This window comes from Equus przewalskii, chromosome 15 (genome assembly GCF_037783145.1).
Source record: "Equus przewalskii isolate Varuska chromosome 15, EquPr2, whole genome shotgun sequence".
Lineage (NCBI taxonomy): Eukaryota > Metazoa > Chordata > Mammalia > Perissodactyla > Equidae > Equus > Equus przewalskii.
Genome location: NC_091845.1, coordinates 81,096,148 through 81,211,324, shown reverse-complemented (window position 1 = coordinate 81,211,324; position 115,177 = coordinate 81,096,148). Strand labels below are relative to the sequence as shown.

General features: G+C 37.8%; 1 protein-coding gene and 1 long non-coding RNA gene across 5 annotated transcripts; both read left to right on the top strand.

Moving 5' to 3' along the window:
• The first annotated feature begins 11,810 nt into the window (after positions 1-11,810).
• On the top strand, positions 11,811-99,664 carry PLOD2 (procollagen-lysine,2-oxoglutarate 5-dioxygenase 2). Of its 4 annotated transcripts, none has more exons than XM_070577593.1 (20): positions 11,811-12,295; positions 51,943-52,034; positions 54,713-54,849; positions 65,688-65,851; positions 68,995-69,107; positions 71,032-71,095; positions 72,390-72,487; positions 79,643-79,744; positions 82,837-82,962; positions 84,665-84,786; positions 86,224-86,328; positions 88,146-88,271; positions 89,973-90,114; positions 91,265-91,327; positions 92,301-92,414; positions 95,007-95,072; positions 96,405-96,509; positions 97,687-97,833; positions 97,940-98,065; positions 98,234-99,664. In XM_070577593.1, the coding sequence occupies exons 1-20, from the start codon at positions 12,187-12,189 to the stop codon at positions 98,387-98,389; spliced, it is 2,277 nt and encodes a 758-aa protein (XP_070433694.1). In that variant the 5' UTR covers positions 11,811-12,186; the 3' UTR covers positions 98,390-99,664. The 4 variants fall into 4 exon arrangements, with proteins under 4 accessions (XP_070433694.1, XP_070433695.1, XP_070433692.1 ...); XM_070577591.1 differs by having other exon boundaries at positions 12,014-12,367; XM_070577594.1 differs by lacking the exon at positions 91,265-91,327 and having other exon boundaries at positions 11,986-12,295.
• A 6,124-nt stretch (positions 99,665-105,788) lies between these two features.
• Positions 105,789-108,810, top strand: LOC139076228 (uncharacterized). The gene is made up of 3 exons (XR_011527610.1): positions 105,789-105,987; positions 107,477-107,635; positions 107,977-108,810. It is a non-coding gene; the product is annotated as an uncharacterized lncRNA (long non-coding RNA).
• The last annotated feature ends 6,367 nt before the right edge of the window (positions 108,811-115,177 follow it).

The window sequence follows — 115,177 nt, the reverse complement described above, 5'->3', positions numbered from 1 at the left end:
TATCAATCAGTTATAGTTTTGTAAAGTCATGAGTAAGTTTCTTCTTGTTTTCCTATTGACTTCCATTACCAAATGGGAGAGGAACTCCTATAGAAAACATTTTGGTTCTTATTGCATATTATTATCTCAAACCTGATAATACATTACACTTCTTTTAAAGTAATTTTTAAATGCCAGTTTTCTGATAAATTCTGATAAGATTCACCATGTCACAATATAAGACTGCAAACTAACATTATTTTTTATTTATAACCAAAGTTTAGAATTTGATGACAAAAAAAATCATGACCAACTGAACATCCCTCACTGTACTGAAAAGGTACAATGGCCAATCATGGCTCTTCCCAAAGATACCACACGACCATGGGTTTAACACCAGCTCCCTCGTGCCTGAACCAAAAAGAAGGGGAGAAGTGGGGATTCAGATATAATGATGCTAAAGAGAGGAGCAATTAAAAACAGGAAAATACAATTATAATAGTTTTTAGATCAGGGGTGAGGGGATGATTTAAAATTACGTGAGAAGAGTCAATATCTTGTTTCCTTAATCCCGGTACAGTAAGTAAAATAAGTATCCATCAATTGCTGAAACCTTGGTTAGAAAAGGGAACCACGAACTGGGTCTTTATCTGACGGAAAGGGGGAAACAGGGAAATGTTCTCATTCATCAATAGTTGTCGCATGCCTGAAATTTTCAAGGCATCGTGCCAGGGCTTTGGGGAATACAAACAGGAATCAGGCACCGCTCTGCCTCAAAGGAAAATACAACCCATACACGTATGAGGAAGTAAGCACACTCTGAGATAGCAAGTGTGACGACGGGACGCAGACAACACCAGGCAGTGCGGAGCAGGACGGAGCCCTCGCAGCTGCTGGGATCCGGAAAGCCCTTTAGTGATAAACTGATTAACTGCTTCCTTTTTTTTTTTTTTTTTTAAAGATTTTATGTTTTCCTTTTTCTCCCCAAAGCCCCCCGGTACATAGTTGTATATTCTTCGTTGTGGGTCCTTCCAGTTGTGGCATGTGGGACGCTGCCTCAGCGTGGTTTGATGAGCAGTGTCATGTCCGCGCCCGGGATTCGAACCAACGAAACACTGGGCCGCCCGCAGCGGAGCGCGCGAACTCAACCACTCGGCCACGGGGCCGGCCCCTAACTGCTTCCCTTTTTTATAGACTGTCCAGAGGCCACCAAATTCTTTCTTCAGTGACTAAGTTCATCTTGATGATACAGTTTTTAAAGAATATACCTTTAATAATATATTGATGACTTGGACTTTATATATCCTTTAATGATGATGGTTTCTATGGAAGTCCCTCAGTTTTTGAGCAAAGTTTCAGAAATATTAAAAATATTTATAAATCCATTTTCAAGTCTCATTATTTGCCCCTCCCCCAAATCATTTTATTAAAACCAATAGTTTCCCCTTAAGAAATGATTACAAAAGCCTAATGCTTTACAACCACAACAAAGAGAGAATTATTTGCCTGGGCAGGGGAGAGGGAGGTCATCAATATGTACCAGTGACAAGGGGGCCTTTCAGCTTTCGTTTTCATGATTCGAGCCTAACAGACCTACTTGTCTCCCTCTGCAGAATACATGATTGTAGTTGCAAAGATGTTTCCTTACTTAATTAGTAGGATCTTGTCATGCAAGTATTAAAAATTCATTTCAATTTAATTTGAAAAACATATATTAATAATCAACAGAATAGGTAATATTCTTTTATGGAATTTTTAATATAAAAGAGAGAGAATTAAATATATTTTGCTATGCACTATTTGTTGTATATAAATGTCATATGTATATTTATTGTATGATCTTAATAATAATACATTTGCTGCTTACTATGTGTTAGCAGTATACTAAAAATTTTAATGCTTTGCACCATTAATCCATCAACCATACTTACAGATAGGTACTATTAACATTCTCATTTTATTGGTGTGGAAATTGAAGTTTAATGCAGTTAAGAAACAGACACCTAGTTAAACACAGCAGATTAAACACGTGCATTTATGTCTACTTTCTCCAGGAATCCCAATAAAGTGTAAGTGAATGAATAAAATCCCAAATGGGGAAACTCAAAATGTAATATGAATGGGATGGGAGAGGATGATATCAGTAAATTATGGGAAGATGTAAACTATCCTTGTTAATTCTCATCAGGGCAGAGGAAGCGGAAACCTGAGTGCCTGTAGACAGGAATTCGAAAGCAAAACAAAACAATCCTTGCTAGAGAAAGGCTCATAATTTGGAGCCATCAAATACCTTGGGATGTGAATTTAAGTGGTAGGGTTACAAGCAAAAGGATTGGTTTAAGGTCTGTACAGAAGTACGTAGACCTCCCCCGTGCCACTTGGCCTGGCCAGAAAACTGTTTCTCCTGTGACTTCCACCTTTCTCCCCCCAGTAGCATGGAGATTTATTCTCTGCAAAATAGGGAGCAGAGGGGCATGGACTCAGGAACTCACATCAGATGAATATGACATGACACCTCACTGAAAATATGACAGTTAAATTCTGTAAAATGTAATTATTAATTCCAGGAAAAGCAGAAAGCACACAAGAAAGGAAATGAAACCATAGTAAATTACCTAGCTTAACAGTGAATATTATTTACATGGCCATAATCATGCAAACTTTAGGCACTAATCTAACTAAAATCATGACTTACTTTGGGAGGTTTGGAGAGGGAGTGTGTGTAGTTTCCTGTGTGAGCGTGCACGTGTATGTGTGTGTATGACAAGAGTACTGAATCCTCCTCGGTAGCTAGTCAACAAATAGATAATGAACTATGTTGGCTGTCAATCATTTACTCATTCTTCTTAATGGAACCTCAATTTTGTTTAAGTTTCCAAAACAAATTCCCCCCGTGTGACTCAGAGAAAGCTCACCCTATCCACAGCTCTGGGGGAAGATCCTGAGCAGCTGAATGTGAGTGGCAATCCCTTTCCCCCACCATTATTGGTTGAGGAATGACCACGTGCCCTAATTCTCGCCAATGACACCAGGGTAAGTCTTTTGACACGTTTTTTGGGTAGCTCAGGGCAAAGACATGAAAAAAGGCAGTTTCTTTTCTGTTTCTGGACATCTTCCTGTCAATGTAATGCCCAGAACTCCTGCACACATGTTACCACCAGTCCAAGAACCACAGTAGTACAGGCCAAGAGCATCAGAAAGAAATGGAGCTGGATACCTAACACCTTGTGCCTAGACCTCCCTACTTCTGGACACCCTTGGATATGCAATAATAAATTTTCTGTCATTTTAGACAGTTCAAGAGCTTAAGAAACTACATCAAGGCTTCACAGGTGTTAAGTGATAGAATTAGGATTGGAAGCCAAGTCGGCCTGAATCAAAGATCTGACATAAACATAATGCCATATTACCATTGCTGAATTATCTTCAGAGTATACTTTAAAAATGGGGAATCAGTTTTGTGACAGAGAGAGAAATTAGGGCATTTGAAAGTTAGGTGACATGTCCTATTGGTCAAGAGTAAAAACCACATTAAATCATAATAACTTACCTTTCATTGCTTTATTTTTGCAATAAAAAGTGACATTTTTGGTAATTGTTATTTTTTTAGGTAACTGAAATATCAGAATTAATTATTTCCTTACGTGGTACTATACTTCTAATCCTGACTGATACTTAGAATTGACATGAACAACAAAAAAAAGAAAGACATGAAAGCATACAATATTTTATACTTTTCTTATTTAATTATATGCCAAAATTGATACACTTCATCTTTATAAACAACAAATGACAAGAAATATTATCTTGAGAGGATAATTCAAATTATTATTTTATCTGGGACATTAAAATATTTCCAAAATAATCAGTTTCCAAAATTTAAAACATTTATTTTTTCTTTAATAATTTTTACTTATACATATTGTAGACTAAAGAATTGCATGCTATTATTTAGTTTACTATTTAGTAGAGTGATTTACACATGCACAGAGGTGTTCAAAGTGAGAGAAGTGTCTGATTGATCTTGGAATCCTAAAGACAAAGTGGTGTCTGGAACATGGTGCCCACACAGCAGTCATTTGTTGACTGAAGGAATGCACAACTATGCACCTACGTTAAGAAAACCATGGGTGGAGTAAAGAGAAAAAGGGATTCTCTACTGTTGTGATGGATTTTGGGCAATTTTGCTGTGTGGATACTTTTAATTTATTTGTTTTGAGTTAGGCAATAAATTACAACTATTGAAAAACTAAAGAATTTAAAGAGAGGCGTTAGAATGATTGATTTGATAGTATTTCTCATTTGAGAGATTTTTAAATTTTTAAGAAAAAACAATTCTTGCTTAAAAATTTGTTCTTTAAATGATTATTTGCCTTTTGTAGTCTATACCTAAAATATTTTTCTTTTAAATGCTGATAATCCTTTGCACCTCAATAGTGCTTTCGCTGTTGGCTAAAATTGGTGTTAACTATCTCTAAATTGTGATTTTTCTTTTCTTTTTTGCTGAGGAAGATTCACCCTGAGCTAACACCCATGCCAATCTTCCTCTATGTTCTTTTTAGTATGTGGGCCACCAGCACAGCATGGCCACAAAGAGAGCACCATAGATCCATGCCAGGAACTGAATCTGGGCTGCCCAAGTGGAGCATTCTGAACTTAACCACTAGGCCACCGGGGCTGGCCCTCTAAATTGTGATCTTTAAGATTCACGTTTACAGCTGGGAAAAAGTAAGAGGGCCACACATTAACAAAGTAACACTAAAGTAGTAATAAAGAAAAACATTGTGATTGAAGTAAGAGATGAATTAGAGGGCAGTCACCAAATGGCTACCTTCTGATTCCAGAATGGTGTTATGATGTCAGAGAACTTTGCAAAATACAATGCCTGCAGGGAGTTCCCTGAACATTTCACATACGATACAAAGAGGCTCATACACAGTCAGCAAATGGGCTCATGATCATTATGGCTATCTTCAAAAAGTATGAAGGGCTCTGTGAATTGTGATCTGCGTCTATAATACAGAAAATTATATCTGATGCAAATCATCCCTTTTGGAAACCTGTAATGGAAAATGCTCTGAAGAAGACAACACATCATTCTGGGTGGTACATTCAGGCTGGTCATGGCGTGGAACGTTGGCCAACGCTATGCTTTTCTCAACTGGCACACGCTTTAAAGTAAATTCTCCTTCCTTTCAGTTCTACTGCAAAAATATTTCCTTCAGTGTATGTCACAGAATTCATTTTCCAGATTTTAGGAATGATGTTGATTAAAAATCATACTTGCACATTTATGGCACATTTCTGAATAGTAGCCATTTCTCTAAGGCCAAGGCTTTATAATTTTCGATTATTTTATCCTCTCTATTCTTTTTATAACATCTACTATTAGAGTAATTCACATCTGTTTTACTGCATAACAGATCTGTATATTTTCTTAGTTAGGCTACGCTTCAATTCCAATTAGCATCCTTGGAGATCTCACCAAGTGACATTATAATACAATTATTTAACTCATGGTATTCTGGTTGAATCAAACACTTGTAATCAATATATGTTCAGTTCAGTTCTGCCATAATCAGCTTTGCCAGAACAGGGATGACCAGAACCTGTAGACCAGCCAGTCACAGGGCAGGGCACATAAGGAAGCACCCAATAGCACATGGTAAGATAAGGCCAGCAGGAGACCTTGAGGAGGTTCACAGGTTGGGAAGCTACAGAGCTCCATTCTCTGGAGATTTATGCAAGGGTAAGGGAAGGTCTCAGTCTGAGATGAACTGGGCATTCAGACAGGGATCCAAGATACTTGAGCTAAGGTCAGTTACAGAGGAATCAGTTAAGGATAGCAGTACTGGAAACGGGGCTTAGAATAGGTCAGAGTCGACTCAGAAAGGTCCGCCTCCATGCTGAGCCCAGGAATAGCTGATCAGAGACTTGTTGCAGTCTCAATACTTATGGAAAGGATTTAGTCTAGATTCTGGGGGTAGGTCAAGGAGCGAGTCAAGGTGCAATAGAGCCTAAAGTTTACATCACTTTAGGGATCTTTAAGAAAAAAGACTATAGACTTACAAATGTAAAATAAGGTAAAGAAGTAAGTACTTATTTAGGATAAGAAAAGAAAAACTAACACTTGAGGCTCAGGTCTCTTTTTTCTTTTCTTATGATTTCCTGAGTGAGTTTCTGAGGAAAGCTTTTTTTGTAATTGTTCTTAATTACAGCCTGGCTTCCTTCCCAACCCAGGATATTATACAATTCCCAGCCACTCTCAACACTAGCAGAGGCCCTTGCAAGTGAGGGGCCATTGACACAAACCTTATTAGCTTCAGGGCAGAGAAAGGACTTAAATGGTCCTGTGAGGCAGGAGAATGAGGGACCGTGAGGGCAGAGAGCCATCAAAAATCATTAAAAACTACTGTTGAACAAGAAATTTTTGACACTATATTGGTTAATCATAGTTAATGTCATTCTGGTGTCACCTACGCCAACAAATATGTCATAGCTTGGAACTTTGGCAAAATATGTTGGGAAGATTGAATGCATAAGCCACAAACTTTTGCTGCTGACCTTGTAGGGTGACTCATGGCCTAGACAGCTCTGTCCTAATCAGTGCAACTAGTCACAAAACATCTGCTAGGATCATCTGTGGAATACGTGTGTGCCCTCTGCTCTCTTTACTATCCTGGCCTGCTCTTCCTACTTGAATCTGGCTGAGTTTAGTTTTACATCTGACATCATTTTGCTAGGTACCAGGGTTTCAGAATTCACATCTACCTAGGGAAGATACTATACAATCATGCTCAGATGACTAAAACATACAATAAAGGATAAAAAAATGGGAATTTGGCTGGAAGTTCTGAATGAGAACCAAGATTTATAAAGGGTTCTTATCTTTTCCTAAAGACAATAAGAAACCAGAGGAGTGAAAATTTCAGGAGACAATCCATGCACATTTCCCTATGATAAATCACTGTTTTTGTTGGGGGAAGAAACCTATTTTTCTTACCATAGGTTAAGAGGGTCAGTTTATTTTCTCATACGGGTTTTGTTTGGATATCCAACTCTTGAAAAAGTCACTTTGGAAATCATTCCCCTCAAGTTGCAACTTACAGAATTTAAAAAGAAAACTGCTCGGGCCCGCAGAGCCTGCTACAAGCCTCATATGTAGAAGGGGCCTTCAGCTTGGTGGCAACACGCTCACCCTAAAATTAGAAAGCCCGTCCTCTGATGTCGGCAGGAGGGGCCTGATTTAGATGGAAGAGTCACAGCGTGATACTTCTGCTTCACCATGGCCTCCACGTCTTCATCTCCAGTTCATATCTTACAGCCACCGTGGTTTCTGCTCCCATCTAAGGTTTTGATCTTAAACTCATGTCCCTAAAGCGAAAATCAACCACCTTTTCTCACGCTTCCTCCTATTTCCCAAGCTTCCCTTCTGTAGAATTTTTTCGATTTGTCTGACTGTATCCATCTCCTTTGCTGACTCCCCTTCCTCTCCCCAACTGAGGGTCCGTCTTCTCCCAGTTTCAGCTCTTGGCTGTCTGGTGGTTTTCTTTCTCATCTGGTTCATGTAACCTCTCCTTCTTTCTCCCTCCCCAGGGCTATTATCTGTGTTCCCAAGGCTTGACTTCCTCATTCACTCAACAAATATTCATTGAATAAATATCCTTGACTCCTTTTTTTTCTCTTACACCCACATAGAAACCATCAAATTTTCTTGGCTCTACAATCAAAATCTATTAAGAAACTGACTTGCTTTTACTGCTACCAACCAGGTTGAAGCTACCATCATCTCCTGGACCACTGCATTAGCCCCCAAATTGGTCTCCAGGCTTTGCCGTTTCATTTTCCCACTCAGCTTCCTTATTCGTAGTCCACCCCAGCATCCGGACTCAGTGATCCTTTCAAACCCCACATCAGATCAGCTCACTGCTCTGCTTACAACCATCCAAATGGCGCTCTCTTTCTTTTTTTTTCAGTTGATTATGAACACTTAACATGAGACCTACCTTCTTAACAGATTTTTAAGTGTACAACACAGTATTGTTATCTACAGACACAACGTTGGACGGCAGATCTCTACAACTTATTCATCTCACATAACTGAAATTTTATACCTATTGATTAGCACCTTTCCCCGCTCCCTCCAGCCCCTGGCAACCACCATTCTATTTTTGCTTCTATGAGTTTGACCCTTTTAGATACACGTGGAATCAAGCAGTATTTGTTTTTCTGTGGCTAGCTTATTTCCCTTAGCATAATGTCCTCAAGGACAAAGTTGTTACCAGGCTCTATACTAAGCCTGTTGTCTGCTTATCAGCTCACTCCTCCCCTCCTGTTACCTCTCAGCACCTTCTCCTACTAATCTGACCCACAGTCACTAACTCCTGCTCTTGGCCCTCTTGCCTTCTTACAACTCTCCAGATAGGTTCTGGCCTCAGGGTCTTTGCACTTCCTGTTTTTTCTTCCCAGAACACAGTTCCCCCATACAGCATGATCACCTTCCCTTCACCATTTTCAGGCCTTTGCTCAAGCACCACCTTCTTAGTGAGGCCCTTCCAGGACCCCCTGTTCAGAGTCACTATGCCCTCTCCTTCTTGGTCCTTCCTAGTTACCTTCCCTGACTTATTTTCTCTCTACCAATTATCACCATTATATGTCTATTGTCTCTTTCTTTACATAAGAGTAAAAGCTCCATAAGGATGGGGATGTTTGTTTGTTTTTTCACTGAGATATTTGTTTTACTAGCATCTAGAACAGTGCCTGAGATATGGTAGGTGCACAGTCAACGGTTTTTGAATGAATGAATACATGTGCCACTTACATAGTACACAATCATAAAGAAGAATTGGATCCTACCCTCAATAAACAAACTATCAAATAAAAAGCTTCCAAAAATGAGAAGGTTTGTTTAAGGAGTTAGACAGCATGGCATGGGGACACCTAATCCAGCCTGAGGTAGGATGAGGCACTCAAGTTGGGCTTCCTGCAGGAGGTGGCACTTCAGCCTGACAGAAGTCAGCTCAATGAAGAGAGGAGGAGAGGTTTGGAGAGCTTTTTAGATAGAGGGATAACATGAACAAACGCATGGTGGCTGAGGAGATATTGTCAGTGCTTCTCCCGTTTCTCCTCAGATCTCCTTGCCATTTCTGAGCATGTCAACTTGACTTCTCATGGCCAAGACCTGCATCATTACTGGGCAGCTACTATGCCTACGAGCCTAGCAGGCTGGGAGGCCTGAGAATTAACGGGTGCCCTGAAGCCCTTACTCAGTGTCTGTTGAGTGTTGGGACATACATATCCCCATTCTCTTGCCCTTTGGCCAGGATATTTCTGAGGGCTATATTGTACATCATTTCTGAAGGCTTGAGCTCCAGTCACCTACTGTGGCAGATTTAATAATGTACCATTATTGGCTAACTTCCCTTTCCTGTGCCGCTTCACCGTCAACTACCCCTTTTCCTCGAAACTCCCAACAAACCGCTGGTCCTTGAATCTTGGCTCAGGGTTGGGCCTTGGAGGAACCCAAATGAACACAGTGATTCTTACCCAAACTCTAGAGATTAAAAGTGACAAAGTCTTTGGCCTGCTTTGGGAGAGAATAAAGAAAACCAGATTGGTTGGGTATAGGGTAAAGGGTACAGCAAGATGTGACCAGTTTTGATAGCAAAGGAATTTGAATTCTAGGTTAAGGGATTAGGATGAAATCTTTGAGTTTGGGGATGAAGCAATCAAAAGGATATCTGAGTACGATGATGTAGCTATGGTATACAGTGGTATTGTACTGGGGCCAGGGAGGGTCCATAGGGAGGGCGATCAGTTAGGAAACAGTTGAAACAGCACAGTTAGGGTATATTCAGGAATGCATTAGTGAGGAGCAGTGAGAATGGGAAGAAAGAGATGGAGAGAAAATGCGAAGGGAAAAAATGACTAGATTTGGAAGGCAGCTCTGTGTTTTGCGGGGGGTGGGAGGAGAGAAGGAGAAAATGTCTGTGGCCATGGGAGTTAGTGAGCAGCGACATCATTAGCACAGGGGAGGAAGCTGGGAGTGGGATCTGGATTTGATGAGTTAAAATCTTTGGAATTTGTGCCAGTGGAATGTCCAAGGAGAAATGTTCAGTAGACAGCTGGAAACATAAGAAAGCAGGAAGGATTTGTTTTCAGAATTGGGGCTCTGTCAGACGGCGATAAATGTGTCTGGCTATTTTGAAAATCCCAAAGAAACACTTGCTTTATACAAGCCTTACAGTCCTGACCCTGTGAGCCTTAACAGAGAAGGAGGAATGTCATGGTAACCTGCAATTGTTGATGGACTTTGCAATTGAAACACACACACACTTGTGATGTAGAGAGGCTGTAAGCGTGCATGGAGCCAGACGGGGTGTGGCGGGCAGAAAGCCAGGTTCTAACCATGCAAGTTCTTGAAGATAGTAGAGAACTAGGGATGCAAGAAGTCAAGTTCGAGGAGTTGGGCAGAGTTCAGGCAAGAAGACAGGTTTGGCATTCTGGAGACTGAGATTTGGCCCGAAGACCAGCCATTCCTCGCAGAGTCCTCCGTCTCCGATGACTGTTGCTGTTTGCTTTCTGCCTGGTTTTATGGAGCGGCGCTGGCCACACACTGAGAGATGTTATTGAGGAATCCGTCTCCTAGCTTTTTCTTCTTCAAGCTAAATAAGCCTTATTTCATTCTTCTCTCAGGTCATACTTTCCATTTCTTTAATTATTTGTTACTCTTCTCTGAACTCTGTCCAACTTTCCTCTAAAAAAACTGAGACCAAACCTTCAAAACACAGTAATAACTGGCTTAGTTCTGGGCACAGGAAATGGTTCTTTCCCTAAAATGCCACACCCCAAGCAACATTTCTTTGCAGGTTTTCCTACCTGTGTTTAATGTGACCATTTAGTACTCATCTTCTCTAGATATCGTGGTACTTTTAGATAAAAGGAGATCATCACGGAACATATATTTTTCAACAATTTTATTTTAATTTCAAAGGCTCAGACTTGGAAAGGGTATTGGCTCAAATCTGGGTTTTTGTTTTTTCTATTTTAGGAAGACAGAGGTAGAAAATCCCAGAATACTACCGACCATACTGCCAGTCTGATTCTCTTTCTCCCACGAGACAGCTCATGTCACAAAACATATGGGACAAAATTGTCAGCTTTTGTCTTAATTTGTGCTTTGGCCCCCGCTCATCCCACCAGATTAAACACTGGGCTAGCTAAAGAGTATCTTCTCCTCAAGCAGTCATACAGCAAAAAGGAATTGGCTTAGACATGACTCAGAACTGGAACAGGAGAAGACGCGCCCGGGCGCGGAGCGCTCCGACGACACTGGGCGAGTACTTTTCCATGTGGCGGCAGGCAGGCCTTGTCAGGCACGGGCCCAGCTTACACGCGCAGCACGCGGCCGCCGCGGCACTGACAAGCCGCTGCTGGACGGAGTCTGCGCCTGTCCCGGCGCAGGCGGAGGAGGAAGACATGTCCACGGGACGATCAAAACTATCGGCTTACGGAGTAGAGTAAAAACAGGGCCTTCCGTCTGCAGGAGAAACCCAGCCCCGAGTTCACTGGGGGGGGGGGGGGGGGGGGGGGGCGGGTGGAGGTGGCGTCCCTTTCCACGGCTTGGAGGATGGCGAGGTCCCACTCAACCAAGGCTGCCGCGGATGCGCAGTCCCCCCGACCGCGGCGCAGACCCCAGCCCGAGAAGGGCGACCGCGCCCCCTGCGGGGCCCGCGCAGCTCGGGGCGGGGGCGCGGGGGGGACCGAGGGGGCGCCCCTCCCCGCTCCCAGGCCCACTCCCCGGCGAGGCGCGCGCCGCCCGCGGCCGCCGCAGCCCTGCGTGAGCCGCCACACGTAGCCCAGACACGCTTTAAATAGGTCCGAGCCGAGCGCACAGCCCCAGACGTGGGCCCGAGCGCCGGCGACCGCAGGGGCGCGCGCAGCGGGTCAGCCGGCGGCCAATAGCCGGGGTGCGGCCCGCCCCGTCGCCTCCCCCTCGGGGAGCCTATAAACCGCCCGCGGCGCCGGGGGTGCCAGCCCCGCTGAGCCTCCGCGACGGCCGACTCCGCCGCGGGCCCGCAGCACGCACTTGGTCGCCCGCCCCCCGCAGTCGCCGGCCGGGGCGGCCCGGGCCCCCGCGCTCTCGCGAGAAGTGGGCCGTGCGGGGCGGTGGGGAGCGGAGTCGGCGCGGGCCCTCGGGGGCCGAAGATGGGGTGGTGCGCGGCGAGGCCGCGGCTGCTGCTGCTGGCGCTCGTCCTCCTGCCCCGGCGTCCCTGCCTGGGGGCAGACTCGGAGAAGGCCCCCGGCATCCCCACAGGTGAGCCGTCCCGCGAGGCTCGGCCGGGTGGGCGGTTCATTCATCCGCCGCCCGGCGCGCGGGACTCGCCAGGTGAGTCGGGGCGGGCCGGTCCCCCCCGCCCCCGGGCCGCAGAGGTGAGGAGGTGGGAGCCCGTCCTCCTCCGGCCGCCGAGGTGGCGGGGGGCTTGACGCTCCCCGGGGCCCCCGAGGGGCGTGGGCGGACTGTCCCTCCGCCCTGCAGCGCCTAGGTCGTCCCCGGAACCGCGCTCGGGCGCTGTGTCCCCCGGGGAGCGTGGGAGCGCCGCCCTGCCGGCTCCGGGAGTTCTCGGGGACCTGAGAGCGCACCAGCTTCGCTTCTGCACAAGTGGGGGTTTCCTTTTGGCCTTGCAGGTTCCCGGGCACCCACATTTTCCCCGCAACTTTTTCTCCTTCTTTCCTGGAGTTGGCATGACTTATCCGTGTTGGACGAGGCAGTCTTTCCCTTGTGACCTAAACACGGGGCTCAGTGTACTTTCTGATTGATGGTGACACATTCCTTCCAGCGCCCCAGGAAGCAGCCGGTAACACCTATGCCTTGCCAAAAACAACGCTCAGAACCTTGGTTGTTTTCCGTAAGGCTCCCGGGTCCCTCCAGGCGGCAGCCTTGCTGCTTCGGGCTTTGGAGGGGAAGCCGTGGACGCGCAGCTTCTCCCCCAGCCAGCCTCTTCCTAAGCCTGGTGCCGTGTCTTGTTTTCAGAAGGAACTACAGCAAATAGTCTAGTCAAGTTCATGTAAAACAAAACTTTTTACATTCAGCCAGATTAAAGAGAGCCTCACCACATGTTTCTTTAAACATACTTTGCTGCCGTTTGCTGCACATGAGACATCCTTGGAGTTTTCCGCTTTTGTGCGCTAACTCTGCTCAACTCTCTGAAATTAGATCTTAGATTTAAATGTCCTCTTGCTATACTTTTTTTTTTTCCTAATTAGGAGCATTTAGGCACTTTTTCTTTTTCTGCTTGAACTTTCCTTAAGCACAAGGATGGAAATTTCTATTTCAGGTTTCCATTCACTAGTTGACATTTGGTGTAGAGCTTAGCTAATCCATGTAGCAATAGTTTTGTCCTCATCTTTAAGTGTTTCAGAAAACTGCAGTGGACTAAGATGCCCATCTTTCTACATTCCTGCCAAACAGTACTTGCTTTGTTAGCTTGAGAAACTTGAGCGTTCAGATGTATTTCTGTCAGTTACATGATGCTTTTCTTTCTCTCAGATATATGATGGGTTTAAAATGGGTTTCTGAACCCTGTGTGGTTCCTTTAAATTTTCATAACTTTAGAATTTTCTTTTAGCGTAACACTAAAAACACTAGTGTAACACTAGAAATTAGACAAGTAAATTGCCTTTGGCAAACTTGGAAATGGAGATTTTTAAAAAAAATTTCCCCAGAAAAATGACTTTCTTTGTTGAAGCATCCAAGAAGACTTACTGGGAAATTAAATAACCTCCAAGGGCTTTGCTACTTTAGAGGGACCTCTTCAGCCTTTGTATATTTTATTTCACTTTGTTACCAACACCCTTTACTTTTCATAGAAGGCGTCTCTTTGTAGCTGACTTTAAGTTTATAGTCAAAATCATCTTCCTTTCCTACTCTTGCTTTTAAATTTTATGAAGATAGTAAAATTTTAATGTATTGTAACGTCAGAGAAAGGGAACTTCAGATACAAACGTTTTCATCAGTAAATGACCACTTAAAACCCATTGCTGAAACCTGAGGACTGGTTGCTTTTGGGGGGTGGGTATGGGGATTTTAGTTATCGCCTAAATGCAGGAAAATATTAGTTAGTAATAGGTGGAGCTAGCAGTAGCTAGTTGGTTATGAACTTTTGCATAGGTAGATGTGGTAAGCTAATAAATATACACGGTGCACTGCTGATAAGATGGCTAGAATCATGGACTCTGTTCCATTTTGTCCCTAAAATATTACAACTGAAAATTACTAAATTGGAAAGTTTTTATTTATCTATGTAAATATCAAGCAAACTTTAGAATTCTAAGTTGTCTGGTTTAATAGGAAGTCTAAGAAGAATGCTTATCATCTCTAACCCCTGATATTTGTCACCATGTCCCAGGTTGCCATGAAGAAATAGATTAGACCAGGGTTTCTTGGCCCTATTGACATTTTGAGCTAGATAATTTTTTGTTGCGGGGCTGTCCTGTGCACTGTAGGATGTTTACCAGCATCCTTGGCCTCTCCCCACTAGCTGCTAGGAGAACCTCCTCTAGGTGCAGGAATGAAAAATGTCTCATATTGAAAAATGGCCAAATGTCTCCTGAGGGGCACAGTTGCCCAGGATTGAAAACCACTGGATTGGACAAATCTGGGTGTAGTTGAGGCAATGTGGCATTATACTGTTACTGGAATGATAATAGGGACTCTTTTTTTGAAAGCAAATATTTATAGTGATTTTCCATTTTTCCGCTGTAGTAGAGAATGTGCCATTTGAATCACACTAATCAATTTTTGGAGTATAGTTTTTCCTAGCTTTGATGCTGTGTGTTGACCAGAGTTGAGAACCTTGCTTTTATATTTACTGAGCGTTCTGCTGTGTTCATTCTTTTTTTGGTTGTTCCTTTGTTATTAGCATGGAAAGAATCTAAGCAAGATTTTGATTAAAAACAATCATTTTCTCCTAGAATCATTTATGGGAATTTTATCTTAAAATTTTATCCCCATGGGAGCTTTTGAGCCCAAAACTCTCCTGATAAGTGTCAGTAAATCCAGTTCATACTCTGCTCTACCTTTCCTGCACTTTTCTGCCTTCTAGACGAGAGAAGGAGCAGAATGGATGTATTCCTGCCAAACATTTACAACCAGGCCTCCAGACCTGCATCAAAATCTTTTTGGTTTTCTAGGGTACCTTGACTATTCTATGATCTAAATTGGAAAGAAACCAAGTTTGGGGCAAAAATGGAGGAAATGGTTTCAGGTGTTTCTGTCAAGACCAGTATTTTTCAACCATGTTCATTTATAAACTCTTTAATTTACGCTGGCACATTCAAGGAGGAAAGGAAAGGTTTGTCCGTATCTGCTGATGTAAACCGGTAATTTGCGGGGTGGAGAGGGAAAGACCAAGGTCCTAGAGAAAGCTCTGGAAGGAAGAGAGAGAGGCTTGTCTTCTGTGTACTTTGTGTCCTGGACTCCAGCCGCTCAGAACGACTTGTCATCCTTAAATAGACTGTGCCTTTTATTTCAGGATATAAAAACAGCCATACAAACAACTCTACAGAATGTGAGGGCAGGAAATGAAAATTAAATTGAGATAGCCTTTTCTATCCATCACACTGACTAAAGCATTTTAAATATAAACTGTGATCGTACCAGCTGTTATGAGGATGGGAAGCACTCAAACTGTTGATGGAGGCGTGACATCGTTGGAGAACAGTTTAGTAATGTCTAGTGGAATTGTGAATCTGCATGTCCTACAATCCTAGATGTATACATGTACTGTACACGCTCAGATTTCTATTTCTGCCTGTTCTCCTGAAATTCTGTTCATTGTTTAAATCTGGCTCCTGGGAAACTCTTACTTTTGCTATGTTTCTTTGGCTCCCTGTCTGACTGCTTAATGTAGCTGGTTTATATGAGACGTAACCTGCTTTGTGTGATAAATGTTGATATTTAATAAACTGTGAATTCTTTGAAGTCAAGGATTGAGTCTTAATTCATTTTGGGGTTCTTCACAGTACCCTCCCTGTTCTTTTAACACAAAGAAGTTTATGTCAGTTGAGTTTCTGGCTCACTTGGAGAATTATGAACAGCGGCACGCAGTCAGTGAGATTGCTAGCTGCTCTTTTTCACAGGATGTTCACTCATTTCACTGAGCTTCCCTTCTCTACCTGGGACCTGTGCGCTGCCACAATCTAGCAACTTAGTGATGAAGCATCAGGCAAGCTCTTGTTTCTGAGTTGTGGTGGCGACTCTGCTCCACAGGTAATATATTCTGCCCTACCTGCCATACCCAGTATAAAGCTGCCCCTTCACAATTACTTTCAGGTGGTTGGGTACCACAATCCTTTCCTTTTAATAGATGGTGAAATGGAGATGTGGAATGGTTCTGTAACTTGCAGAAGATCACATAGCTGGAAAGCAACAAAAGAGGGGCTTGTGCCCTTTCTTCAGGCTGTCCTCCGTGTCTCTTGATCTCTTCGTTGTTTTGTTGGACTTTTGGGACCTATGAAGAAGAAATAGAGACTGGCCATCAGAGCCCTGAAGAAGCAAATGGAATGCTTTGCTAAAATAGACGGCACCTAGTTTGTAGGTTTATGTAAATAGAGGGCAAAGGGATAGCCACAAGCTAAAGGAAAACTGGGCCCTTGCCCGAGGTGACAGACTATGACCCACATGCCAAATCCAATGGACCAAAAACAGCTACCTATTTTTGTTTGGCTAGTGAGCTAACGATGGTTTTTACATTTTTAGGTGATTGAAAAATATCAAAATACAAATAATATATCACGACAAGTGAAAGTCCTATGAAATGCAGTATTCAGGGTCCGTAAAGTCTGTGGGCTCACAGTCACATCCGTTCATTTACATGTTGTCCGTGGCTGCCTTGGTGCCACGAGTCAGAGTGGAGTAGTTGCCACAGAGACTCTATGGCCTGCAAAGTCTGAAATACTTACTCTCTGGCCCTGTGCAGAAGAACTTTGCCGACTCTCGCCTTAGGGGATGACATTCCCACTTGAGCTGTGTCTCCTGCAGATCTGTGCTGTCTTGGAAAGAGCTGGATTCTGGACAGTAGCTGCTGGCTCTGGGCATTTGAGAGGTCTGTTTTTCATTTTAGACTTTGCCAGTGATTCCTATGGTGTTCTCAATTCTAGCATAGAGCTTCCCCGTTATATCTTTTTAAACGGTGTGCTCGATGCTAACTAGCATGTACTGTGGTGTAAATAGTGTACTCCTGATCAAAAATGAATAAGACGCCCTGATGGCTGGTTGGAAAGGAAATGCATTTTTCTTCTTCAGAGCTTGTGTGTGTTTTAGAAATTTGGTCTGGAAACTTGGTTATGAATTTGTGGCTTAATTCCTGGGAGGAAATAATTAGCACATTTATCAATGAGTATTTTATTTTTCAACCATTGCTATAAATTAGGCTAAGCCGAGAAATTGGTGGCTTTTAAAGTGACAGATCTTTTTCATTTACGTTTTACTGGTTTGCATTTACTGTGGTGTGCTTGCTTCGCTAAGCTAAACGTAAATAACAGAACTAATTTTCAGAGCTATTGAGATTTTACTTAGCCAAGAAATAGTTATCCAGAGTAGTAGAATTATTAACAGTATGTTACGATTTGTTGTCCTTATGTTACTTACTAGCTTAAGGCCTCAGTGTGGCAAGCTGTGTTTGGTGCCGCTGCTACTGAAGTTGGTGTAGCAGTACAGAACTGTTACCTCCCGGTTAACTGTGTCACAAGAATGCCCCTTCAAAAGATACTGCTTATAGTTTAAAAATACAGTAACTTCAAATAAGTTTTAATGTTTCCCACTCAGGATAACTTTACTTTAAAACAAAATTCAAAGAGTGGAGGTATGTTATTTTTATACCCAGAGGAAGGATTTCCATTACATATTTTCTTTTGTGTGTTAAAAGAGGGAACTCAACTTCTGTTAATAATTTTAATTTAGTTTTTGAATATAAATCTCTTTGTTAAAAAACAAACTGATTCAGGTTAGTGCATTTACATACTTAGTTACTAAATTGATTCATAAGTATTTTTCAGACCTTAATTGTATTAGTAGCATACTGTAGCAGTTTTGGAAAATCATTTTTTATTCCTATTGAAATGTGGCTATATCTCCCCTTCTTCAATTAATTTCTTAAAGGAGATGTGATTAGGTCAGACAATGCTTAATTTGTTAGTGTGGAAATATGCTTTATTTACTATTTTTACTCTGCTACGAGAAATTTGGCTTAAAATTTAGTCCGTATAAGCTTAGAAATTAAATTTTTTCCAATTATGGAGAAAACTTTGAGCAAATAGCGAGTAGGGAGTCTTTGCTTTTGTTTCAAGAACAATCCACACTGAAATCTTTTCTCTTATGGTTCTTTTTAACTTTTACTCTTCCCACAGGAAGTTTCCGTTTCCATGCAAGTTTCTGAGTGTTGGGGACACTCCTCGGTCAGTATCAAGACACAGTGACGGGATCTACTATGTCTGAGCATCCTCTCCCTTTGGTCTGAGGGCTCGTATTTCCTAGAACTACTGTTATTTATAATCAAAATCTTCACTAGAAATGAAAAAGAAATCACCTACATTTAAATTTCAATACAATTCAAAGAACATGCTTATTATAATAAATATACACTATAAAGCTTTTAATACACGTAACACTTTTGGAGGACATACAGCTAAAATGAGGGGCTAAATGGTCAGGAAAGTGTTTCTAACAAACGTGGTTGAGTTTCTAAGATGAGCCAGGGTTAAAAGGAAATCTCATTTGTTATATTGATTGTTATATTGCTTTCGTTATTTTGGACGCATAAGACATCCTAGTGTTTATTACATTAACTGATCATCTGCTCATTTTCTTTAGAGTTATATTCTCAAATTTTTAAAGGAATGCTAGTTTCTAATTCCTTTTATTCTGCTTTAAATTTTCTTCCAAAGAGAAAGAGGGAGATGGTTTTCCTATGATTTAAATGCTGTGGTTCTGCTCCTCTGTGCTGTGGACGCCATACAGTCAAGATTCCTAGGGCACCCAGGAATTTTCAAACACACGCAGTGTTTATCGCTCTCACCTGCCACCCCTCTCCCCTAAGTCAGCCCCGGATGCTCAAGGGCACTAAGGAGATGTTGAGTATGTGTCATGCCACACAGCCTCACCCTCTGCAGTGCAGCGGCAAGTGGAAGAGTACGTGGAATCCTGGCATCTTGGGTTCCTGATTCGGGGGCTTTGTTCCTGAAAAGCCTCAGAGGCTATACATCTTAATTCCGGTGACCACAGAGCCCCATCACAGCCAATGTCCTATTAGCAGGGCTCTGTCATTGAGTAGTTTGTTGTTTAGCTGGTTTGCAGCTGCAGCTTTTATGGGGCCTTAGGACGCTAATTACTTATAGGTGCTACACACAAGGCTAAGAAGGGAGCTAGTTACTTCTAGATTTTTAAAATGATTCATTCTCAAACCTTTTCTTCCTGGTTCTAGCAGCATACTAAACACCAGTAGTGATTTCAGCATCTCAAAAAATAATTCAAAAAATATAAAATTTAAATTATTTCTTAAAAAAAAAGAAACTGGCTAAGGGTTTGCAGGCAGACTAAAATGACCTCCCTAATTCAGTCACCTGGGGCAGTCATACAGCGCTGTTATGCAGAGGGCAAACTGGCCTTTGATGGGATTTTCCAGGCATGCCTGAGGCAGCTCTGAGGCCCCTTGTCTGCAAGGTGCCCCCTCTTCTGCTACAGCCCTGCTGGGTCTTTCCTGGCCTCCAGCTGGCACCACAACTGTGACCAGAGAGGCTTGCTCGTCCAGAGCCTCTGAAATTCCTGTTGGCCACGTCTAGAGAAGGACAATTCTCCTTTTCTTCTTAGTTTAGTTTAAACAGGGTTGGAATTTTTTAAACAGTGACTTTACTAGGTAACCAAGGGCAAAACAAAACAAAACCCAAACTGGAAAATCACCAAAGCAAAGAAGTGAACAGAGTTACAAAGTAGAGACTCAGAGTTCTTATTCTACTCTGACTCTAGTTAGAGACCCACACACCTGGCACATCCTCAGGGGTTCATAGGTTCTGTGTCCTTGCTCAGCTTTTCTTCCTCACTCTGATCTCGTTCCTTACTTCTTACCATTTTCTTTTACACAGACGGCTCTTTCTTATCCAGGGTTGTAGTCTATGAAATCCATGGGTAGATACATGTTAATAGGTTGTGAAAAAATTAAAAACATACATATTTTGGTCTCTGCTCCCAGTTTCTGCTAATATTTGGTCTTTGACCCCCATTTCTGACACAGAGCTCCTAAAACCCTTGGAATTTCCTAGGAGCGTCTTTTGTTCTGAGATGGCTCTTGCTGGGCTCCCGGATGGGGCCGGTCACTACAACAGCCAAGCCATGATTAGAAGCTTGGAGCTTTCAGCCCCGCCCCCATCTTCTGGAAAGGGAGAGGGTTAGAAGATATTTTAATAATCAATCTTGCCTTCGTGATGAAGAAATCCCTGAAGTTTGGGGTTTGGGGAGCTTCTGTGTTGGTGAACACATCTCCATGATAGGGGATTAGTGCCCCCAATTCCATGGGGACAGAAGCTCCTGTGCTCAGGATCCTTCCAGACTTCGCTCTGTGTATATTTTCATCTGGAGTTCGTGTGTATCCTTTAAAATATCCTTTGTAGTAAATCAGCAATAGTAAGTGAACTTTTCCCTGGATTCTGTGAGCTGCTCAAGCGAATTATCAAAGCTCAGGAAGGGTCTTGGGAACCTCTGATTTGTAGCCAGTAAGACAGAAGTTGTGGCTAACCTGACGTCTGCAGCGGGGCAGTCGTGTAGGACCCAGCCCTTAAGCTGCGGGCTCCGCGCTGATTCTGGTTGAGTTGAATCGAATTGCAGGACACTCAGCAGGTGTGGGAGAATTGGTCGGTGTGGGGAAAACCCACAAATCTGGTGCCAGAAGTATTGTGTGTGAGTAGCAGAGGAGAAATACGATAGTGTTTTCCCGAGACATAGGTGGACTAGATATTTTCATAGTTTCTTAGGGATGTAGCAGGATAAGCCGAGCCATGAGGCAATCTCTTTTCTCCCGTGGGTGAAAGTTTCCATGCAGTTTTGCCTATAACTCTTTTGGTACTGCTTTAATTCTTTGAGTAGTAATTTACATTTGCTTGTCTGACTCTACAAACTTTAATAAATATGCATTTATTTAATTAACTAAACTTTCAAAATTCTCCCAGAGCACATTTTTTCTAGAGGTTACCAACAGTATTGTAACTTCTTAGACACAAATGTAGGCTAAGAATAATTCCTATTGTATAGTAATACTCTGCAGTGTGACAAATTACTAGTTCAAAATTTAATTCGGCTGCTATTTGTTGAAGGCTAGTCTGTGTTCTGAGTTGCCTTATGTAACTCAGGGGGAAAACAGAGGAAAAACCGTGGAGGAAAAATAGAAAAATGAAACACAACAAACAAAAAATACACCAGGCTCAGTTCCTGTTCCACACTGAAATTCTAAGATCCTTTCAGGAAAAATGATGCATATGTAACATGAACAAATCAAAGAGGCACTTATGGGGAGGCAGCCTGGCCCCAGGGAGGAGCGTGGACATCGGGCATCTGCAAACCTCGATCTGAGTTCCAGCCCTCCGCTCACCAGCCTTGCCTCCCGGACTGCCTTTGTAATTTATGATCTTTCTAGCTCTGTTATTTGATGTTTCCTGAATTCTAAGTGTTAGGATGTGTGGTTGAGATAAAAGTGCTGTGGGAGTCAGAAAAGGGGCCTCAAAGAAACTTACTATTAAATGTATCTGTTAGGCCAAAGGAAGTGGAGATATAAATGTTTTGTATTTTAATATTCTAGTTATTCCATCAGGAGCTGGACTTAGGCCTTGATATTGCTTTTTTCCTAATTAAATTTTGATATAGAGGTAAGAAAGTAAAGCCAAGAATAACTGGAATTAAATTTACATTTAAAAGTATTGCAAGTGTTTTATAAGAGAGGAGAAAACAGTCTGCTGTTTATCTGGAGCTATTTTCCATCTTCTGAGAAGAATCACTCTTTGGTAAATTTAAATATTATAAGCTGTTTTTAAAGATACCTTTATATTCCTGTGTTTCAGTCCTGACTGTTTAAGTCTTATTGGTTAATGAAAATGATGCTGGTAGCTCTTTAGAAGTTAAAGAATTTTTTAAATGAAATGTGCTGTTTAAAAATTGGAGGCTCTCCTCTCAGTTGTTCCTGAAACAGTTGTCAAAGCACCTAGATCTACTTTTTAGATTCATTAAGTATCTTTAACGTGTGATTGCATTTAGTAAACTAGAAACATGGTAAGTAAAAAGAAAGCTTATGGGAGGAAAGTATTTGGGTGCGTGTGTGTGTGTGTGTACACGTATGTGTTTGCCAGCCACAGAGGTTACTGTTAAGCCTTAAGAATGGAGTAGAAAGTCAGGATGCCTTTTGACCTGGACTTGCTTTGATGTACTGTTCGATCACTGTCACAGCAGTGTTTATTCTCCATGTCTTTGCACCTCTAGAACAGAACACATCTAGTGATTGGTATAGTCTTTGACTCAATCCTTGGAGGAGATGGTGGCGCCGAATGCTTATTCTCTTCTTCTGGTGATTTGTCCCACTGTTTGTAGCAGGATTTTGCGTTCATTAAAGGAAGCAGTTCAAATAAAACAGTTGGACGGGGAAGAGGGTGCCTTAATTGTGAACACATACAGTTGTTACTTTTTCAAGTGTAAGATTACCAAATATCACAGAACCATTTAGTCTGGATGTTGTTTTTGGATATTATCTGTGATTTATTGAGTAAGCAAGTAAACATTAGCAGATGTTTCTCCTGCAGTTAGGTAAGGTTGAAGAAAAATCTTTTATTAAAATGATAAACTACTTCATATAAAGAAGTTGATACGTTTATGTCCCTCAATGGTAAGCATAGAGTTTTTTCATAGGGTGTATAATCCCAAACAGCCGAATTCCCTCTTCTCCATAGCAAGTCGTTGAACGGCTCAGTTACCCCGGGACCAGCAGCACGTCGGTTGGTTATGGTTTATGGCTGAGGGGATAGGGAAGATTTTTCGGGTTGAAGTAAAAGATAAACTAAGAAGCTTACTTTAAAACTTAAGAAATGACTGCAACTGATAGTTATATCTCCTTTTCTTTTTTTTTTTCTGTCTGAGGAAGATTTGCCCTGAGCTAACATCCTTTGCCAATATTCCTCTTTTTTGCTTGAGGAAGATTTGCCCTGAGCTGTCATCTGTGCCAGTCTTCCTCTGTTTTGAATGTGGTTTGCTGCCACAGCATGGCCACCGATGAGCTGTGTAGATCCATGCCCGGGAACTGAACCTGGGCCGCCGAAGTGGAGTGTGCCAACGTTAATCACTAGGCCATGGGGCTTGCCCCTATATCCCCTTTTCTATGACTGGATTTAAATTCTTTGTAGGTGCAAGGTATGAGTTTTTCTTAATAAGTGTCAGCATAGTCCACACTTTAATTAGTTTATAGCACATTTGAATTTTAGAAAATCCTTTTGAAAATGAGTCCTATTCAGAAGAGGTGATGGGAGGTAGAGGTTAAGTGGAGAAGAGGAGGTCACAGTGCTTGCAAACATGTTAGAAAACTGTAAAATATGTGATTTGAATGGGTTCAAACAATTAATTCAGGTAAACCTGAGCAAGAAGTCACTGCCCCAAATGTTAGCAAAGGGGAATTTTGCTTATGCAAAATTGGACATGTCCTAGGCAGAAATATGATTTGAATATTTTCATATTAGGGATTTATTTATCTGGATTTGCTAATCGGTGGTGTAGCATTTTATATTAACCGTAATAAATTCCATGTCCCAGCCATTCTTGCTGTGTCATGACTCCTAGCCTGCAGTCTCGTGCGCTTGGACCCTGGTGGGACGTGCACACCGAGCCAGTGTGCGGTACTGGATTTGCTCTTCATTTGGTTGCAGGGAATTAGCTGGTTGCCTTGGTGATCAGCAGAGGTTCAAAAACACAGACACTGTGCCTCTTTGATGCCAACCATGGATGCATTCCCTGGTGGAAGAGGGCACTTCACATCTCTTGGTAGTTCTGATAAATTGAGATACAAGTCTGTTGTACTTCGAATTATCTGGAAAGCTGTGTTGGTCCCACTTTCATCCTGAATATATTACTAAGAATCTGAGGAAGATGCTATATTACTCCTCAAACATTGGGGCAACTGCCGAGGCAGTATGGAAGAGGATGTCTGCTTCCTAGGTATAGTCAGAGTGGGTCCACCGTACAGGAAGTGGGGTAGACACCTCTAACTGAGAATTAAAGGTTGTATGAGCTTGCCGGGCTTACTGGGATGCATGATTAATTTCAAGGCCAGGTGCTCATAAGCTGCTTGCATGCTAACTATGAAAGATGCCCTGTGGGAGACAGTGTAGGGTAATGCTTAAGGGGATGGAGTTTTCGAATCACACAGCCTGAATTTAGTTCCTCTCTCTACCACTTATTTGCTGATTGTTGTTGGGATAAGTTACTTAACCTCTCTGAATCATGGTTTCTTTATAATGGTAATTGCCTCCTAGGGCTGATTTGAGGATTAAAGTTGATAATGCCAGTAAAAGCCTTCTTAGCATAGAGTCTGCAAACAGAAATGGCTCAATAAGTGTTACTAATGAATGTTATTATTTTAAACAGTATAATTCTAATCAGCATTATTCTAAAGTGGAATCTCGAATGTATGGAATTAATTCTTGTGTTCTGATTAATAGTGGGGAGAAAAGTGTAGGCTGTCAATGAATTCTTGAAAATAAGTTTTACCAAGTGAAGATACAAAGACAGGCTTTTCTAAGGGAACTCAAAGGAAATAAATAGTAAGTTTAGTAGTGCAGTCTCTGTGGTGATGTTTTTTGATCACTTACTAAAATTCAAAACTTTGAAGTCACTTTTCCTCATTCCTCTGATTTATTCTTGATATTCAGATATGTTGAGTCAGCCATTATTTTCTCTCTGTGTGATTTTTGTTTCATCTATAATGGAAAGCATATATATATTAGGTATATATATCTATATATCATTAAATATATCAAACGGATAAGACCTTTTTCTAACATAATCTTAATACTGTTATCACACTCAGTAGTAGTTCCTTCATGGCATCCAGTACTTATTCAAGTTCACTCTTGCCCTCTTTTCTCAAAACTGTTTTTTTTATAGTTGGTTTGTTTGATCAGGATCCATTAATTTCTCCTCTTAGACACCCCTCTCCAGGGTATCAGCACCTTAGTCTAGGCTACAGATCGCTAAAAGTCTGGCATTTCTTTCTCTTAGGAGAGAAGAAGGAAAGCCTAGCAACCCTGATTGCCTTGCCGCGTGGCAGCCACAGCTGGCTGGCACTGAGGATGCTCTCCTTGTAGGTGGGGCTTGTGCACTCCTGTGCGCTGTAGCTCCCGCAGGACCTCTTCACTAATGTGTGTTTGCACCTCCTGGTCTGGGCACGCATCACAGAATGAAATAGTTATATCGCTTCTTAAATTACTACTCTGGCCTCATCTTTCCATACTAATCTTTCTTGAGTCCAGTGGCTCTTAACCAGGGGTAATTTTGTCCCCCAGGGGATATTTGGTAATGCCTGGAGACATTTTTTTGATTGTCATGAGTCGTAGATGCTACTGGCATCCTGTTTTAGAGGCCAAGGATGCTGCTAAAACATCCTACAATGCCCAGCAACCACGCCCCCCACTGACACACACAAGAAAGGATTATTTAGCCCCAGATGTCAGCAGAGCTACATTTGAGAAACTCTGCTCTAGTCTGATGGCGCATTTCTAATTTTACTGCCCTGTTCAGAAGCCTCCAGTTCCTTCTCTGTTTCCAAACGTATTTACCATTATTTCCCAACTTTCACTCTCTGTTCATACTGGGCTCCTCACTGTTCAGCCAAGATACCAGGCCTTTACCTTTTTCGTCCTATCTGTTTTTCCAGTTCCCTCCCACTGTCAAAATCCTGCTTATCATTTTTAAGGCCTCCATTTTGCCCATTCATGAAGCTGTTTTTGATGACGCTTTGTCACAATATGTCCCCAAATCATTTTATTAGAACTGGAACCTTTCTTAAAGATGATCTGTTTGAACACTTTCCCTTACCACAGTCCCTGCTTCTCCCATGCGAGAAACTGAATCTCGAGGTGCTGAGTGATATATCCAAGGCGTCTGCTCGTGCTCTGTTCTCCCTTCCTTGCTGGCCTCCTGCGATATTATTCGCTAGTGTTTAATCTGCTACTTAATTAGATATTTAGTATGTTATCCTCAGTCTTTTCATGTGAATTAACTTCCTATTCTCAGCTGGCTTTTAACCCACAAGAGGACAGAGACAGCGTCTCTTATTGTGGGTACCAAATCTGTGAGTTGCTGTGCTCGGCACTCCAAGCCTCTGGGAGTTTCTTTGCCTGTAGGCCTTGCAGAGGGGTAGTCAGGTAACCCAGGGCTCACCGCACTCACGACAGATGGGAGGACTGGGCACCTGTGTCTGTTAGGGCTCCATTCAGGAGGGAGAAGCCATTTCAGATATCTGGCACAGAAGAGGATTTAACAAAGGTTGTTATGGGCTGACACAATTATTGGAAAGGCTGGGAGAGCCGGCCTTAGGCTGAGCCCCCAGCACTGACTCCTAGAACAGCAGAGAGAGTTGACCAAACCAGGAGGTCACTACCCTAGTCCCAGAGCAGGGAATCAGGAGGCTTCCCACAGAACTACGGAGTTACCAAAATGCTGCTGTAAATAAAATTCAGGGATCAGGAAGCTGTCTCCATTGACTGCTGACATGAAGCTGGTGCCTAGACTCCAGAAAGCAGAATTCAGCTGCTGCCTCTGCAGCCTGTCTGTGTGTCTGTCTCCCTCTCTCCCTCCTCTCCCTTTCTTCCTCTCCGTCCCCTTTCCCTCCCCTCCCCTCCTATCCCCTCCCCCTGCCTGCCCCCCACACACAGTGGAAGACTGGAACACTGGTGTAGGGTAACCCACGTCTTCCGGATCATGCTTACCAATAGAAATGGCCAAAAGTAATGAGAAGACCATCTGTCTCCCAGATCTCATAGGAATGCATCTGGAACAAGGGACATAATTTATACCTAGAAGCTTAGCTCCAAGGGGTTTGTATTTATTTTTTCCTTGACTTTCTTCAGTAATTGTTCTTCTCAAAGCTTGACAAGTCATTCAATAATTTCAGAATTTTATGACGAGTCTTTGGGGCAGTAGGGACTCACCCGTGGGCTCAGCATTACGTGAAGCACATGCTCTGCTTACTGACGTGGAACTCTGTTATAAAGTTCCAAGATTGTGGATGCTTTCTCAAGTTTCAAGAAGAACAATTGCTAAAGAAATTCATGGGAAAAATGAAATAAAACTATAAAATAGAGGCAACTAAGTAATAGGAATTTATGCTCTCATCCTCCTCTTTTTTAGGCCAATGGGTCATAACTTCTGTGAGGCACAGTGTAGTGCAGCTATCTCATTGCAATTTTATAGTGTTTGACTTTCGATGATGTATTTTTTTATTTTCCAGTGCTTTCATCTTATACAACACTCTATTAATGTTCAGTAAATACTTAGCTTGCTAAAGTCACTTTTCTGAGATGAAACAACTAGGGCTTACTCAAGGCTTCTGAAACTTGAGAAGGTCAAGAGATAACAGAAAAATTCTGGCTCATTTAGGACGGAGAGATTTGACTTGACTCCACTTCTTAAGTATTCATGAAAGCAAAAGTACCAAAGAAAACTTTGTGGATCACCATAACTGTACTCGTAATTATAGGTTTATTTTTAGTGATTTTTATTTGAAAGTTTTGTTTTCATGTAACCCTTTTTTTGTTTTTGTAGTTTATTTGCTCATAGCAGAAACTACAATAAGCTTTTGGCTGAAACTTCTGCTGAGCATATCTACAGAGGAGTATCTTGTATTAGAATTAGAAGGTTGGTCTTCCTCAAAATTATTTGGAGTTGGGACAGGCAAATATTGTTTCATTTTACTTGACTTTACTTCTCTAGGCTCTAGGCTCTTCCCCATGGCATTTATTTATTTATTTACTTACTATTTTTTTCTTTGAGGAAGATCAGCCCTGAGCTAACATCTGTGCCAGCCTTCCTCTATTTTGTATGTGGGATGCCACTACAGCATGACTGATGAGCGGTGCTCGGTCCATGTTTGGGATCCAAACCCATGAACCCTGGGCCCTGAAGTGGGACATGTGAACTTAACCGGTACACCACGGGGCTGGCCCCGGCATTTATTTATTTTTAAGCTGCATTTGTTTTGCTTATTGTTCGTGACACTTCCAGGTGGTAAGGACACACACTTCGGTGCTAAAATGAGCAAACAAAACTGGATTGGAAGTGGTGGGTTAGGTTCATACATGCCTATGTAGGTTAGTACGCTGCCATGGGAATTTTAGTTTTTTGGGTTTTGTGTGTGAGTTTAAAGTGATACATCTCAAAAATGTTTGCTTTCATTTTGGTGAAGATAAAAATCTTTGGTGAATCTGGATTTATTTTGATGACTTGTGGCCAGTGTGCAGTCAGATTTGCCATTTCTAATAATATTTTTCATCTGTAAATCATTCTAAAAGCTCCAGAAAGAAATGACAGAGCTTTTGTAAGAAATGTTGAAGCACCAGTAGGACTCAGTAAGGACCAGGGTATGACAGACTTCATGAAGATGGTATTACTTCACTTGAAAATTGTATTTTTGGTTGCAGTGAAAATATATGCATATAATTGAAAATGAAGACAATAGAAGAAGAAATTAAATTTGTTCATGATCCCACTATCATTAGTAAACAGTATAAAACATTGTGATAGTATTTTTTCCTTTTTTTTCTGTTCACTTATTTTCAGATGTTTTCCTTATAAAATTGGGAAACATGCACATACTGACAAGCATAAAGAGACAATGTTGTATTCTATTTTATTTGCAAAACTCTGTGTTGTATTTTCCCATGGCTTCAAATACTCTTCAAGTCATAATTTTTTTTTTTTTTTTGAGGAAGATTAGCCCTGAGCTAACATCCACCAATCCTCCTCTTTTTTGGTGGGGAAGACTGGCCCTGAGCTAACATCCCTGCCTATCTTCCTCTACTTTATATGTGGGACTCCTGCCACAGCATGGCCTGATAAGCTATGCGTAGGTCTGTACCTGGGATCCAAACCTGGACCCCTGGGCTGCTGAAGCAGAGCATGTGAACTTAACCACTGCACCATCAGGTGGGCCCCTTCAAGTCGTGATTTTTAAGTCACATTTTGATATCCTGTTTTGGGGTTATACCATAATTTGCGTAACTATTATCCTTATTATTGAATTTATAGTTCGTTTGCTATTTTGTACTAATAGAAATAATATTGCAGGGATGTTCTTGAAAATGACTTTGGTTTCTGTTTTCACAGGATAGGTCCAAGAAACAAAATGTTGAAATCAAAGGATGAGAACTCTTGTATTGTTTGTTACATATTGTCGAGTTGCTTTCCAGAAGGTTGTATGGATTGTCATCTCACCAGCAGCATATCAGATGGTCTGGTGTATGGAATTCTCAGCAGCATTACTCTTAAAAGAATCTCTTCCAGTTTTTAGGGGAAACTAGGGTTTGATTCTCTTTATCCTCCTTTTTTATTTCTTACATTTCTAGTGATTCATTTCTTTATTTGCCAAAATAAAAGCTTTTTTTATTTTGTCACCGTTTCTTCTGTGAGTTGCATATTCCTGTCAGTGGAGTATGCATTCTAGTGGAGTGAGGAAGGACAACAAACAGATGTATGGGACGGACATAAGCACTAAGAAGAAAGGTAAAATGGGATTGGGGCGAGAGAGCTGAGGCTGACAGCGCTGTTTTAGGTACTGTTTTCAAGGAGGGCGTTTCATACTGAGCAGAGACATGAAGCAGCAGGTTTTCCCACGCCTGCTTGAGAGGCAGGGAGGGGCTGGTGGTGGAAGAGGAGATCAGAGTGACAGTCAGGACCAGGTTACATAGGGACTTGGAGACTATGGTAAGGAGTGTAGATTTTATTGAGAACAAAAAAGGAGACCATTAGAATATTTGGAAGCAAAAAGACTCAAGACCTGTGTGAATTAGAATGTTACCTCCTCTGAATGGAGTAAGACTGGATTTCAAGCCCACTGTCCCCTTTGGCCACTTTGCTGGGTGGCTTTGTGGAGTACACCTGCTCGGCTATACCTTGTAGCCCTCAAGTGCCAGAGTTGCAGACGTCATTCTGGTGCCAGTGTAGGGAGCGGAGTGAAGTGGACAGGGATAAATGCAGGGAAATCCTTCGGGAGGCGACTTCAGTACTCCAGGGCAGGGATGGTAGTCCCCCCTGGGCGAGTCACAGGAAGGTGGTGTGGGAAGGCTGGGTTCTGTAACGCTGACGGAATTTGCAGGCAGATTGGATGGGAGATGTGAGAGGAACAGAGGAGTTTAAGTTTTGCATGTTAAATGTTTAAATTTGCCTAAGTCGACATCAATTAGGAATACACTCTTACCTGCTGTTCTTTTATTCTCACGCTTGTTTACATGGACTGGAACCTTTTTGAGCGACTTTGGTGACTGTTTTACAGTTATTTTAGTAGTCACCATTATTAAAATTTATAGTCTTTTTCGGTGTCTATAATGTTGTTATCCAAGTGTTTATTCAGTAGAGAGCTGGTGCTGAAAAACAGGCCCCCACAGCAGGAACTTTGCAAGGGCGGGCGGGGTGTTGCCCTCCGGGAAGAAGGCCAGACAGCTGGTGTGATTCACTGGGCTGTGTTTGGGAGACAGCACTCTGCAAAGCGATAGTTAAAGTGCTGAGAAACTACAGAGCAGCTTGAAACAGACTTCAGTTTACAGAAATTGCTGTATAACCAAAGCAAGGCGGGTGGAAACAAGTAGGGGGACATCTGGCTTCAGGACCGTGGGTTCAGGGCCGCAGAGTCGGAGTCAGCTGTGCTTTGCACCCGCGCTGGGCGTCGGCCGTGTTTGATTTGATGGGAGATCGGAATGTGCTGATGAGGCCTTGCTCTTCTAGTTTGATGCAGTATGTTAATTAAAAACCTTGACTTTGAATTTAACACTTGCTGTTTGTTATTTATTATGCTTCAATATGTTTTAAATAGTTACTATGCTTAAATATGCAAGCACTGGGCTATTTATGTGCCCAGAAAATACTCCCCTCTTCTCTTGCTTTCCATTTAGTTCCATGGGAAAATTAATCTTGTAATATGAGAGATGTAGGTTTTGTAGTATTTTCTCTGACCGTCCTTTGTAGCTGGAAGAAGGTCTCTGATGATTCTGATATGTGCCACTCAGTTATCAGAAGGAGATGGAGGAAGACAAACTGGAAAAAGAGACTGAAAATGAATAGGCAAAAAGAGGGGAAAAAAAGTAGTGGAAAGAAACGTCAGGAGAGAAGGGTGTGATACAACTGGATAGTGAATTTGACACTAAACTTTTTTGCTAATTGAATCAAACAAGGAAACTTGTTGGATTATATAATTTTCTATTTACTGAAAAAATACACTTACACATTGATTTAAATGACAAAAATCTGTTTAGAAAAAATTAGTTTATTTTCATGAAGTACATTAAATAGCAGTAGATAGTAGCCTCAGTTGTGGTTTATTTAGAGTTACTTCCTAGTAACTCTAGAAAAGGGACATTTTCTTCATCTTTTTGAAAAGTAAGGGAGAAGTTGTATTAAATTGTAACTTGGTAATTTCTTTTCTGATGGGAACATTTGCTCAATGATACAGTATAGTAAGAGACATTGTTACTAATCCTCTAACTCTCTAAAGACAGAAATGAAAAAAATCCAGCATAGCTGACAAAGAGGGGGTCCCTGAGACATCAATATTGCTGGATTATATTTGATTTCGCCCCCTATACACACTGTTTCACCTGAACTCATCTTTCCTTCGGGTCTCAGTTTTAGTATGAATTCCTCAGAGTTCTTCCCTAACCTTCCAATTTCAAATAATTTCCTCTATTAAAATCTCTCATCTCATTCTTAGCATTTATCACAATTTCTACTTAGACTTATTTATGCAATTATTTGCTTACTGTCTGCCATCCGCACCCCTACTCCCTACTCTATTATAAGATCCATGAAGGCAGTGACTCAGTCTTCCGAAAGTATTTATTGATGCCTTCCTTCCAGAAATATTTATTGAGTGCCTACTATGTGTCAACTAGGAGTTGGGACACCATCAGCTCCTAGAGTTTACATTGTCCTAAATTCTAGCATTTGCTTTTTTATCATTGTATCTCTAATATTTAGCACAGTGCCTGGTTCACAGAGAACAGTCAATAACTGTTTGTGGAAGGAATGAAGATGAGAGCCATTGAAGATTATTTGTAGGGCTCAAAGGTAGAGTGGAGTCAGGGTTTAAGTCTGTAGTTTAGCGATATAAACTCCTGCACCTGGGGTTCCTTTCCTCTGTCACAGGCTGAAATTTCCAGATGCCCCAGCCTCTGTGCTACTCCCCTGGTGCACACGAGTTTCTCTCTATCCTGAAAAGGGAAATAAGAATAACCCAGAGATTCTGAATGATATTGGTCTGAGGTGGGTCTTGGGCATCATTATTTTTTAAAAGCACTTTAGCTGTCTATATTATACATGCAGGGTCCAAAATTACTAAAGGAAGAAGAGTATGGAATTTGTGTCTAAAGGGTTCTCTTCTTGTCCAATACTACTGGTTTTATTTTGGCAGAAGAATTGTAGGTAGGGTGTGTGCGTGTATGTGTGTGTATTTTTTTCCCCAGAGAAGTTTTGAATTTTTTCCTTGCCATTCTAATAATTATCAAAGCAACACAATTTTTCACCAAATACCATGGAAGCCTGAGATATTTTTCACTGCTTCAGTGTGAGAATGTTTTAGGTCAGTTTGATTTTTCTTTCAGTAAAAGCTAGAACCTCCCTGATGTTAGATATTATTTCATAAACTGCATCTGGGGAATGTGTACAGTTTAAGTAAGCTGCAAGATAAATCTCTAAAGGCTTCATGTAGTAGCGATCATTTTATTATTGGTGAACATTTTTGAAATACAGCAATTTTAATTTTATTGTAGTTAACTTTGTACTATTCTTTTTAGCCATAATTGATCTAAACATCCAGCTGTTTCTTTATATTACTTATGATTAAATATAGGAAAACCATTTACTGACTTGATTTAATACACAGTATGAGCAAATGAGTTTTCTACCTCCCAGTACCTAATAGATTATAAAAATTGTAGGGGGCAGTAACTGGAGAAACATACTGTGTTGATGATAGAAGTGGACATACTGACACTCAGACATCGAATTGGAGACCAAGAAATTAAAGGTCAGAAACAGCATGTGAAAACCGTTCTGTCTGGAGCCATTTATTGTGGGGGTAAATAGCCATGTAGAATTAGATGTGTTTTGGGGAATTACTGTATCACTGGAAAGGACAGTTAGACATGATCATGAAACGTCAGGAAGAGGTTAGATTTGTCTGGTATTCTTTGCTTAATTATAGTATTTTATAGAATGATTTCGACTAAAAAAGTATTTAGGGAAAGATGAAAGCGTCCGAGGTTTAACTGTCTTGAATGCTCAGTGAAAAATGCTAAGAGAGCGATTCGAGAATTTGAGAAATCTTTTCTCTTCTTATTTTAAGCCATATTGTATATTTCTGAAAAACTACACATAAATAGTATAGTTTAATCCAAATTCGTTGAGGTATATACATTTTTAACAACATGCCAGTTTATGACTACTGTGATTTTTCTTCTACTTTGAGAAAATCCTGGAATTATGAGTGAGCGAGGAGTGTTGGAGAGGTCATCTGTGCTAGGGAAGACCAAATGCTTAGCCCTGCTTCTAGGGCATGGTGAACACGGACTTCACGCGGGCCGTTCTCTGACGAGTGACACCAGGAACCCGTCAGCAGTAGGAACTCTTCCTTGTTTGATTCTGGAGTGTGGACGCTTCTTTTATTTTACTTTATTGAGGTCATAATGGCTTGTAACATTGTGTAATTTCGGTGTACATTGTAATTTATCAGTTCCTGTATAGACTGCATCGTGCTCACCACAATAGTCTAATTTTTATCCGTTGCCGTATATATGCACCCCTTTACCCCTTTTGGCCTCCCCCCATCCCCCTTTCTCTCTGGTACCCACTAATCTGTTCTCTTTGTTCATGTGTTTGTTGATCTTTGGAGTGTGGAGGCTTCTGGAGAGCTTGGATTTCTGAGGATTCCTCACAGCAGCTGGCCCTGTGTGACACTGGCCGAGGTTTCCAACGGGGAATCTCCGTTCCTGTTACTCAGGTTCCCTGAATAGCTGCTGACTCAGATACAGCCTGTCCCGGTACATAGGTGCATCCTGCCCCATGTGGATTTATGCTGCTGAGATTAGATTGTATTCACAAGAGAGCTATTTTATAAACATCTGCTTTAAATATCTGTCTTGCTTATGAATACTTAATGCCTTGCCACGTTTTTGTTCTTCTTTTTGAAGAACCAGTTGGTGAACGTTCATTTCTAACGTGTTAAGCCAGTACCAATTGAATATGATGGTACAAGAGACGGGGAAAGAGGGAAGGAGGGAGGGATCGCTTTTCACAGTGCCCTTCCTCTAACAGTGCTCTGGGCCAACAGCTGGTATTTCTTCCCCCCAGTTGCTTTTCAATGTCCATGTTCTGATCCTTGTGACATATTTTCTCACTAATGACTTAAAGTGATGGCATTTACACAGGAATGTGTCACAATAGCTTGTTTATTCTATAGATAGATTTTAAAAAAAGAAAACCTCTGCATATTGATTTCTGGCTAAAACCAATGAAAATCTCAATAAAATATTATGAGGTACAGAGAAGCTTTACATTTTAGGATGAGCTGGTGCACAGGAGTTTCTCTCTATTCTGAAAAGGGAAATAAGAATAGCCCAGAGATTCTGAATGATATTGGTCTGAGGTGGGTCTTGGGCGTCATTATTTTTTAAAGGCACTTTAGCTGTCTGTATTATATATGCAGTGTCCAAAATTACTATCCTAAAGGAAGAAGAGTGTGGAATTTGTGGGTCATTACCTTGTTTTATGTGTTATAATAAATCACTTAATCTACATTTAGGTTGTCTCACGGCGGGGTCCATAACTCCTCTGGCAGCAAACAAGTATCAACAAAATAGAAGTTGTAGGGGCTGTATCCCCTTCTGGATAGGGAACATGGCATTTAGATTTTTTATCACCTTGAAGGTCACAGCAAATACTTCTGATTTTAACCTTTTTGTACCATTTTACCTATGCAGCAGGCTAATCTTTTAAGGTTAGTCTTCTTAAATAATCTGGAGTCCTTCTTCACTCCTGTCTCTCAAACCCCACATTTAATCTGTCAGTCAGTCTCGTTTAGTCTACCTTCAAAACATATCCAAACTGATCACTTTTTACCCTCTTTCCTGCCACTCCTTGGTCCATATCACCGTGGACTCTAGCCTAGATTATTGTTGTAAACACTGTCCCAATCAGGCTTCCTAATTTTACCTTTGACCTCTTTCAGTCATAGCAACCGGAGTAATCCTGTTAGACTTTAGTCAGGCCATGGGGCACAGGCTGGTATGGCAGTTCGGAGCACAGGTTCTGGAGCCAGGCTGTCTGGGTTCAAATCCAGGTCCTCCTATTAATAGTCTGTTTAATTTTGGGCAATATATTTAAATGTAACATTGGAATAGCTGTAGCACTGGATTAAATGAGTTCATAGTATCTACGTGGTAGACACTATTATTAGTACTAGTAACAGTAGTAGTAATATTTTAGCAACTGTTATATTATCCTTTCACTCAAAATCCTCTAATAGCTTCCCATTGCCTTTGGGAAAAAAGCCAAAATCTTTACGATGACCTACTAGCCCCTGCACAGTCTATTCACTCTTGACTTCTGACCTCATCTCGTTTTCTCTCTTGTTTGGTCTCTTCTGGCCATTCTGGTGCCTGTGGTTTCCTCTCCCCTCTCCCCCGAGGACACAGGAGGCCTGAACCCGGCTCAGTCAGATTCTCGTATTTGTTGTTTCCTCTTACTGGAAAGCTTTCCCTCAGATCTTGCATAGCTAGCTCACTTCCTCCACTTCACGTCTCCCTCTCAGTGACACTTGGTTATGCTGTCTAAACTGCAACACGTTCAAGGCTCCCTCTGTCCCTCCTCACTTTCTCTTTAGCCCTGTAAGTTAAATAAATACATTTTGTTTGGTTTTGTCCCCCTGCATTAGAATGTAAACTCCGTGGTGGCAGAGATTTTTGTCTCTTTTGTTCATTCTTGAATCTTCAGTCTCTAGAACAGTGTCTAGCACATAGCAGGCACACAATATTTTTTGAAGGAGTGAATGAAATAACAGCACCTTAAGAATGTTAATTCTCCGCTCAAAGCCTCCTGTGGCACTCTTCCCCTTACAGAGCCCAATGACCTTGGCTGTGGGATCCATGGTCTGCGCCATCTTGTCTTCCAGCTGCTCTCTCTCACTCCTAAATTACGATTTGTAATTAACCATTTTCTGTCATTCTGGATACTGAAAACACTGTTATTTCCTCCCCTTTTCTAACTAGCCAATTCTTATCCCATCTTTGAGGCCCATCTACAATTTTTTCTTTTGTGGCACTTTACCAGCTACTCTTGATTTCTTCCTTCCCTGTTTAACTTCCTCATTGTTATCTAGAATTTGAGATGCTGAAGTGTGTATATTCATTGGCATACCTAGGATGTAGTTCTTATAGTGTCATCCCTGTTCAGCATCATGAGCATCTCCTGGTGCTGATCCCTGATGCTCAGAAATTATTCCTAAGCCTCTCCTAAAACATATCAAATCAAAAATTCTGGGGAATGTGGTCCAGAAATTTATATTTTAATAAGACTTTGGGTATTTCTGATGTGCACTAATGTTTGAAAACCGCTGGACAAGGACATTGGCATAATGGACCAAAATAGAAGATACTGGATTAAGGGTCCAGTGGATCTTCAGGGTTCAGTAATCCCAAGGGATGGAAGGAAACTGAAGTGGGTGTAAGAGGGCCAGAGGTAGAATGGTCCAAGAATAAGTAAACGAAAACATTTCTCTGAAATGTATCAGAAACTTGGAAATATATCTACAGGGTAAAGGACAGTCAGGGGAATGGAAATCTGTTCTTTAGTGCTTAAGTTCATGATTCAGACGTTTTCTTGTTGAGTAAATTTTGGACAATAGATGATTAGCGGAGATCTTGGAAGTTGAAGCGTTAGCATTAGGCAAATCTTCAGAATGGTAAGTCATGTGAAGACTAAGGCAGTGCGTATGGCCTTTTCTGGGTAGTGAATGTTGGGGATACCATCTCTGAGACTGGAATATTTTGACAGGAACTAAAATTGAGGAAGAGGGTACAAGACCAGTTTTGAGTCATCTATTGAAATAATATGTCATGATAGGAATCTACCACTGGTGGAAAAAGTAAAGGACAGAAAACCTAATTATTAAGGAAAGGAATATATCTCTGCAGAAGAGCTTGGAATTGGAAGAACCCGAGGAGGACTGGGAATAGGTTGGTGTGAGCTCATGGAACAAGGTTAATGGCCTCAAGGATGATGTTTGGAGGCCTAGAGGGGCCAGTTGTCACAGAGATCATTAAGGTCAACTGACGGTGTCTACTGTGCACTACATATCAAATTAAATATTTTACTTGAAGACAAGTCATACACACATTATACATCTTTTTGTCTCATTATTGCCTGGATGAGAATAGATTGAAATCAAACACTTAATAACTTGCTGTTTATGAAGACTTATTTTAATCATATTTATATGTTTATTATATGAGACCAATCCCTTTGATTATTCCCCCCCCCCCCCCAATTTAGAACTTGAATAAAACTACTTCACGCACTGGGAGTATATAAACATATGGTCAGAAAGACCTTTGGCTCTCTGCTAAAACTGACCCATCGTATGCATTATATCATACACATTATAATGGGCAGAAAACTTAGAAAAGTCAGCATGTTCATGGTTTTATATTGTTTTGCATTTAAAAAGGTAAAAGGTCAACTGGGTAGACTTCTCTGCTGCTGTCCTTCAAGCCTTCTAAGCCCCATGTTGAGGCAGATGCTTACCCACATTGTGCCAACCTCACTCCATGGAATTAACTTTAAATGACGTGTTAGACCAGATGGACTTAACAGATATATACAGAACATTCCATCTAAAAGCAACAGAATACACATTCTTCTAAAGTGCACATGGGACGTTTTCCAAGATCATATGTTAGGCCATAAAACAAGTTTTAATGAACTTAAGAGGATTGAAATCATGTCAGGCATTTTTTCTGAACATAATGGTATCAAACTAGAAATTAATTACGTAAAGAAAATTGGAAAGTTTACAAGTATGTGGAGATTAAACAACATGCTACTAAACAACCAGTGGGTCAAAGAAGAAATCAAACAGAAATAAAAAAATACTGTGAGATAAATGAAAATGGAAATGTAACATACCAAAATTTGTGGGATGCAGCAAAAGCAGTTCTGACGGGGAAGTTATTAGTGAGAAATCCTTACCTCAAGGAACAAGAAAAGTCTCAAATAAACAACCTAACTTTACACCTCAAGGAACTAGAAAAAGAAGAACAAATAAAGCCCAAAGTTAGTAGAAGGAAGGAAATAACAAAGATTAGAGGGGAAATAAATGAAATGGGAGACAAGTAAGATAATGAAAAGGTCAATGAAACTAAGATCTGGTTCTTTGAAAAGATGAAATTGACAAACCTTTAGCTAGACTCACCAAGAAAAAAAAGAGAGAGGAGTCAAAGAAAATCAGAAATGAAAGAGGAGAGCTTGTAACTGATACCACAGAAATACAAAAGATCATAAGAGACTACTAGGAACAATTCTACACCAACAAATTGGACAACCTAGAAGAAATATGGATATAGTCCTAGAAACATACAACGTGCCATGGCTGAATCATGATAAAATAGAAAAGTTGAACAGACTGATTACTGGTAAGGAAACTGAATCAGTAGCCAAAAACCTCCCAACAAACAAAAGTCACAAAAGGCCAGGGCCAGATAGCTTCACTGGTGAATTCTACCAAACATTCAAAGAATTAATACTAATCCATCTTAAACTCTCCTAAAAGTAGAAGAGGAGGTATCTCTCCAAATTAATTTTACAAAGCCAGCATTACCCTGATACAAAACCAGACAAGGATGCCACAATAAAATTACAGTCCAATATCCTAGATTCAAAAATCCTAAACAAATTATCAGCAAACCTAATTCAACGATAAGTAAAGGGATGGTACACCATGATCAAGTGGGATTTATTCCAGGGATGAAAGGAGGGTTCAACAGTTGCAAATCAGTCAGTGTGATACACCACATTAACAAAGTGAAAGATAAAAATCGTATGATGATCTCAGATGCAGAAAAAGCATTTGACAAAGTTTGGCATTCATTTGTGATAAAAACTCTGAACAAAGTAAGTATAGAGGGAACATTCCTCAACATAACCAAGGCTATATATGACAAGCATACACTAACATCATACTCGACGGTGGAAGACAAGGATGCCCACTCTCACCACTTCTGTTCAACGTAATATTGGAATTCCTAGACAGAGCAGTTAGGCAAGAAAAAGAAACAAAAGGCATCCAAACTGGAAATGAAGAAGTAAAACTGTCAGTATTTGCAGATGATGTGATATTCTATATAGAAAATCCTAAAGACTCCATCAAAAACTGTTAGAACTAATAAAAGAATTTAGTAAAGTTGTGGGATACAAAATCAATACACAAAAGTCTATTGCGTTTGGATACACTAATAATGAATGTCAGAGAAATTAAGAAAATAATCCTATTTAAAATTGCATCAAAAAGAGTAAAATCCCTAAGAATAAATTTAACCAAGAAGCTGAAAGACCTGTATGTTGAAAACTAAAAGACACTAATAAAAGCAACTGCAGAAGACAAATAAATAGAAAGATATTCCATGCTCATGGATTGGAAGAAGTAATATTGTTAAAATGTCCACACGACCCAAAGCAATATACAGATTCAATGTAATCCCTATCAAAATTCCAATGGTGTATTTTACAGAATAGAATACGGTTCTAAAATTTGTATGGAACTATAAAAGACCCCAGATAGCCAAAGCAACTCATACAAGTCAATAGCAAAAAAAACCCAAAGAAAAAGTGGGCAGAAGATCTGAATAGACATTATTCCAAAGAAGACATACAGATGGCCAACAGGTACATGAAAAGATGCTCTACATCATTAATCATCAGGGAAATGCAAATCAAACCACAACGAGATATCACCTCATCCTGTTGGAATGGCTATTATTGAAAAGACAAGAAATAACAAATGTTGGCAAGGGTGTGGAGAAAAGGGAATCCTTGTGCACTGTTGATGGGAATTTAAATTGGTGTAGCCAGTATGGAAAATAGTATGTAAATTCCTCAAAAAGTTAAAAATAGAACTACCATTTGATTCAGCAATTTCACTTCTGGGTATTTATATGAAGAAAACTAAAACTCTAATTTGAAAAGATACGTGTACTCCCATGTTCACTGCAGCATTATTTACAATAGCCAATATATGGAAACAACCTAAGTGTTCATTGATGGATGAATGGATAAAGAAGTTGGTATACATATATAATGGAATATTATTCAGCCATTAAAAAGAAAGAAATCTTGCCATTTGTGACAACATGGGTGGATCTTGAGGGCATTATGCTAAGTGAAATAAGTCAGACAGAAAGGCAAATATCGTATGATCTCTCTTATATGTGGAATCTAAATATATATGCATAAAACCAAGCTCATAGATAACACAGAACAGATTGTTGGTTGCCAGAGGTGGGGATGGGGACATGGGAGATATGGGTAAATTGTTTTTGTTTTAGTTTAAATAAATTGAATTAAAAAAAAGAGAAAAGATCCAAAGTGAGGTCTAAAGAATTTGCTAGTATATACATTGACATCTCTTGAAGCATCCATGAGAACAACAGCACTGGTATCCTCTGAGGGAAAGTCAGATAGATGTCTGGGAGAAAGCGCTGGGAAAGAATATTTCTTCCTACTTTATCAGCTAGTCCAAAAAGTTAAATTACAAAGAGTGGCTGGAGAAGGAAAAATCAGTCATGTGTGTATATAAATGTATTTCTCTAATCCCTAACTTGGCACACTGAATGCTGGAATGTTTCTTATATTTTCTGGGATATACTCCAAAAAAAATAAGACATTTTTCTTATATAAAGATGAAAATTTATGACAGTTTGCAGCACAAAGTGAATAATAAAACTCCTTTTTTTGGAATCTTGTATTAATTCTATAGAAGAAGATATCTGTAGTTGTAGATATCAGATCATCTACATTTAACTTTATGTCCCCAAAATATCTGATATACTGACTCAGTTTTCTAGTAATCTGCTATATGGCGATTGAAGAAGACAAATAATTGGAAAGATACTCCATCTGAACAATGTGGAGAACTAGCAAGTTATGGGGGATGATTCTGAGCTGTCAAAATAGGTGCTTTTACATTCTTAAGACAGTGTGAGGATGGGCTGCTGCTCAGATTAAATATACTTATTTTATGCAAGGTCAATGCACTAGAAAATGTCCTCTTTTAAAAAATATAATATGTTCATCACAATGTGGTGTGGAAGAGACAAAAGTTTGACTGTACTTGAAGGTGATGAATGAAAGTTATGACTTTTCCCTTGTTTCCATTTCAGCCACTCCCCACTTTAGCAGGTCTGCTTTTAATTTTGCATCCCAGATTCATTTATTTTCATTCTTTTAGGTTAGGAAGACTTCTTCAGAAAGATTCTTCTTCCCATAATGGAGAAGTAAAGGTTATCTTGGTTCAGGCACCTCACCCTTACAACTTTCTCTGAGAGCGTGGCTGGCTTAACCACCAGTCGGTCTCCAGGTGGCCCTCTGCCCCAGGGAAGCTCTTTTCATTCGTAGGTTAGTCAGCAGGAATCTATTATCTCAGCCCCTGCTCTTTTGTCCTGGTTGCCAACTTTGCTATTTATGCCTTTTGCTTATGAATCTGGGAAATATTTTTAGTGCCTTTGTAAAATATGGAATAAACAGCAATAGATCAGATTTGTTTGAACAAACTACACAGTCTTGGAAACAGATTTCTGGCAGGCAATTCATAGTCTCTGCTAAAGCATTTGGCCAGCAGATGGGGTACCCTATTCCAGTCAAAGGAGGTTCTTACTCCTGCTACGTCTTTCTGTTTTGGAGGTTGTTGCAACCTTTGAACCCTTGGAATTCCACGGATTAAAATCTCTGTGAAGGGGACAGACCCTTTTTCCTTTGGTAATAAAATTACATCGAAGGTATAAATTTCATAACCATTGAAGGGATCAGATGTGCTCTCCAAGTCATAAATGCTGGAAAATGGTCCTGTAGTCTTTATATCAATATTTGTAAAGATAGGAAACACTGCTTTTCCAAGACTGTCCATTCATTCTGGATGCTTTTTATTGTACTTTGTATTTGCTGTGGTCTGAAGGTGTTCCCCCAAAATTCAATGTTGAAGTATTAACCCCCAAAGGTGATGGTATTAAAAGGGGGGCCTTTGGGAGGTGCCTAACTCATGAGGGTAGAGTCCTCATGAATGGGGTTAGTGGTCTTATAAAAGAGGCTCCCAAGAGACCCCAGCCACATCCTCCATGTAAGGACACAGCGAGAAGGCTCTGGTGATGAACCAGGAAGTGGGCCCTTACCAGAACACAGCCTTGCGGCTGCCATGATCTTGGACTTCTCAACCTCCAGAACTGTGAAAAATAAATTTCTGTTGTTTCTAAGCCACCCTATCTGTGGTATTTTGTTATAGCAGTCCGAATGGATTAAGACAGTATTGATACAAAATCTACCTGCTCTCCATTAATTCTTCTCCCAGCCAATTATCTCCTTTAAAATAAGAGAGAAAATCTGTTTTTTCTTGTCAAATATGATGAGGTGGGGAGGTGGTGAATCTTTTATTCAGGTAGAAAAATTTTCAATCCCTCAAGTATTCAATATGTGAAATAATTGCCAGATGTCTAACCATGCTGGTCCATCTCTGTGTTTGTCAAAATTCTCCCTAATGTAGCGTGCCAGACTCATAATTTTCCACACCTGGGCTGCACAGATTACAGTGGGATCATCTTCTCTTGTTAAGATCACTTTTCTGCTTGTTGGTTTGTGTGTTTTGGCCAGCTGTCGCATGTGTTGGCTCATTTTTTAGCTTGTTTTTGAGTAGGATTCGCAGGACACCTTTTTTTTCTTTCAGTCTTTTAAGTCACGTTTTACTTGCTGTGATTGAAGCCCCCCTTAGCATGATCATTCTCAGTGTTTGAATTTTACTTTCCCCTTCTAACCTCCAGAAACTATTTGTTGGAACTCTGTGTATAGTTTTTGGCTGCAGTCCAGTCCTTGCATTTTTATCTCCGTGTTTCCGGGAGGCAATTGGGGTTGATGCAGACAAGTGGGTCCTCATTAGTTTTCTTCTTACTGTTTATCACGTTCAGGTTGAGCTCTTGACATTAGGTTGAGTGTCTTTACATAGGTCATGGATAGTTATTATGAGGGAGATTGGGGTGTTACTGAAGAGAGTTGGTGAAACAGGGTTCTGAATGAAGTGTTTTTAATACACAGATTGAATAGAGTGTATAGTTCATATGTATATTAATCACTTTCTGAAGTATGTGGATACTGTTGAGACTAGAAGAATATAAACCTATTTAAATATGTCGCTGTATTTATATCAAGGTTTTCTCATAATTTTCATGGTCAATGGTTGCTATAATTAATTAATATGGTTATAGAGGGGCCCACGATTTCTTATATTAGAAATTACATCTCATACTATGAAAAATTGTCTCTTACTCTAAAATTCCAGTCTTAGCCTAATAATTATTCAAGTTGTATTGACTACAAATAACTAATTTCGGTGTTTTTTTGTCATATGATCATCTGTTTGTCAGTTATACATAGATGCCTTTAAGCTTTCACTATTATCTGTTATTCTTAAGTGCTTGAGCTTTAAGCTCTGCGAAAGCAGCTAGGTGCTAGGAATTCTTGAGCATACTGTTAATAGTCCTTTGATCCTGCCTAGAAATTTGTCTTCCATTCGATTCTAGGTTACTCAGTAGACAAACTGAACATGTGCATATATTATCAGAAAACATGGGCACCCAAAAAGAAATTCAGAAACCTAAAAAAAGGCTCAATTTTAGCATGTGTACAATTTTTTTTTTATTTGAGAAAAAGTTTAAAAATGCATGTTATGATTTGAAGCACTTACGAGGGGTAGAGTTGGTCTTAGTCACTTTGACCTTTTAGGTGTCCGAGGTCTCTGGAGGTCCTAATCTGGTCCTGCTTCACTTGCTCTCTGGTGTTGGTTGACCTTCTGGTTCTGAAAGAGTTTATCCTTAACTTAAAAGCCTCCTACCATTTGTCTGCTGGACCATTTGCCATCCATTCATTTGTACATCATTGGCAATAGTCTCTGGTCCCCTTGTACATACTGCTAGGGTGACCAGCTCATCCTGGTTTACTCAGGACTTTCCGAATTTTAAGACTGGAAGCCCCATGTTCTGTGAACCTTCTTAGTCCTGGGCAGACTGAGCTGGTTGGTCACCCTACATCCTCACCTCCCTCCCTCCTCTTCTTCACAGCATGTCTCCTCATTGACTGTGTCTGTGCATTGTCCAGCGTGGGCTGTGGAAGCTCAGGCCTCCATCTGAATGCTAACATGTGTGAAGATGTCGCCTATGTAGCAGTAGTGGTTGGAAATTACTATTATTTTTTCTTTAAGCATTCCCTTTTCTACCCCCTTTCCTATAAAGATGCTAAGGAATCCTGTGATGTCCTTTTCACACTTCCTTTTTAGGTTTTCTTCCTTGTTGAAATTGCGGCATGAGTTGCTCTTGAGGAATTTTTGTTTTGAATTTCTTTTAACAATTCCACAAAATAAAATTTGTTTTTTTGCCACCTAGACTCCATGGCTTCAGTTTGTTTGTCATAGTGTTTGGGTGACTAGTGCTTAACAAAGAACAAAACCGTGCAGTAAGACCTAGGAAAACCATACTTTTAGTAACTGAACATCCTGAGTTCCAGTCCTAGATTGGTTACCACCTAGCTGCAGGATTCTGGACAAGTCTTGTTTTCTCTTTGGGTCTTGGTTTCCTCCTCTGTAAAAGAAGTAGGCTTTGCTAGACTGTCCATGAAGTCACAATTTATGTTAAATGAAATGACTCTTAGTTAGTGTAGGAGTAGGGGATGATGCCTTATGTACCAGGTATCTCTCTTCTGGAGTATATTGAAGTCTTTTCTATGTCTCTCTGGCCTGTTCCTCTGAACCCAGTCCTCCATCAGACATATAACCAATTAGGGCCATGATTCCTCTTTCAGATGAAGACCTGTTGGCTGCATAATGGGTCAAGCATCCCCAGGACCATCCCCAGGTTCAGCCATTCACTAGGAAGACTCAGAGGATTCAGCATATTGTCGTACTCATGGCTATGATTGATGACAGTGAAAGGATACCAGACACAGCCATCAAAGGGGAAAGGCGCTTGGTCCAAGTCCAGGGAAACAAGACACAGCTTCTAACTGCCAGTGGAGTCAACAGGATGTGCTTAATTCCCCCAGCAGCTAGTTGTGACAACACATGTGAAATGTTGTTTCTCAGGAAAGGTCATTAGAGACCAGTGCCCATGGTTTTTATTGGGGGCTGGTCACATGGACAACCTCTGTACCAAAATTCCAAACTCTTAGAAGGAAAGCAAGCGTTCACCATAAATTCATTGTTTGTACAATTTAGCGCAGTGAACCATTCTTATCTGGGAGTTGTGAGAACCCTCCCAAAATTCAGCTTTCCAGGTGCCAGCCAAGGACCAACCCTGCAAACAGATCTAAGGAGAGAAGTCTCAGGCTTGCTACATTATCGCTTTTCTTCACAAGGAATAAAGCTCAAAGTTTTCTTCTAGCCTCTTGACTCTAAAAACAGCACATCTGACATGGGAACAAAATAGATGGAGGAATAACTGAAGTTCTATTCCTGGATTTGCTGGTAACTTGTTGAGTGACTTTGGCTAACTTGCTTAACCTGTTTAAACCTTGCTTTCTTCGTCTGTGAATTGGAGATGATAAAGCTAACTACATAGGCATTTTGTTGAGAACAAATTATTTTATACATATATGCAAATGAAACATAACATCACTTGTCCCTGAATCCACTCATTCAACAAATGTTTGTTAAGAACCTACTGTATGCTGAACACTGTGATAGGCCCTGGAGGCGTAGTGCTGAGTCAAAGATGTCCTGTCTTTCTGGAATTTATAGTCTAGTTGAGGAGAGAGACTTTAACTTCAAATAATAACAGTGCAAATTAATATACAATTACAATTTGTGGTAAGTTGTCTGAAAGAGAGTTAGAGAGTGCAGTGAAAATGTGTAGTGGGTACTAACTTATTCTGGTAGGTCAGGGAAGGTCTCCCTGAGGAAATGGCATATGTGTAAGAGTCTCAAATTTGAACCGGCAGTGGCTACATCAAGAGGTTGAGGGGACAGTGGTCTTGCCTAGGCTCTTCTCTTTGCGTGGGAGGGAGCAGGCATTGTTGGAGAAACAGAAAAGGCCAGTGCAGCTGGAGCAGAGAGAGCAAAGGGGAGAGAGGTATCAGATGAGATTGGAGAGGATGGAGGTAGTCAAGGACCACGTTGAGGTAATGAGCTGGGCCACCATCCTGAGAGCTACGGGAAGCCACGTAAGGGTGTTTAGCAGTGGGGTACATAATCAGACATCTAAATATTTTAAAAAGATCACTCCGGCTGCTTTGTAGAGATATGACTGGAGTGGGTAAAGTGGGTTTAGGAAGCTATTGCAGAAGCCTGGGCTAGTGATGATCATAATTTGAGTTAGTAGGATAGTTTACTTGGAGGTGGAGAGAAATGTAAAAACTTGAGAAGTTGTATCTGCAGTTACTGGCTAAATTATTTGAATGAACAGCTTCAAGTTGAACTGTTTTTAGATAGGTTTGGTCTTGATTTGTTTTTTACCATTACTAAGATCATAAAATCTTGAGAGTTGGAAGAGATTAGACTCTTGAGTGTATAACTCTGATAGAGAAAGAGATGGAAATGGAGTTATAACCTATTGAGATGTGCACAACTACAACCTACCTTATCCATACATCTGTTGAGTAGAAATAAGGAAGATATAAGAAGATACTGTATAATACTTATGTAGAACTTAGAGTGTCAGCCACTTTGCATATATTAACTAATTTAACCTCCAGAGCAAACCTATTAGGTAGGTGCTATTATTACACACTTTTTATAGATGAGAAACAGATGAAACAAAGAATTTAAGTAACTACCCAATGTATAATAAATAGTAAATGGTAGAGCTGGGATTTCAACTCAAATAGTTTGTCTTCAGATTTATACAGCCAACCACGGTGTCAAAATCTGTCTTGGCCTATGTCTTAGGCTAAATCTGGCCCATGGCTGCCTTTGTACAGATAGCTAGAAAATTAAGATTTTTTTTTCTTTTTTACCTTTTTAAAGGGTTTAAAAAAAGAAGGGCTGGCCTGGTAGCATAGCTGTTAAGTTCATGCACTCTGTTCTGGAGGCCGTGAGTTCCCTGGTTTGGATCCCAGGCATGGACCTACACACACTTTTCATCAAGCGATGCTGTGGTGGCATCCCATATACAAAATAGAGGAAGACTGGCACAGGTATTAGCTCAGTGACAATCTTCCTCAAGCAAAACGTGGAAGATTGGCAACAGATGTTAGCTCAGGGCCAATCTTCCTCCCCAAAGGAAAAAAGAAAGAAAGAAGGAAAGAAGGAAGGAAAGGAAGGAAGGAAGAAAGAAAGAGAAAGAAAGAAAAGCGGAGATTCGTGACAGAGATGGTATGTGGCCCACACAGCCTAAAATATTTACTATTTGGCCTTTTACAGTTAGAGTTTGCTGGCACCTGCACTGTGCCAACCGTTACTAAGAAAACATATTCCTTCAGTAGAAAGTTGAGAGCTGCTGGGCTTTACAGATGAAGGGTGTGACTGCTCATAAAATGAGTTAGCTGCGGAGTGAGAACAGTGTACTCAGAGCTCCTGTGTTAGAATCGGTTTTCTTGATATTTGCAAATTTAGAATTAAGGATTGGTTTGTGTGTGGGGAAGGTTTCTGGGGAAGAGTGATTTATCCCTCAGTACTGGGATCAAAGGCAGCTGGGCTGGTGCTGAGTTACTTAATGCAGTGTTTGTCATTAAGACAATGAATTTCAGATGAATTTTATGTTCTGCTTTAGCATTTGGACACAGGCTATAAAAGCAAAAAAAAAAAAACCTTTCTATTTTAAATCCATGATTTGTTTTTGGAAAGAAAAATTAGGTCAGCAGTAAATATTGGTAATTTCTGCTCTTATTTGGAGGAAAGAAAATGACTTTTTAACAGTGCCTCCCCCGACCCCCACCCCCAACTGTAAGTGCATGAATAAGAGAGAACATAGCATGTTTTGGCCTGTCTAAATAAGTTGACTTCTTGATTTGGAAGAAATTCTGATAGTCATCTCAATTTTTGTAGAGAGCTAAATATTTAGCTACTTCAGTATTTATCAAATCGCACTATAGTGATAGGCATTTGGGGACACTGTAAAGATGATTACACAACTTTTTGGGTGTTTTTGCTATGACATGATTTTCATCGATGAGCAGTTCTAGTCTCTCTCTCTCTCAATCTATTTTCTAATAGAGTCAGTCAGTGGCTATAGAGGTTACATTTGGTCACAGCTGAGCTTCCATTTGCCTTTTCTTTGACGCCATTATAGATTGGTTTGGTAGTGGTGATGGGTGTATATTGCTTAAGTCCATTTCCTCAAGTTCATTTCCTCAATCATCTCACTTTAGTGTTTCAGTTCTGGCGGGTGGATTGGGTAAGGTACGAATTATAGTTGTTTAAATTATAATTTTGTTTGGTTAGAACATTTCTATCTGTTTCATCTTTCCTTTTACTTAGATTATTCAGGCTCAAAGTTTTATATTGAATATTTTTCTGTCATTTTTCTGATAGGAAGATTAGAGATTGTGTATGAAGTTGAACTCTATTTTTTAGCTTAGGAATTTCCAAACGTATACAAAAAGAATCCAGTTTTAACAGTCGTCACATCTGGCCAGTCTTGTTTAATCTCCATCCTCCTCCTCCATTGCCTCCCCTCTACTCCAAACAACTTTAAAACAAGTTGCAAACACCATATCCTTTCATTGGGTAAATACCTCAGTGTGTCTCTAAACTATAAGGACTTTTTTTCTTTTTAAGATTGGCACCTGAGCTAAGATCTGTTGCCAATCTTCTTTTTTTTTTCTTCTTCTTCTCCCCAAAGCCTGCCAGTGCATAGTTGTATGTTCTGGTTGTAGGTCCTTCTAGTTGTGGCATGTGGGAAGCTGCCACAGTATGACCTGATGAGCAGGGCCATGTCCGTGCTCAGGACTCAAACCAGTGAAACCTTGGGCCTGCCGAAGTGGAGTGTGCGAACTTAACCATGTGGCCAGGGGGCCGGCCCCTGTAAGCACTCTTTTGAAAAAAAAATCAATGCCATTAACATGCTAAAAAATTAACTTTCTTAATATCAATAGATATTCAATTAGTGTTCAAATTTCCCTAATTTTCTCATAAATAACTTTTTGCAGTTAGTTTTTCAAATCAGGATCCAACTAAAGTCCATGATTTGCGTTTGGTTGAATTGTCTCAATTCTTTTAATATACTATAGCAGTTACCGTGGCAGTTTCCCTTCTCTTTTTCAACCCTTTTGCCATCGATTCTATAGATCAGTTGTCCTCTGTCCTTTTAGTTTTGGTAAATTTGTAGTGTAAATTTTAGTGAAATCTAAAGTATATGTGAAAGGTAGGTTCAATTCTTTGACAGGAATAGTTCATAGATAGTGAGCACATTGACCCTTGAATCAGCTGGTGAGAGCTCATGCGTGGTACACGTCAGTACAGCTTTTACTTCCCCCCATCGAGTAAGGTTTATTTTTCATCACAGTAATGATACTGAATAGCAGGTAAGAGGAAACAGACGTTTATACATAATGTTGTTAAACATACCTTCCTTTAACAAAGTTATTTATTATTTGGTGTTGGTTTTTTGTAATTAGCAACAGTACTGAAACAACAGGAGTCCTTATTTGGCATAAAATTGCCAGACACAGTCAGACTACACATTTTTAGTTTTGCCTTCTGAGTCATTGGATTAGGTAACATTTCTGGCTCCCCGAGGGTCTGGCCAACATTACTCTTCCTGTTAAGGATGATGAAATCTTTGCTGTTAATTTTATACTGGAAATGGTAAATGTAAAAGTCCATCCAGTCAAAATCTAAACTTGTAGCTAATTCTTATGACTTATGTAGAAAAAGTTAAGAGCTTTTAGAAGGCTATCTTTAAATGTAGTCATTTTATTACAGAGAAAAGAGATTTTAAAAAGTATGCTCTTTACTCTTATAAAATCTGGTATTCCCTATTTCAAAATTTATTGGGAATGGTAACATGTCACATTTTCTTAATTGGTTCAGCCCTGTTTGAAACTTTACAAATGAATATTTGTTTTTTTACAAAAGAATAATTAATTGAAAAATCCTCTAAAAATATATCTACTTGTGGCCTGACGACTTTATGAAAATGACTTATTTTTCTTTGAATATTTATTTCTCAAAATGGTGAAAATTATGTGAGAAATACCTCTTTCCAGGAGAACAGTCTAACAGTGTTGATATTTATCTTCATAGAAATGTTTTCTCTTTTTTTGGTTGACTAGCGAATGTTTGAATTTATTATTTCTTTATGTGTATTGTGCTTATATTTTATGGTTTTATTTTTGAAATTTGATGGAGAATTACTTTGATTCGTATGAAGTTGTTTCTAATTGATTCCTATTATGCATTAATGCTGTTTCCAATGATTGTGTATTGCTCAGTGGACATTTAACACCTTCTGAATTTTTTCTTATTGATAATGGACAAGTGAGAATCAAATGATATATCTCCGTTGAAAAGATGTCGGTTTTGCTTTCTTAGTCCATGGGTCCTTCTATATCCTTAAGTTAAAAAAGAATATCCCAGTACTCTTGGCATTTGCTGAGGTACTCGCTTCTTTTATGCGTTTTCCAACATGCCTTTTCCTGATAAGCATTTCCCTTAATAGCTTCTATAGATATTTTGAAATGATTCCTTAAATCTACCTTCTTCTACTAAGAAGTGGTGTTATGTTGGATTGAAAATAATAGTCCATTATAAAATGGTAACTTAAAGCTGTGTATTTACTAGGGCTATGCTGATTTTAGTTCCTTTTATTTGTTAAAGAAAAAGCAAAGCACTGAAGTTGGTGTCAATGATGTGGCTTTTAAGGCTTTTCAATACAAAAATTCATTACTAGGAGGAAAAAAAACTAGGATTCTGTTTCTAAATGTTTTCTCCCAATTCATCGTAATCTGTTTTAAAGGGTTAGGATCAGTCTCGTGAATGGATCTTTTCTTTTTGTACATGTTAGCGTTTTGATGACTATAATGTGCTTCAGGACCTCACTGATGTGTGCAGAAAATCAGTGATAACTTATAGGTGACAATGAAGCTGGTTGATTAGATGATTTCTAGGAGGCTCTCTGTCTCTGCAGATGAAAACTGCATTTTATGGAAGTGTTTCTCTTGGTGTTGAAGTGATTTGCTGAGGGCATGCTTTTCTTAAATTTTAATGTACTTTCTTACCATTAAAATGATTTATCATTTGATGGTTCATCGTTTGGTATAGTATAACCCAGTTGAATCGCCTATTTTTTCAACAGCTCTTTGTTTAGCCTTGTGAAGATTAACCAACCAGAGCATTCCCATGGGTTTAATGAAATCTCTAGTCACTATAGTGAGTTGTAATGTGGGAGCATTTTACTTCTTGGTAAACCATCTTATGGTATTCCCTTCTGTCTTTGCAGATAAATTATTAGTCATAACTGTAGCAACAAAGGAGACTGATGGATTCCATCGATTTATGCAGTCAGCCAAATACTTCAATTATACTGTGAAGGTATGGTATATCTTTTAATTCATGTAGATGTTAGAATCTGTACCTAAAGTACATTTTTCATAGCAATAACAATACAATTTGCAATCAACAGAAGGAAGATGAAATTTGGTTACCTAACTGCTATTAGTTTATATATACTAGGTTGTGTTAAAGGTACATTTTGGCCTTATTCATAGTCTGCCACTCAGACAATAATTTTGTAATGTTTGCTAATGCTTTCTATGAACATATTCTATAAAATAACAGAAATATGATGTTTATTTATTTTTATATTTATATTTATATTTATATTTATTTTGTGGGATCATGTACAAGTACAACATAATTAGTATTTGACAGTAATTTTTTTCACTGACTTTGAAGAAATTTTTCTATGGTGGGTTTGTCTGCCATAGTTTGTTTCTTTGTTTACAGAGAATTAGGAACATGACTGTGAAGGGGATACCCTTTCTCTGCTATTATTGAGAGTTGCTTTTCCTGTTGTTTCTTTGTTTTAGAGGAATTGGCAAAGATTATAAAAGTATAAAAGAGTTTTAGAAGACACATCTCCAGGGGAATATCTCATTGATAAGCTGTCAGAGGAAACCTGGGGTATTTGGTAGAAGTAGTAAACTGAGCTGTGAAAGGCCTGCCTTTTTTATTTACTTATTTATTTTTCATAGAAATAAGGATCTCTCAGCCAGGTCTTTTCTACAGATAAGAGGAGAATAGGGTAGGACAACAGACAAACAAGCAACACATTTACAAAAAAAAAAAAAAACCAAAAAACAGCAAAAAAAGGAGAGGTGGAGATTGCTTGGCCTTGGGAAAAACTCAGCAGTTCCAGTATGTGCTGTAGAAAGAAGGTATTTGGTGTGTAGCCACTGGAAGACTAGGTACAGATGTTAACATAGAACAGCTGTTAGAGAGGCTAAGCTTTGCTGGCAAAGAGATCTAGTGTTAACAACCAGATGTTTAATGCAGGATAAATGAGAAATTTGTTAGAAGTTTGTTAGGATACAGGAAAAACATAGCAGTACGCACTGATAGGAGGCGCTATGGAGGCAACAGAAAAATCAGGGTAAAATAATGCTGAAATGCCATGAGGGAGCTCTGTAGGGTTCAGACTGGGGAGAGCGTGAAATGTTTCTTATGTGCCAGGCGCTGTGTTAGGAACTTTATATTTGGTGTGCTGTTGATTGATTATATAAACCGTGAGAGGTAGATGTTACTTTGTTTGTGGGTGAGGAAAACTTACCCCAGGGTATGTAGCTAAAAAGTGTCAAATCTTGGACCCCAGCCCCTTTGGCTGACTGGAGTTTTTGATCCTCCTGCCGTCTTCCCATTATGAAATGCAGTCATTCCCAGAGTGTCGACCCCAGACCACCATCACCATCATCTGGGAAATAGTTAGAGATGAAGATTCTCAGGCCTACTGAGTCACAACCTCTGGAGCAGGACCCAGCAGTCCGTTTCCACCAGCCCTCCATGTGCCTCTGATGCATTCTGAAGTTTGGTACACTGATGTAGGGGAAAGGAAATAGAGAGCAGAGCATAACAGTGCACTGCAAAACAGGCTCCCAGATGTGGTTGTCCTGGCATTCCCACAGTGCTGGAGAGCTCCACAAAGGGTATGGAATAGAAGTTAACGAGTCTCAGGAAAAAAGGAGGAGGCCACTTTTTAGGGCAAAACCTAATAATTCTACTAGATAGTTCCAATATGAATCCAGATCCATATCAGTTGGAGTTTTCTTGGCCAGCCTTTATCCCCCAACCTTCAATATTAGGTAGTTTTGAAGTGATAACTAGAGATTGGAGGCTGGGAGCCCCACAGGCTTTGCCAGCCAGGTTTGCGTTTGACTCAATGTTAAGTAAAGTTGGAACTAATAATACTTGTTTTCTAAATTTGTTTTATCCTCTTCTTTTATATTTAATGTCATTTTCCTCCTTAATTTCATAAATCTCCTAGTAGATCATTATTTTGGGAACTTCAGACCTTGTTTTGATGAAAATAAGATACGAGGTGTGTGTGTGCTGGAGGGGGACACACTTCCTGCTCCCTCACAGCCAGGGGGGTCAGCATGCGCGTCCACAGGAGGTAGCTGCTGAGGCTAAGGCAAACAGGGACAAGAACGGAGGACAATTTTCTTAGGCCACTTCTACATTGATAAATTATTATTAAGCTTTTGAGAGTTATGTAAATTTAAGATTTATAAGGTAATGTTTGACCTCATGCCCTCTGTTTCCCTGAACAACCCATTTGGTTCAGAAGGAAAATCGCTTAAGGGCCCCATCCAGGAGTTGCTGAGTTTCAAGGGCTTTCAGTGTTCATCATACCGATTTCTTGCCAGATTGGAAAGTGTGATGGAAGATTTCTTCATTTTCTTTTTCATTTTAGTCTGAACAAATAGAGCATAAGATATGAGAAATACTTTCTGTGGTCACCCCCTAACCCCCGACCTCCTTGGATTAAACTCTACTTCTGAAATGGTAAAATTGGGAGTGGCATTTTATGGGTGGATAACATTGAAGACTTATGACCTGACCTAGGCATCAGGTTTTCCTGTCGAGCACTGTCATTTTGTGAAAAAAGAGTGGTTACTGTGTGACACTGTACGAGCTGCTGATGACTTCCAGTTTTTATGATCCTCTCATAATTTGACGGTTGCTCAGGGATGAAATGTTGATTTCATTTATAGGTCCTTGGTCAAGGAGAAGATTGGAGAGGTGGTGATGGCATTAATAGTATTGGAGGGGGCCAAAAAGTGCGACTAATGAAAGAAGTCATGGAACATTATGCCGATCAAGAGGATCTGGTTGTCTTGTTTACTGAATGGTAAGAGGAAAAACTTGTGGATTTTTAAGTCTATATTAAATTATTTTAAAAAAGAGTTGATAGTCATATTTGTAGGTTATATGTTAAATTATTTTATTGACAAGGAATGATTGTTTTAAAAAGTAGATTTTACTCATAATTATAAAACCATGGTCTGACATAGTTACGTAATGTGATCAAATTTGATGAGTTACTATAAACAGCAGTGAGAATACATGGCATGAACTAACATTTTTCTGAAATTCGTGTTTTAATCCTGACTTGAAAGGGAGCAAAGATCGTTTTGAGCCTGTCTTTGTGTCAGGGGATTCTGGTCACCCAGGAAGAACTAGATGATGTAACGTTATAAGTGAGAAATTAGAAAATCTATGTTTATTAAGAAAGAAAAACCTTTTGAATGTGTAAATATCTTTTTGTCTACGACTTCACTTTTCTTCTATTAATCTGGAGTGTCCACTGTCTTTCTTACTTTTTTCTTACATGTTTTTAATAATGTTGAGTTGTCATGAATCATTAGCGGTTGCCGCCTTCTTTATTCTGTTTCTCTACCTTCCTTTTAATTTTTATGTTTTGGTTATTGATTGCTCATTTTAAATCCCACAGCATTTTCTCTTTTAACTTAGGAAAGTTTCTTTACATTTTTCCCTGAATTGAAAATTCCAAACCACAAATTATTGCAGATGAAAGTGAGAGCTATGCTTTTTGTGCAAGTGTGTAATAAGAAAGGGGATAAATTTTGAAATGAAGATAGACATAATGAAGTCCCAGTGCCATCAACACTTAAAAGTTTTGAAAGGGTCCATATTCTTGCATCTTTAGAATTTCCAGAATGTCTCCTAGGAAAAAAACAAAATTCTGCTTATAGTTACCTCTTCTTGCAGCATGAGAGGTGGCATAGCTGGTGTTAGCTTGTGTGCCGGGAATTTTTCTACAGAATTTATTAGACAGTTTTTTTACCCTTGGAAAAAGAGTGGAAAGCTCATAGCAAATTTTTGGTTTAAAATTACCGTGAATTTCAAGCAACCGTTGTGGCCAGCTTGCCACATGTACATTTTGATTTTGACTTTGAGGCAAATCGTCCTTGTAAAGTTACCACATATGAGTAGTGGTTTTAGATTCCCAAGCCTCCTTTTTTGTTTTGAGAAGAACTTCTTTCCTTCTAGCTTTACTATCCTTTCCATTCCCCCTACTCCACCCTCCATCCAAGATTTAGCTATGGGAGAAACTGGTTTAATAAGGGGCCAATTTGTTTTGATGAGAAAAGGGACACCGTGAGATGTATGAAGACTGCTTGAGGTTGCATTTGTTTATTTAGATGATACTTGAAGACCCAGCTTGACAGAAAAGACAGCAGTAAAATTTTAACGGAAGGCCTAGTGTGTGCCAGGCACCGTTAGTGTTTGGGATCTGTCTGTGAAGCAAACAAACTTTCTGACAACTTCCTCTGTGAGAACAGCCAGCTGACTGAAAACACGCAGGCCTAGCTCAGCCAAACCATGGTCCAGGAAGGATTCACATTTTCTCCATCATCATCCACCATGTCTGTCCTCCTGGAAAACCTAGGGATGGTGAGAAAGTAACCAAGGTAAAGAGGGATGGGCAAATGGTGCCAGGTTAGAGGTTTTTTCCTCCTCTTATGTGTTTTTAAACAACACCCTTTTGAAAAAGTATTGTCTACAGAGTGATCCATGCAGTAGAAAATTGTGGGTAATCTAAGGTCTGGAAGAAATTAATTAGACTGTTTATAAATTATTGGCGATAATTCAGTATCAAAATTGTTAATCTCCTAATTAATCTTACCTCTGGTCAAGGCTAGAATTCAGAATATATTAATTTTAATAAATCAAACAAACCATTATTTCTTATGTGATTTTTTTTTCTTTTTCCCCCCAAAGCCCTCCGTTACATAGTTGTATATTCTTCGTTGTGGGTCCGTCTAGTTGTGGCATGTGGGACACTGCCTCAGCATGGTTTGATGAGCGGTGCCATGTCCGCGCCCAGAATTCGAACCAACAAAACACTGGGCCGCCTGCAATGGAGTGCGCGAACTTAACCACTTGGCCACGGGGCCAGCCCCCCTTATGTGATTTTTTAAAGGACAATTCAACGATAATAATTAGTTTTATGGACGCATAGGTCACTACTCTGAAAAAAATACAAAGATTTATATACTTAATGGTTTAGATAGGATTTTTAAAAAATAGCTTCATTGAGGTATGATTTATATACCATGAGATACACTCATTTTAAGTGTAAAATTCAGTAATAGTTAGTAAATTTACAGAGTTATGCAGTTATCACTACTCAGTTTTAAGACATTTCCACTACCCTAGAATGGTCCTTCATGCTCATTAGGTAGGCCTTTGTGAATTAGTTTGGAAACAATTTTATAACATTGCTTCCATGGGAATATGTATTCTAAACTGACTTTCGGGTGAACATTTAAAATTAGAGGTTGGTTGTTTATAAATAGACTCTGTAGGGTAAGATTTATCATATTTAATTTATATAAAAGTGAGTATTTGGCAAGGGTTTGGGTTCTTCTCAAAACAAAATGAAAACTGAAGCTCTCCATATAAGAAAGTACCACTAACTTTTCTTTGAGTTTCACTGCAGGGTGTGTGTGTGTGTGTGTGTTTTATTGCAATTAAAATAGTTTGTGAAGCTGACAGTCTCCTCTTGATTAGAGGAACTACCAGTAAATATAATAAGTTTGATGACTTTTAAGGGATGATATGTGATGAGATCTTTTGAAATAGGCTCATAAAGATTCTGGGAACAACTATTGTAACTTTGTAGCTGCAGATTCTCTTATGGAGAAAAATTGTTTCATAATGACTTTATAATTCACCTTCATCAAGGTAGCTGAGCCTTTGAATTTTATAATGAGGGACTTTGCATTACATTTAGAATTAGCTTGTAAAGCATGTATTTCTTTAACTTTAGTGACATTGAAGACAGTTGGTCAGACCTAATTATTACCATACAGTGACCAGTTTTGTTTTTTTAGAATAATATGTAGGGCAATATGTAACAAAATGTGTTTGTGTGATTAGGAGTAAATTAGATGCATACCAAATATCCTCACAAACTTGTTCTGTGCGGAATATGGTGAAATATAAACTAGCAGAGTCCCGACCCTTAAGTAAGCATGGGGTGGAATACTTTTGGGGGTCAGATAATTGTCTAATAAAAACTTTATTTGTTTTATTCTTTTGCTTTTAAACTTAAGAAAATTCTTTAGAAGAAAATTAGTTATAAATAAAGTCAGTGCAATTAATTGAGTTTGAATTTGGACAGAGCATAAATTTACATTTTTTGGTGCCATTGAATATAATGCCATTAGTCAGAATGCAGGTGTGCTTATTTTGAAAGTCTCCCAATATATGAAATATTTGAAAGGTGTATTCAGTGGTGATTACTGGGCTCACCAAAGGGAACATTTCCTCTATGAAAATATCTGCCCAAGGATTTGAGTAGGTATAAACTCCCCGGGTCATTAAAGTATGTGATTAAAGATGATTAACTGTATGACTTTTAGGTCAGATAAAGGAATTGACTTTGCAATTTAGAGGCCCTTGCTAACTAATGATAGCAGTAAGGAAGACTAAACTTAAAAAATTAGAATGGTAGTCAATGTTACAATACAAAAGCTGATATAAAATTAAAATGAATATCAAGTGAAGCCATTACATTAGTGGTTTTCTAGGTGGCCCTGGTCTGGGAGATGGATCCAGGATAAATAAACACTGGCTGAAAATTGAGGGATAATCTTAGTCACGCGAATCTCTGCTGTTCGCATGTGTGCCTTATCACTTTAATTGTATATTGCTGGCTTCTATTCACTCGTCTTGTTGAATTGTCATTGTTTGTATGTTCCAGACAGTGAAGCTGGGGCCTGTATCTGATTTACATATGGTCAGAGTGAATAGCAGGGAACCAATAACTATTAGATGACAATAAATTGCATTAGAAGAGGGAGAAACAGATATTGAAAGAGGGAGAAATATGCTGGACGCTTTGAAACTATTTTTAAAGATTGTTTTTGCTTCATTCATTTGGAGAGATAAAATGACTTATAAAGGCCGGAAAGCATTGAAATTTTCCAAATTTCAAAGATTGAAATTGTTGAAACAATTGTATTTTGATTAGAAAGCATAAAAAAGATGCTATTGCTTCTCATCTTTCATGTCAACCAATGTTTGTTTCTTTTGGCTTCTGATTAAATACAGTTTTGCTGAAAAAGATGAGTGAAGCCAGTTTTTCACTTTGCATTCAGTATACCTGTCTTGAGCACAAACTGTGACCCAGGCATAGGACTTAACACTCCAGAAAAGAAAGAAACACATATCCCATCCTCAAGGAAGTCTCATATTATACTCATTCTGCAAACAAAACTGAGCAGACCTAATTTGGAAGAAAAATATATGTCTTCAAAAAAATTTGAATGTTGGCATAATCTCCTTAGAATCATTTACTTTAAAAAAATTGTGAAAGGTTATGTTTTGTTGGGTCATTTTGCTAATTGTGAAAATATTCTTATGATTTTGTTATTGAAGTAAGAAGTATAATTTATATGTTTTAATTCTACAGGTAACCAGGTCCTATCTTATTTGTATTCTTCAAAATAAGTATTTTATACTTCTCATAATTCAGTTTACGTACTCCGTATTCCTGCATTTTGTATTGTCTTACATAGTTTGTTCAGAAGACAGAGTAAAAATTTTCTGAAAACAAAGCTTTTCAAGGACAATGGCTATAATTTTAACTAGCTAGGGCATATTTATTTGACCAACTCCTCTTTCCTGGCAGTGATGACAGTTTGTGTGTGCAGACACCAAGAACCTAGTCATTACCGACGGACAACATTTCATTATATTAGTATGAAGGAAAGCCAAACACATCAGAGTTCTCAGTTTCTATATTGCTTTTTTCTTTTTTTGGAGGAAAAATTGAAATCACTAGCTGTCACTTAAATACATTGCACTGCCTTCTGGCTCATCCAGAATAGTGTGAAATACGGTTGGGAATTATGTAGGAAATGAGTGACTTTTAGTTTGTCAGATTGCTCAGATGTTCCTGTTAGTATTTACTGAGGATGTTAGTAGGTGTGATGGAAGGAGGAATAAGCAGGTTGTATACAAAAGAAGCATTGGGTGTTTATATACATCTGGACTGATGTATGGTACTCTTGTATGGCATTAATTTGTCTGTTTTATGTGTGTGTATGTATATACATATTTATACATATATGCGCGTATATATATTTCCCCAAACAGATCATCTACTCCTTGGATTTTGTTCTTTTGCGTAAACATGTATTAAGCATCTCTTATGTGCAAAATATGGTGCTAGCTGCTGTGGCTGGGAGGAGGGATGCTGATGCACAGAAATCCTGTTCTCTGGATACATTTTTCTATCCAGAGCTTTGTATACATTATATCTGGCATATTGTAGCTACATAAAAATAAATGCGGGGATTAAAAAAAATGGGTTCTTTATTTCTTCATCGACTCAATGAATACTTACTGTGCACTGAATATATGTCAGATTTGAAAGTACTAATGTTGCCAAGATTAAACCTAACTATCATTTTAAAACAAGAGGGAGATTTTTATTTAAAATTAACCATCTATTGCATTTATTTTATAAATAATGAGACTGACCCAGAAACAACAGGTATGCTGACTCACGGTCCCACAGATAACTAGCAGCTTACACAGGTTGGTGTCTTGCCATCATTCTGTCCTTTGCCGTCCTCTCGGCTAGTTGTTACTCCAGCGCTAGGCCACTCTCAGAAAACTGTCTGGAGAAAATGACCCTCCAGCTCGGCAGTGTCCTAGTGACTCATACCTCTGCCCAGACTCAGTAAGAATTCTATGTTGAGGAAACAAAATGGTTTACTGTTTGGAGGAAAATCCTCCTCTAGTCGTATTTAGTTTTTAAAATAGTACCCACTTTATATGAGCTAATATCTGTTCTTTCCTCCATAATTCCTACAATAAATTTAATCCTTTACCACTGTGATTTTATTGTAGTTTGCTCTGCAGATTCAACTGGGTGGACATTTCAACTGTTTTTTTTGGGGGGGGAGGGGGTTCCATAGTATTAGTTTGTGGTATTAATTATCTATGGAAATATAGATATCTATTTAAGATGAAGACACAGTTAAAAACAGAATTATCAGATGTATTGCTACTGGTGTGCTTCAGTTTCATTAGCCTTTAAGCTTTTAAACACTGGCTGCTAATAGTTTGAATGATTATAACTTTTGGCTTAAGTTTATATCAGTGATGATGAAGAAAGTGTTGGATTAGGTAGGAACAAATAAAAAAAATTAGAGAACTCTTCTGTTGCTTTCTTTCCTGGCTACTCAGTACCTTTTGCTTCTTATTGAGACTTGGGATTCATTTATTCGTTCATTAATTCAGCAAGTATTTATTGACTGTCTTCAAAATACAGGGCTAGGGGAATTCACAGATGAATAAAGAAGCAGATCTGGCCTGTGAAGGAAGAACTCGCAGCCTACTGTAAGATAGGCACTCCCAGCATGAAGAGTGAAAAATAAAATGTTCCATGAAAGGGGAGAGGAAAGGAGCTGTGGGAATTAAGAGGAAGGAAACGATTTTTCCATTTATGCTGATCAAGTGAGGTTTGTAGAGGAGGTGACATTCGAAATGGACCTTGAAGGTGAATGCTTTGGACCTGATTGGGAAGAGACATGCTAAGCGGATGAAGCATCCTGAATAAAGATGTGGATGACAGGTCAAATAATTCAGTTTGGCTTTAGAACAGGCTATTTAATGGAAAGTTATTAATGTGAGGGTGATTCGTTTAGACTTCATTTTGTAGGCTGGTGGTTGGTAAGCTGTGGTCTGGCCCACTGCTTGTTTTTGTAAACAGTTATTAGAACACAACTATGCCCATTTGTTTACATTTAGCCTTTGGCCGCTTTGGTACCACGACAGCAGAATTGAGTTCTTGCAACAGAGACCATATTGCTCGCAAAGCCTAAAGTTTTTTCTGTAAAAGACTAGATAGTAAATATTCGCTGAATCCTGCTTTAAACCCTAGTTGAGGACCAGTGATCCAGTCTGGGAACTGGCACAGAATGGTTTTCAGGAGAGTTTGTCAGACAGTCCTTATTAGAAGTGGGGAGGGGGTGGGTAATGTGGAGGCATGTAGGGTTTTTGAATTAATCCAGTCCGGTGTCTTCTAGTGGGAATGAAGAGGATTTGAATGCTAAATAGATTACGTAGAAGGAATCAATAGGATTTGTTGAAAGATTTGATGAGAGGGGCCATGGAAAGGGAGGAAGCAAGGCTGAATGAAGGATTTCAGCTTGGGTGACTGTGGTGGTGTCACAGAAACAGAGAGCACAGAAGGACAAACACTTGTAAAGTTTAAATGACCTGTTAGAGATAGAACACTGACATGTCTGCTGGAGGACTCAGTATGACCACTTAATGTGGAACCTTATGGCTTTTGCAGGACCCAGGAATATTTACCACAGTTAGTGGCGGAAAATTTTATTTTATTCTTCATATTTAAATAGATCAAATTCCTATGAGAATTATTTTTATGACTGTTGTGGATTTGTTAAAAAATTTGACTATTTGGGTTGTCGTAGCCAAAGTAACTTTGAGCAGAAAAACTTTCTTGACCTTTGAAAAATTTTAAATTGGTTCAAAGAACTTTTCTAAAGTCCTTAAACACAGAAATAACAATGCCGCTTCTGAGAATAAAATGGGAAACTTTCAGCAACCTTACATTTTTATTCACAGTCAGTTCTCATTTAAATTATGTGAAGATAACTTTTGCCTGTACATTTTGCTTTAAAATAATTGCTTTTTGTTATCAAGGTAATGCATGCTTATAAAATACAAAATTATAAAACTAGAAGTTCCCACAGTGCCTGCTTTTCACGCTGTTGACTTCTGTTAATCATTTGGGAGATACTCTGTAATACTGTATCCTTCCCCGGGGTTACAAAGACAGAAGACATTCGCTTTCCAAGTGTGCATTTACAACTTTGAATACGTGATGCTACCTGGAAAATCTCTCAATCACTTTGGCCTGTCCCCAGTTATGTGGGTCTCTGACGTAGGAAGCTCTTTTTGCTGTCTCCAGACAATGTATTGGGGTTCCTCTACAACTTGGATGGCTTATGTGTCTCGCCCCTCATGGCTCAGATACTCATGGAACTAGTCTTACTTCCTAATCTTCAATATTAGGAAAATCCCCTGCTAGAAAAGACAGGATTATTTTAGGAGGCAGAAATCTAAAGTCATACTGAGGAAATCAGTTGTACTTATTTATAAGAAAAAGAGAAACTTGATATATTTTTGTAAATATTGTCTTGTGAAGTCAGATTAATCCAGTTTATTAAATATACAGGCAGGGAAAAGTTGGTTTGAGGTTTTAGTCAGAACAAATTTATTCTGATTTAAAATTTGTCATACAACATATGTATATCTTGCTAAAAATAAAATTATTTTAAACTACAGATTTGTATAAACTTAAGGGAGAGTTTTCCTCCTGCCTCTCCCCTTACGTTAGACCTTATCTTCTAGCAGCAATAATGTTAATTTTTGTTAACTTTATTGAATGCTTATAATTTGCCATATATTGTTCTTAATTTTTAATTTTTTTACAATAGCTTGATGAGATAGGTACTACTTTCTCCCCCATTTTATACATAAACTGAAGCATAAAGAGTTCAAGTAACTAACTTGTCTAAGGTTAACTCACATAGCAAGTGGCAGAGCTGGAATTAGAAATCCAACTGGCAGACTTCAAATTATATGCCCTGAGTCACTTTATGATTATGTTATTAACAGTATTAGCAGTTTCTTGCTTATTGATCTTAGAAAAGAGAAAAAACTATGTACCAAAATGTATACCTATAGAGATATGTTTTAATTTTGAAGTGTTATTTTTTGTAACTGAAATAAAAACAAATGATACAATTTAAATCCTCTAGGACAATATAAATGAAATAGTCTATCTTTTTTATCTCACCCTTATTTTTTTAAAAATTGGCTAGGCATAATTACTAAATTTAGTTGTACGTCAACAACATTTTAATTTTCATGTTTTGTTTTGGTTTTACTTTTGATCCAGAAGTGGACTCTGTGGTGTGGGTGTGTATGTCAAGTATTTTTCACTTGTAAAGTCTTGTTTACCATGGAAGGGGAAAGGAAGAGAGAGAGAAGCAGAGGGCAGGCAACTTCCTTTTTGAAGCCCAGGACCTGGTATGACTGAGCACACTAGTTCCACTCACACTCCGTTGGACAGACTTAGTCATGCGGCCACATCTAGCTCCAGAATAGTCTTTAGCAAGACAGCCATGTTCCCAGTTAACAGGGCAGGATTCCGTTATCAAAATAAAGGCATGGGAATGTGCATGGGGTCAGTTAGCATCTCTACCACAAGTATAAACTTACACTGTTCTTGTTAAAGTAATTTTATACAATTTCATTGGGTTTTTAGTTTTATAGAGATGAGCAATAGTGTGTTTTAATTAATTAATTAGTTAATTAATTCATGAGGAAGATTAACCCTGAGCTAACATCTGCCACCAATCTTCCTCTTTTTGCTGAGGAAGATTGACCCTGAGCTAACATCCGTGTCCGTCCTTGCTGTGCTTTATATGTGGGATGCCTGCCACAGCATGGCTTGATAAGCGGTGCATAGGTCCACACCTGGGATCCGAACTGGTGAACCCCAGGCCGCTGAAGCGGAACGTGTGAACTTAACCGATGCACCATCAGACTGGCCCCAATAGTGTGTTTTATTTTGATAAAACCATTCATATATAGAAAGTTATTAAATGTTGCGTGATACATTACTACTATCCTAGCATATTAACAAGCTCCTTGAGAGCAGGTCTGCCTGGGAAAGGCATGTGGAGCAGCCTCCTCCCTCCTCCGTTCAGATATCACAGCTGTGCATCAGGACTATTGGCTGTTAGGAAGACCTGGTGCTGAATTCAAGAGCATCTGTTTACTTTTATTGTTTGTCATCCGGATCTTAAGTCATTAAATTATCATATTTGGAAACCTTTGGCCTTGAGGTTCTCTGATGTAAAAAAAGGTGCAAAAGAATCTGTGGTCGTAGCAAGAATGGAGAAAGTATGAAACAGATAGTGGCTTTTATGCTTTATATTTTATTAAGTTGTTGTGATTCTGTGAATTAACTATGAGGAATGAAGTCTCCAGAAAGGTCAATGAAACTATAGACATTAAACTATAGTGTCAATTTTACATAATTTCTTTCAAATTTATTGAGCTTTAAAAGGATGCATTTGTCTATACACTTTTGTTTTAGGATTTCAGGCTAAATAGTGATTCAAATATAAATTTATGTTGATGAATATTAGTAGTTGAACACATTTTGTCAAAGATAATGAAATCTTCAGAAATTATAATGGATGGGTACAAATTAAATTGAAACATGAGGCAGTTACAATGGCAGCTTCTGTCAGTGATTGTGTCTGTATTATTAAGGTATATAGCAAATTACGGACTTTTTAAAATTTTAACACTTTTATAATTTTGATTTTGGGGAATAAGTGATTTTTGAAAAAATATTGACTAGTACTAAAAAAGCTGTCTTTTATTTGAACTTCATTTGCCAGTGTAATGTAAACACTAATAATTTAATACAGTCTATACAATTTAAGTTGAAGGACAATTGTTTGGTGTACTCTGTAAATAGTTGTTATTAATCTTGTGTTGGAGTCTAAATTCTGACTTTTATTGGAAACTACTTTTTGGTTTATGTGCCTAAATTCAGACAAGTGTACTTTAAAACTTCTTTTTTCCCTCATTAAACAGCTTTGATGTCATATTTGCTGGTGGTCCAGAAGAAGTTCTAAAAAAGTTTCAAAAGTCAAACCACAAAGTGGTCTTTGCAGCAGATGGAATTCTGTGGCCAGATAAAAGATTAGCAGACAAGTATCCCATAGTGCACATTGGGAAACGATACCTGAATTCAGGAGGTAGGTAAGACACTGGCAGAAAAGTTTAATGCAAGTCATAGTAAATTATAAATATTGATAAAACAACCTTTTTTTTTGTATATATAACTGTAGAATGAAGATTTAAATAACTGTTATCATCTTACAAGTATGGAAAAATTATATCAGTTTAAAATCCACATTGCATCTTATAAGTTGACAAAGCATTTTCCCATATATTATGTCATATGATGCTCCTAACAACACTAGGCACTGTTATTATTTCCACATGATAAGGGAGAAAACCCATGTCCTCCAAATTTAAGTGACTTCTCTAAAGACATTTGGTTGTTAAAGGGAAAACGACATGAATTTGGGTCTTCTCATTGTAGTTTCATTGAGAATTTTCTATCTAAGGATAGTAGATTTAATAAGTTCCCTTAGGAAAAAGTGCAATCTACAATCTACAATCATGCAGCTTTAAAAAATAGACATTACTTAATTTTATCTAGATTTTAAATGTATTGGAGTAATGAATGATTGGTCTTGAAATCGCTAGTAAAAAAGATTCAACATTAAGTATCTGGGTATACTTAAAGTGCTGATTAGCTATGCCGCTGCAAATTAAAGGAACAAATTATCACATTTCCCCCCTCCCTCCAAAGAATGATAGAAAGTTTGACTTTGGACTTATCATGACTCCAAAATATTTTCCCTAGACTGAGATTAATGTAAATATATGGTCAGAAGACGTAACCAAATAGGATGGGGGGACATGTTAGAGAAACAAGTTGGGTGGAGATTGCAAGCCACATTGGAAAAACAGATATTTTGGGTGATTTCCGTGTAAATTAGTGATACCCTTCAGGATATTTCAAATAAATGTTCCTTGAGGTGGCAGCATAGCATGTCTGGATCCTAGGCTTCGCTCAGCCACTTAAGACAGCGAAAGCTTTAGCAAGTACTTTACTTTCTCAGTGAGATGCCTCAACCTGGCTCTATTCCCTGCACTTTATTTCAACATCCCAATCCCAGAGTTGTGCCTTGGAACTTTGTCAGCCCACATGAATATTGCACTTCTGACACCTTAAATTCCAGTTTGTACTGCTAGTTTTAGCTCACGTTTACTCTCCATCTCAGTACATCTACAGTTAATGGTTTTTTGGATCTCTTGACTGTTTTATTTTTTCCTATAATCTCTCCACCACCTTTGGATTTTACTTCGTATTCAAGTCGGAGCCTACGCTTTCTCATATTGGTCACTCTGACCTCATTGCCTTAGCTGTCTTTCACCCTTAGATTTCCAGTTCGTGCACTGACAAAGCCTCTGCCTGGGAGGCTGCCCACTCTCGGCTGAGCACATGAATTGTGGATGCTGCTGTTTCTACCTCCAAACCGTCAGGCCTTCAGTCACGCAAGGCTCATTTTTGTAGCTTATCCTAAGTCCTAGATAGTTTAAAAACTGTGCAGCTATCGAACTCTAGGGTAAGTTTTATGTTATGTTTGTTAATTTTTCCAAACATGACCTGCATAGTGAAATATCATAGGTAAATTCATCTAGATAGTGATATATCTGCTCAGGGATCTAAATTTCAGATGGATACACAGTACTGTGCAAACAGCAGAAAACTACCAATGAGCGCCTTTGTGAGGAATTTTAATTAAGGAAAAGGTGTTTATAGGTGGGAAAGAGATGATACAAAGACATCAAAACATCATCCTTATGCCTTCTGTAGTCAAAATAGTTAAAGAGATGGTAGAAATTTAAATACAGTCGATAAAAGTTTATGTAATTTCCTGAGTGAGCTATTGAGAGTTGTTTAAAGAACATGAGTTTTGTTTGTGGGTGTGTCATTTAGTTTAAAAAAATCTTTGTCATGGAGAGTAAGCGTGTTACCTTATGAGGAAAGTTTAAGAATATTAGAAACTTTATTGTTGTGAAATAATATGACAGTTTAGTAGAAAAATAAAAATCATATAAAATGTATGTCACATTCTAGGAAAATAGATGTAATTCCTTTTCTTTTTTTGGGATGTTTGAGATTTTTAAATAGGATAAGGAAACGTAATTTTTGAAAACAGCAACATAAACCATTGGAAAATGTCATGTGTTGCTATGTGGATCTATTTTTTATCACAGAAGATTGGTCACAGAAATTAAAAAGTGCATTATTTTTCAGTGTTTTAGGATTTTTCTATTTGGCAAAAATAGCAAAAATGAACAACCGGTGATTGCTTTAGCGTGTCCATTTTGTCTTCTTTTCTTTAGGTAACAGCAGTAGTCCTGGACCTATTTCTTTTAATTCTTATTCCTAGGAGAAAATGTTAATTTTGAGGGTAAAAAATTAGGTTTCCTGGTTTCCTTTCATTTCACAGGAGTAAAATTTGTCCTTTTTTAAAAGTATTGCATGTCAGTGAAACAGCACAGCTTGGCTGCGTTTCTGAAATTCAGAGGAAGACTCGAACAGAGGAAAAATGATCCTGTTGTCTGTGTCTTTTATAGACAACTGTTATTGGCAAACGTAATCCTTACGCTCTAGGGCCAAGGGGAAAAATCCAATTTTAGACTTCCTTTCTCCAGACTGTGACACACAAAACCTAGCCAGAAAATGGTTTAGCAGGCACAATAATGACTAGCTCAAGTAAAGGAAAAATTCCCAAAATGTCCTAGATATAAAATTTCTTTGGATGTTTGCAGTCAGTGACAAATCCAACATTCCTTTGATTGTGTTAGCGTCTCTGGCACTGACCTTAAAACCACTGTAGTAGAGATTTTCCTTTTTCAGAAACAGCGAATCCTCTACGAAGGATCCAAGAAGAGTATTTTAGAAGGTCAGAAAGAAAATTCTTCTGTCTTATTCTATTCTTTTCCTAGTAACTTTTTTTCCCTTAGGAACTTTGGAAAATATTAGGTCCCCTATTTGTGTCAATTAATTTTGGGAATGTGTTTATTCAAAAAGAGTCTTTGATTTGCAATTCATAGTAAAATTCACTCTATTGTAGTTTATACATAAAACAAAGGACCCTCAAACTCATATTTCTCTCACGGTGAGCCAGGAAATTCTAACCTAAGGATTTGGCCTAGAGGCTTTACAACTCTATACAATTGGTCAGTGGAATTGACACAGACACAGGTTTTGGTCTTTGAATACTAAATCCTCTATTCTGTCTCTGTTGTATTGCAGGATTTATTGGTTATGCTCCATATATCAACCGTATAGTGCAGGAGTGGAATCTCCAGGATAATGATGATGATCAACTATTTTACACTAAAATTTACGTTAATCCACTGAAGAGGGTATGTGTAATAGCTCCCACTTTCAGTCTACCTCCTTATTCAAGATGGCTACTGGAGCTCCAGCCATTGTATCCATGTTCTGGGCAGTTAAGCAGCAGAATAGTAAATAGGGGACCATTTCAGTTGTGTCACCTCTCTTTATGTAGCATTCCTAGAAGTTTCACAAAATACTTTCTCATACTTTTCTTTCACTAAAACATATTTATGTGGCTATAGATGCTATGCAAAGGAAATTTTGTTCTTTATTTCAAGCATATGTGTCCTACTGAAAATCTGAGTTCTGTTGGCAAGTGGGGGAACATTGAGGACAATAGCCATCTGTCATAGGCCCTGGAGAGAATACTCCTGAGATTGATTTAAATGAAACTTTGGAGAAAAGTAAAACCAAAGTTCTCTAATTCAAGAATATTTTTAATATATTTACCTAATATAAGTTCATGTTTCACAAATTTACTGTATATAACTGACACAGTTCTAAAATTTACTGAGTTGTGTATCTGTGGGTATTGTCATTAGGAAATGTAAGATTTTAAGTATATTTTATAGTGAGTTTGTAACTGTAGCTGTTTCTGTTTCTTAGATAAATACTTGTCATCTAAGTATTTTCATTAGACATTAAATATTTAGTAACCTTCATTCTTAAAATGTTTACTTTTCTTCATCTCTGTTTTTTACTTTCCCTCTTGTGTGCCTGACATGCCAAGCCTAGGACTTATTCTCTCCTCTGGGAGAAGAAACCTCCTCTTGGCAAGAGTGCTGGTCCGTGCTGCTTGCTGTCCGTCTTCTTTTAGTGTAATTCAACTGTGAAAGTACCCTGAGACTCGTTGAGTTGTCCCTGCTTTAGGATGCTTCCTCTGAAATCTCACTGCTGGGTTTATAATCGTTTTAGTTGCATAAATCCTGTTTGTTTCTCTCTAAGCATAAGATTTTGTCTATAGCATGTGTCTTAGTCTGCTTGGTCTGCCATTCACAAAATATCGTAGACAGGGTGGCTTAAACAACACAAGTTTATTTTCTCACAGTTCTGGAGGGTGGAAATCCGAGATCAGGGTGCCAGCACAGTCGGGTCCTGGTGAGGGCCCTCTTCCTGGCTCGTAGACAGCAATCACTTTTTTGCTGTGTCCTCACATGGCTGAGGGAGAGAGAGTAAACCTTCTGATGTCTCTTATAAGCGCACTAATCCCATCACGAGGGTCCCACTCTCATGAGCTCAGTTTAACGCTAATTACCTCCCGAGGGCCCCATCTCTAAATACCATCACATTAGGCTCCAACATATGAGTTTTGGGGGGACACAAACAGTCCATAACAGCAGACAAAGACAATTTTTAGGAATATTCTTAAAACACTGTAATGTAGCAGAAAAACTGGTGCATTGAGAAGCATAAGGTTTGTAAAGCAGGTTAATTATTATGATTATGTTGATTAATTACAAACTTCTTATAGCGGTCAGACGGGTTATGCTCCAATGATAACCCCCAACCTCAGCAGCTTAACACAACAGAGGTTTATTCCTCCTGCTACATGTCCAGGTCAGCAGGGCGTTTCTACTTATTGTGGTCATTCAGGGACCCAGGCTGATGGGTCATGTCCACAGGGAAAGAGCACACTTAGGGTCTCGAACTGGCAATTACATGCTCCAAGTGGAAGCTATTCATTTTACTTCTGCTAACAATTCTCTGGTCAGAACAAGTCAAAAGGTGGAGAAGTAGAAATATTCAGAGAAAAACTTGAATGCTTTACCATACCCTTTATCCTCCAATTTAATAAACTATAAAATTACATTCTTTCTGTCTTTTTGAAAAATATTGCTGGAATAATTTAGATATAGGACCTTTAAATTTCCCCCCCAAACGATATTAACAAGATAGAGTTGTTTGCTGTTTTTGTTGTCATTTTCAATTCCATTCTATTCTTATTTTTAGGAAGCTATTAACATCACATTGGATCACAAATGCAAAATTTTCCAGACCTTAAATGGAGCTGTAGGTATGCTTGCTAGATACTAGATTACTCGTGTGTACAAATGAACACCAGTGTTTTCAACTGTCCTCCCTTTTGTTGTATCCATTTTGGGTCTGTGACTAGGTTTGACGTGTAGATATTGCAACTGTTAAAAAATATTGAACTTGAGCTTAGCTTGGTATAGTTAAATTCATTCGGTTAAAATCATTTCCTAAGACTAGTGCAAAAAAGATAAACTTCTGGCCTAAGGTAGTCTAGAATTTAATGTCTCACCATCTGGGGACTGCAGATTTATTTACGAATTACCTGCACCTCATTTTTACACCTTTTACACGTTTTCCAGTATAAGTTCTCTGTATTGTGAATTACCCAAGAGTATTAGAGCATTAGAGTATTTTACCCTAGCTGAAAGGTAGCTGGTAACTGGGCATGCACACTTACGGATCTGTGTGTGTGTTGGGGGGGGGTGGGTGGGTGCAGTTGCATGTGTGCGTGCATGTACCTATGCCTGTGTGTGTTTTCCTAAAGAGACGTATATCTTGATAACAATATATTAATACATTAAAATAAAAATATATTAATTAATTAATGCATTAATACCTTAAAAATTAAAAATATGTTGCAATTCAATACACTTCTTCAAGTCAGTTCATACAGTAAAAAGATTCTCAGAATATTTAGTTTGGAGTACTCAGGAAATATGAGGGGAAAAAAGCTGAAAGCAAAAAAAAAAACCCAAAACACTGTTGCTGCTCCCATTTGACTTGTGTATTCCTGGAGTTTGCATTAGTTCTGATTTTCAAGAACTGGAAATACTGTCAATGGTGGCCAATTGTAGAAGCCTTGCTTGTGCCTGGCAGCGTTCTATTCGCCATACATATATTGTTATTATCTTCATAATAGCCTTGAAAGTCAGGCAAGGACCTCACTTACAAATGAGTAAGTTGAGACAATAGTTTAACTGGTCTAGGATCACATCACTTTGAAGAGACACAGGTAGGATTCCAAAGATGCTTTCCTTCCTCCAGACACCCCAGTGGCGTAGTAACTCACTTGCCAGTGCCAGGCTGGAGTAAGTGAGACTCTCAGACTGTCTATCTGTACCAGTCCCATCCTTCATTTTGGGTATCTGCTGACTTGGAGGGGTCCTGAGAGTGTTGCAGCACATGGCATAGTATGCATGAGAAATTTTGTAACAAGATATGTATATAGATAGATATGGCTATGTAGATAGCTATAGCTATAGATAGACACATATGTACGTGTAAATACACATGCAATGTAAGTGACTAAAACCTGTTTTTTCTTTTTAACCCAGATGAAGTTGTTTTGAAATTTGAAAATGGTAAAGCCAGAGCTAAGAACGTATTTTATGAAACACTACCAGTGGCAATTAATGGAAATGGACCCACCAAGGTGAGTCACAGTGGCTTTTCCCTGTTTGCCTCTTTCTGGGAGGTAGACTGTGGAGTAATATGTAGAAGGTCCTCTTCTTCTTCTTTTTAAATATTTTTAAAAGGCTTTATTTTGGTGCCAACAATTTTTACAGGCTTCATCTTTTATGCAGTATATGTTATCTTATTTCATTCAGATTAATCAAACTGATGATTTTTCCTCAGCAGAGTAGTAACTTTTCATTCTATTTGTAACACGTTTCACTTTAGTGGTTGATAATAACAGCTACCTTGAGGGTTAGCCACGTTTCCCCCGTACAGAGATCCTGTCTGAGTAGGAAATGCTGAGGTCGTTAAGGGCCATTTGTTTCTCCTCAGTCACCATTTCTAAGTTAACAGCTTTGCTAAGTGAGATGCGACTGAATAGCCAGAAAGCTTCCTCTTGCGTTTATTTTATACCAAGGTCGATGGTTCATGATCGACAAAGACTTAATTTGACTAATGAAATTTTGGGTGCTTTTCTGTTTCAAATATATATAGTTGAGCTTGCTGAATTGTTATTGACTGCAAAATTTATAGATAAGTTTGTATTGCTGGTATCCAATTGAAATGGAACGTGAATTGTAGACGGTCATGTGTTGCTTCATGATGGGGATATGTTCTGAGAAATGCGTTGTTAGGTGATTTCGTCATTGTGCGAACATCATAGAGTGTACCTACACCACCCTAGATGGTATGGCCTACTGCATACCTAAGCTATATGGTACTGATCTTATGGGACCACCATTGGATATGCGGTCCCTTCACTCACTGAATGTCGTTAGACGGTGCATGACTGTATATGTACTGTGCCTAAAACAATGTTCTGAGATACTGAGATACCTAGTTTACTCATAAGAACCTAGAAAAGAGGTTAACAGGTAGATTTGCATTGCGGGAAGAGAGGATAGGGAGATGTAGTCTGCTGTTTGGAGGAGTGAGTAGTCTGAACTCCAGAGGAATACATGGAAAGAAATTCAGGGGAAAGCCCACATCGGCAGCTTCTCCACCATCAAAACGGAAGGTTCCCCTTCTCCTCTGGCTAATCTTTCCACCTTCCTTTTCATCCCATTCCTGTCTCCTACAAATTAATCTTCTCCTGTGCTCTGCCTTCTCTAATCAATTTTCCCAGCTCTGTTCTCTCCTCATCAGCATTTTAAAGACCCTCAAGTCTTTCCCATCCTATAAACAGAACAGAACCTAAGCCAACACAAACTGAAACATCCTCCTCAACCCACCGTGCCTTCCAGCCTGCGTGTCTTTTCTCCTCCTCTTCACAGCCAAACTGCTTTGAAGTAGAGACATCCCACCGGCACCACTGTTCCTCTTCCCGCCACACCAGGAAGTGCTCCTGTCAAGGTCTCTTGTGACATTCTTGTTGGGTAGTAGACAGTTGTCAGTAACTTCACCCAAAGGTAATGTTTGACCTCGTCAATCCCCTTCAGTCCTACTTGAAATACTGTTTCCTTTTGTTTCCATGATGCTCTGCTGGTTTGTCTACTGATTTTCTGGCCTTTCTTCTTAAATCTCTTTTTTCCTCTCTTTCTTTTTTTAATATACATTTTTAAAGTTTAGCACTTGCTATGTGTGGAGGTCGGGGCCGGGGGTAAGCTCTCCCTGTTCCGATTTATTAAGTGTTCCACAGCTCTCCACGGAGGCCTCCTCCTTTTCTCTTCTACACGCATTTCTGGAGTAATTTGCTTCAGTCCCATGTCAGCAAATCCTCTCCTGACGCTGATGATTTTCAGATCCTTGCTGTGTGTCCTGTATCTTTCCTGAGCTCCAGGTCTAAATACACCTTTGGTAGATTTATTTCTGTGTCGTATAAGATCCAGAGTTCAAGATTTCCAGTTCTGCTTTCTCTTCCATCCAGTTGGTTAACCAGAACCTGGGTTTTGTTTTGGCTGTAGTTGCTTGCCAAGAACTTGCTCTTCCAAACCAACAGCTGTCCCTTCTAACTCTGGTGTGTGGTCGTTTATCTAATTTTCTCTGTGCCCAAAGCAGCTTCCTTAGTTCAGGCCACCTGCAATCTACCACCTTATCTACCCCACCACTCTTGATACCACAAATATCCACGCACACGTTTCTCATACTGTCATTCTCTCCCTCAGCTCCTGCCATACTGAGTGACTTTCAACTTCACAAACATTTCACGTTGCCTCTGTCTGCAAGTCTTCTGTACGTGCATTTCACTCACTCTGGAATCCCTGCCCTCGTTACAACCCACTGTACCCCAAGTCCTGTTCATCTTTAGGTGGTAGCTTAGTCTTTGCCCCTCAGGTCTCTGCATGCTTTTATAATACCTAAAACTTCTTCCATCACAATACATACCACATGCTGGATGGGGAAGGAAATTACATGTCTTTGTGTCTTCCTTATTTACTGGGCCTTTAGCCTAAGAATTACAGAAATGACATCTATCCTGTTGACTTTTGTTTCCCCAAGGTCAGCACATCTGTAGCGTATATTAGCCTTTCAATAAATCATAATTAAATGTCAGAGTCTATAAACAATCTAAAGACCTAGAATTATTCTTGGGAGTGGTAAAGCAGATATTTTTCTGGCAGGGCAAAAAAGTCTTAAAATTGCTGTGGGTTGCCATAACTATCCTTGAGCAAATTTGATAGATGGGCCAATTTTGTCTCTGAAGCCCTTTACAGTGTGTGTGTGTGCATACGTGTGTACGCATGCGTGCATGAGCATGCTTGCGGTTTCTGTGTTAGCCATCTGTCTGATACCCTTGGCACCAGTCAGGCAAGTGCTGTTCTAACCAGACATTGCTTGTAACTAAATAGTGTGCTATTTCTCTTTGGTAATGTAATATTTTAATCAGATTTAAATGTCTTTAAAGAGGAAGCTTGGTCCTGAGAATCTAGCTATTGTGGGTAAGGCCTAATGGTTTTCTGATTTCAAAGTGATCAATTCCTTCCAAATCCCCAGGAGAACACTGACTGGAGCTTTCCTAAGTGACTGAAGATCTCTCATAAGAAAAGGGGCGCTAATCCTTAAGCATTTAGGAAGGCTGTGGGGACCAAGAAATTTGAAGTCTTCCGGGAAACATTCTCAGTTTAGGCTATCTCTGTTTCTGGGCTTTCAAGCAGTCTCATGATCCTATTATATTTTCTCTGACATAATCCTATTTAGTCTATCTTCCTACAATTCTATTTGGCAACCAAAACTGAAGTAAGCTTTTTATGATAAAAATTATATTTGGTATAATACAAAAATTTGAGAAAAGATTATATAAACAAGTATTCAACTAATGCTCATACTTTATTTAATAATGTTATGTTAAATAGAGGCACATGAATATATCACATTTTCTTCTGTGTCCAGGTTAATGGGGAAAGAAAGTATATTACTCTTTACATACAAATTTTTCTTTTAACCTTCATAAAGGTGAAAAAAAATTTTATATGAGCTTCTGTAAGTTAATTTTACTTATTATTTTATTTAGCAAGGGATGATTATAACGTCCATAGTTATGAGACATAATATTGAACTAAATGCTTTAATATGTAATTCACTTTTTCATTTAAAAATATACACATAATCTGTAAATGATAGATTGTTTATAGTGTGTTTATAGACCAAAGTATGTAACGATGAGTTTATTTCTTACTTTCTCTAAATCTCGTGCTATTAGGAAGAACAATTTTTAAATTATAAGTAATTTAAAAAATCACATATAATCCCACTACCCTCCCATATTGTTTTCATTCACTGCTGCTTTCAGTTTTTATGTCCTTTCAGTATGTATCTATGAACATTCATATTTTTCATTTGTTTTCATAATGTTGTATAAACAACTTTCTGTTTTTTAATGAATATTTTGTTTGAAATATGTTTCTGCATTTATTCTACATAATTATTCTCATACTGGTCTAGAAACAAATCTAATATAAATTAGTTTTTAGATAGAAACTATAATTTCTGTTTTTAAGCTTTACTTTTTATTCCAGAAGCTTATTTAGTGTTAGTACCCCATCATAAGATGCTTATTCTAATACCTAACCTTTTCTTTTAAATATCAGATAATATACATCTTAAGGTAGTCATTATGATATTGGTGGTATTTCTATACAAATAAAAGTTAGAAGATCAAATCACCTAATTTGCACATGAAAACAAATCATTTCTGAAACTAATTTGATTTGCAATAAAAATAGGGATCTTAATTTTTTGCATAAAACCCACAATGTTAGGGTCACTATGACCTTGAATAATTGAATGATTTGAAAATAAAAAAGAAAGAAAGGAAGAAAAAATTTGGTTGGAAAGTTTCTCTGCCAGTGAAATGACATCATCCTTGGAAACATTGCGGTATTGTGAAAGAAGGATCAGGAAAGTACTACCACCTAGTAGCTGGGACAGCCGAGAACAGCCTAACGACATAAACAGCCGTCTGCACTTTCCAAAGCTGCCAGCAGGACTGTCTGCAGTTTTTAATGGAGAGAACAGATGTAAGGGAGGGTGGGGGTGGTGGATAACTTCTGCCTGTGTGGTGAGAGATCCAAAAGAGGGAGGTTTCCAGTCAAAAGTAATGTTTTTAAAATATCTTAATTATGTATAAAAATTGAATTGAGGCTAAAAAGTAGAAAGCAGAAAAGTTACAAAGTAAAGTTTTAATTTTGAAAACTAAAAGTAATGCCTTTTATGCTCTAACCTTTTAAAAAATATCAATCATTTTCATAGTCACATAGGGATTCTAATAGACTGGTAAATAATTCATGAAATAAATATTTAATTTTTTATAAGATTTCTGAGATGAGGAAAGTATCAGTCTTTATATATACATGAGAATTTTAGATATGGCCAACTATCTGGGGGATTTTTTTTCTTCTTTAAAAAAAATATTTCCCAGGATATTTTAGACAGAACTGTATATTTCCCTCTGGGCTTTTTAAAGATCTCTTTTGGAAATAATGCATAATGAAGTATCCATTTTCACATGTATCTCTTTATTTTCTTCCTTCAAAACCATAATCTTTTGTGGAACATGAATGATTAAATTAATGTTTGCGTTTGTAATTTGACAGCAGTAAAATTTTTTGTTTTTATTATAGAGGCACATTAAAATGACCACATTGACTCTTGAAATGTTATTAATGAATGCCATAACTACGTATTTCCTGCCTTGTAATTTGTTTCCTGAATTATAATTTAATTCAAAAGAAATGTGAGTTACTTGTCCATTACTTCTTCTTGTGTTATACAGATTAAATGTAACTATGTCTACGATATCTGTATTACACAAAGATTTTCCCATTGTAATTAATGCTGTACTTGTTTTACCAGAATTTTTTCAGTTTTAATACAATAGAAATATCTGGATGGAATCCCAGATATATGTGTGGAATCTGGTAAAATGGTACTGGACTAATTTACCTCATCTGTTCTACACCTTAAGATCTCTTTTAGAGTCTTAAGAAGCTAAAAGAATCCACTTGTCACTTCTATGCATTTTGACTATCATATCTAATGGATAGACATTTTTTCCTTTGAGTTCATCTCACCTTTCCAATGAAGAGTTAATGATTATATAAGCATAATGAAGATTAGAGGTGCTTCCTTTTAAAAGTAATATAAAGTCACAGCCAAAGCTAGTTTGCTACATGTTCACTGTGTTGAGGTGAAAAAATGTTTGTGAAAAGAAATAATAAAAAAATAAAAAAGTATGAATGAATGTTCATACTACTATAGATATTAACATTGCAGTAGAAAGTAATTTTTTTTAAAATAAATCAGCAGAATTTTCCTAAAAATGTTCAAACTCTATGGATATACGAGATTCATTTGAGGGCTTAGAGGATATCTTATAGTGCTTCCCTCTCCTCCATCCATCTTCCCTCATCCTCTCCTTCACCCAAAAGATATGCAAGGACACAGATTTTACAGGTAAAATGAATGCCAATAGATGGTTAAGGACAAGGGGAGATAGGTCACAAAGGAAATCCTCTGAGGATCTGAAAGGGGTAGGTGGGGAAGCAATGTTGTACTTTACTGTTGATAGGATGTATGGGGTGGCTATAATTAGGAGCTTGTTCTAGATCTGTTTTAGTCTGCAAACTTTCTTTTCCTGAAGTCAGTACCCCTTATTCACTGCCAGAAAGCATAGTTTATTATAGGTAGCATAGTTTTCTGCCTTTTGGTGATAAAGTTTGTGCAGTATTTGTTTTGTATGGTACTGTTGGTAAGAGGTCACACTGTCACTGCCCCATTCACTGTGTCTGTGCTGAGCCTTTAAACATATTTATCTTGTTATTAAATTACTGTTCACAAGATGGTTTTTTGTGTTGTTTTGCCAGTAAGTCTCATTAGCCCACTTAAATCTGTGTGTTTCATTGTTTGACATATTTTCTTAATTGTCTTTTCTGGTGTTATTCCTTATATAATGAAATAAATGACCTTTATTACTTTATGCATTTTTTGGCATTTCTAGACAAAGTTTGTCCTGCTTTATGAGTCATAGTCTGGAGAGAACTTTGTTCAATATGTGCATCTAGGTGATAAATATTAATAGAATTATTAAAGGAATATACCCAGTTTACATGTTTATAGAATGAAAGTGATACCAAACATCTTAATCTCAAGTTCATGTGCTGATGCAAAATAAGTCAATAATTGAGACACATGCTTGGAGATGGAGAAAGTTTTATTCAAATTGGCCAAAACGAGAAGATGGGAGGATAGGTTCTCTCAAATTCACCTAAACAAAAGATGAAAGCAAGGGGTTTTCATAGAATGCAAGGGGCTTGGGAGGTGGAGTTTTGGAGAAAGAAAGGGGAAATCCATGTTTCTTTCACTCCAGATAAGCCCCTGGGCAATCAGACTTCTTGGCACCAGCAGCAGCTGGGGGCTGGTTATCTGATGGTTGGAACTTCCTTAAAGGCATTCTTTTTCTTCTGAAAATCAAGCTGATAAATCCTTGTGACCCTTGAGTCACTCTTCAGATTAAACAAGAAAACAGCAAATTAACAAGATTAACTTCTTTTTATTTGTGACTGTGTTAGGAACAAGGTCCAAGGGTAATCAAGCTCTTACTGAGTATTTACAGTAACCCTCAGGTACCTGAGTTCAAAAGCACATTGAGGGGAGAGGCTGATTTTTGTTAATACAGTTTTCCTTCATTTACTAGATTCTCCTGAATTATTTTGGAAACTATGTACCTAATGCGTGGACACAGGATAAGGGCTGCACTCTTTGTGAATTGGATACAATTGACCTGTCTGCAGTAAATGTAAGTAGAATTGACTGTGTGTGAAATGCAGTAATAAAAAGTATATTGTCATGAAATACAGTGACTTGTGGAAAAAAAAAAGGGCACATTATTTTATAGTTTTGATAAGAGGGTAGAGAATGGATTTATAAAGCTAAAATAGGATGACTCAGAAAATTGTTAGATTGGTGTATTTCTGAAATGTTTCTGAAAGCAAAACCATCTAATAATCTACCCCCGTGAAAGGGGCGAAGTTTTTAATATTTAACAGCCTGCTGTGATTGGGTATTCTTGTTTTGTTTTACTCTGCTAACTAGGTCAAAGCATTAAGGAAAAACAATGGTTACAGTGCTCCAGCGTTTGTATTGACTAATTTTGTCTGTGTTTGATTTTCAAACTCAATGATTTAAAGAGTAATAAATGATTATATAACTAAGGACTGTTTTAAGTATTTTACATATGTAACCCATTTAAACTTCGCAAAATCCCTTAAAAAGTAGGTAGTACTGTTGACTGAGTTTTACAGGTGAGGAAACAGGTTTATACAGGTTAAGTAACTTGTTGAGGGCGCACAATGTTTTTAAGTGTTGGAGGTGGGGTTTAGATTTAGGCAGACTGGCTCCACACCCTGTCTTCTTGACCACTGTGCAATTTTGCCTGGATGTCATGTACATATTATATACCAGGCACGGTGCTACTTATATATATTTTTCATAGACAATTACAGCTATGGCTTATCATTTATGCTTTGAGGTTAAATGAGCAATTGGAAATTATTATTATTTGTCTGTAATACATTTTTATACACTCTTCTTCTGTCATCAGCCAGAGCAGAGCAGTTTTAGGATATCCTATAGTAACATTTTTCTTCCAAAAAATTGCTCTTATATCTTAGAAGACTTTTATGTGTATGAACAATTGGAATCCAGGTATGATTTTGTCATTAAGGCTGATTCTTTCCTTCAGTCACCGTAGGTTTATTGACAATCTGCAGCATGCCAGATAAGTAGAACCCATGTGGGCAAAAATAAAATTCCCAGTAATACAGCTCTGGGAACTCCTGGACCCTCACACGTACAAAATACTCTCACTGTAAAACACTAAAGCTCCTGAATTAAATAGTTTCTGTTCTTATTACTGTCTGAAAGGAGGATAAAGAGTAACTTGTGCACATATAGGAGCTTCTGAATAGAGCCCTATTTTACTTGAAAATAAGACTTTTTGGCCAGTCTCTCAAATAACAAACTGAATGTTTCCTCTCTGGAAAGAATGCCAGAATATTTCTGAATGAAGCTGCATCATGAAGATGTTTAAAAGTCATCTTGATCTTTTTTGCAGAAAGTAATATTGTCCTCTGGAGGGAGAGTTAATACTTTCTGTTTGGTTCTCATTTTCATAAACTTTCTGGTGCAAAGATAGAAAAATATTTATATTAAAATGTTTTTATTTTATCTTATTTTTTGCTATTTACATGCTATACAGGAAAGCCATTCTATTATGAAAAATAAATTTCTTGTGTTTCATATGTGTAGTTATTATGCAATAGAGATATAAAAATTAAAATTATGTAGGTAGTTAAGATCTCAGGTCTACCATATTGTTAGATGTGGGCCGTAGACAAGGTTCTTTATATGTAAAAACAACAGTGGCTGTCTTAGAGGGTTGGGAGGTGGGTTAAATCAAATTATGTATTTCTCTATATGATATTTTATATGTATAAACTTTATATATGCGTGAAGTGCTAAGCCTTCAATAAATGTTAACAGTTGTATGGTTGTTATTGTTGGCATGTAGGAATGAATTTAGATTGATAATGGAGATGTAGCATATTGAAGCCCAGTTCTTTACCTGCTAAATTATGTGTTCTGGGTTGCTTAACTTCTCCAAATCCCATTTTCCTCACGTGTAAATTTGGGTAATAAATAACTTCTAAGATTATTATGAAGTTTACATGAAATGCATTATCTCATTTGGTAAGGGGGAGTTTTGATCCACTTTTTACTTATTTCTGCTGTTGAATTGAGAATTCCTAGAGGGTAGATATTTTGTCTTTGTTTGTTCATTTAGTAATAAATATTTGGGTGAGTGCGTGAATGGATAAAGAAGTGCAACAGTCTACCAGGTGTACTTCAATGCAAACAAATGTGAAGTTATGATCCAGAAAACAGAGGAATGTGTGAAGTTCCATGTGTGAAAAGATGGGGGAGGGGTACCTAATTCAGCATTTAACATATGTGGTACTTTTAAAAATCTTTAATCCTTAAATTCAGGCTTTGAGAAATGGTTTTAAAAAGGCCTTATAAAGAAATATTTCATGGAGTTCTGTAATAGCACTATTACATGGTCATTCACTTACCTTTCTGTCTTCCCCAACCGTTTGTAAGTTTTTCAAGCCAGCAACTTTCACTCCTTTTTCTGTATTTGTCACAAGGACTGACAAATATAATGGGTATTTCAGAAGTTTTCATGCAATGGATGAAAGATAAAGTGTTCCCCAAAACCTACTCAAACAGGATTTAAGAAAGTATATGAAAATAGGAACAAGAAGATACAATATATTTGTGAAAGAAAATAGCTTTCTTTATATATAATATAATAATGAAGTTAAATGAGATTTAAGGAGATATTCAATGATGGAAACAAATGTTCGAGTCCTTCATGATTGCTTTATTTGAGCTGCAAATTAACAGCTGAACTTCCAAACCATGGAAACAAAAAGAGAAACACAGTTAGCATTCTGGCTTCTTAGATGAGGCTGTCAAAATAGATTCAGATCTGCAGGCAGTTTCTTTAAGGACTATCATAAAGGAAGTGTTGAATGGTAGAGTAGGCAATATCCTTAATTACATCCATATCATAAATATGACAGAGAGTTTCCTCTTCAAATCTAAGTCATAATACCGAGACAAGATTGAATAAAATCACTTTGATGTTAGGGGTCAACAAAAATGTATTTCAAGGGTTAGAGAATTGCCATGGGGCCATGCAGATTCAGCAGCTTAATTGAACTGGCATTCTAGTATAGTTTATGTTGTGTTGATTAAGACTTGATTAGCATTTAAAGTAAAACCACACTAACAATAACTTTTTTGTGTGTTTGCTATAAAACAAAGGTCCATCCAAATGTAACAATAGGTGTTTTTATTGAGCAACCAACTCCTTTCCTACCTCGATTTCTGAACCTATTGTTGACACTGGATTACCCAAAAGAAGCACTTAAACTCTTTATTCATAACAAAGTAAGTATTTTAAAAATGAATATTTTATGTGAAAACTGTTTTTGATCTTCTTTGGAACTATTTGTTATTATTTATGTATGTCTAAAAAAGTCCACTGGGCTAAATTCAGTGGGGGAATTTTGGAGTACTTACTACTGCCCTGCCTGTTTAGAACCTGAGGATTTTAGAGTCCAGAAACTAGTATCATAATATTGGGATGAACCACATGAAACTCAATTTTTTGTAAATCAAAAATGGTTGATTATCAGCCATTATTTTCCTGTGGCTCAACTTAATATATAATGAAGAAATGTCAAAGCGCTGTATTTGGGTTGCTTTTGGTTAGTTCTGGTACTTTCTTTTCTAGAATTAAATTGTTTGCAGCGTATAATAGTACCATAACATCACAACTTGAAATAGCTTCCAGATAGAGTATTGTTTTGATTAATCACACATCGGCATGTTCTTCCCCAAAAGACTGTGATATTGTCATTTCCTTCAAAAATATTCAGAACCTCCCAAATACCTCCCACATATAATCTAAACTCAAAGACATTTTCCCTCAGTATTTTGCTTGCCTCTTTCCTGTTAAAACAGTTGGTATTTAACATCAGCTAGAAAAACTTACTAACTGTGAAGTTAAAGTCTTTAAGTTAAAACTTAAAAGCTGTGAAGAATGCTGTTTTCTCTTCTCTTCTCATACTATTTGTTTAACATTGTTTTTTCTTCCTAATGTACATGTCAGCTAATCATTTGCCTTTCTCAGAGAATATTTTAAATGTGCAAAACACTAGCTAAAATAAGTTTAAAAGGTTGAATCATTGAGCATTTGCTTTGGAAAATGCGTTGTAATATATGTACTTAACGTTAAATTATTTTGTTTTTATGTATTGTGTCTTTTATTTGTATTTTTCCTGCTTTCGTAACACCTACAACTCCTTGATCATAGGAGTTTTTGTCTTTTCTTCTTCTATTTAAAGTTAACCTATGCAGCTTTTATGTGATAAGTAGTTTTAACAAGCTATGAAAAGTTTTCAAAACTACTTAGTGAGACTAGATACATAAAAAGCTCAGAAATGCTCTAATGATGGATACAGATAATCTTATCTAAATTTTAGCACAGTTGAATCACACTAATTTGATGGCTTTTATGTTGATAATTTTCCCATTATATTTCCCTGTCAAAAAAATGTTGTTAAACTTTCCCCTCTTTTTGTAAAAGCACAATTTTATTTATAAGTTTCTTTTTTAATCTCTGGCTTTAAAGAATCTTGTGATATTTATTTTATAAAATATGATTATTTATATTTACAACTTATATTAATATATTAGATTTAATAGACATTTTTTATGAATATTTTACAACACATGTCCATTCTCAGGCCATCAGTTATTTTTTTCTCTTGAGTTAGAAACATTTTATAGCACCCAGAATTTAAATATTTATGCAAGGACCTGTCTAGGAGTAGATGTTAAAAGAGTTTTGAAGTATCTTCTCTTTAAAAAAATATTGATATGTATCTATTTTAGATTCTTATGTGACATTTAAGTGATATTCAAATGTAACATGTTTAATATGGTTATCATTTTGTCTGTAACTGAGTGAGTATTAGAATTGTGGAATTTACAGCTTTGAATATGAACCCATCCCTACTTATGAATACTTCGGTCATCTTACTCTCTTATTTTCTCACTAATTTTCTATTGTTTAAATATGTTACAGGAAGTTTATCATGAAAAGGACATCAAGATATTTTTTGATAAAGCTAAACATGAAATCAGTACTATAAAAATAGTAGGACCAGAAGAAAATCTGAGTCAAGCCGAAGCCAGAAACATGGGAATGTATGTTTTAATAAATTTAAATTGAACAATTTCTACTAAACAAACTTTAAAAAAAAAACTTTTCTTTAAAATTAGTACCCTAAACTTCGATGTCTCAAAAGTGTGTGTGTGTGTTTCTGTGTGCATGTGCAAGAGCGCCTCTACTGTTAGACTATGTCTATGTTTGTATATATTTTCATGTAAAGGGCCATGGAATCTATTTACGTTTTTCTTTTAATGACTAAGAGTCAACAGATTTAATCAAACTATTAGTGAACTTCAGATCAAGATTAAAGAAAAAGTACTCTGACAAATGAATAGTATGATGATGTAGCAGTGATTTAAATGTTTACTATCGGAAGGTTGTGTGTAGTAAAAATGTGTGTTTCAGGCTGTGGGGAACAAAAGGTATTCCTGCTTTCTAGTTACCTACTGATCTAGATAATAATGTAACACTCAGAAGAAATGTTTTAGGTCCTTTGTTTAGCCCTTTTAATACTTCAGACAGATTACTGTACAACTCTGGTAATAGTAAAAACCAGCATTTATTTGGTGAATGTTAATTGTATATGGCAGGCAGTGGGTTAAGAGCTGCTGATAAAAGGTTGATAAGTCATGGGGACTTCTCGTCAGGAGATGTGCTTATCTCACGCTGTGGAAGCGCAGGGCCCAGAGTGACGGATACTGCCTGGTGTGGGAGGTGAAGGGATGGGCGGGAAGACAGGCCTTGGAAAAACCAAACAGATGTTACTACTAATGGTACCATAACTTATTCACTGGAGAATCCCTTGGGTCCACGTTCAGAACTCATTTTTCTCTAATTTTTTGCACAATTTTAACAAGCTGTCCTGCCTAGTGTCCTGTTTGACAGTTGCTGAGAAACAAGTGTGGTATGCAGATACACGCTGGCAAAAGCAGAAAGTGATAACTGGGACCAGCAGTGAGGGAGGGGAGCTCAGAGAGAGAGAAGCCCCAACATGGAGGCCATGGTTCCTGGGGGCGTTTCATGGGTCACGAGTGGTTCATTGCTTGATGTTCCTGACGCTGACGTGACAGGCTCTACCACGAACAGCCTGCAGCACAGCCCGTGTCCCCTAGGAGGCAGGGGAGCAACTATCTCAGAACGAGTCCTGTGCAAATCAAGTGTAAAAAGTCTTAATACCTGAAGAGTTACACACTTGTATCTCCAAGATTCCCTTACAACTGAGTTGTTGAATATCTACGAGATTTTGCCCTGTGTGCGTGTGTGTGATTCCAGCGTTGGTGTGTCTGTGAACATCTGTGTTGATAAATTGACCGTTTTGAAATTTAAGACAATATTTATCTTTTTGTTTATCTTACTATTTTGATTAGAAAAGTATGTTAGAGAAACCTTGTTTTACGTATAAGCTTTATGTTATCATTTTTCAACCAGAAAATATTCATTTTATCTAATTCTTATTTCTTTTACCATGTCAGGGATTTTTGCCGTCAGGATAAAAACTGTGACTATTACTTCAGTGTGGACGCAGATGTTGTTTTGACAAATCCAAGGACTTTAAAAATTTTGATTGAACAAAACAGGTACTGTATAAAATTCAGTGTTGATTTATTTTTAAAATGATAATCATTTTCTGCATCTACATGGACACACTATAATTACTTATCTATGTTTAACAAATTGAGGAGACCCACACCGAGTTATTTTCTACACCTTATTAACTTTCAGTTCTAGTTAATTAGTTTTCTTTTAAAGGAGTCAAATAGAAAAGAACCTCATGAAAATTAGAATTCTTTAATATTAGTTACAATCACAAATGCAATGTTTGTTGGGCCTACTTTTCTGTTTAACGTTACATGAAATCATGATATATCTGATACTAATAAAATTTGGAACTGCATTTTTCTCTGTAGGTAATTTTAAAGTAAAATTTCATAAAACTTCTGACCTAAAAGGTTATTGCAAACAGAGATGTAGTTCTTAGAATTTGAAAGAAATATCAGAGGTACAAATTATTCCACAGCCAGATCTGTGGTTTTATTTAATACTGAACTGATTATCTCTGGGCAGTATCTGTTTTCAGTTAACTGAGTTGGAATGGGAAAAAGACAGTGCCTATACCAGCTTATAACGATACTAATCTTCACTTGTTGATACTGCTACTACTGATAATAACATTATTAATACTACTTAGAGCCCACCTTTAACAAGTGCTTTTTAAGTGCCAGGTATTCTTCTAAGTATGTTTACATATATTAACACAATTATTTTGCATAACAGATAGAATGGTTAACAGTGAACTGTTAGAATTACAGTTTTTATTTTGCTGAGTAAAATGTATAAGAACTCTATTATGCCCTATTAACCCACCCTATATATAGTATGATTGTGTTTTTTTGTTGTTTTTGAGGAAGATTAGCCCTGAGCTAACATCCGCCTCCAGTCCTCCTCTTTTTGATGAGGAAGACTGTCCCTGAGCTAACATCCGTTGCCAATCTTCCTCTTTTTTTTCTTTTTTTACGTGAGCTACCGCCACAGAATGGCCGCTAACAGACGAGTAATGTAGGTCCACACCCAGGAAACGAACCCAGGCCACTGTCAAAGTGGAGTACACCAAACTTAACCACTAGGCCACTGGGGCTGGCCCACGAAATAGTTTTTTTGTGGAGAATAGTTCATCCATAGACTTCCTCTTGGAGGAGTTGTGGAGTTGTGTGGGCTTTTCTTAAAAATTGTGTGACACCACTGCAGTTCACTTCATTTTAAAAGTAGTTCTAGAGGAACCTCAGATTTTGTTTTTCTACAATAGTTAAAGGACCAGAAAAATACTCAGTGTTGCCAGGGCTAGCACACCAGTTTTAAAGTTGTTAAAAAAAAAAAAAGGAAACATACTTTAAAGTAATTCAGGACTTAACCATAAGAAAACTGGCCTATTTACAAATATGTCAGCCCATCTTGATTCATTTTTTTATTCAGCAAATATTTATTGGATGCTTTACTGTACCCGGGATTATTATGTCTTCCCAATGACAATGAAAATATTTGATTTCCTTTAGTGTAATTTCTGAAAGACTTAAAATAATTAAAGAATTAAGGTAGTTTCACTCTTGGCTATAAGTAAGGTACTTTTACAAGTTATTTTTATACTTTCAGTAGCATTTTCAGTTACGTTTTCTTTTTGTTACTTTTTTTAAGGAACATCATTGAAAATCAGTGTACTTACTTAAGAGAAAACATTAGGAAGAAATTCCTCTTTTTATTTTATTTCACTCTTAGGTTTTCAGACTAACTACATGTGTGTTAAATATGTTTTATATGTCATGCTAAGATCAAAACACATAATTCTGTGGTAATTTAAAAATAAATAATTACCAGGATTTGGTTTTCTCTCTCTCTTTAGGAAGATTATTGCTCCTCTTGTAACTCGTCATGGAAAGCTGTGGTCCAACTTCTGGGGAGCATTGAGTCCTGATGGGTACTACGCTCGATCTGAAGATTACGTGGATATTGTTCAAGGAAATAGAGTGTAAGTTGCTTGATTTAATCTTTTAATGGAAAATACCATAATCTAAAGACATGGTCTTGTTAGTTTCACTTAAGTTGTTTTCCTATTATCTCTTTTCTTTCTGTTTAGTGGAAATTTGAAAACCTAACAAGCACTTGGGATCCTGAAATACTAGTGTAAAATTAATATTAAAAAATTATTTTTAAAGTTCTAAATCTTCAAAGGAACGAACTCACTGTGGTGGGAAATACTAAGAGACAATATATGGTTACTATAAGTAGCCATCTTATGGTTAGAAGAGTAATATTCTTTAGTCAAAAGTTTGGAAAGGGAATTTAGTTTAGTTAATTTCTTTATTGGCCAGGATGAAGCCTGTTTTGATCACTTTTAAAATTCATAAATGAGCAAATAAAAACAACACTAACAACTCAAACCTTCCAACATTTCCTGTTGTAAGAGGTTTCATTTTGAAATAGCTAATATTCTGCTTTAAAGATCAATTTCTTCACCAGTATCTGATTTCCATTTCCAGAGCTTGAAAATAATTTACTTGCTACAAAGTGTGTATATGACTGATAGTTTTTTTCAGAGACAACAGTTGATATTTCAATTGTGATTACTTTTTAGTTTAAAAAATAGGTTTTTTTTGCTAAAGTAGTGTTAGGGAAGAATGTCATTCTTTTTTTCATCAGATGATGGAGCTGAGTGAATCAGATGTTAAGTCGTTTACCTAATTTCTCAGATATATCAGCCCAAGTGAAAAAGGAAAACATTCTTTCATGACTAAAAATATGTGCCCTTAAACTTAGAAAAAACCCCACACACTTCTTGTTGAACAGTTCAGAAGTAAAATGATGATTTACTTGTGAAAATAGTATTAGTAAATTTGAATGATGTAAATATGATAAAGGCTTTCTCTTAGGTGCAATTAAGAAGCATGATAGCTGAGAAAATGTTATGAAGATCGTATTCTGTTGTTTTAAAGTCCTTTAATTGTTTCTGGGATGATTTGTGTGGGCCATATGCCTGATAGTCTCTGTGGGTAGAGCAGAAATAAGGGTTCACAGAGTAGAATAGAGAATTCATGTTTCATTTCAGTTGCTTTAGGCGTTGTCATTGTTGTCTGAAGTGTAAGGAAAAGGATCAGGGGGAGGTTTTTGACCTAGTTTATACAAGAATACACTTCACATATGACAGCTACAGTGTTTGCCAGTTTCCGCAGTGTAAATACTTTTATCGTGGCTGATTTCAGGCTTCTGATGTGAAGACTCTGGGTGTAGACTGGGGAAGTGAAACCAACGTCAGCTCTGGGGAGCCAGTGTGAGCTGGCTCTAGCACACTACCGATTGTATGTGATTGTTTTGGTATCAAACTGCTTCATCTTAAATGGAACCACCTTCTGTACAACAAAATATTATACTCTGTAACAACTAAGTGAGGATGACAGCCAAAATGCCAAACAGATATCAACCCTGAAATGAAGTTTATCTAGGGAGATCGTGATTTAATCTCAGAAAAACGTAGTATGTACCAAGTAATCTCATATGTATATGTATATTTACGTCAAATATGAGTAAATGTGGTTGCATTTGTGTGTAATTTGATTCAATAAGTTATATATGCAAAATTTTAAAACATAAAACATTTATTTTAAAAAGATAAAAATAACCTTAAAATATTTTGTATTTGTGGTATTTTGGGATATCTTCTCTTTACTTTCAGAGGGATATGGAATGTCCCATACATGGCTAACGTGTACTTAATTAAAGGAAAGACACTCCGATCAGAGATGAATGAAAGGAACTATTTTGTTCGTGACAAATTGGATCCTGACATGGCGCTTTGCCGAAATGCTAGAGAAATGGTAGGGTATAGGATGACGGCTTGCTTGAATGTTCTTATAAGATGGCTTGCTTTCCCAGTTGATATGTTATTGTGTTTTGATGCCCTTTTTCTTTCTAATTTTTAAGTACTAGCCAATTTTTTTGATTCTGCATTGATAAATTGGGAACACTTATGGAGAATAATTTGTGAACATTTATCTGTGGAAACAATTTGAAAAATGTTAGGTTTGGTGCTTAGGCTAACTCATAAGCAATAGTAAGATTTCAATAATAAACATAGATTTGTTAGAAATCAGTTTTGCATTTTTAAGAATTCATCTTTACTCCCATTTGAAATTCTATACTGAAAACTTGACCTGATTAAAATTAGTTAGATAAACCCCAGGTGAAGTGATCATTTACACATTTAAGAAGAACATACTTTTGTTCTGAAATCAAGATCCATATTTTCTCTATCATTATTAACTCCACACTCTTAAAAAGCTGGTTCTTTACCACTAAACTGAAGAAGGGTTGATATATTAGTATATTTAATCTATGTGAAAAATTAATGATACATTGCTATTCTACAAATATATTTTCATTATAAAACTAAAGTGACTGTAGAAAATGTTTTTCAAAATGTATAAATATGTTTTAAAATGTATTTATATGGTTTTGTGTTTTAGAAATGATTGGGCTATTTTATTCAAATTTAAATAAGCAAATGTGATTTGGGGAAAAATCAGAAAAGTTGGCAAGTATTTTTTCTTAGTTTAATAAGGCATGTGTTGTTTGAATATATTTGTTTTTCCTACAAACCTGTGTGCACTGTTACATTGAATATCCTCAGTACCTGTGACTGTTTTTTGTGCTCATGTTTGGCTAATTTGACTCAACAGCGCATCCTGGAATGGCCTCTCTTACACATTTTTTTTCCTTTGTCTTAATTTTGTGTCTAATGAAAGTTCTACTAAGGAATGAGCTTGGATTTATGTTTGACCCAAAACAAAGAAAGGGCTGGAGATGTTTCTTTCTGTGCGCTCTAAGCTTTGCTTGTCCTGCATGTTGTCTATGAAGGACATTTCACAATGTCAGCTTTTGATCAAGGGCTGCTGTTTTGATTTACCTAAGAATACCTGAGAGAGTGGGTGTGCAGGTCAACTTACCCAATGCTTCTCTTCATTTTAGACTTTACAAAGGGAAAAAGACTCCCCTACTCCGGAAACATTCCAAATGCTCAGCCCCCCAAAGGTGTTATTTTTATTTATTTTTATTTATTTAATTAATACTAGATATGGTATATTGCCTAACAGTAAAGTTTCTTTAAGAGTCTTCTTTCCATTTAGCTGGGTAAAATGTTGGTAGTCGTTGGTTCTTAATCTGTATATATGCTTGTCTGTTTGTGTGTTGGGGGTGGGCATTGTGTGATCGTCAACTCTTAGTTCTTTGGGCTGATTGACATTTTATGATTGACAGATGAGAAAGTTAAACCCAAAGGCCTTTCTCTAGTTTGTGTTTTTTTAAGGGAGAGAAGAGGTAGAAGTAAGCATAACGTACGTCTTGATTAAAATGAGATTTGGGTACTCTTCATTAATTTTTTTTTTATTAATAACTAACCCTTTTACCATTAAAACAGGTACAAAAAGAAACAAGCTTACTTTAGGGGTGTTTGCCACATTTATTTGGTTTGGGGCAAGGATGTGAGACTGATTAGCCGCCTTATAATGCACGAATAATTTGTGTGTTCAGTTTTTAAACATCAAGACAATAAAAGTATAAAACAGACTGATGAAATAATACTGACATTTGAATTCTTGCTTAAAAATGTGATGTCTTCTTTGAAAGGGAAAGAAGCCAAAAGAGGTACAATTCATTGCACTTTGGTGTCTCAAAAATATTTCTGCTTTCAAACAGGAGTTTTTTCCCCGATGTCTACATCTAGGATCAATGAGAAAGGGACAAAAACAGTCCATTCTTCCTCTTCTTTTCTTCAGTTGAGTGTCAGTGCTATCAATTAGTTTTGTGTGGTGTCTGAAGTCATAATTGCAATTTTATTTCTTTCATTGTACATCATGCATGTTTTATATGAAAAATAAAAATGCATGTTCATGAATGAAATATAAAAGTTGAAATTAATATCTCCTATGTATTTTTCCTATAGTTAAATATATTTTCTTGTACTTTCTTCTAAGATTGTTAATACTATTATTTTTTTGGCGTATAGGGTGTGTTTATGTACATTTCTAATAGACACGAATTTGGAAGACTATTATCAACTGCTAATTACAATACTTCCCATTATAACAATGACCTCTGGCAGATTTTTGAAAATCCTGTGGTATGTATTTCATACTCAACTTCATTTATTGCTTATTTTCCTATAACTCTAATTGGATGTAAATCAGTTGGATTAATAATGTGAAAATGTGGTAAGAGGCTTTAAATTTTTTTAATTATATCTTTTTAAAAAAGATATATAACTAATTATACTTCATGACCTGTAGAGTAGATGTAAACTTCACCAAGAACTTTTTTTTATTAAGACATATGTTAGATTTGGGGAAGGGAATTATCAATTTCTTTGATCTCTCCCAGTATTTCTATTTTATATATCAAAAGCACCATCAAATTTTTAATCACAATTTCAGAAAAAATGTTTACATTTTTAATATTTTAACTTATAGCAATATTACATTCTTATTTTCAGGAAGAAAATTCAAGAAGTTAGTTTGGGAAAATGCATTTTATTTTGTCATTTCGTTTATTTTTTATAACAATTCTGTGAATGTACACTAAATATAGCCAGAGAAAATTGCAGAGATTTAGCATATAAAGAAAGTTTTAGGTTGAGGAAACTATTTCCTTTTAAAGTCTAAAAAAATTATTTCTTTTCTTAAACATTTGAATCATACAAGATTTAACTCTTTTTTATCTTACTGAGACCTGTTTTCTCTAGTCAAGTTAGCACATTTATTCAAGGGGAAATGCTCTCTTGAATAATCATCTCTGTGATATTACTGTTTATGGTTTTCCCCTTGTCAATAGTAAATGTTTTAAATTACAGAATCTCAGTCCACCTGCTCAGAATTGCGTTTTATTTTGTAAGAGTAGCTGACATCTGAGAGTAGTAAATGTAATGGTCTCAGAATACTTGTTGAATAGAAAAAGAATACTTTTTGACATTTTTATATTTTAAAAGTACTTCTGTTCCATTTTAGCTGTACATCTTCATCTTTCATAGGAACTGAAAAGAGGCGTTTTTTTAATGATGAGGGTGGAATTACGTATTTTACTTTGGCACTGAGTCTCTTGGTATTTTGAGTGATAGAATTATTTGATTTCTTGTGTAATATTAGCTTCCTGAAAAAATGTCCCAAATTATATCCTGAACTGTAGACATTTGTGTAAGAATTCAAATCTTTGGAGAGGATGCAATGAAAATATCAGAAGTAAGTAGGAACTACTTTTCTTTCTGTGGCTTTGCTTTGTTCATTGGTAAATTAGCCTGATCAATATGACGCATGAAGGATACCCAAAGGAGAATATTTAATGATTATCCCATTATCAGAACTCCTCAGAAATTAGTAAAGTCACAGTGTGCTCAATGATACAGGAAAGGTGGTCTAAAATGAAAAGATAGTATTAATACCCAAATTTAAGTTCTTAGGAGCCTTTTTCTTTAACTTCAAAAAATCAATAATGGTGCATAGGAAAAAATACTTAGAGAAAGATGCTGAAATGTTATGGATGATTATTTGCTTCTAATTTTTCCTCATATTTTGGAATCAGAAGGCTAATCAATATTAGAGGGAATAATGATAAAATACACTAATTTGATCCTTATAATTATATACTATGTGTAAATGGAATTTATTAGAGAATTTGAAGATAGCTTTGGTTCTTCCATATCGAAAATGTCTGAGCTGTGTATAAGCAGGGATATGCAAAACTAAGAATGACATATGCGTTATCAGGTCTCCCCTGAAATTTGTCCTCAAAAAGTACATTTCGGACAGATGTTTTTTGAAACATACTTTGATTGGAATTATCTTGAGTCCATATCTCAATTCTTCCATGCTGGCTCCCTATATCTGTACTTTGTAAAGAGAAAATTAAGAATTTTGTTCAACAGTCTAAATGCATTTAAGAAGAGATCTTTTTGGATACTGAATCACCTTATATTTTAATTTGAAGTGATTTAATTTAGTCCCTAAATATTGGGTTTTGAAGTAAAACACTTGACCCAGGCAAAGGATTCCTTTGCTGATGTTGACAAAAAGTGAGATATCCTAATTGTGTGGTTTGTGTGTGAGAGATTGGTCAAAGAGAAGATTCGGGTCCATGAATTAGCATGAGGAAGAGCTGTTTTTCAGTATATGGTTTATACCTTAATTCCAGTAACTAAAAGAAGTGAAAGTTTTATTAACCCCGTATTCATTCTTTGATACATGTTAAAAACTGAAGTGAAGGCAGATTTTAAATACATTAACAAAATTTGTTATTTTAATGTAATTCATTATAAAAGTATAAGTAAGACCCTAGGAGATTAATTTGCTGATATTCAGTAATACTTTTTGGTAGAATTTTATCATCTTTTACTTTTAAACACACATGTATTTGCCTACCCCTGCATATATGCATAGAATATAGAATACAAATCTAATCACTATACCATTACTCAAGTTTTAAAATCCTGAGGTATAAAACTTTATGAATAAAAATTTTGTGTTTCATAGAAATATGTGAGCATACACAGAACAAGGCAAAGATTAAAAATGTAAACTGTGGTTTCTGAAAATTCCTGTTTTGTCCACTACACAGTCGTTTATAATTTGAGCAATTTCTAAAATGCGTATATTTTATATTTTCTACTAAAGTACTTATAAAAAGCTATTTGCTTTAATCTGTGCAATTGCTTTTTTTTTGGTAGGACTGGAAGGAAAAATATATAAACCGTGATTATTCAAAGATTTTCACTGAAAATATAGTTGAGCAGGTTTGTATTAAGAATTACTATGATATGTAGAGCATTTCTGCTACATTTCCAGAAGGGAATATTGTTAATGCAGTATTGCTGTAGCGGAGGATGTTGTGAAAGTGAAGAAACTGTCCTTTAGGTAAAATTCATGTGACTTAATTACCAGTTTTGCAGCCTTAAGGGTCATATAGTTGTAAAAATGTAGAACATGGAGATTAACAATAATTTTAATATCATGCCTTTTTTAAATCAGCTTCCCAAATGTTATAGCTTTCTCAAACCACTAAAAAAAGGGGACCTTTGGCAGATCTTTGGTGTAGGCCTCTTCCAAAGAAAGTTTATCTTTGAAAGAAATTGGACTCCAAGAGTCTCTCCTCAGGTGTTTTAAAAAATGAACTCAATTTGGGGCTGGCCCCATGGCCGAGTGGTTAGGTTCGCGCGCTCCGCTGCAGGCGGCCCAGTGTTTCGTTAGTTCGAATCCTGGGCGCGGACATGGCACTGCTCATCAGACCATGCTGAGGCAGCGTCCCACATGCCACAACTAGAAGAACCCACAACGAAGAATACACAACTATGTACCGGGGGGCTTTGGGGAGAAAAAGGAAAAAATAAAATCTTTAAAAAAAAAAAAAAATGAACTCTATTTTAGATTAGTGTTCCAAACTATTGCTAATACCTTATTTCAGAGAATATAAGGCATCTTTGATCCTGAGATGCTCCATTGTTTTGTGTACTGTGAGAAAGAAAAAAAAAGATACTGCCAATTAGACTATGACTTAATGTTTTGTAGTCATTTAGAATTTTTTATTTTATGTGTACCAAAAGAGCTATTTTAGACTTAAAGCATCATATGTCCTGGGGCTCTGTATACATAATAACTTTTCATTTCAATGACAAATCATAATGTAAGTCATTTTAAAAGACATTTCCAAGGGCAAGTTAACTCTACAAGTACACCACCAACTACATGCATGTGTGCATACACACACACGGCTGCACACACATACACACACACACAGTGAGGACAGAAGGAAAGTTTGTCTGAGTTTGCACACAGTGTGGATTATGACCACATCCCAACGGCTGCCTGGCCAACTAGGACTCTAAGACACATCTTGATCTCACAGATGTTAAAATGCAAAATAAAGTCTTAGAAAGCATTAAAAAGAGAACCCCCGAAACTAGTATTGTCTATAGACAATCATGTCAATAATTTTGGGCAAACTTCTTAAATAGACATCCAGAAGTGAGATGAATATTGAATATTGTGTCCTATTATTTTTGAAATATCATTTATTAGTTAAAAGACACAAAATGTTGCTCTCTTAATGGTGATGCCATGTTTTATAGCCTTGTCCAGATGTCTTTTGGTTTCCCATATTTTCTGAAAAAGCCTGTGACGAACTGGTGGAAGAAATGGAACATTATGGCCAGTGGTCTGGGGGAAAACATCATGTAAGTTGAATTTCACACAACTGAAATGTGTATGTGGGGTGGGAGGAGGGGTAAATACTTAGAGAAATTAGAGGTGATTTGTCCTTTTTGTCATTCATGTCTGAGTCCTAGACCTAAATGAATGGGCTAGCCAAGGCTGCCAGGAGAACTCTGTTTTTAGTCTAATTCTGCCACTAATTTTTTAAAATTTAATCTCTCTGGGCCTCAGTTTCTCATTTGTGTGTGTAATTTCACTGGACGGTCCCTAAGGGTCAGTGTCCCTGGGCTGGAAATGGTAAGGTAATACCTGTCTTTACTGTGTGAGATTGTCCTTCTCCAAGGCCAATTTTATTCTCTGCATTTTCACAGTGAGCTATAGTGAAAATACTAAGACAGAGCTTATCTGATTGACCGCCGAAGCAGTTTTTTGTGTAAACCTAAGAAGGAGAAATGTTTGAATGCCTTCCGTGTAATTCAATTTTGTGTTTACATTTAGTGCCAAAGACTTGGCAGGAAGTATTACTGTCTGTGGTTCAAACTGTTTCTTTTCCTCTGAGAACTCACAGATGCCAGCTCCTTAACAATACCAAAGAATTTACATGGAATACTGTGGAATATTACTGCCTCTGCTCAATTACATAGCCAAGCTAGTTGGCTGATCAGGGAGACAGAAGTTCAAAGTACAAGGAAGAATGTGAAATCAGCATGTTGCAGGCAGGGTAGTGACACGCAGGCATGAAAGGACTTTGGGTGCCAGAAAGTAGAAGTGAGGAGCAGAGCAAGGAAAGCTTGTGTTCAGTGGTAGTTCGTCCAAGGGCACATACGCTGAATCTATGCCCATCAAACAGCTAAGGCTGCTTGAAGGGTCACGGTAAAAAACTCAATTTTCAGGGGTCACAAGAGGGCTTTGGAAATCCATTTTATTTACTTTATAGTTCGAGCTCCCATATACATTAAATAAGTAGGAAAGGAATCTACTGACTTGGCAACTCTTTGCTTCATCATTGATACATTTGCAAAGCCATGTTGTCTAAGTGATTTTGATAGTTTTGCAATTAAAGCAGATGGTACACCATAATTGAACAACTGTTATTTTTATTGTCTATTATGATCTTGTGGTTGAAAAAAATTCCAAGATAATATAAATGTGAATTGCACGTGGACCACACTTTTATGATGTCATTACTGTTGTTTCTAGGATAGCCGTATATCTGGCGGTTATGAAAATGTCCCAACTGATGATATCCACATGAAGCAAATTGATCTGGAGAATGTATGGCTCCATTTTATCCGGGAGTTTATTGCACCCGTTACACTGAAGGTCTTTGCAGGCTATTATACGAAGGTAGTTATCCTCCATCCCCCTGCCTACCGCCTACCAGGTTTACACAAATGGGCAGTTTTATGTTTTTATTGATAAGCAAATCCATTGGTTTGCTTTGCTTTTTTAGGGGTTTGCGTTATTGAATTTCGTGGTGAAATATTCCCCTGATAGACAGCGCTCTCTCCGCCCTCATCACGACGCTTCTACGTTTACCATCAACATCGCGCTCAATAATGTGGGAGAAGATTTTCAGGTAATTATGGCTTTTACCTTTTACATTTTTCACAAGAAATAAGTCATTATGAAAAAGCCTTTGCCTTATTTTTTTTAGATTCTACTTACATGGCATAATTTGAGTTTTGCCACTGATAAAGAATTAAACAGAATGAACTGATACATTTATTTGCTCTGTCTCTTTCAGGGAGGTGGATGCAAATTTCTAAGGTACAATTGCTCTATCGAATCGCCGCGGAAAGGCTGGAGTTTCATGCATCCAGGGAGACTCACGCATCTGCATGAAGGGCTTCCTGTCAAAAATGGAACAAGATACATCGCAGTGTCATTTATAGATCCCTAAGTTATTTACTGCTCATTGGATTGAATTTTCTTTTGGAGTGGATGACTGGCATGAACGTGTCTTTGAAAGATGTGCTTGAAAGTTGAGAGGAGTATTTAAATAACTTCAACAGAACAGCTTCACGTTGGGCCAAACATTTGAAAAACTTCCTACAAAAAATTCTTTGATGTTTCTTAATGTCTGCTCTGAGCCTTAAAACACAGATTGAAGAGGAGAAAGAAAAAAAAGTAAAAGCAAATATTTATTTCTGTGCCTTAATGTCTCTGAAAATAATGACAATTTTCTGAATTTGTGTTTCAGTTGATAAAATATTCAGGTACAAATGTACAAGTGATGAATGAGACTAATAGTATTTTCTTATTAAAAGCCTGGAAGAATTTTATTTATCAACTTGTAGACAAAATGAATATAAATGAAAATTGGCAATTTTTGAAACATTGGAAAACTGGGGTTCTAACTGAATTTGTATGCAACTAATGGTGTAAGTACTTTTTTGACCTCCTGCGCAGGGACTTTTACAGTAGCTATTGAAGGAATACAAAGATCAATATTACACAGTGTTTTTCCTCAAGAAACTTAGTACAAAGCATGACTGAGGCCCAGATCGAGTTGGAAACGTTTTTGTTTAGATTGTGCGACAGATATTTTTTGCATTTGTGTTCGAGATCAAGCCCTCTGTTCCTTCAGAAGACTTTTCCAAGGCGGATTATGTTAGGGAGATATTAGATTTAGGGAAGCTTTCAAGCCGTTCCGTTTGTTAAAGTACATCAAGTATTGACTTAAGATCAAGTGTCCTTCAGTCAAAACAGGTTTTTTTTTTTTTAATTCTAGAAAATAATGAGGAAAAAGAAAATTTCATTGAGATTAGTAGCAGCATTTTATGATTTTTAAAAAAATTTTTTTGAGTACTTGAATTTTATATCAGGAAAATAAAGTTGATGAGCCTTTCTTCTTCCTTTTGCCCTTTGTCTCTCTCCATATTCTCTCTTTAGGGAGCGTCTTCCCTTTTTGTCTTCCCAGCATAATCTCCATTCTATCCTTCTTACTCTTTTTAGTACCTTCCCTTTATTCCACTTTAAAATATTCCCCAACACAAAAAAATTTGTGACTTGATTTTTCACCATTTCTCTGAGTAAGGTTTAAATATCCTTATTGTAGCTACTGTTTTTAACTTAAAGGTTAAACTTGAAAAAAAGGTCTAAGTCATGGTGCCAAGATTCATTTTTCTAACACCATGTGTTAGAAAATTATGAAAAATAAAATAATTTAAAATAAGTTTCTGTTGTCTTCTTTATTATTGGTGATTTGTCTTTAGAAGAGAATTTATTATGGAGTAGCCTGAAGGAATATCTGGATATAATAGGCTATCATTTTTTTATTCTTTTTGAGGAAGATTAGCCCTGAGCTAACATCTGCCACCAATCCTCCTTTTTTTGCTGAGGAAGACTGGCCCTAAGCTAACATCCGTGCCCATCTTCCTCTACTTTATATGTGGGACGCCTACCACAGCATGGCTTGCCAAGTGGTGCCATGTCCACACCCGGGATCCGAACTAGCAAACCCCGGGCCAACAAATCAGAATGTGCACACTTAACTGCTGCGCCACTGGGCCAGCCCCTAGGCTATCATTTTGCTTGGTACATTTACTAATATCATAACTTAAATGAAGATTCTATTTATTGAATTAGAAATTGAATTGTAAGATCTCTAATTTCAAAGTGATTATGGGTTTGATCTAACATTTTACAAGTAAGGAAATAGAGACAAAACATTTATTCAATATATATATATATTTATTCAGTGGTGTTTTTCAAGTCCCTACCGTGGGCCAGGCACTATTCCAGGTGCTGAGGATATGCTGATGCAGAAGGTCTTATAAGTACTTGGGGATGGACTTCGGGAATAAGAAGCTGGGTTCTATCTCTTTTCTCTTCTTTGGTAGCACTTAATACCCAAAGTAAATTCCTGCTATCCATCAACTTGAAGAGACATTTTAGTCATTATTTGTGAATTATATTATTATACTTCAGGGATGGTATTCCAAATACGTACCTGGTTATGTCATGCATGCCAACAAATCAGAACAGATTTTGCTTATAAAAAGTGGAGTTCTACCCGTGCAACCCAGCTTAGTGTCCCTTGTGTGCACTTCAGAGGAAAGATGTCTACCAGATCCTGGTTCTTTACAGTTGGGGTATGCATGGGTGGTGACCTACAGTAACTATTTTAATCTCATGCCATGTTTCCAGAAATTGGATCAAGGCAATCAACTGAGCACATTTTCTGTCTTCCTTTTTATCCCAGATTACATGAAATGATATAAAATGTACTTTAAAAAAGAACAAATCACAATTAGTGAGGGAAAGGATGAAAAAGTCCCATAAGTATATCAGAAAGTTTGAAAGATGGAAAATGGGCAGGATTTGGTGGATCAAGAAAGCTGCAGCTTGAGACATGCTCAGCTCTACCAACCACCAGTGTGTTCTCTGTTTCTGTGAGTTCGCATTTTTAAGATTCCACATATAAGTGAGATTATGCATTATTTTTCTTTATCTAACTTCTTTCACCTAGCATAATGCCCTCAAGGCTCATCCATGTTGTTGCAAATGGCAGTATTTCCTTTTTTGTGGTTGAATAATATTCCACTGTGTGTGTGTGTGTATATATATATATATATATATATATATATATACACATTTTCTTTATCCATTCATCCATCAGTGGACACTTAGGTTGTTTCCATGTCTTGGCTATGGTAAATAATGCTGCAGTGAACATAGGGGTAGAGGTAGCTTTTTGAGATAATGATTTTGTTTCATTTGGATATATTCCCAGAAGTGGAAGTGCTAGATCATATCATTGCTATTTTTAAGTTTTTGCAGAAGTGAAATATTTTACCAAAGAAATATAATTGTATATCAATTGTTTATTTAAAGAAAAAGCAGTAGAAAGAAAAGGAGAGAATTCCCATAACTAATTTAATTTTTTTGTGTGTGTGAGAAACATTTGCCCTAAGCTAACATCTGTTGCCAATCCTCTTTTTTTTTCGCTTGAGGAAGATTATGCCTGAGCTAACATCTGTACCAGTATTCTTCTACTTTGTGTGTGGGATGCCTCCACAGCATGGCTGATGAGTAGGTCCACACCTGGGCTCTGAATACGTGAACCCAGGCCGCCAAAGTGGAGCATGTGGAACTTTAACCAGTTGGCCACGGGGCTAGCCCCCTAACTAATTTAATTTTAATAAATGGAAGTATTGATATTAATAGCAACTATTTGTGTTTGTAGGTGCCTGTGTGTGTGTATACATATATTATCAAAGGGCTTTAGATGCTCATCATCATGGTGGCATTTTTTTCCTAATTCTTAATGTGCATAGGAATCAATGTGAATATTTTCCTGTAATATGGATACTTTAATAGTCTAGTGTATTAATTTTCTCCATTCTGTTTCATTTTTGAAAAACATGAGTAATTTACCCATATTGGTAACTTACCCGAGAGATCAAATGCCCCTCTATAGAATAAAAATATGGAAAACAGCATATGAATTGAGTGGTCCATCCTAATGACAGAATCTCTTTATATATTCCTCCACTCCTATTTTCCTGTCATATTCACCCTTTTTTTTGCTGAGGAGGATCTACCCTGAGGTAACATCTGTGCCAGTCTTCCTCTCGTCTGTATTTGGGTTGGCACCACAGCATGGCCACTGATGAGCGGTGTAGGTCTGCGCCCGAGAATCAAACATGGGCCACTGAAGCAGAACACACCTAACTTAACCACTAGGCCCTGGGGCCAGCCCCTGTGTGCACTGCTTAATTTCCCTGCGTGCTAAGCCTTAAAGCCCATCTTGTATGACATTTTTGAGGGCCTGCCGTTCATTTGGAATATGGAGTGGTCACTTCAGCAGATCTCTTCAAGTTGCAGGAAAGCCAAATAAAATTTTGAGCCACCATTGAGAGTCCGTCTCAGTAAATACCTCTCTTTGACTAGATGTTGACTGTTTTGGAAAATTAAAGTGTTTAGGACTTCGTGAAAGCAGGCTTTGTCAGATAGCACTGTTTGTCTGTGGTTTTTTGGAATAGCAAGCTACAGATTTCTTTTAGAATAACTCTTTATTGAAAAAGCCATTGGGGAGAGAGAGGGGGAAATGTGTAAAGGTCTTTCATGAAAGCAGTGAATTTTGGATTAAATTTGAAGAGAAATACATTAAGAAATAAGTAAGGAAAAGACTAGAAAACAGTACATGTAGACATACTTTAAAAATGCCTAGTGCTATATAGGTAAATTATTCTAAAGAAAGGAATTATAAAAATTGGAAAGATGAATAAACATGCTGGGGACGTGAGGACTTGGTAGATCTTAAATCTTCCTGGCAGGTGTTTAAAAAAAAATTTACGATTGACTTTATATTTTTATTTCATTCTCAATACATTAAAATAGATTAGAAAACATTCATTTAGAAAAGTAGGTTCTTTGCTGACTTTTGAGGTGGTGATTTTTTTTGATAAATCAAGTAACATTGTTTTGGCATGCTATTCTGTCTTTGCTGAAAAATGGTTGACTAAAACTGTGAATATTTATACTCTTTTGAAAATTAGAAAGGAATTCTTGCCTACTACAACACAAAACACACGAATAATCAACTAATGAATAGTTTTAACAGATAAAATGGAAAAGATCAGCATGTCCTAAATAATTTAAAGAAAGTACTCTTCATTTAAATGATCCTCACCCCAAAGTAAATATGAGATTCTAAAAAGAGAATTAAGGGATGGAGAAGGAGAAAAAAATTCCGCGTAGATTTGAATGAACTTCTGTGTGTTTAATTATAAAATAATTTAAAAAAATTTTGAAAGACGTTTTTTGTTAGCACTGCTTTAAGTTGAGTACGTTTTCCTTTAGGAATGTAACGTGAAAGGGTTGGAAGAATCCTTAAGGAAATCCCGTCACGACAGATAATTCTGCATCTACTCAGGAGAATTTTATATATGACAAAGCTCAATCACTTCCAAGAGAGAAATGGACAAATTAAAGCATATTTTCCTTCTGAGCATTTAACAATTAGATAATTGATTAATAGAAAAAATGCACATATTTGAAAAATTAGATTATCCTATTAAACTTTGTTTTATTGTTATTCTCCTCTGTTTCCATAAATAGTTTATATATTTTATAAATCTTGCCAAATTATGACATCACAGCCCCATCTTGTGGTCAATATAAATAACCAATAGAGTAAATTTTAAGCAAAAAGCAAGAGCCTTAATTTTTTTTTAAAAAAGTCAAAATTTTTCTTAAGGGCTAATATAAATAAAAATGATAGAGATGAGGTGTTTTTTTTCAGGAATTGCTTCTTTATTTTTGTAGTGTGATAACTACGATATTTTAAAAGGAGGAATTGGACACTTTATTCTGAAATAAGGGATAGCTAGCATGTTTCCAGTTAATACTGATGAAGTAATTTGTTTTCTATTCTTTATCTACTTTGTAAACTGCTAATCTATGTTCTCTAGGGAATATGAACCTGGACTAATAATAAAATCAGTGTAAAATTGGTCAGACTCAAATATAACTGATACAGTAATTGGCAGACAAAATAATTTACATAATATTTGAACAGTCTCAGGTTTGATTGTAACATCAAACATATTTTAAAAAATTTCTTTGTGGCAGGGAAGGGAAAATCACAATTTTTTTTCTTCATAATCAGCACAGGGCTAGTAAGTGCAGGAATGGGGACAGGATTCTGTGTTGGAAAAATTGGGTGATTCAGACAAACTGAAAATAACCTCTGTTTTGGCTTTTTGGATTAACAAAATTTGTTCCTGCTGAAGTTGTGGAAGGGAGGGGTACTGAGTAGTCCTCCTTTACTCCAGCTCTCGCATATTCCATTGCTGACCACATATCCTTCTTGATCACCTTCCCTCCTCTGGGTCACCTTGCACCCTGGCTGCTGGACTGGACTCAGGTGCTCCTCATCTAAGTGTAGAGTGACTTCATTAATTTTCGTATTGTCCCAAGACAGCTTCCTTATTGATCTTCTGTGAGTTAAGAGGAGAGGAGATTAAAAAATATGTATTATTGAAACACAAATGATTTGGCATCTGTGATAGCGAGACTCCAAACATGGTCCTCAGTGACCCAGGCCCCCAGGGTCCATGCCTTTGTGCAGGTCCATGGGTGGGCCTTCTGTAACCAGCAGAGAGCAGCAGAAGTGACTGCAGAACTTACAAGTTGAGTCGTGGGGGACCTTGTGGCTTTGATCTCTTGGAATGTTCACCCTTAGGGCACTCCCTCTAGAATCCAGTGCCATTGTGTGGAAAGCCCATGCCACATGGAGAGGCCATGTATGAGCACACTGGACAGCGTCTGAAGGTGAGCTACGTCATTTGGAACCACGTGAGTGAATTATTTGGACATCGAGCCCAGTCGAGCCTTCAGATGACCATTGTCCCCATGGTAGACTTCTGTCTGCAACCACATCTGAGTCCCCAAGTGAGAACCACCCACTGAGTGCAGTCAACCCACAGAGCCACGAGAGGCAAAGATGACATCGTTCCAGGTCACTAAGTCCTATGCTGTTTGTTACACGGCATCGGTAACTGAAACGGGGAAGATTGCCTACACTGCCTCTCCATTCGGGCCTGCTTCTCTGAGCATGTAGCAGACTGGATCATAAATGTACCTTTCATTCCCCCTCAGTGAGGCCATAAGCTCCCTGGGGGAAGGGCCTGGCCCTTATGTAGTCTTTTCAGTTTCAGAGCCTAGCAAACAGCCTGGCATGTAATAGGCACTCGTGTGAATGAATAATTGGGAGTTGGTTTTATGTCTGAGATTTTATTGTATTTGAATCAAAGTGATCCCTTTGGATGGGAGTTTTGAATTTAACAGATAGACCAAAAATAAAAATAAATCTATATGTACTTTGGTTATGACGTGTGCGATAAAGACTTGAGAAAGATTGGCCCTGAATTAAGGGATTTGTAGGTGGCCCCGAGGTGGATAGAGTGATGTACTAAGATCTTATAAAAATAAACTGACATCACTGTTATCCTCGGCATTCTGTCTGAAGGATGGAGACAGGGAGTGGTCAGTTTATGAGGAACCTGTTTAGTGGCCATGTGTGTATTAGACTTCCAGGAAGTATGCTGAATTGAATGAATTTGGTTTTATACATCATAAAACAGTTCTTAGTAAAATGCTTTAAAAAGCATTATATCTATATACTGACTAAAAACTCATATTTTATCATCCCACTTTAAACTGAAAAATTGTTCTAAAATAGAAACATGACAACAGTAGATTCTCAAATGCCAAGGAGAGAGTGGCCTTGCGTATTTTTACTGGAACGACTGTTGTTACCATGGTGACAGATTGCTCTGCTCATTGGGTGTGACTTGTTGATTTTAACCAAACACCATTTTAACATCTATTCAGTATGGTCGTAGAAATGTGATAAATAATGGAATTAAAACTTTATAAATTCAGAAGGATGAACCTGTATGAATCTGTTCAAAAAATCAAATGTTTAGGAGAGCTGTAACTGGGGTGATGTCAGAAAAAAAACAGAACCTCGAAACTTCTTGACTGCATGTAAGTAATAGTTTGAATAAAACAGACTTGGGAAGTAGTATTTTTATATAAATATAAAGGAGATATTTTTAGCTGTTTAAAAGGATTTGGCAGATCTGAGACATCTAAAAGTTAACAAAACAGTGAATTCAAGTGTGTAAGGTAATATAGACTTGGGAGAGAGCAATGAGATTCAGGAGTTATAATCAATCTACTCATGTAATCAATCTAATTAGATTTCAGAGTAAGAATGTGAAAAATAGACATAAACCCACATCTAACTCGTCATCGATTAGAGGAGTTACATCTAATTTGGAACATTTGGCATTAAGATTTCAGATCATTCTATTATTTTTGGAAAGCACGTTGTGTGCACTGTTTTTCAAACCGTTTCATCCTTCAACAAACTTTCTTGCAAATATTTAGTCCAGTGTTACACTATTTTTTTAAGGTCTAAAATGAGGACAGAACAAGAAGTGCAGCGTATGTAGTTGTCTTTGCGACATGATTCATTGGTATCGGCTCTCAGATACTTGTAGGCCAGAATCTAAATCTTCCAAGATGGTTTACTTTTGTGACCATTACGTTTACTTTTCACTGAATAGCCATGTGCTTCCCAGATTTCCCACCCACTCACAGTTAGGTGGGGCCCCGTGACTGCTTTTGGCCAATGGCCTGTGAGCAGAAGTGATGTGGATCACTTCCAAGGCCAAGCATTTAAGAGCCCATTGGAGCGACCCTTGAAGCATATATATTGAGATGTCTGGATCCCGGGTCACTATTTGGAAGGGAGTTTTCTGAAGAGATGTCAGTCCCACAGCAGATGCGTGTGAGAAAGAAATAAAGCTTTATATCTTAAGCCACTGAGGTTTTGATGCTTACAAGATAGCTTATTTTTACTTGACTAATACCCCAATCACATATTTGAGGAAAATATACATAGTTTATTTGTAGAAGATAGATTTAGATATGTATTGATTTTAAAATAATAAAACCTAGAGTTATTTTAGGGTCTAGTGATTTCATTTGTATCACCTAACAATAGAATCTCAGGATTGGATGTGGTCTTAAAAGCTGAGTAGTCCCATCTCTGCCCCACTCCCAGCCTACACAAATCCCTTTCACACTTTCCTGGTTGGTGATCATCCAGACCGTACTTCAAAACCTCATTCAATGACTGTTTATTAGGTGTCTCTTACATGCTGATCATTGTACCTAAAATCGTAGACATGACTTAGACTTCATCCTTGCATTACAATCCAGTGATAGACAGGTCACTGAATCCTGATACAGAAACAGCAAAGCTTTTACTTAACTGTGTGAAAATCTGTCTTGTAACTTCTACTTAAAGTTTATATTTGCATATTTGGGAATGATGTGAAAAAAATCAATGTCTTCTGATATGAGCTTGTCTTTCACATATTTAACAGCAGTAATCACAACCATTCCCTCTCTCCCCTCCACCTCCCTTTGTCTCACCCTGTTATCTTTTCCATACTACAAATGCCAGATTCTTCACCAGTCCCTGTATGACTGCCTTTGGATGCTCCCCTCTACTGATTGTGGCTTGCTGATTTCACAGTGTTGATATCACTTCAGACACTCTCCTTTCAACTTGGAATGATTTGTCCATACATCCATGGTGGTGTCCAGATCTGAATTCAGTATGGTGGGTAAATGTAAATGGTATAGAAACAAAGTGAGGACTTACTCCTATTTTGGGTTTTTGTTAGTACAATTTAACATCAGATTACTCTTGGTGGGGAGTGGGCAGCTGTATTGTATTGCTGACATTTTACAGTCAGGTAAAATTTTGTTTTCATTCACACTGGAAGCTATTGGGCCATGCCTTTACTTTCCACTACTTATGTTCTTGTTTTCAGTGAGCCAGGAATAGAGTGCTGTTAAATTAAATTTTATTTATTAGTTTTAAATTAGAGTTTTAGTTTGTTGCAATCTTTGCGAAAGCTGATTCTCTCACTCAACATCATTTTGTCGTTCTGCTCCTAGTTCATGTCGCCCAAAATGAGGCGCAAGCCTTCAATGACTGCATCTTGGAAATTTACAAAACTCTTCAGGAAGCCAACCCCAACTGGAATGGCCTGCCATACTTTGTAAACTTTTTGTTGGAGTGCTGATTATGGCTACAATTTTCTTACTTTTTTTTTTTTTTAAACAAACACTATATATATTTGAATCCTGAAGGGTTAAAGTGCCTCAGAGATTAAGTAGTTTAGTTAGTCGCAGCCTTGGCCTCCTCCTAGAATCACCTGGGAGTTTTTAGAAGCATTTAATGCTGTGACCCCCAATTAGGCCTATTAAATTGCATTCTCTGGGGTGAAGTCAGGAGATTAGTTATTTTTAAAAGCTCTCTAAATGCTTCTAGTATGCAGCAAAGGTTGGGAAGATCTGATTTAGCTCAGCCCTTGAAGATGACAAAGATTCTCTGCTTGGCCAAACTTTAGTTAGGCTCCTGAACCTTCTCCTGGGCCCATCTCTGCCCTTCCTTGTAAAACGCAGTTTGACGGGAACCCTCTACCCTTGCTATCTGATCACCTTGATATCTAGTTGGGGTCCTCATCCTCCACCATCCCCTAGGTGATGTCTGATCACTCTAGCCTGCCTTCAGTAAGAAAGCTATTAGGTGGGTTTAGCTAGAACCCCGCTTTCCCTGATGTTTCCTCTTAGGAATTTTCCATATCCCAACCCTGACCCGGCTTCTTGGCCATCAATTCCCACTTGCCCGTGCTATATTCCAAGTTGAGCCCAATCTCTCTCCCCCATTGCAAAATCCCTATACCTATTGCAATGGTTCTGAATAAAGTTTGCCTCACTATGCTTTAACAACTGTCATTGAATTATTTTTTCTGTAACAAAGATAGGTTATTTCTACCACCACAATATTTCTAACCTATGCTTAGCTTACTGCATGAGAATTTCCAGCTAATTTTCAGCTAATTAATGGTGTTAAGTGAAAAATGATCAATTGTTAAATGGCAAAGTGAAATCTTGAAATTTCCATATTGAAAGAAAAAAATACCCAGTTTCTCCCGAGGGTGTACTACATCCAGAGACGTGACCAGCACTAATGTGAGACCTCGTCTGACCGCACAAGGAAGCAGCAGCCCGTGATGGTACACAGCTTTCACTCCAGCCAATAGTCTGGGTCCCTCAGTCAGTGTTTCTTCTGCTTTGGTTCCAAAAACACCAGGACACGGTTTGAGAGATTTCCTGAAGTTTCAAGATGTTCTCTCAAGTTATTTGTACAACAAGAAAGAAAAGACCCTGTAGTCTAACCTCCTTCCCACGTCCATGACAGACCCCTTGGGCTCTGCTTGGGCATTTTGCAGATTGCTCATCCGTGGATAAGAAGCCCTAGCTATCAGAATGCTTTTCCTAATATCGAGCTGCTATCAGTGGCCCTCCTAACTTCTTCCTGTTGGCTCTAGTTCTGCTTTCTGGAGGAACACAGACTAAGCTAAATGCCTTTTCTGTGTATTAGCAATGCAAATGGATTGTAATTTTCCTAACTCTGCTCTCCAAGATAAACATTTCAGGTTTTCACAGGCATCTCATCATCCGGTCCTCTGTGACACCCTGCTTCTCTCTCCTTGGTCAACATCACACTTTACAGCGTGTTACCTGGAACAGGACATGACTACCGCAGTGGTTCTCATTACCTCCTTTGGTCTGGTCACTGCACTTCTAGAAATAAAGCCTAAGATTTCATCATGTTTTATAGGGGTCATCCCACAATGATTTAAAAGAAAACGGTAGATCAGTGGTTTTCAAACCAGGCTGCACATTAAAATCACCTGGGGAAGCTTTTAAAAAATCCTGATGCCCATGTTCTAGCCCTGAGCAAATAAACCAGAATCTCGGGGGGCAAAGCCCAGGCACAGGTATTTTTGAAGTCCTTCAGTGATTCTAATGTGTAACCAAATTAGTTTTGCTCTTAAAGGAGGTTTCTCTCAACCTGTATATAAATGCAATTTTTTAATTTGAATGTAAATATCAGACTTTCACACTTTCCAGTTTAATTATCTCTGACGCTAGGATTCCCAGAATTTCCAAATGTAATTTTATACGTTTGGAAGTATGGCAACATTTGTTGCCAGTCTTCAACAAAGTTAGAACACTAAATTAACTATTGATGTCCATAAATGTTTAGAAAAGTTTGGAAAGGATTTTGAAGAAGTATAAAGATTAACTTCAGTTTAATATTTCTTATATTGTTGGGTTTATGCATAATATCATCTGGTTAATGTGTTCTGTATATCGAAGCATCCTAAGATCATACTTTGAATAAACTTGGATGATCATCAATAGCAAATGACCTAGCCCGGTAAGCATGGGATACAAGAATGGTTTTTCAAATTCAAAGTCTTTGCAATAAAACATGCATCCATTCTATGCTAGTTGACTCTCTTTTTATTTAAAACACTGGGTTTTAAGACATATCCAAATTAAATTACTTTTTATACCTTTGACTTTTGACATCTTTCAGCTGTTAAAAGGACTGTTGTTTCAGAAAGTTTGGCAGCAGAAAACTTGCAATCTGGCACATCTGGAATCAATCACAGTGTTGAGTAAGAGTTAAGAAGAACAACTGCAATTATTTAAATTTGCGTCTCTGAGTCGTTTGGCAAAGGCATTTTTTTTTCAAAGTTGTTAAGATTGCAGTATAGTCAACTAGAATTTCATAAAAATCAATATTATTGGCTCTTTGTTTAAAAGGCAAGAAGCAGCCCTCACGGAGTATCCCTCGTTATCTTGGTATATTGAGTACGTTCTTGATGATCATGACTTATGGTTTTGAAGCCTAAGGCATCATACACTGATATTCATAATAGCTATCACACCCACTATAGTTCATAGGCTAAGGCATCATACACGGATATTTGTAGTATCTCTTACACCCACTTAAAATGAATTAGAGATAGTCCAAAGGAATAACGTTAATACCATAAAAATGAAGAAAGGTCGGAAAACATTGAGAGGAAGTTTATTGTAACTGCATGCAAAATTTATCATTAAGCTCTCTTGATGGCCAAGTCAAAAGAAGAAACAAAGCTCATCCATACAGAGGCCTCTTTATATTGCCACAAAGACATTCCTCCCTCCTCCGCTACCCATCATCTTTTTCTATTTCTGTATACGTTAAACTTTCACCTAGAGATTCAGTCTTGCTTGCTTTCAACTCAGTTCTAATCCTGTCTCTGCTTAAGAGCCCCATGTAGATCAAGTAACAAGTTAACAATGAAGCTTATGTTAAGGTAACATTTTGCTTTGACATTTTCCTTTCAGATCTGTTAACCAAGTTTTATTTTGAGCCTATAGAGAAATCGTATGCTTCTTATACTAGAACTGGATTTGTCTGTTCCTTTCATCTGAACACCTTCCTAGATATCTTGACTCTCATTGCTGTTCCCCTAAAACTGGGGTCCTGTCCGGGACTAGAGATCAGCTTGTGCCTTTCGAAGATACAGTTTAGCCTTTGCTGCACAAGACTACGTAACAAGCCACTCCCAAAACACAGTGCTTAAAATTACAATAATGCAATCTCGTGCATCTGTGAGATGCCTGGGCTCAGTTTAATGGGATTTTTTCTGCTACGAATCTCCCATTTCCCTCCCAGACCTAGCAGGCTCACCATAGCATGTTTTCGTCCTGACAATGATGGAAGTATAAGACGGCAAGTGGAAATACAGACGGCCTCTTAGGGTCTAGGTTTGGAACTGGCTCATCATCACTTCCCGCTTATACTGTTGCCAAAGCAAGTCGTACAGCTGAACCCAAATGTAGGGGTTGAGAAGTATACTTGGATACTTTAGGAGGAGAGACTGCAGTCACATGGCAGAGACTGTTGACGAAGGAAGGATTGTTGAAAGGTATAAAGTGTTATTAAATACATGCAAACTTGTGATTACAGTTTTTAAAATTAATTGAAATATTGCCAAATTAATGTTGTGACATACCCTGGTAGGATCCTGTTTCGTTTATCATTTCATTTCTTTCAACAAATATTTGAGGGTCCAGCACAAAAGCACCTGCCTTTTCTTCTGACTCATCACATAAAAGTCACATAATCTTGGACAACTCACTTAAGGTTTTTTGTTTTCTTTTTAACTTTTCTGTTTTTGATGTACAGTTCTATAACTTTTAACATACGTATAAATTCCCGTAACTACCACCATAATCAGAATATAGAACATAGCATCGCAACAAACTATTGCTTTTTGTTGCCCCTTTTGTAGCTAAAATCTCCCCGTACTCGTTACTGCTGACGCAAACTCATCTTTTCTCCTTTCACATAGTTTTGCCTTTTCTAGATTGTCATATAAATGGAATCACACAGCACGTAATTTTGGAAATAGCTTCTTTCACTGAGCATAATGCTTTTGGGATTCATGGATACCGTTGTGTGTATACAGAGTTCCTTTTTATTGCTGAGTAGTAATCCAGTGTATGTATGAATTACAGTTTTTTAATCCATTTACTTATTGAAAGTCATTTAGGTTGTTCCTAGTTTTAGGTGACTGAATAAAATTTCTGTAAATATTCATGTACATGTTTTGCATAACCATAAATGTACATTTCCCTAGAGTAAATAGCTGAGTGGATTGCTGCGTCGTATGGTGAGTGTATGATAAGTTTAGGGTCAGAGTACATGATTTGTATGATTACCATTCTTTTAAATTTGTTAAGGTCTGTACTATGGTCTGTGATGTGGTCTCTCCAGGTGCGTGTTCTACGTGCACATGAAAAGAATGAGTATTCTGCTGTCGTTGGGTGAAGCGTTCCATGAATGTCAATCAGCGCAATTATTGATGCTGTTGTTCAGGTCTTCTATATCCTATGACTTTTTGTCTACCAGTTCTATTGATTATTGAGAAAGGAGTGTTGAAATCTCCAAGAACAATTGTGGATTACATGTTTCTCTTGTCAGTTCTATCCATTTTTCCTCACGTATTTTGAAGCTCTGTTGTTAGGTGCATGCACTTAGCGTTGTTACGTCTTCTTAATGTATTAACCCTTTTATCATTATGCATTGTGCTTCATTATTTCTGGTAATTTTCATGGCTTTGAAATTTACGTTGATAATAATATAAGCATTCCAGTTTTCCTCTGATTAGTATTTGTATATTTTAGCTTTTATCATCCTTTTCCTTTTTTGTCTACCCATATCACTATATTTAAAATGTTTCTTATAGACTACATATATTTTTCTCTCTCTTCCCAATCTGACAACTCTGTCTTTTAACTGGTGTGTTTAAACCATTTATCTTTAAAGTAGTTATTGATATGCTTAGAGTTCAGTCTACCGTTTTATTTTTTGTTTTCTGTTGGTCTCTCTGTTTTTCCTTCCACTCTTTGTGCCTTCTTTTGGGTTATTTGCATATCTTAAGTATTCCATTTTAAGTTATCAATTAGATTTTTGAATATATCCTTTTGTATATTTTCCCAGTGGTTGCTCTAAGTGTTACAATATACATACTTCAATTTTCACAATCTGCTTAGATTTAACATTTTACCATTTCAAGTCAAATGTAGAAACCTTAGCACCATATTTCCTTTATGTTTTAGTTGTAGTATTCGTAAACTCTATGTTCATTGAACAACCCATCAGACTATGCTATAATTTTTACTTTCAACCATTCAAAGAACTTCAAAGAAAAATAGTCTGTTATTCTTATGCAGGTATTTACCACTTGTCTTACTCTTCTTTTATTCCCAAAGTTCCGTGTTTCCCTCTGGTATCTTTTCCCTTTCACCTAAGAACTTCCTTTTGCAATTCTTTTATAGCAGATTTGCTGGTGATGAAATCTCTTAGTTTTCATTCATTTGAGAATGTCTTTATTTCATCTTCATTTGTGAATGAACATTAATTTTACTGGATAGAGACTTCTAGGTTGACAGTTCTTTTCTTTCAGTACAGTATCATTTTTGGTCTATTGCCTTCTTTCTGAGGAAAAATCTACAATCGTTTTGAATAGTTGTTCTCCTATATGTAATGCATTATTTTTCTCTGACTGCTTTTGAGATTTTTTCTTTATCTTTGGTTTTCATCAGTTTGATTACAATGTGGATAGGCATGGATTTCTTTGATTTTGTCCTGTTTGGGCTTTTCTGAACTTGAATTTGTAAGTTTGTGTCTTTACCCAAGCTCATCCAGTAGTTTTTTTTTTTATTTCAGCGATTGTATTTTTCACTTCTAAAATTTTCCTTTGGTTCTCCTTTATACCTTCTATTTCTCTGATGAAGCGTTCTATCTTTCCATTTATTTTAAGAACGTTTGTTGTTACTTCTTTGAGGATTTTATAATAGTCTCTTTAAAGTCTTACTTGACAATTCAGCATGTGGTTCATATTAGGTTAATGTCTGTTGATTTCTTTTCCCTTGGTAACTTGTCAGACTTTTCTGATTCTTTTGTATGTTAAATAATTTGGGATTGGATGCTGGACATTTTGAATATTAAGTCATGAAGTCTGGGCCTTGATTAAATCCTGTGGAGAATGCTTTATTATTGTTGTTTTGGTTTGTTTTAGTAAGCAATTGAGTCAGTTAGGTGCTGGCTAAAATTTCTGACATGCCTTATGTGGACTGTGATTCAGATGTCAGTACACTTTTCAAAGCCTTCACGATGTTATCCAGGTCTCTCCTGCAGGTGTGCCATCTGGGGAGCAGTCTGTGGCCTGGCTGGTAGTCTACTTCCTACTTTGGTTCTCAAAGCTATTGATATACTGTTTGGGGTCAGATCCACTGCCCAGCCTAGTGGTGAGCCGAAGGGTTCATATAAAATGTTTTGAGGTCCTTTCTTGAGTGTCCTCTTCTACACAGCCTCCCCCAGACTGTCTGGCTCCCAGAGTCCCTTCTTCCTGGTCTTCCACTAACCTGCTTACCCTGCATGCATGTCTTGAGCCTGCTTCTGCTTCCAGATGCGAGTGGCAGTAGGATAGAAGAAGAAAATGGAGATTTTCCTCCTCTGGAGAAGGATTCTCCTCCCCTCACGTACCCGCCTGGCTGCCACTGCCACCATCACAACGTTGTAGCTTCAGGAGTGGGGCTTACTGGAAGTAAAGCTAAGAGAGAAAGAAGAAAGGCCAGGGAATTTCTCCCCACTCCCTCTGTATTCTAGAGGCTCCACATGCGAGTCTTAAGACCAAAACAGAGAGGAATTTCTCTTGGAGTTCTTTTTGTTCATGCCTAG

Coding starts and splice junctions, on each gene's coding strand:
- PLOD2 (XM_070577591.1), top strand. CDS start 12,187: ATGGGGTGGTGCGCGGCGAGGCCGCGGCTGCTGCTGCTGGCGCTCGTC. Junction 12,368..51,942: donor CGGCGCGCGGGACTCGCCAG/GTGAGTCGGGGC, acceptor CTGTCTTTGCAG/ATAAATTATTAGTCATAACT. Junction 71,096..72,389: donor GACCTTAAATGGAGCTGTAG/GTATGCTTGCTA, acceptor TTTTTAACCCAG/ATGAAGTTGTTTTGAAATTT.